Genomic DNA, 110,476 nt, shown 5'->3' with positions numbered 1-110,476 from the left:
ATTGCAAAAGCCCCCGCCTTCAAGGAAAACCAGGGAACAAGATGTGGGTCAATTTAAACACGATCTGATTATTGAATATAGACAATGCTTAAAGATACAATTATCGAATAAGTCTCGCTTCAGCAATGCACTTTTAGCTACATGTACCTACTATTATTCTGTCTGATTCTAAAATCTAAATAAATGTCTAACTGAACAACAATTATGGGAAGATTTAAAGCTATTGGTCATAATGTCATTTCACACCTTTAGGGTGCTGGTATATTACAGTTTGTCAAAATGGAAAAAGTTTGACTTAGATCAATACGAATCCTTTAAACATACTGGCCACGTAATGTGTAAGTAACTTAGAGGAAGCAGGTACACAACGTGTAGTGTGACCTGGTCTGCTTTATCACAAACGATGATGTGTAACACTGGTATATGAAACTACTGCGTTTTGATTGTTCATGATTTTCTCATTATCCAGTCCTTTTGTGTTCAAGGTATTTATTAACATGTGAAAGCGATGCCAGCAGCCGTCGAGGCAGACATTAATGGCTTCCCTACGTGATCTCAACCGATAGATTTCATTACTTCCTGTATATGTTTTTGTGATTAAAACAGGTTTTTTTGGCATATAGCATCAGGGAAATTTTCACTTTGAATCAAAGTTGATCTCCCTTTTTCAAGGCAAACACTCATGTCAACCTTACACACGTACATTATCATAGGAGAAATGATAGGAGAGCTGTAGAAGGGTTACGATTTAATTTCACCCGTACTTCGAAAATACCCGTATGTCTGCTGATGACGTGACTATCGCATAGCTATCACAATAAACTCCCTTGAAAGAGAATAATGCTTCGACTAATTTTCATAAAAAAAGATAATTCGGGGTTTTTATCGTTTGTGATAAAGCAGACCAGGTTACACCATACGTTATCTGCTTTCACTTAATTACTTATGTATGTATAAAGTATTCGCATTGTCCAAAGTCAAACTTTTCCATTTTGACAGACTGTAATATGCCAGTACCCTAAAGGTGCGAAATGACATTATAACCAATAGCTTTAAATCTTCCCATAATTGTTGTTCAGTTAGACATTTATTTATATTTTAGAATTAGACAGAAAAATAGTAGGTACGTGTAGCTAAAAGAGTATTGCTAAAGCGAGACTGATTCGATAATTTATCTTTACGCATGATCCCTTTGAGGTGCAATTTGCGACCTTAATCCATGACGTGTTAGAGTAATAATACGCATTTACATGTAGTTGTCTCACTGTACTTTCATTTACTGGATTACTATGAATAAATTATGTAAAAGTAGCACACATTGCAGATAGAAGATGAAGTTCCACTTGATGACATGTACAGTGACCTTGTCTGTTGTCTCCATGGTGACAAACACGTAGGTTCTAGTGATCATGCTTAAACCTCTCTCTCTCTTTCTCTCTGCCTGTCGCCGGTCTGAGGTTCGCTTGAATTAATTAATTTTAAAGTAATGCTAATCAATATGTCAGAAGATCATTGATTGTTAACTTTTTGAGAGAGAAAAACTGTAGTAATGTCGGGATCGTCGGTCGGGAAATATAAACTGAAACATGTTTGATTCCGTTTACATTTTTTCCATTTCAGTTGGGGTTGGTTAAAGGATGAAACATGTGAAAGAATTTCATTTTGGTGATTTTAAAATTTTGTGTGATTCTCCTGTGGTGTTTTCACTTCAAAAAATGTCATAGTAAAAATAGAATGTCACACTACTTCCATATGATTTTTTAGTATTTCAATACTGCCTTTTTTTATATCGCCTGGCAACAAATATTGCAAAGATAGTAATCATATGCCCCGTTAAAATGACATCTGCCAAAAATCAACTAATAAGCTGGTAACTCTATCCCTTTAGACACGTAAGCTCTGGAACTATCACGTAAGCTCGAGTCTCTTTATTTATTTATTTATTTTTTTTTTGGGGGGGGGGATTACGTGGCATGTTCTTTTTATAATTGAGTCGATTTATATTGGTAAGTATTGCAATTGTCCCACCCTTTTTGGCGTCGCGGTTTCTATTACTTTTAAACTGGCGTATCAAATCAAAATATATAAAACCAACACTCAAAGATAAGATACAATATAATTTACAAGCATTTATATGCAAATCACAACTTATTTTTAAAATCGTTTGGCATAACCGTATTCAAAATATTCGCATTTATATATAATTATATACCCGATCCCAGCTGAACTAGATTATATTACATAGGCATCGTTTTTGCCATATCAATCCACGTGTTTTTGTTTGTTTTATAAAAAATATGCCGGTAATGTTTTTGCAACACATTTTGATGACTGTAGCGTAGTATAATTTGCCCGATTGGCGCGGAATAATTTATCATGATACCCCGACAATAAGTTCCATGAAAACATTCTTTATCCACAAGCCCAAATCAACATCACTGTCCCTTTCTAAAATAATAAATGACTGGTATTTTAAGCTTTTATCATCTGTTTTGGTACTGCTTTTCCCGCTATGGACGGAGAAGACTGGTCTTGGTTGGTTAGAGTTGTTTTAGACTTCTGGTGCATGTACTCCGCCATTCCTGGCAGACGAGAGAAGTAGTTCCGAGCCAAGGTGTGCTTGTGCTTAACCTTGTGGATAAAGACTTGACTGTATCCCTAAATAAGTGAAATGTTGTGTGATTATTAGAAGACATTGTGCGGCTTTTCTCTCCACTCCTGATTCATTCCTTATTATGAATAACCAGTCCCAAGATGTTTTTGGATCCATAGTCGGTAAATTGATTCATTGCGAATACGTACTAGTAGAATGCTACTGGGGTAAGATACGGGTATGATATGGATGCGAAAACACGAACATATTATATTTGTTGATCGAAACGTGTGACAAAATACACCATTTTTGCTACAACCTTATGAAACTAGCTTTTAAATTTAATTTTACAATATGAGTATATGAAGTTCTCATCCTTGAAACTATATCAAAATGATAAGAGAAAAACGTGTATTGTTGGTAGGTATATACAATGTACCTTTCCTCTGTTTCCTGTAACATTTAGAAGGTTATTGTGACAAAAATATAAAATACCGGTATGTGAAACTACTGCATTTTGTTTGTTTCTGATTTGTCCTTTATTTATCATCCTTTGTCTTCATGGTATTTCTTAGCATGTAAAAGTGATGCCGGTAGCTGCTGTCGGGGCAAACATTTATAATTTCCTGACGAAACCTTACCGATGGTTTCCACAATTTCTCATTAATATTTTGACCCCCTTTTTGTATGATTTAAACAAATATATGGATATAAAAAAGTCGCGTTTAATCTGAACTGACCTACCTCTGCCAAATCGGACACTCTTGTCTGCCTGACAAATTTTGCAAAGGAGAGCTGTTGAAGAGGTTCTGATTTGATTTCACCCGTCACTGAATACTTTGGAAGTACCCGTATGTCTGCTGATGACGTGTCTGTCGCAATTAACCTACCTGAAGCGCTTCTGTTTGTCATTATAATAGGAGATCTCTGCTGATAGACATTGCAGGTGTAAACAATCATATCAAGTAAGTTTTAAAATGGTTTTTTCTATATGATATCAGTTGCTCAATTACTTTTTTTTTTTCTAATTACATTTGTTTACACTGTTTTCAAAATATAGGTCCATTCGAAGAAAACGGGGAAATGAAAAATGAAATTCATGATATATTTGCCAGTTCTACTTTTCCTAAAAATATGATTACAAAAAGTGATAAATCTCTCTCCGTGTGTGTGTGTGTGTGTAAATCATTCAATTTTTATCATCCTTAGCAATGATTTGTTTGCCTTATTGTGTTGAGCTGATTTCTAATTTCTATAAAAGTTCCACAAATACAAAATGATGTTCCACTTGATGATCGTGGGCCTGTGTCTTATCTCCATGGCGACAAACACGTGAGCATATGTATATATATATATATATATATATTAATATACTGTATATATATATTGTTAATCATTGTTCAGTACACTTGTGAAAGCAAATGCAATTAATTGTTTCCAACACTCTATGACATTTAGTCGGCGATTTAAAACGTCAACCAGCAGTCATACACAAAAATTGTCGTGTTGCATTGGTTTTTGTCAGTTTCATATTTTTTCTTTTGACTTTCCATGCTTTATGAATAACACATTACGCAATCAGTGATACTTTTCAACAGAGCTGTTTTACATTGTTGCAGTTATTGTGGTCGTACGGATGCCAAAAAGCCACCTCTCACTGCAAAGGAAATAGGGGTGTTGTTTTGCGATATCGTCGACTTCGACAACGACGGAGTGATCGGCAAATTGGAATGGGCTGCATTTTTAAATGCCGCTGACACCGATCGTAGGTTTACTACGGTTACCTAATGTTGCTGACGGTTGAAAGCAACATAAAATATGCTAAATATTTCATAAAAAGTAGTTTATGGTTGTCTTAACATCATTGTACCGTCTAATATACTAAAAAGTACATCCAAGTATACAGATCATAAAATGACGCGAGACAGAAACGTATAATTGACAATGCCTGTCGCTTTTTCGGTGTTTTCAGATAATGATGAAGTCACGCCAAGTGAATATGAGAGATATTTCATGAAAACTAGTTCTGTGCTAAAACCAAAGTGGATCCATGCGATCGTCAAACTATTTGATTTCAATAACGATGGTGTTTTGACCGCGGCCGATATAGACAGGATGCTCTCAATAGATATCGATGGTAAGCATATTTTATTCCTTTGAGTTAAGATTAAATTTCAAAAATTATTTATACTTAAACGGAGCCAATTATGTTCCGTGTTGATTCAGGGAACGGCACAAAGTGATGTACGTAAATGTTTTTTTATCCAGATGATGAATTCCTAAGCATCGAGGAATGTATTGAGGAATGTGTAAAGGTAGTGTTCGATTATAATGATGCTTTCATTCTTCTTCTTCTTCCTCTTCTTCTTCTTCTTCTTCTTCTTATTATTATTATATTTATTATTACGCATACTTTAACAATTTTATTTGAGTTAGTTCATATTGCGACTAGTAAAACGTGTTTAGGCTTATCAGTTCTTTAAAGCATCTGCAGTACAATGCAGGAATAAGATATAAGATATACCTCACTTAAAGAAATAATCTCAATGTAAAAAAAAACATTTTAGAAGAAATTTCAGATAATTTTTTCTCCTAATAATCATCAGTCATTTTTTGCCAGCTGAAGTGTCATCTGAATGCTAGGACGCCGAACGTCTTCGATGATGAATAACTCGTAATTAAATGGGTATAATCATTTGTAGTGAAGGGTATTCCAGGAAATTCTATTCATATTCGTACAATATGCAATCAATTGCAGATATTGAAAAAGGCCGACCCTCAGCTGGAGTAAATAGCTACCCCCAATCTTTATCATGAATGGTAAGTTTTACCATACATTAAATGGGATATAGGTAGGCCTGCAATATATGCTTACATATGTATTAGAATAATTACTACTGCGGTATGTCAGGTAAAATTATGTTTCAGCTGGGTGACCCCATGTTAAATAACCAATAAGACAAATAGCGCAAGCTACCTATATTAAAGTTACACTCAGTAATGTGTCAGATTATTGAATAATAACATTTAAAACGAAAAAACAATTGCAGTTCTGCAAGTCGATTTATCTGCATGGTCATGAACCTTGTGTAATATCGGGATCGTAGGTCGGGAAATATAAACTATAGACATGTTTGATTTCGTTTACTTTTTTTCCATTTCAGTTGCGGTTGGGTAAAGGATGAAACATGTGGTGATTTTAAAATTTTGCGTGATAGCACTGTGATGTTTTCATTTCAAAGAATGTCATAGTAAAAACAGAATATCACACTACTTCCAAATTATTTTTCAGTATTTCGATATTGCCTTTTTATATTGCTTGGCAGCATGTATTGTAAGGATGGTAATTATATGTCCCGTTAAAATGACATCTGCCCAAATCCACTGTAGATTGTTAATGAGCTGGTAACGTCGCCCCATTAGACACGTGCGCCTATGATACTCTTACGTAAGCTCGAGCTTCTTTTATATTTATTTATTTATTTATTTATTATTATTGTTATTATTATTATTATTATTATTATTACTACTTTTTTGGGGGGGCGGGGGGCACGTGGTATGCTCTTTTAATAACTGAGTCGATGTTTAATACTAAGTATTGCAATTGTCCTAACCTTTTTTGGCGTCGCGGTTTCTGTTACTTTTATACTGGCGTATCAAATCAAAATATATAAAACCAACACTCAAAGATCAGATACAATACAATTTGCTTACAAGTATTTATATACAAATCGCACAATTTATTTTTGCAAATCGTTTAGCATAACTGTATTCAAAATATTCTCATTTATATATAATTATATACCCGATCCCAACGGAACTAGATAATATCGCATGGGCATCGTTGAACTTGCCATATCAATCCCCGTGTTTTTGTTTGTTTCATAAAAATATGCCGGTAATGTATTTGTAACATATTTTGATAGCTCTAACGTAGTATAATTTGTCCGATTGGTGCGGAATAATTTATTGTGACACTCCCACAATAAGTTCAATGAAAACATTCTTTATCCATAAGCCCAAACCAACAAACCATTCCCCCTACTGAAATAATAAATGATTTGTAGTTCAAGCTTTTATCATCTGTTTTGGAACTGCTTTTCCCGCTATGCACGGAGACGAGTGGTCCTGATTGGCTAGAGCTGTTTTCGACTTCTGGTGCATGTACTCCGTCATTCCTGGCAGACGAGAGAAATAGTTCCGAGCCAAGGTGTGCTTGTGTTTTATCTTGTGGATTAAGACTTGACTGTTACCCTAAAAAAGTGAAATGTTGTGTGATTATTTCTTTTTTTTTTCCATAGGATAAATCTTTCAAAGTTATTAACTTATTTTTTCATAAAACAAAAATAAGTTGATAAATGAAGTGCATTTCTGTTCTTGTAACTCCACATGAAAATTCACTTCAGACACTTCCAAAACCGCAACATTAGAATTATTTCCATGTAACACTTAATTCTAAACCATCTCCGATTCTTAACAGAATATCATATCACGTGACACTTTTTAAAATTTAAATTTCCTAAATTACTAAATTCAGGAATCTCCCCTTCGAAAATTTGTCTAATTTAACGCTCACTTGCGGTTCTCAATCTGTCCTAGAACATAATGTTTTTCTCTTTTAATAAAAATGTTCTAAATCTGTTCTAGGACATTCTGAAGGACTTCCCAAAAACATTTACATTCGCTACAAAACAACATTAGAAGTCTAAAAAAAAATACATCAAATGTTATAGAATAGATTGCGAAGCGTAGGTGAACGTTAAATGATCCTAAACCCCTATACTTCTCAAGATTTGACACACAGAACAGCTCAAACCTGGGAAGAAAGCAACCTGGAGAGCGCTCTTCAAATAAAAGCCTTTCAGTTAGCTTGAGTAGAGAGCTTTTACTACAAAACCTGAAGCTTGGGCCAAAACCGAAGTTGGAAAGCAGTTACATACTACTATAAGGAAGAGCATGGAATATCCAGTGGAGGAATCGTATTCCTTACACAGAGGAGTCCACTAATTAGTGTAACAGCTTTCACTGTACTTTATAAAGAACCCGAGTTTACTCTGTACGTTGACGTGGCAGAAACGAGAAACGAATGTCTAATTAATACTTTACAAATAAATAAAATGGACTTAATGCAGAACTGAACTAACATAGCAAAATTTACGTGAACAACATTCATGAACTAAAGATACTTGTTACTGTGATTAAACTAAACTTCTAAACCAAATAAGGATGAAAAGAAATGACAAGCACTGAAAATATCAAACAAAATTACTTAAAGGAATACAAAATCTTAACACAAAGAAAATGAAAATCAAACCAATCAAGTCTATCTCACCTGTAAGTTGACGGGGCAGAAACGAGAAATGAATGCACCGCGTAAGGAAGAGGGGCGTGTTATATAAAGAAACGGAGACGCACGAACACAAACGAAAAGGCACGAACACACTACTCTGCACTAACACAACCATACATACGCAACCTCATATATAAACTTGTGACATCAGAATGCAAACTAGACGAACAAATCTACAAGCTTATACAGGTAGTAAGAAAAACAAGTCAAGCTTGGCTGCCTGGCAGCTAGTTTTCCTGGAATAATTTTATGCCGGCGCAAAATGGCAAATGTTAAGAAAAACATAGCAAATTTTTAATGAAACGACAGCCTAATAAAGTCATGCGGGTAGGGAAGCGCAAGGAGATGAACAGGAGGGTTATGCAAATATAGGTCGAATTCACGTCTAAATCGATTCTACGGTTATGCTATTCTGTGACTAGTTGGAATAAACTGACCTTGCCAAATTAGTTTGGCGTAGTCAAACGACATTTTATGGCGACAACAATCTCCAGAGCTTATTTATGCACATGCACATTCTGCACATGCTCAATTGTACCCTAGATGGGTAGTCTCCAATGAGGCACATGTTGCTACTTATACCATGGGGCATCACTGCCTGGACCCATTTTGCTTGATTCATTCTGTTGACGCACGCGATACGATTAAGCTACAAATAATCTCAAATCTTCAAGTGAAATCTTCAGTTCAAAAAATTCCATCGGCTTTTACTTCTATAAAGTACTAGTAGAATGTTATTGGGGTAAGATACGTGTCATGTAGACATTGATAACCTCTTAACGTAACCTTACCAATGTTTTTCACAATTTCCTATATATTTTGCCCCTGTTTTCGCATAATTTCAACAGGGCAGATTTTTAATATCAGCAAGAAAGTCCCTCTTTCAAGTAAGAGACTGTTGTCTACTTTTCACATTTTTCATAGGCGAGCTGTAGAAGGGATTCCGTTCTCTTTCACGTACGCGAAAATACCCGTATGTCTGCTAATGACAATCGCTTGTAGCTATCGTAATTAACGTCCTTGAAAAAGAGGTGCGCTTCTGTTTGACATTAAGGTGGGAGATTTCCACTGATAGACATCGCTGGTGTTAACCTTAATTTCAAGTAAGTTTTGACATGAAATAATTGCTATTTGACGTCACTTGATTTCCTAATAATTTGTTACGTTTACTTGGTTACATTGCACGTCGTGTACCTGCTTCCACTTTGTTATTTTTACATTACGTGGCCAGTATGTATAAAGGATTCGTATTGTCCAAAATCAAACTTTATCCACTGTGACAGACTGTAGTATACACCAGTACTTTAAAGGTGTGAAATGACATATTACAACCAATAGCTTTAAATCTTCCCATAATTGTTGTTCAGTTAGACATTTATTTAGATATTGGAATGAGACATAAAAATAGTAGGTACATGTACTGTAGCTAAGGGAACATTGCGAAAGCGAGACTGATTCAATTATTGTATCTTTAAACACGGTCCCTTTGAGATGCAGTTTGCAACCTTAATTCATGACGTGTTAGAGCAAAATCTAAATACACATGTAGTTGTATCATTGTACTTTTATCTACTGGGTTACTATCATTAAAATATATTAATGCAGCACACATTGCAGATAGGAGATGAAGTTCCACGTGATAACAGTGATTTTGTCTGTTGTCTCCATGGTGACCAACATGTAAGTACTAGGGATCATGCTTTAATCTCTCTCTCTCTCTCTCTCTCTTTCTCTCTCTCACTCTCTCTGTATGTTGTCGGTCTGGGCTCCACTGGAATCCCTTTTTAACTGCTTTAGGAATTTCATCAATGACTCAGGGTAACTTAATAATCAAAGAACTGTTAAAATTTATAATTAGGATGAATCTGTTACATATTGACAGCTTATAACAGTGTACGGTTAATTAAAACCCATAAGCTATTTCTTCTGATATGGATACTTCTTTTGTCTTCCCATTCACATCTCAACACAATACAACACAATAATTGCAAATACCCGTCAGAGAGATAATTTGAATTTTAATTGACATTGTTTTAGTTATTGTGCTTCCGTAAATGACGCAAAGCCACAGCTAACAGCGAGAGAGATTGGAGAGTTAATATGCAATGCCACGGACAGCAATAACGATGGCATCATCACAAAACTGGAATGGATTGGGACAGAGGCCAACATGGACTTTGACCGTAAGTTTTAGCACGTCTGGTCTGCAGTAGTCATAAGAAACGTAACTTCAGCTGGAATTTGTAACTGAATTATAATACCAAAAAATAAGCATTGCACAAGATGAACATGTAAACTCATTCAATGTTGCGTGATCAAAAAGAATAATTTCATGAATCGATTGAATGTGAATTTTTGATTATTGCCAATACCCATTATTCTTTGGGTTTTTAGACAATGATGAAGTCACGCACAGTGAGTTGCTGAGATATATGGTCAAACTGGATAGCAGAATTCGCCCACTGTGGTCTCTTGCAATCTTTGAAACGGCTGATTTTGATAAAAATGGCGTACTGACAGAAGATGATATGTTTAAATTTGGGAAACTAGATGCCGATGGTGAGTGTTTTTTACTGTCTAACATCGTCCCGTTTCTAAAATAACTGAAGAAGAAAACACTCTTTGCCTAAAAAACAAATACAATATTTATAGTTAAATATGAATATCCTTTAAAAGACATTAACCGTCGATCAAAAACAAAATGGTTCTAATAGTCCATGAGCCAAGCCCATGATTTTCACCTATCGGTACCAAAAAAGGGCCAAATTTTCATAGTGATTTTTAGTAAGGCCTATGTCTCTAGTGTCCAAATATGTGTGATAGCCTTCTCAATTTGGTAGCTTTTTATGATCTATCACACAATAAGTATTCGTAAAGGGGATCATCCGTAACAAAACTGGCGACTTGGTATAATATAAAGCGAAAATTCCTGGATTTTGAAGGAGAGGGGGGTCGGGCCGGAAATGATGCGAGCCTATAGCTAATGGAAGTGGACAAAGAATAAAAGCTGGCATAATTAATACACGGGTATTTTTCATCTGGTTATTATCTGCTAAGTAAATTCTCTTAGTCTTTCGCACAACAGTGCTTGCTTACCAAGTTTGCGTGTTACTTACCAATTTTGATTTCTTACTTTCATATTGCCTTCTAATACACCATTTCCTGCGCATAGCTTTCAACCTCAACCTTACCTCACATCATTTAACATACATACATATATATATCAACTGGAAGTAAATGCATGTGTATACGACAAGGCAATGCGCATATAATGACAGTTGTTTATCTTATTCAGGAAGTGGGCAAACAGACAAGAATGAATGTATTGAATTATGCGAAAAGGTATGCTTGATTTTGAATACTATTATTACTATGAAAACAATCAATCTTTTTTACTTTTTGAATCTGTCCAGTTGGATAAATGTACCTCTAGTAATTAAAAAGATTTTGTTACATCTTGAAAGTATCTATAGAAAGGATTAAATACCCGACTTAATCAAAAAATAATACTTGGGAGGAAGTTTAAGATAATTTTGTCTAAACATCAGGTGAGAGTGTTTGAAACCGTTATAGTTCGTAGAAACCGAATGTCTTCAATGATATTACAAGCGTATAAATAAATGGGTTTGTATTTGCAATGAGCGGTATTTGAGAAAATTTCATAAATAATTTGGTTCTACAATATTGTTTCTATTTAAGTTCTTAAAAGAGTACGACCCCACGCTGGAGTAAACAGCTATCCACAATATTTGTCATAAGTGGTAAGTGCTGAATATGTGACACTTGTATTTGGCATATGTATCGATACATAGATAACTGGTGAAATATTTACATATGCAGTAGATTACGTAAAATAAATAGAATTAGACTGAACTCCCAAAGGTAAACATACTAGTTTCATTTAATATTTTTTCCTTTTCAGTTCCAGTTTTTAGGAAGACATCATGGCGAAAAAATATAATTATGAATCGTCAGTAATTTTGAGAATGTTTTGTTGAATACCACAATTCACTAATTATTTCAAAATAAAAACTAGTGTGGTGGCTGAAAGGTCCTTGTTATTATATCCATTTGAAATAAACCTTATAGTTAAACAGTATATCTCATAAGTAAAAGACATACGCCTGTCATCAGGATAATTCTGTGCTGCCGGTAGAAAACAACTTCTGTTATAAGTAATTCCCATATTTTAATGTGTTCCAATAAATATGACGACATGCGGTTATGAAATTGTCATGATTTACGGTGGATGTCGATTTTTCATACACGTTACGAATCCCTTTCACGTCTTTATTTTTGCTACAACACATAGTTTTCGTGTTCTATATGACTCAGAAGTTTTGGGGTGTCTCCATGGACACATTCACCAGTCTTTTCCAAGAAAGGCAAGAAGACAACCGGTGGGTGACGACATATAGCAAATAACAGGAAATCACTCCGGAAACTAGGCAAACCACACAATAGAAAAGCATCGCGAACAGTGTTCAATGAATTGACCAATACGAAGCTCTTGCTCGCAACGGACGCAGCTCATCACGCGAACTAAGAACACTAATTGAGCACATGCAACATATAAATACCTGAACACAAAGCCGCGTCGGCAACACTGACAAACGCCATAATTCCAAAAAGATGGGAAAGGAATCTTTGACTCGACGTACATTTCGCGGTGTGGGTCTTGCGATCGTTAGCATTTTAATATATATATTTCATTGATTTGGTCGGAATCTCCCAACAGAAGTATTACTATCCAGAACTTATTGCAGAGGGTCCCGCCTTCAAGGAAAACCAGGGAACTGGATGTGGGTCAATTCAAACATGGAATGATTATTGAATATCGAGAAAATGGTCTTTTGGGTGGACGCGGCTGGGTTAGAAATGGTATTCCAGAGAAGGAACAACTAGAACGTGCTTGGTCAAGTCTTAACCCTGATGCTGAAAGTAAACATTGCTTCACAAACAAGAGTGCGAATTACACGTACAATGTCAACGTGGTGATGTATAACTCTCATAATATGTACATCATTATAGAAGAAAGAAAAGGGGACTCGACGAAAAATGCCACGTTGTCCATGGTGTGCCCTGTGAGAGATTTCTTTAATGGAACCTACCTCGGATATTGTGATGTTCATTCTAGTATACAGGGTACGATATACTTAGACTACACGGATTTTGATGCATTCAGACACCACGATGCTGGATCAAAACAAAATAACCCCTGTAGAATCCACAGAAAGATCCATTCCTTTGATTATGCTTCCCACGAAAAATCCGGTTCACAGAACGCAATAACAGAAGGTAAAAATTGTAATAAGACAAACATTGAGGAATACATGAATGGACGCTGGTGGAATATTCGAGGAGACTGGAAATGGGGAACTAAAAGCGGGTGTATTTTCGAGTTCGTGACTGAGGCAGACCTTTGGAAATGTTACAATAGGAAAACCACTTTCACAATCCTCGGAGATTCACATCTCAGATATCTTAGTAATTACTTGAATCAATTGTTGTCGAAATATCATCATATTCCTCCTTATACAGACCACATTACTCCTAGCATATATCCCAAGCACTCTGTACCGGACCGAAAGGAGCTTATAGGTCTGAGCAATTATATATTTAAATGGACTCCGTGGACTCCCGACTGGCTGAAAGCAATCCGTTCACTCTCGTCCAGATTTCACAAAAGGCCTGCTACAAGCGATGATGTAGTTGTAATGGATTTAGGCATACATGATATAGAACTTAAGGGTGCCTACGAATTTATAAAACAAGATTTTGGTCGTTTTGTCGACCTCCTGGGCAGAGTTCGGAAAAATCCCAACACTGCAAAATTCCATCTAATATATGTCAATATTCTGCCGAGGGTTTTGGCCAAAAATGCGAATGATTACATGGTGGCAGCGGTCAACGAAATCATCAGGGAGAGCCTGGTAAAATATGGAGTGGAAATCATTGATGGTTTTTATATTGTCAATCCGATGAAAGTGACAAGCTGTGACCGGAGTTCACATTTTCTTTGTCCAATAGGAGGAGATCCAAGAATATATGAAGGCCATACAGGAATGATACTGGCCCACCTTCTGTTTAGGAAGATATGCGATTTGTAGCATGTGTTGGCCATCCAGGATTGCAGTGTACATATTCATTATTGACATCGCTCTGCTATACCATCAAACTTATGCTACCCACCCTTTAAGTTGATACATTTCTCAGGGCAAATTTCTTCTTTGATAGTATGTTAGGAATTGTAATGCCAGAAACCAAATCAAATCTTAATTAAGTTATGTCATTTTCAGATGAACGTCTAACTTATATGGATACATGGAGAAGGATGCGTGGATGAGATTGCGTTGACACTTGACTTTTGTGTCATATAAAGGGGTGTTTCCAAGATAAGGTTGAAACTAAGTCGATAATATAAGTCTGCTATAACTCTGTTATCCATTTAGTGACACTGACGGTAGTACCCGGTACGTATATTGTAGACAGTTGGAACCAATGTGTTTTGGTGGGAGTAAAATAAAACTTTATTTTTGTAATGGACTCATCAATTTTGTTACATGTTACATTGTAGCTACTAAGGCAACTAAGTTTACAAAAAAGACTGTCAAAGTGCATATGCTGCGTATTTTTTAGACAACTAATGTGTTACCCTAAGTTGAGAGAGTTCAACAGCACCTTTTTCCAGTTTTCAGTACATACACGCCCAGCAGTTTTGGGGATGTGATCAGAATTCTTTAAATGTATTAAAAGTACTTAAAATATCTTTCACAGCCTTCATTTCCCTGGTTAGATCAGACTGTGAAAGGAAGAAATACTGGCAAATCTCATTAATTTTTCGATGAAAAACTATACATTTAGTGACAAATATACATTTCAATAATAATTGTGAAAAAAAGTCTTACTGGTATATGAAAATACTGCGTTTTGATTGTTGCTGATTCGTCTATTATCCGGTCCTTTTGTGTTCACGGTATCTATTTACACGTGAAAATGATGCCGGCAGCCGTCGAGGCAGACATTAATGGCTTCGCTACGTGATCGTGTATATGCTTTTTTATTAAAACAGGTTTTTCACGCATATGATGTGAGGAAATTTTTCAATTTGAATCGAATTTGAACTCCCTGTTTCAAGGCGGACATTATCATAGGAGAGAGGAGAGATGTAGAAGGGGTCCCGATTTAATTTTACCCGTCAATGAATACTTCGAAAATACCCGTATGTCTGCTGATGGCTTGACTGTCGCATACCTATCGTAACAAACTCCCTTGAAAGAGTAGTTTGTCATTTCAGTCGGAGCTCTCTACTGATAGCCATCGCAGGTGAAAACAATCATATCAAGTAAGTTTGAAATGAAATTATTGCTATTTGACATCGCTTGATTTTCTAGTTGTTATGTTTGCAAAACTTAATAGCTACATGTAAGCTGATTTTTCGGCTTTCTGTTTAAAGGATTTTGAGTGATACCAGATCGTTGGATCAGAAACATCATGTGACCCGATTCTTAAACCATTTTACGTACAGTTAATGATCATTTCAATGATATTTCAATTTGTATCAAATCACAAAATTATAATGCGTCGACTAATTTTGATAAAAAAGATAATTCGGCGTTTGTGATAAAGCAGACCAGGTTACACCATACGTTATCTGCTTTCACTTAGTTACTTATACATTACGTGGCCAGACTGTAACATACCAGTACCCTAAAGGTGTGAAATGACATTATAACCAATAGCTTTAAATCTTCACATAATTGTTGTTCAGTTAGACATTTATTTAGATTTTAGAATCAGACAGAATAATAGTAGGTACATGTAGCTAAAAGAACATTGCTAACACAGCACAAAAAGTCAATTTTCAGCTCTTTTACTCTTCAGGAAATGGGTCTGAATATTCTCTTTACAAGCCTTTTCAACGGTGTAAAGCTCTACCGGAAAGGTCAGGGTCTACGGGTTTACTACCCTTTTATGCCTAAGCTTAAAATTGTAGTTGCACTATTACTACGTCTTTCCGATCAAGTATAGGCGTCTAAAAACAACCTCTTTACAACTCCTTTCCGATCAAATATAGGCGATTTTTGACACGTCTTTATAACCCTTTTCCGATGAAGTAAATGACATATGAGGTACGTCATTATAACCCTTTTCCGATCAAATAAAGGCGATTTTAGGTAAGTCTTTACTACCCTTATCTAATCAAATATGGACGATTATAGTTATTTCAATTACTTATAGCACTGATAATGTTTCAAATTCATGTAGCATTTCATTTAATGAGAGGAAGGCTTGTGAATTTTCAATTATAGTAATTTATTGCAAAAAACAACAATAACCGTTACAATACAGTGGGTATTATATTTATAAAGCGCAATACAGCTACTATATTTCACAAGTGGAAAGTAATCTTTCACTAATGTATTGTTTTGTACACTCATTATACGCACACCCTAAACAATAGCGAATACCATTAAAAAATTTACCTAGTAAAATAATTACGCAAATAAATACGAACCACATTTAAATACGACTTTCCAGAACAAAATCTAAGCAAAAGTACAATTATAGGAACGTCACAGGTTCATAAGTAGTCAGGCTTCTTCCATTATTTATCTGACATCTGGTAAACATATGATGAAAACGAAAACGACTACTACTTATCCATCGACTTAATGTATTTGCAGAGAGTGGCCGCTCGTTAAATAACATGCCAATTATGTGTGCCCTAATTGCCCGACCCCGTTTTAAAAATTACACTCATTAGGTATTTTTGTTCACATTGAGTAAGGCGATGAAGCCTAGCTTCCAAGGAAAGATAAAATATTGTCACCAAAACCCCTACAAAATGCGTAGGTTAAAGAAATAAAATAACATTAAAAATATGGGAAAATTAAAAACAAGAGAAACGTAACACATTATGTAGCTGAAATATCCGACTAACTTAAAGTATTTAATCAAAATCAAATAAATGCTGCTCAAATTCTAAGAGAAAAATGTGCTTTCAGAATAAATTTATTTCTTGAGGTGTGTGAAACGTTCATCTTATTTAGCGTGATTCGTGAAGCACCCCATTCACGCGACTTGTGAATGCAATTTTTTATTCTCCGCCCTTCGCGAAACGAAGACATTTTACCCGGTGATGCGTGATTTTCAGGATATTTTTAAAATGCCTACTATCAGTGAGATAATAATACACTGTAATTTGTGTATTGATAATTTATCTTCCCGCGTACTGTGGTCATTCCCCTCCCCAATTGGACTTTCAAGACTGGGCCTGAATTAAAACATATCAGTTTACTTGGGATCACAGCAAAATAATATACAAATATATGTTCAAATATAAGAAGTACTGATCTCATTGTAATAACAATATATATAAAAACAGTAAGTAAAAATCAATCACCGTAAAGGAGATATATTAACATTTTTCATGTTGAATACTGTGATATTATCTAATCTACAACTGTGGACTCTAATCGTCCTTGCGTGTAAATTATTTTCCACACATCAAATCGCCCTTGCGTGTAAATTATTTTCCACACATCAATTTGAGCACTCCTTTAGCCTGGCAGACCCCCGCATCAGATATTTCTGACGTTGCCCCTTTCAACGTCTTCCCCTTGTTCAGTGCTGCTATCGCCCTTTCCTTTTTTCCAGTGCGGTGTCCTTCTTAACGGTTTCTGTAAAGATATAACGAAATTATATCAAAATATAATGTGTAATAACGTATTAAACATAACTGGGTAAAGGGAACAGCATGTCTGACTAAAAAAAATTCAGAGAAAGTATCAGGATTGAGAATTACAAGAATGCATGTAGCCTACCACTATAACAGACATGGAGAATGTAATAAAATCAAAGATTTGGTAATTTATCAACAAACATGATAATCAATTATTAAAAATGAAAATAAATGAATATTATGAAAACAACAAAAGGAATAAAACCACTTACTGTTTTCATCCTCTCGTTTTTCCTGTACATTTACTTTGTACTCTGTCTCTGTGGCTATCTTCACACCACACCACATCCTCCCCTTTGTAGTTGCGATTTAATATTCGTTGTTTAGGGGTGGTCGGCTCATGTGTTAGTTAAACTAACTCTTATCAAAATAACACGATACAGGGCTGGTTCCCTGGGGACGTGTGTTTTGACAGCGCCCCTGGTTAAAAGCTTTGAGATTGCTTTTGGGACGTTAGAGTTAAGATTGAAGTATAAAAGTCCCTTAGATGCGTTATCACGTGTTTGTGAAGAGATGACAACGGTGATAGAACGTGTCCGTCTTATAATTCTGATTCGAATTATGTTAGATAACTATTTATTGCCGTATTCAATGTTATCGGCTGTTGTTTCACTTCGGTATGCTGTGAGAGAGGTGTCTCGCCTCTGTATGTGTTTGACCTGAAGGGCCGACTGTACGAGATAAACACAGTGCGGCTGGGGAAACGAAAAAAAGGGAGGTTGGACTGGTTGCAGAAAGCGCTTTTCGGTCAACAAGTGACCTTCATCAGCTGCAGAGTCCTGAAAAAAAGAGGGGGGGGGGGGCTGTGCTTAAACAAAGAAGTGAGAAACCAAAACACTTGGTTTAAGCCTTAATCACCGCGGTTGGAGAGAGGTTACATAAAAGGTTAAATAGCTTATTGGCCACCATGCTGCTTGTTATACTGACCTCAGCTCATGAGTCATCTCTCGACCATCGTGTTTCAATGGTACTTCATGTGAAAACTGTGTTAATTACTGGTAGCAGTCCCCATACAAATACAACCGAATCCGGCTGTCATCTAAAGCAGGCTAGTCCTTCTCTGTCAAAGCCCATAACTTATAAACAAAATAACCGTTTCTGACTTGCGGCGATTTACTTATTTTCATGTGAAAAATGAATTTCTATGAAGAAATCAGTATATTGCGATATGATACATTTTCATTTGCAGAAACCGTGTAAAAGTGACACACGATGCACGTTTAATGTGCAGTGATTCTTCACTTACGGGGTTTAACCGCCCCCTTCTCTTCGTCACCCACTATGAGCAAGATATCATCATCAATAGAAAAGTACTCCTGTTATATACGTATTACGGCACATCATACTGATAATGTTTGCTATATATCAACATATTTATCGCTGCTTAACCTTGCAAAATAACAATGGTCTTATAGTTATTCAGTTTTTCAAGCAAGGTTTTTTATGGCAGCTAGTTTAGAACTAATGGTTTACTAATGGTTCTAGACATGGTCTATCGAGCGAAATCTTATCGTGGGATGTACTACGATCAGTTGTGGGGCAATACTTATTCATCAAATAAAAAAATTTTCTAATGCATCTCCAGTCAACACTGGTATTAAAATATTTTTGTTTTCGTCTTTTAGCTGGATGAAATATTGAAGGTGGTCGTGACGTACACTGTTGTTAGTCGGGCTTTGTTGAAATTTCCCCGGCCACCAGCGTATAGAGTGACACATCTTTATCCTTTTTTGTTTGTTCTCCGCTCAGTGTTGATTAAATATTAGAACGTTTAACGGTCACCCGCTGGTTCTTCCAACTCCCTTGGTTGCACCACTGCACACGCTGATTCAGTGCATAAGCACTACGTCCATCAGTGTAATAAACTTAAGATCTATTTAAACTGCCGCAGGCTAAATCGCGATCGTCTAAGGAATCTTTATAAATACACCTTATAAATTGAAAAAATAAAAAAAGTAAAAATACACTGACTGTGTATCATGATTTCAGTGAAATGATTTTTACTCCGGAGACACCTAATTATAACGTATCCTATAAAATCCAGATTGTAAGCGCAAGTGTGATTAACGATTTCTATAGTGCAAGCGACAAGTTAAATGCCAGTCAGTTATGTTGCTGCAACCAGAGTTGCATTATTCAAGGCCGCGGCCAAACTTTTAATAATCAAACAGCATGGCTTTTGACCAAGTTTTATTCATTATAATTCATTGCAATTTTATGGAAATAATGATCATGCTTTAAAAATGGACTTTGATATCGCTTCTAAGCAATCTATATTAATTTAAAATGGTTTTTGAGACGACTGTGAATTGGACTGGATTTGATAGATCAAATACAACTTTTAGGGATAAATCAGCAAAGAGAAATGAAATGATGAATAACAAAATATGATAAGCCCTCGGGGGAAGCTTCCTCAGGAGAGATTTTCTTATGATGGGGATGATCACGCCTTTCGACAGTATATACATGTAGCGCACCTAAGATAATAAAATGAAATTTTGAAAGGAATTAACAATATAAATCTTTCAGTTCCATTGAAATCTCATGTTCTTAAATGTCAGTCACAATCCAATAACGACCGTCACATAATACCAAGGCAGGACCCCTGCGGAAAAACGTTGTTCAGTCGCGAAGAAAGACGAACGAGATTACGCCTGTTGAAAGGCCGTGTAAAAGAGAAAGGGGTACTCCTGCGCGGAAAAACGTCATTCAGTCGCGCGTTGTAAAGGCCAGCTTGCACTGTTCCGACGTCATTCCGCGGGGGCTGAAAAATCGGAAAGATTTGTTTTTGTGCTGTGTAAAGCGGGACTGATTCGATAATTGTATCATTAAGCAGGGTCCCTTAGAGGTGCCATGTTAGAGTAAAATCTAAATACGCATTTAGTTGTCTCGTTGTGCTTACATATACTAGATTAATGTGAATAAATTATATTAAAGTAGCACACAACGCTGCAAGAAGATGAAGTTCCACGTGATAACGGTGATCTTGTCTGTTGTCTCCATGGTGACAAATATGTAAGTAGGCCTTACTAGTGATCATGCTTAAACCTCGCTCTCTCTCCACTTCTCCCTCCCACTCTCCCTCTCTCTCTCTCTCTCGTCGGTCTGGGCTTCGCTTGAATCCGTTTTTAACTCTTTTAGGGTTTTGATCATTGACTCAGGATCACTTAATAATTAATTAACGGTTAACAACTAATAATTAGGGTGAATTTTTTATATATTAAAACAGCTTATAACAGCGTGTGATTAATTAAAACTCATAAGCTATTTCTGCTGATACGTTTTAAGAATACTTCTTGGGGCTTCACATCTCTGAACACAACACAATAATTGCAAATACTCTTCATTAAGATTATCTGGACATTAATTGACATTGTTTTAGTTATTGTGCTCTTATGAATGACGCAAAGCCACAGCTGACAGCATGGGAGCTTGGAGAGTTAATCTGCAATGGCACGGACATCAATAACGATGGTATTTTGACTAAACTGGAATGGGGGGCTGCATTGGCCATTGTAGATGTTAACCGTAAGTCTCATCATTACTTATCCGGAACATGTAGTTCAGCATAAGCTGGAATTAGGAACACGGAATGGATACCATTCCAGTTTATCATATAAGTATTTTATAATGCAAGAAAATTGATACGTAATTTTCTACATTCAAAAATACCAACCATGGTACCGTTTGTATAGTTAATAATATGAACAATTTGAAACTCGTCGAGACAAAATGTTCGCCGCGCTGACAAAAGCTGTTAACAAATTACAACATACGCAGATGCTCATAAGCTGAATAATACCTTGATTTTTTCTGGCATCACATCATTATTTGAAATGTCAATGGGAATGTAAAAATTTTATTCATGTTTTATAAATATTTTATCAAAGGTGGACAGAAAATACACCGCATAATGCATTTTGATAATGCAAATAACTTAATCGGTAAAATGATACTTTTGAAAGCGTCCATAGTTATTAAGATAAAAAAAAGTATGCTCTGAGCAAAACTTTCCAAACTGTCGAAAAAAAAGGCCGCATTCGCAACAGCAGACTAAAAGATCTGCGGATTAAATAACAAGCATTCAAGAGGGCCAGCCATACCGGTATTTGTTATTCCGCGGTTTTGAATGCATCCGTATCCTATGTAGTACACCCGAACACATATCATAAAACAATGCGAGTCATTTAAATATATAATTTTTCCAGATAACGATGAAGTCACTCTAGAGGAATATGTGAGATATTTCATGAAAACCGATTATGGACTTAAAGCAAAGTGGATCCGTGCATTATTTGAATTGGATGATTTCAATGACGATGGTGTTGTGACCACGGCCGACGTAGACCTTTTAATCACACTAGATACCGATGGTTAGTGTGCTTTATTCTTTCGAATGAAGAGTAAACCTTAAATTCATATTTTTCTGAAACAGAGTCGATGCTTTATGTTGCACAAACTCTGGGTCGCAAAAGTAACGTGACAAAGTTATTATTTTCTAATTTAGGTGATGGGGTCGTAAGTATGGAGGAATGTATTGAAGCATGTGCAAAGGTAAACTTGGTTATAACGATGCTTTCATTACTCTGCACATTATAACAATTTTTTGTTTTAGAAAATTTATATTGAACACCGCGATTAGTAAAATGTGCTTATTTGTTCTTGGAGGTACCTGCAGCAGGAATTACATACCTCACTTTAAAAATGATTAGAAACGTCTAAATGAAAAAAAAATCAGATAATTTTTTCTTAACAAAGACCAGCCATTTCTTACCATAAAATCTATTCGTATTTGATGTTGCGCATACAATATTCAATTAATTGCAGATTTTGAAAGAGTTTGACCCCAAGCTGGAGTAAAAAGCTACTCTCAATCTTTATGTTAAATGGTAAGTTTTACCATACAATACATGGGATATAGGCAGACATGCAAGATATGCTTACATATATATTAGAGTAAGTACTCATGCCGTATGTCAGGTAAAATCGAATCTCAGCAAGGCGATCCCTTGTTAAATACCCATTAAGACAAATAGTGCAAGTGACCTTAAATAAAGTTATACTTAGCAACATGTCAGAAGATTATTGAATGTTAACCTTTTGAGAGAGAAAAACTGCAGTAATATTGGCATCGTCGGTTGGGAAATGTAAACTATATAGACATGTCTGATTTCGTTTACTTTTTTCCATTTCAGTTGGCGTTGGTTAAAGGATGAAACATGTGAAAGACATTTCATTTTGATGATTTTAAAATTTTGTGTGATACTATTGTGGTATTTTCACTTCAAAATATGCCATAAAGCAAATAGAATGATTTTTTTAGTATTTCAATATTGCCTTTTTATATTACCTGGCAACACGAATTGCAATGAGAGTAATTGTCCCAACCTTTATCGGCGTCGCGGTTTCTGTTACTTTTACACCCGCGTATCAAATCAAAATGTATAAAACCAACACTCAAAGATCAGATACAATATTATTTATTTACAAGCATTTATATACAAATCGCACAACTTATTTTTGCAAATCGCTTGGCATAACCGTATTCAAAATATGCTCATATGCAATAGTCTAGGAGGAGATAGCGGAAATTACTAACACACAGACGCACGGACGCACAGACGCACGGACGGGCGGGATAACATGATCCCCGACTTTTGTCCCAAAAGTGCGGGGATAATAACACAAGGTAAAAATTGTAATAAGACAAACATTGAGGAATACATGAATGGGCGTTGGTGGGATATTCGAGGAGACTGGAAATGGGGAACTAAAAGCGGGTGTATTTTCGAGTTCGTGACTAAGGCAGACCTTTGCAAATGTTACACTAGGAAAACCACTTTCAGAATCCTCGGAGATTCACATCTCAGATATCTTAGTAATAACTTGAATCAACTGTTGTCGAAATATCATCATATTCCTCCTTATACAGACCACATTACTCCTAGCATATATCCCAAGCACTCTGTACCGGACCGAATGGAGCTTATAGGTCTGAGCAATTATATATTTAAGTGGACTCCGTGGACTCCCGACTGGCTGAAAGCAATACGTTCACTCTCGTCCAGATTTCACAAAAGGCCTGCTACAAGCGATGATGTAGTTGTAATGGATTTAGGTATACATGATATAGAACTTAAGGGTGCCTACAAATTTATAAAACAAGATTTTGGTCGTTTTGTCCACCTCCTGGGCAGAGTTCGGAAAAATCCCAACACTGCAAAAATTCATCTAATATATGTCAATATTCTGCCTAGGATTTTGGCCAGAAATGCGAATGATTACATGGTGGCAGCGGTCAACGAAATCATCAGGGAGAGCCTGGTAAAATATGGAGTGGAAATCATTGATGGTTTTTATATTGTCAATCCGATGAAAGTGACAAGCTGTGACCGGAGTTCACATTTTCTTTGTCCAATAGGAGGAGATCCAAGAATATATGAAGGCCATACAGGAATGACACTGGCCCACCTTCTGTTTAGGAAAATATGCGATTTGTAGCATGTGTTGGCCATCCAGGATTGCAGTGTATATATTCATTATTGACATCGCTCTGCTATACCATCAAATTTATGCTAGCCACCCTTTAAGTTGATACATTTCTCAGGGCATATTTCTTCTTTGATAGTATATTAGGAATTGTAATGCCAGAAACCAAATCAAATCTTAATTAAGTTATGTCATTTTCAGATGAACGTCTAACTTATATGGTTACATGGAGAAGGATGCGTGGATGAGATTGCGTTGACAATTGACTTTTGTGTCATATAAAGGGGTGTTTCCAAGATAAGGTTGAAACTAAGTCGATAATATAAGTCTGCTATAACTGTAATCCATTTAGTGACACTGACGGAAATACGTATATTGCTGTCAGTTCATGGAACAAATGTGTTTTGGTAGGAGTAGAATAAAACCTTTTTTTTTTAAATGGACTCATCAATCTTGTTACATGTTAGCTACTAAGGCAACTAAGTTTACAAAAAGACTATGTCAAAGTGCATATGCTGCGTATTGTTCAGACAACTAATATGTTACCTTAAGTTGGCTATACTCGAGAGTTCAACAGACTAAGTTTCCAGTACATGCACGCCCAGCAGCTTTGGGGCTGTAATCAGAATTCTTTAAATTTATTAAAAGTACTTAAAAGTATTTAAATATCTTTCACAGCCTTCATTTCCCTGGTTAGATCACACTGTGATGAGAAGAAATACTGGCAAATCTCATTAATTTTTCCATAGCTTTTGACAAATGAAGAACTCTTCGTTTAGTGACAAATGTTCATTTCAATAATAATTGTGAAAAAACGTTTTACTGGTATATGAAATGGTTGTTGCTGATTTGTCTATTATCCAGTCCTTTTGTGTTCGTGGTATTTATTAACACGTGAAAGTGATGCCAGCAGCCGTCGAGGCAGACATTAACGGCTTCCCTACGTGATCTTAACCGATATTTTTCACAATTTCCTGTATATGTTTTTTATAATTAAAACAGGTTTTTCTTGGATATGACGTGAGGAAAAAATTCACTTTGAATCAAATTTGATCTCCCTGTTTCAAGGTGGACACGATCTTGTCTGTCTTACACGCGTAACACGTACATTATCATAGAAGAGATGTCAGGAGAGCTGTAGAAGGGGTTCCAATTTAATTTCAGCCGAAAATACCAGTATGTCTGCTGATGACGTGACTATAGCATAGCTATCGTAATAAACTGCCTTGAAAGAAAAGTTTGTCATTTCAGTCGGAGATCTCTACTGATAGACATCGCTGGTGTAAACAATCATATCAAGTAAGTTTTCAGATGACATTATTGCTATTTGACATCGCTTGATTTTCTAGTTGTTATGTTTGCAAAACGTAATACCTAAGCTGATTCTTCTGCATTCTGTTTAAAGGATTTTGAGTGATACCAGCTCGTTGGATCAGAAACATCATGTGACTCCGATTCTTAAACCATTTTACATACAGTTAATGATCATTTCAATATTTCAATTTGTATCAATTCACAAAATTATAATGCTTCGACTAATTTTCATGAAAAAAGATAATTCGGGTTTTTTTATCGTTTGTGATAAAGCAGACCAGGTTACACTATACGTTGTGTTCCTGCTTCCACTTTGTTACTTATACAATTAATTTCATTCAATTTAATTTCAGCCGAAAATACCAGTATGTCTGCTGATGACGTGACTATAGCATAGCTATCGTAATAAACTGCCTTGAAAGAAAAGTTTGTCATTTCAGTCGGAGCTCTCTACTGATAGACATCGCTGGTGTAAACAATCATATCAAGTAAGTTTTCAGATGACATTATTGCTATTTGACATCGCTTGATTTTCTAGTTGTTATGTTTGCAAAACGTAATACCTAAGCTGGTTCTTCTGCATTCTGTTTAAAGGATTTTGAGTGATACCAGATCGTTGGATCAGAAACATCATGTGACTCCGATTCTTAAACCATTTTACATACAGTTAATGATCATTTCAATGATATTTCAACTTGTATTAATTCACAAAATTATAATGCTTCGATTAATTTTCATAAAAAGATATTTCGGCGTTTTTATCATTTGTGATAAAGTAGACCAGGTTACACTATACGTTGTATACCTGCTTCCACTTTGTTACTTATACGTTACGTGGCCAGTATGTATAAAGGATTCGTATTGTCCAAAGTCAAACTTTTTCCATTTTTACAGACTGTAATATGCCAGTACCCTAAAGGTGTGAAATGACATTATAACCAATAGCTTTAAATCTTCCCATAATTGTTGTTCAGTTAGACATTTATTTAGATTTTAGAATCAGACAATAATGGTAGGTACATAGAGCTAAAAGAACATTGCTAAAGCGAGACTGATTCGATTATTGTATCTTTAAACACGGTCCCTTTGAGGTGTAATTTTTGACCTTGCGCCATGCCATGTTAGAATAAAATCTAAATACGCATTTAGTTGTCTCGTGCTTTCATCTACTGGATTAATGTAAACAAATTATATTAAAGTAGCACACACTGCTGCAAGAAGATGAAGTTCCACGTGATAACAGTGATCTTGTCTGTTGTCTCCGTGGTGACAAAAATGTAAGTAGGCCTTACTAGTGATCATGCTTAAACCTCCACTTCTCCCTCCCTCTCTCTTTCTCTTTCTTTTTCTCTCTCTTTCTCTCTCTCTCTCCCTCTCTCTCTCTCTCTCTTTCTCTCTCCCTCCCTCCCTCTCTCTCTCTCTCTCTCTCTCTCTCTCTCTCTCTGTCGTCGGTCTGGGCTTCGCTTGAATCCGTTTTTAACTCTTTTAGGACTTTGATCATTAACTCAGGATAACTTAATAATCAATTAACTTTTAACAACTAATAATGAGGGTGAATCTATTATATATTAATAGCTTATAACAGCGTATGATTAATTAAAACTCATAAACTATTTCTGCTGATACTTTTTGAGAATACTTCTTGTGGCTTCCCATTCACATCTCTGAACATAACACAATAATTGCAAATACTGTCATAAAGATTATCTGGATTTTAATTGACATTATTTTAGTTATTGTGCTCCTGTGAATGACACAAAGCCACAGCTGACGGCGTGGGAGCTTGGAGAGTTCATCTGCAATGCCACGGACACCAATAACGATGGTATCTTCACTAAACTGGAATGGGGGGCTACATTGGCCATTATAGATATTAACCGTAAGTCCAATCATTACTTATCCGGAACATTTACTTCAGCATAAGCTGGAATTAGAAACATGGAATGGATACATTCCAGTTTATCATATAAGTCTTTTATAATGCAAGGGAATTGATGCGTAATTTTCTACATTCAAAAATACCACGTTCACCGCGTTGAAAAAAGCTGTTAACAAATTACAACATACGCAGATGCTCATAAGTTGAACAATACCTTGAATTTTTCTGGTACCATGTCATTATTTGAAATGTCAGTGGGAATGTAAAAATTTTATTCTTGTTTTATTAATATTTTGTCAAAGGTGGACAGAAAATAAACCACACAATTGCATTTTAATAATGCAAATAACTTAATTGACAAAATGTTACTTTTGAAAGGGTCCATAGTCATTTTGATAAAAAGAAAGCATGCTCTCGGCAGAACTGTCCATTTTGTTCCGAATAAAAGGCCGAATTCACACCAACACACTAATAGATCTACGTATTAAATAACAAGCATTCAGGTGGGCCAGCCATGCCGATATTTGTTATTCCGCGGTTTTGAATGCAGACATATCCTATGCAGTATACCCGTACACATATCATAAAATTATATATATTCGTATATATAAATATATTCGTTTTGTTTCCAGATAATGATGAAGTCACGCTAGGCGAATATATGAGGTTTTTAATTCAAGCTGATTATGGTCTAAAACCAAAGTGGATCCGTGCATTCTTTGAACTGGATGATTTCAATGACGATGGTGTTTTGACTACGGTCGATGTAGAACTTTTAGACACGCTAGATACCGATGGTTAGTGTGCTTTATATTCTTTCAAATGAAGAGCTAATCTTAAATTCCTATTTTTCTGAAACAGAGTTGATGCCTTATGCTGCACAAACTCTGGGTTGCAAAAGTAACGTGACAAAGTGATTGTTTTCTAATTCAGGTGATGGGATCGTAAGCAAGGAGGAATGTATTGAAGCATGTGCAAAGGTAAATTTGATTATAACGATGCTTTCATTACTCTGCACATTATAACAATTTTTTGTTTTAGAAAAATTTATATTGAACACCGCGATTAGTAAAATGTGCTTATCGGTTCTTGAAGATACCTGCAGTAGGAATTACGAACCTCACTTTCAAAAAGGTTAGAAACGTCTGAATGAAAAAAATCAGATAATTTTTCTCTTAATAACCATCAGTCATTTCTTACCATAAAATCTATTCGTATTTGATGTTGCGCATACAATATTCAATCAATTGCAGATTTTGAAAGAGTTTGACCCCAAGCTGGAGTAAAAAGCTACCCCCAATCTTTATCATAAATGGTAAGTTTTACTATACAATACATGGGATATAGGCAGGCCTGCAATATATGATTGCATATGTATTAGAATAATTACTCATGCGGTGAAATCGTGTCTAAGCTAGGTGACCCCCTCTTAAATATCCATTTAGAGAAATAGTGCAAACTACCTGTAATAAAGTAACACTTAGCAATATGTCAGAAGATTATTGAATGTTAACCTTTTGAGAGAGAAAAACTGCAGTAATATTGGGATCGTCGATCGGGAAATATAAACTATATAGACATGTCTGATTTCATTTACTTTTTTCCATTTCAGTTGGCTTTGGTTAAAGGATGAAACATGTGAAAGACATTTCATTTTGGTGATTTTAAAATTTTGTGTGATACTTCTGTGGTATTTTCACTTCAAAATATGCCATAAAGCAAATAAAATGTCACACTAGTTCCAAACGAATTTTTAGTATTTCAATATTGTCTTTTTATATTACCTGGCAACACGTATTGCAATGATAGTACGCTAGTAATTGTCCCAACCTTTTTTGGCGTTGCGGTTTCTGTTACTTTTTATACTCGCGTATCAAATCAAAATATAAAACCAATACTCAAAGATCAGATACAATATTATTTATTTACAAGAATTTATATACAAATCGCACAACTTATTTTTGCAAATCGCTTGGCATAACCGTATTCAAAATATTCTCATTTATATATATTATACACCCGATCCCAACGGAACTAGATAATATCACATGGGCATCGTTGAACTTGCCATAACAACCCACGTGTTTTTGTTTGTTTTATAAAAAATATGCCCGTAAAGTATTTGTAACATATTTTGATGGTTCTAACGTAGTATAATTTGTCCGATTGCTGCGGAATAATTTATTATGACACTCCAACAATAAGTTCAATGAAAAACTTTCTTTATCCACAAGCCCAAACCAACATACCATTCCCCATACTGAAATAATAAATGACTGGTAGTTTAAGCTTTTATCATCTGTTTTGGCACTGCTTTTCCCGCTATGGACGGAGACGAGAAGTCCTGATTGGCTGGAGTTGTTTTAGACTTCTGGTGCATGTACTCCGCCATTCCCGGCAGACGAGAGAAATAGTTCCGAGCCCAGGTGTGCTTGTGCTTTATCTTGTGGATTAAGACTTGACCGTAACCCTAAAAAAAGTGAAATGTTGTGTGATTATTTCTTTTTTCATAGGATAAATCTTTCAAAGTTATTAACTTATTTTTTTATCAAACGAAAATAAGTTGATAAATGAAGTGCATTTCTGTTCCTGTAACTCCACATGAAAATTCACTTCAGACACTTCCAAAACCGCAACATTAGAATTATTTCCATGTAACACTTAATTCTAAACCATCTCCGATTCTTAACAGAGTTTTATGTCACCTGACACTTTTTTAAATTTAAATTTACTAAATTACTAAATTCAGGAAACTACCCCTGCGAAAGTTTGTCTCATTGAACGCTCACATACGGTTCTCAATCTGTCCTAGAACATAATGTTTTTCTCTTTTAAGAAAAATGTTCTTAATCTTTTCTAGGACATTCTGAAGGACTTTCCAAAACAATACTCGAACTGTTACATTCATTATAGAACAACATTAGTACTGTAAAAAATAAATAAAACAAATGTGTTAGAATAGATTGCGAACCGTAAGTGAACGTTAAGTGAGACAAAGTTTCGCAGGGGATCCTAAACCCCTGTACTTCTCAAGATTTGAAACACGGGACGGCTAAAACCTGGGGAGGAAGCAACCTTGAGAGCGCTCTTGAAATAAAGGCCTTTCAATTAGCTTGAGTAGAGAGCATTTTGCTACGAAACCTGAAGCTTGGACCCAAACAGAAGTTGGAAAGCAGTCACATACTACTATAAGGAAGAACATGGTATGTCAGCTGGAGGAATCGTATTCTTTATACAGAGAAGTCCATATCACTTTCACCCGTAATTAGGATGCAAACTAGACGAATAAATCACAAGCTTATACAGGTAGTATGAAAAACAAGTTAAGCTTGGCTGCCTGGCAGCTAGATTTCCTGGAATAATTTTGTGCCGGTGCAAAATGGCAAATGTAAAGAAAAACCTATCAAATTTTTAATGAAACGACAGCCTAATAAAGTCATGCGGGTAGGGAAGCGCAAGGAGATGAATAGACGGGTTACGCAAAAATAAGTCGAATTGACGTCTAAATCGATTCTACGGCTCTGTTATTTTGTGACTAGTAGGAATAAACTGAGCATATTGCCAAATTAGTTGACATTGTTGGACTTTCCCGTCCTGTTCCAAATCATTCCTTATTATAAATAACCAATCCCAAGATGACTTTGGATCCAGCTCCGGTATATTGAATCACCTCGGCGCGAATACGTACTAGTAGAATGTTATTGGGGTAAGATATGGGTCAGGCGTCTGCTAACTGCCCATGTAGACAGTAATAACCTCCTAAAGTAACCTTACCGATGTTTTTCACAATTTCCTATATATTTTGGCATGATTTCGCATGATTTCAACAGGGGAGTTTTTATTACAAGCAAGAAAGTCGCTTTCAATCTAAACTGACCTCTCTCTTTCAAGTAACAAACTCGTGCCTACTTTTCACATATTTCATTGGCAAGCTGTAGAAGAGGTTCCGTTCACTCTCACGTACGCGAAAATACCCGTATGTCTGCTGATGACAACCACACAGCAATAAATGCCCTTGAAAAAGAGAAACGCTTCCGTTTGACATTTTAGTGGGAGATTTCTACTGATAGACATCGCTGGTGTTATCATTCATTTCAAGTAAGTTTTGACATGTAATTATTGCTATTTAACATCACTTGATTTCCTAATTGTTACATTTGCATTACCTAATGTTAGTGTAACATTACAACTCGAGTGTCAGGTAAGGATCACATGAATGCCTCATCTGATACTTCAGCATCCTTTTCTATGCTTTTGCATATTATTCAATGATACCAGAGCATTTTACATAAAACTATTTTACAAAGATTATATGCTTATTTCAATGATATTATTTCAATTTGTATCTATTCATAAATTTGTAACGCTTCGATATTTTTATATTTTGTGATAAATTAGACCAGGTTACCGCATGCGTTGTAAACCTGCTACCACAATGATTCGTTAAATGGCCTGTATACAGGATTCCTATTATCTAGAGTCAATACTTTTTTCCATTTCGACAAACTATGACATACCGGTTCCCTAAAGGTGTGGAAAGACATTATAACTTATAACTTTAAAATCTTCACAAAATTTTTGTTTTATTTTGATTTTAGAAAAAGACTGAATAATAGTAGGTAGCTATTTGAATATTGGTAGAGGAGGATGGCTCAATATTTATTTCTTTTAAAACGGTCCCTTTGAGGTGCGATTGGCGACTAAAAGACCTAGTAGTTAATTCTAAATACACAGAAGACATTTTAGTTGTCTCATTGTACTTTCATCTACTGGGTTACTATGAATAAATTATATAAAAGTAGCACACATTGCAGCTGGAGGATGAGGTTCCACGTGATGACAGTGATCTTGTCTGTTGTCTCCATGGTGACAAACATGTAAGTACAAATGAACATGCTAAACCCTCTCCCTCCCTCCCTCCCTCTCTCTCTCTCTCTGCATGTCGTTGTCCTTGGCTTCACTGGGATCCTTTTTTAGGTACCAGATCACTGACTCAGGATAATTTAATAATCAATAAATGGTTAACAATTAATTATTAAGGTGCATCTGTTATTAATTAACAGCTTATAACAGTGCATGATGAATTATAACTCAAAAGCTATTTCTGTTGATACTTTTATGAATACTTCTTTTGCCCCTCCCCCCCCCCCCCATGACATTCATGAACACAACTCAGTAATTGCAAATACCCTAGGTTCTGAAAGATTATTTGAGTTTTAGTAATTGTGCTGCTGTAACTGACGCAAAGCCACAGCTAACAGCGAGAGAGATTGGAGAGTTAATCTGCAATCCCACGGACAGCAATAACGATGGTATCATTACTAAACTGGAATGGATTGCGACATTTGCCAGAATGGATACTGACCGTAAGTTTCAAACCCCTTGCGTTTCTCAACCTCATTTGACCAAAACGAGGCCTGTAATTAAACATGGTTCGTTTGAAGTCATTTTGCAACCGGCCAGGCTGCCTTGATACTGTTTTTTTCTGCAATTCTCTTCTGCATGACAGCTGCATGTACAAAATCCAGCTTGATAGCTTCCTGTTATTTTCCTGTTATTTTCGGACACCATCTGAAATCCCACTAGCTGTATTCTTGCATTTTTGGAAAAAGTGCAATGTACATAGCCCTATGTATTTTATACTCATTTGGGCAGTTTCTTGTCTTGGCCTACTGGTACAAGTTAAAAAATGACGTGTACAGCTACTGTACAAAGTTTACTCTATTATTTGCTTTATTTTGGCAAAAATTGAAATTAAATACTATTTAACCTTGTGGCATCATACAGAGTATACAAGAATTTCCAAAACTTTTTGGACTTTTGTAAATGTAGGCTAAACATTGAAAAAGTTCCCCCAGTGTATGTCAAATAGGAGATATGAAAGACAGTCGGATATAATCCAAAACTTGTTCATGTTACGATTATCAATAGAATCTGACATAAAATGGTACAGCATACATCGACAGCGTGCTCTGATAGAATAACCTTTAAGCCAAATAAAAGACAAATAAATTGACAGTGTTCATTACTGTTTCGGTTTCAGACAATGATGAAGTTACAGAAAATGAAATGTTAAGGCTGCTTGTCAAACTGGACGACAGAATTCGGCCTCTGTGGTCTCATGCAATTTTTCGAGAAAGTGATTTGGACAAAGATGGAGTTTTGACAGAACACGACGGATCCCGGATATTGACTCTGGATGCCAATGGTGAGTGTATTATACATAGCCAACAGTGACTTTATTCCTCTATAAAGCCCAGGTCCCAACTACGTTTTGGACCCACGGTTTTTAGGTTCCTTGCGTCCGGCTAGGACGTAGTGTCTGTTGATCATGTCGAAAAGTTTCTACGTGCTGTTTGCGTCCTCCAAGAGTCGCACGATGGACGTGCTCCTCAAGCACGAACTTTCACCTCTTTTGGGGGGGGGGGGGGGGCGTAAACCACACGTAGCAGCCTGCACGTTTGGTAGGGACCAAGGCTTAACTGACGTAGCAGTAAGACTTCACTTAAACTATCAGCTGGTGCTGTGTTTAAGTAAATAAGACCAAAGATATATGCAATTATAATGGTATTAAATTGTATTCGTGTATTAGTTTTATCGTTTAAGACATGCTGCTTGGTTCAAGTCGTCCTCAAGTTGCGGTGGTGTATGTTATTACACCTTGAAGTCTGACTTGTTTTCTATTTCAGAAAATGGACAGTTAGACAAGGAGGAATGCATTGAGGCATGTGTAAAGGTTTGTTTGATTGTTTGATATTATAGCTACTATGAAAACAACGCCATTTCTTTTTATTTTACAGTTGGATATGTATACAATGAGCAGATTAAAGTTTTTTATTACTTCTCGAATGACCTTTAGTAGGAATTAATTCCTTACTTAATCAAAAGGCATAACAAAAACATTTTTGCAAAATTTAAAAGACAAGAACATTTGAGGGAGGAATTTCAGATAGATGTGATCTAAACATATTTACCTCCAACGAAGAGGTAAATTAAAGTGTTTGAAAACATTATTGTCCATTTTAAATTAAATCCATTTATTTATATAACAAACACATAAAATTCATTCAATATTCTTTCAATTTGAAGTTTTTGAAGAAGTACGACCCTACGCTGAAGTAAATGGCCACAAATAGTATTTGCCATAAATGGTAAGTTTTGAATATGTGATATCCGTGTTTGGTGTATGCGCATGTTTGTACCAATATAATTGAGATAGATACACAAAGATGAGAGAAAAATATATTAGTTGAAATTTTACCTATGCAATAGCTTATGTAAAATATGGGAAGAAAGTACTCCCCAAATGTTCAATGACCAAGTTTATAAGTATAATGTAATCAGCCTGGATTGAATTCAGACCAAGCAATGAAAACATAGTGAGCGTTAATGAAACGCATCCTTGGGGAATTAAGTGATATGGTATTCGTTAATCTTATCTTTCTGACCGAGACATCCGGATATCAAATATATCGGGGTCGTCTTCTTGTGAAAAATAGACTTATTTCATGCTACTTTATTTCTGTCCATTTCAGATCCCATCTGGAAAAAGTAGCATCATCACAAGATAAAAAATATATTTATTACTCATTTAATTGATTTTGACATTTTTGAAATCACGAAATAAAGAAAGGGTGTGGTGCTTAAATTGCTTCTTTTTAGATATTTGAAATATTCTGAACCCAAAGTTATATGGCTAACAAACAATGTGTCCGACAACACATTTAGTCAGCATAATTTCTGCAGATGAAAATGACAGAATTCTGCCAAATATCCTTTTCATTTCAGAGTGTTAATGTGATTGCAACGACACCTCAATAAATACGTGGCTAAGCCATTGCAATGCAAACTTTACCCGAATTTTATGTCACACTTTATTCAGCTTACTTCATTCACATATCTTGGGTCCTATACCTAAATATTTGAAACACAGGACGGTTCAAACCTGAGAAGAAGGCAATTCAGAAATTTTGGAACCCTAACCTTGAGCACATTCTTGAAATAAAGGCCTTTCAATTAGCTTGAGTAGAGAGCATTTGCTACAAAACCTGAAGCTTGGACCAAAACAGAAGTTGGAAAGCAGTTACACACAACTATAAGGAAGAGCATTGAATATCTGGAGGAATCGTATTCTTTACATAGAGGAGTCTACATCACTTTCACCCGTAATTAGGATGAAAATTAGACAAACAAATCTACAAGCTTATACGGGTACTAAGAAAAACAAGTCAAGTTTGGTTGCCTGACAACCATATGGTTCATATAAGTTACCAGGTTACTTACTAAGTTTGACACCACAGATAGGCCTAAACCGCCGCTGTGATGTGAATCGCGATATGTAGCCTACATTGTGTGTGGCACATTTATGACAAAAGGGACCTCCACAATGCACTTGCAATCCTTGCATCTATGCCTCATCAAAAGTAAACAGAGTCTAGAACATTGTCCGCAAATAGTTAGGCAGTGAAGGCTGCACGGTGTTACTGTTTTTTAGTATTAAGAATGACAGTATCTGTTATTTATTTATTTATTTATTTATTTAATGGGAGGGAGCCTCACTTTATGCTCTCTATGCCCATTCAGTTTTAGGTTGGTGGCAGTGTAATGTAATTCTGCCGTTTCAGTACGCAGATTTTCCCTTGTACAAAATTTTACATTTATTGAGTACTAGTAGTACATTCTGAAGTTTCCTGCCTGATGAATGAGGATACCTGTAGAAATATCTTGTGTACACACGTTTTGTGATGTTTTTACTGTTTATTTACCAGTGCCGTAAATATCAAATTTGTGAATAGAATGAGAAATAATCACAGTTATGGAAAATGTTTGGAAGTACCTGTCACTTTTGCCAAAGTAACCATATGGGCTGTGCTGCCCCACCTCCACAGGCGACGCCTTGCGGAGCAAGCGTGCTTAATCCGGAGGCAACTAAAAATAACCTTGTCGCGGGAGTCTAAGTCACTTTCACGCGTCACTGCCCGTATGTCTGCTGATGGCATAATTGCACAGCTAACGTTATAAACGCCCTTGAAAAAGAGGTGCACTTCTGTTTGACATCTTAGTGGGAGTTTTCCACTGATAGACATCGCTGGTGTTTACATAAATAAATCAAGTAAGTTTTGAAATGAGATTATTGCTATTTGACATCACTTGCTTTTCTATGTGTTACGCTTACATAACCTAATGTTAATGTAACATTACGACTCGAGTGTCTGGTAAGGATGACATGAATGTCTCAGCTGATACTTCAGCATCTTTTTCTGTGCTTTTGAATTATCCAATGATACCATTTAAAAGTATTTTACACGGAAACATTTTACATAGAGAACATGCTCATTTTAACGATATTTCAATTTTTATCAATTCATAACTTTGCAACGCTTCGACTCATATTCATAAAAATGATTATTTGGGGATCTTTATCTTTTGTGATAAAGCAGATCAGGTTACCGTATGCGTTGTATACCTGCTTCCACCATGATTCGTACAAGTTAAATGGCCTGTATACAGGATTCCTATTATCTAGAGTCAATACTTTTTTCCCATTTCGACAGACTATAATATACCAGTACCCTAAAGGTGTTGAAAGACATTATTACCAATAGCTTTAAAATCTTCCCATAATTGTTGTTCAGTTAGAAATTTATTTAGATTTTAGAATAAGACTGAATAATAGTAGGTAGCTAATAGAAAATTGGTAAAGGGAGGATGGTTCTATGTTTGTTTCTTTGATCACGGTCCCTTTGAGGTGCGATTGGCGACTAAAAGACCTAGTAGTCAATTCTAAATACACAGAAAACATTTTAGTTGTCTCGTTGTACTTTCATCTATTTGCCAGGGTTACTATGGTGAATAATTTATATTAAAGTAGCACACATTGCAGAAGATGAAGTTCCACGTGATGACAGTGACCTTTTCTGTTGTCTCCATGGTGACAAACATGTAAGTACTAGTGATTAGCTGAAACCTCTCTCATTCCCTCTCTACCTCCTCCCACCCTCTCTCTCCTACCCTCCCTCCCACCGTCTCTCTCTCTCTCTCTCCCTCCCTCTCTCCCATCCTCTCTCTCTCTCTCTCTCTCTCTCTCACTCCCCCCTCTCCCTCTGCATGTCGTTGTCCTTGGTTCCACTGGAGTGTTTTTAAATACATGTTTTAGGGATTAGATCATTGAGATCATTGACTCAGGATAACGTAATTATCAATAAACGATTGACAATATATAGGGTGAATCTGTTAGATATTTTAATATTATATATGTTAAAACAACTTATAACAGTGTATGATTAATTAAATTCCATGAGCTATTTCTGCTGATACTTGAATGAATACTTCTTTTGATCCTTCAATCACATCCATAAACACAACACAATTATTGCAAACACGCTTCAGAGAGAGAGAGAGAGAGAGAGATAGTTTATTTGAGTTTTAATTTACATTGTTTCAGTTATTGTGCTCCTGTAAATGGCACACTGCCACAGCTAACAACGAGAGAGATTGGGCAGTATCTCTGCGATACCGCAGATATCAATAACGATGGTATCATCACTAAACTGGAATGGCGTGTAACATCGGCTCGGATGGATCCTGGCCGTAAGTTTCAGCATAACTTATCCGGAACAGTATTGACAGTTCAGCGTCAGTTGAAATTTGTAACACGAAACGAATAACATTACAATGTATCATGCAAGTTTCTTATAATGCCAAAAAATGACATGTACATGTAATTATTCTACATGTATTAGTTCCCCTGCAACCAGGCTGTATTTTGTATAGTTCACAGTATGGAGTATTTGAAACTCGTCAAGACAAAATTTCCGCTGCGCTGACAAAAGCTATTGACAGATCACGACATACACTCATGCTCATAAGGTCAACAGTATCTTGAATTATTCTGGTACCGCGTCATCATTTGAAATGGGAGTGTTACATTGAGGATGTGACATTTTCTTTCGTGTTCTTGAAATATTTTATTTGAGATGGACATTTCTTTTAAGGATATACAACAAACAATGCATTTTGATAATGCTCATGATTTTATTGGCAAATGATACTTTTAAAAAGCATTTTGATAATGCTCATGATTTTATTGGCAAATGATACTTTTAAAAAGCATACATAGAACCTATGTAGGTAAAAAGTATTCTCAGCAAAACGTACCTCCCTGTTAAAATCAGTTGCCTGGTATCCCTTGCATTTGTCAACCTGACTTGACCAAAACGAGGCATGTACCCCACGTGGCTCGTTTGACGTCATTTGCAACTGACCAGGCTGCCTTGATACTGGATTTGCTGCTAATCTTTACTGTCTAACAGCTGCATGGCTTCCTGTTATTTTCCTGCTATTTTCCGACACCATCTAAAATTCCTACAAGTTGTATTCTTGCAATTTTTGGAAAAATGCCGTCAAACACACACACACACACGCACAAACACAGGATGCCACCCAACACGTGTGCTTCAAGTGCCACACCTATACCTTGTTTTTGGTAAGGGGCACCCTTATGCATTTGGACAGTTTCTTGTCATGGCCTAGTGGCACAAGTTAACAACAAATGGCGTGCACAGCTACTGTACAAATTTTACTCTAATCATTTGCTTAATTTTTGCAAAAATTGGCAATGAAATACTACTTAACTTTTGAGCATGATACAGTGTATACGAGAATTTCCAAAACTTTTTTAACTCTTGAAAATGTAGGCGTAACATTGGGAAAGTGACCCCAGTGAATGTTGAAAATGAAATATGGAAGCCAACGGGAATATAATGCAAAATTGTCCAATTTCCCTATTATCTATCGAATCAGACATAAAACGGAACAGCATACATCGACAACGTGCTATAATAGAATGATTTATAAAACTAACAAAAGACAATTAAATCAAATTGGCAGCGTTCATTACTGTTTTGGTTTCAGACAATTGAAGTTTCAGAAAATGAAATGTTGAAGCAACTGGTCAAACTGGACAACAGAATTCGGTCACTGTGGTTTTATGCAATTTTTCAAGAGGATGTCGATGGTGAGTGTCTTATACACTGTTAAAACAGTGTTTAGCCCCTAAACCCATTTCTAAGCACCTGTTTTGTCTAATTTTTTACAATACGTTTAGCTCCTAAGCACGTTTAGCTCCTAAACATGTTACACGCTTTAAGCCTGAATGTGTTTAGCAGTATGACGCGTTTGGCGCATTACATATGTATGGGGTGTATTTTTTTAGCTTTTAGGTGTTAAAAGTGCAACACTGCTAAGCATGTTTTAAAAAAGCATTTTCTTCTATGAGAAGCTTGAAAAGCTAAACGTGTTGTTCAGCAGCTCCACTCGTTTAGGAGTTCCACACGCATAGCAGCTCCTTATGTTTAGCAGCTCCACGCGCTAAGCAGGGGAAGTGCGTTGCCAATGTGCTTAGCCTTGTGATGAACTTTTTTTATAGAAACATATACCGATGAAGCTAGACACATAGCTAAACGTGTAACACTGCCAAACGTGTCTAGCATTTTCTTCTGTGAGAAGCTTGAAAAGCTATACGTGTTTAGCTTTTTCACATATTTCTAAATGCGTGTAGGTACTAAACGTGTGTTGTACATGTACCGGTATGTGTTTAAATGCTAAACACTTTACAGTGTTGATAGCCACCAGTGCTGTAATCCTCAAATAACTGAAGTAACATAAGATTTCCCATAAAATGGAAACTGGTGCTGAGCGTTTAAGTAAATAGGAAAAAAATAAATATACGAAATTATTAAAGTATTAAATGTTATTAATAAGTTTGATCGTCTAAGATATGCGGCTTGGTTCAAGTCGTCCTCAAGTTGTGGTGGTGTATGTTATTACTCCTTGAAGTCTGACTTGTTTTCTATTTCAGAAAGTGAACAGTTAGATAAAGAGGAATGCATTGAGACATGCGTCAAGGTTTGTTTGATTGTTTTATATTATAACTACTGTTCTTTAATTTTACAGTTGGATATATGTACAGTTAGCAGATTAAAAGTTTTAATTACTTCTAAAATGACCTATAGTAAAAACATTTAAAACAATGTAAAAGACAAGTACATTTGAGGGAGGAATTTCAGATAGATTTTATCTAAACAATAACCAGTCATATTTATCTCCAACGAAGAGGTTCATGTATATCAATATGATTGAAAAGAATTATTGTCCATCGAGAATGAAATCCATTTATTAATATTACAAACACACAAAATTTATTCAATATTCTTTCAATTTAAAGTTTCTGAAGTACGACCCTATACTGAAGTAAATGGCCACAAATAGCATTTGCCATAAATGGTAAGTCTTGAATATGTAACTTCCGCTTTTGGTGTATGCCCATGTGTATATCAATATAACTGAAATAGATACATAAAGATACTGCTAGATAAATAGATATTGGGTGAAAGTTTTACATATGCAATAGATTATGTAAAATAACTCCCAAAATGTCCAATGACCAAGTTTATAAGTATAATGTAATGAGCCTAGATTGAAGTCACACGAAGCAATGAAAACATAGTGAGCGTTAATGAAACGCATCCTTGGGCAATTAAGGGTTCATTGCCAGAAATTTAGATCGATCCAGAGATTAAGATTAAGATCGACCTAACTCCCTGGGGGTTCACGCTAAATTGCAGTCAGCCGAGCGTGCACCATAGTTAAGTACCCCTTTACAGCTTTTAGTAGGCGGGACAGACGCTTAAGCCGGCTAAGCTGACAGTAATCTAGTGAGACTCCCCGCATGAAAACGAAGTAGATACTCCAGCGCAGTAGACTACTGCAATCATACTGCACACATGCTTCAAATCTGCTTCGATGTGGGAGCTAATTAGCATATTTGAAACATGCTTCTATCATGCTGCTAATCTACTGCATTAATGCTCCTCCTCTGTATAACCCTATGTAATTTTTGAAGTAGAATTGCAGTAGGCTATACTGCATTTCTACTGCAAATATGCTCCACACCACTACTGCGTTAATGCTTCTTTGCTACTTCGATACTACTTCATTTTCGTGCGGGTCCCCACAGGGATAGATCGATCTTAAATCTATGGAAATGGGGTCTAAGTGATATAGTATACATTAATCCTACCTTTCTGATCGAGACACCCGGATATCAACTGTATCGGGGTCATCTTCCTGTAAAAAGACTTGTTTTATTCTACTTTATTTCTGTCCATTTCAGGTCCCATTTGGAAGAAGACATCATCACAAGACATAAAAAGTTGATATTCATCAGTCATTTAATTGATTTTGACATTTTTCTGAATACCACGAGGTCATTTTACTAATTGTTACAAAAAATTCAAAAAATAAAATACGAGTGCGGTGGTCGAATTGCTTCTTTTTAGGCTAACACTAACAGACAATATGTCTGACAACACATTTAGTCAGCATATTTTCTGCCGATGAAAATAAAGGCCTTTCAGAATTCTGTCAAATATCCATTTCAAAGAGTTGATGTGATTGCAACATCTCAATAAAGACGCGGGTAGGCCAGTGCAATGCACTCTTTAACCGAGTTTTATGTCACGTGACACTTTTTCAGCTTGATATTTACTTCATTCACATATCTTGGGTCCTAAACCCTAATAATTTGACACACAGGACGGCTCAAACCTGCATGGGAAGAAAGCAATTAAGAAATTTTGGAACCTCAACCTTGAGCACGTTCTTGAAATAAAGGCCTTTCAATAAGCTTGAGTAGAGAGCATTTTGCTACGAAGTCTGAAGCTTGGACCAAAACAGAAGCTGGAAAGCAGTTACATACTACTATAAGGAAGAGCATTGAATATCAGGTGGACGAATCGTATTCCTTGCACAGAGGAGTCCACATCACTGTCGCCCTTAATTAGGCAGCGTATAAACCAACCAATCTCCAGGCTTTAACAGGTAGTAAGAAAAGCAAGTCATGCATACGTGCCTGGGAACTCGTTTTCCTTGAGTAATTTTGTGCCGGTGCAAAAATAAAATGTCAAAGAGAGCCGCATCAAAGTCCTTATGTGACGACCACCTTATACAAAGTCATGCGGGTAAGGAAGCGCAAGGAGAAGAGTAGAAGGGTTACGCAATCATAGGTCGAATGCACGTCTAGATCGATTCTACAGCTCTGCTAATTTGTGACTAGTTGGACTTAACTGTGCATCTTGTCATATAAGTTGACATTGTGTTACTTTCCACTCCACTCCTGATTCATTCCTTATTATAAATAAACAAACCCAAGCTGTCAGTGGGTCCATAGTCAGTATATTGATTCACCTTGGCGCAAATACGTGCTAGTAGAATGGATGCTCCCCCCCACCACCCCGCTCAAAAGATTTGTATGGAAGAAGCTATACGCATGCGCAGTTCCTTCCTTCGTTGCGGAAAGATATGGGTAGTTAAGTCGCGTAGCATATTGAACAACACAACCAAGCTCACGAGATGTTTAAAAAATTGTTTAGTTGCCATTAAAAAGGTCTTGACAGGCATGCCCCCCTCCCCCATCTTAATATTGGTAAGAAATAGCGCGAGGTGTCAATTAAGGACACCATGCTCATTTCACACACAAAAAAAAACGAAAATATTATATTCGTTGATTGAAACGGATGACAAAAACAAAATTTTGTGTTACAACCTTATGAAACCAGCTTTTATATTTAATTCAACAATATAGTATATGAAGTTCTCATCCTTGAAAATATGTATTTCAAAATGATAAGTGAACGTGTATTGTTGGTAAATACCCTTTATCTGTTTTCTGTAACATTTAGAAGATTATTGTGAAAAACATATAATACTGGCATGTGAAACTATTGCATTTTGATTGTTTCTGATTTGCTCTTTATTTACTGAGTCTTCATGGTATTTCTTAGCATGTAAAAGTGATGCTTGTAGCTGTCGGGGTAGACATTAATAACCTTCTGACTTTTATATATTTTGACTCCGTTTTTGTATGATTTAAACAGGGCAGTTTTCTATATACATATAAGCAAGAAAGTCGCGTTAAATCTGAACTTACCTACCTCTCTCAAATCGGACACTCTTGTCTGCCTTACACATTTTTAAAGGAGCGCTGTTGAAGGAGTTCCGATTTAATTTTACCCGTCACTGAGTACTTCAGAAGTACCCGCATATCTTCTGATGACGTGCCTGTCGCAATAAATCTCCTTGAAGTGCTTGCGTTTGTCATTTTAGTCGGAGATCTCTACTGATAGACATCGCCGGTGTAAACATTCAAATCAAGTAAGTTTAAAAATGAAATTATTTCTATAAGATATCAGTTGCTCAATTACTTTTTGGGCAATTACATCTCTTTACAGGAGCGCTGAAGTTGGTGTCTGATTTCTAGATTCCAGTTTCGTTTTTCAAGAACGAACCTGGCAACCAGAAACTAGTGTCGTTTTTCAAAAACGCTTCTGGCATCCAGAAACTAGTGTCGTTTTTCAAAAACGATTCTAGATGGCAACTAGAAACCAGTTTCGTTTTTCAAAAACGATTCTGGCATCGAGAAATTAGTGTCGTTTTTCAAAAACGAATTTGAGAAGCCAGAATTAGTTTTGCAGAGAATGTTACGGTCTCTCCTCGCTGTGCGCTGAGGCTGAGTTGACCGCCTCTACCAGTCACAGGCCGCCTGCACAGCGGAAGCCGAGAATGGGCTTTAGGGGAATAAGGGAGAGGGTGAGGGTGAGGAGGGGGAAGGGCCCCCGGGGCCTCCCTTTTTAGTTTGAGGTATAATTTTTAATTTATTGAATTTTTAAAATACGATTCTGATGCTTAGAAACCAGTGTCGTTTTTTGAAAAACGATTCAGAGAGAAGCCAGAATAGTTTTGTAGGGAAAAACAGGAGTGGACGGAGGGAGAGGCAACCCGTGATTAGCGTCTACTGCGACCAGGTAACCCTCAACGTGGAAGCCTCTCCTCGCCGTGTGCTGAGACTGAGACGATCGTCGATTAACTCCTACGACGTACAGGTAGCCATCACCGCGGAACCGGGAATGGTGTTTAGGTGGGGTTGTTTGGTGGGGGAGGAGGTGATGAGGATGATGAGGGGGAAAAGCTCCCCCCCCTCCCCCGATCTCCCTAAGTAGTTTAAAGTATAATTTTTTATTTTATTTATTATTTTTCAAAAACGATTCTGATGCCCAAAAACCAGTGTCGTTTTTTGAAACACGATTCTGGCAACCAGAAACCAGTGTCGTTTTTCGAAAAACGATTCTGAGAAGCCAGAGTCGTATTTGCAGAGAGAAACAGGAGTGGACGGAGGGAGAGGCAACCCGTGATTAGCGTGTACCATGACTGTGTAACCCTCACCGCGAAAACCGAGAAGGTTGTTACAGTCTCTCCTCTACTTGCGCTGAGACCGAGACGGTCACCGCTTATTGCCTACGGCGTACAGGTTGCCAGAATCGTTTTTCAAAAAACGACACTGATTTTTGGGCATCTAACCCAACCTAACCCTCAACCCCGCCTTCTCCCACCAACCTAAACACCCTGCCCGGCTTCCGCAGTGAAGGCTACTTGTGCGCCTTAGACGCTTATCAGCGGGCGTCTATGTCTCAGCACACGGCGAGGAGAGTTCGTTACACATTGCCCGGCTTCCGCGGTGAGGGTTACCTGGTTGCGGTAGCACGCCGGTTGCCTTTCTCTCTGTCCACTCCTCTTTTTCTTTGCAAAACGATTCTGGCTTCTCTCAGAATCGTTTTTGAAAAACGACACTAGTTTCTGGTTGCCAGAATCGTTTTTGAAAAACGAAACTAGAAACTAGAAACTAGATACATATAGCTCAATTTGAAGAAAACGGACAAGTGAAAAATGACGTTTTTGATATATTCGCGAGTTCTACTTTTCCTATAAGTATGATGACAAAAAGTGATAAATCTGTGTGTGTGTGTGTGTGTGTGTGTGTGTGTGCGCGCGCACGCATATCATTCAATTTTTATCATCCCTAGCAATGGTTAGTTTGTCTTATTGTAGTTTTCATGTTGAGTTGATATCTTATTTCTATTGAAGTACCGCAAATAGAAAATGGTGTTCCACTTGATGATCGTGGGCCTGTGTCTTGTCTCCATGGCAACAAACATGTAAGCACCCGCGCACGTTTTGGAATCTCTCTCTCTCCCTCTCTCTCTCTCTCTCTCTCTCTCCATATTAATTGTAAACCATCGTTCAGTGCCCCGTGAAAGCCGTTGCAATCAACTGTTTCCAACTATGTATGACATATGGCCGACAATTTCAAACTGAAACATCCGGTTAAACACCAAAATCGTCGTGTTGTATTGGTTTTTGTCTGTTTCATATATTTTCTTTTGACTTTCCCTGCGTACTGAAGAACACATTATGTAGGCAGAGATACATTTCAACAGAGCTGTTTCACATTGTTGTAGTTATTGTGGTCGTAGGGATGCCAAAAAACCGCCCCCCACAGCAATGGAAATAGGAACATTGCTTTACAATATCATTGACTCCAACAAAGACGGAATGATCGGCAAACTGGAATGGGCCGCATTTTTGGATGCCGCTGACACCGACCGTAGGTTTTAGGACGTATTTTGTGTTGACGATGGTTAAAAGGAATATAAAATATACTAAATATTTCCTAAAAGTAGTATATGGTTATCTCCAGATGACATGCAAACGTTTTGTACAAAACTGTCCATTCTGTACTATCCTATATAGTACATCCGAACATAGACTTCATGAAATAATGCGAATCAGAAACATATTATTGACAATGCCTGTCATTTTTTTTTTCAGATAATGATGAAGTCACGGCAAGTGAATACGTGAGATATTTCATGAAAGCCAGTTCTGTTCTAAAAACAACGTGGATCCATGCGCTCTTCCAACTGGGTGATTTCAGTAACGATGGGGTTTTAACCATGGCTGATATAGACCAGATAGTCTCACTGGATATCGATGGTAAGCGTGCTTTAATCTTTAGAGTTAAGAGCGAATCTCAATTTAATATTTTTCTGAAACGGAGCAAATGCGTTATGTTACATGTACATACTATGGGTTGCTATGGTAACGTCACAATGTGATGTTTTCTAATTCAAAGTGATGTTTTCAAAGTATGTTTTCTAATTCAGGTGATGGATTCGTAAGCGACGAGGAATGTATTGAAGCATGTGCAATGGTAGGCTATGTTTGATTATACCGATGTTTTCATTATTCTGGAGACTATAACAATTTTTGTTTGAGAAAATTCATATTGAACACCGCGATTAGTAAAATGTGCTTATTTGTTCTTGGAGGTACCTGCAGTAGGAATTACATACCTCACTTAAAAATGTTAAGGAATGTCTCAGTGAAATAAAAACAGAAATTTCAGATATTTTTTTATCTTAATATTCATCAGTGATTTCTTGCAAGCAAATTCTATCCGTATTTGATGTGACACATAAAATATTCAATCAATTGCAGATTTTGAAAAAGTACGACCCTGAACTGGAGTAAAAAGGTACCCACAATATTTATCATAAATGGTAAGTTTTACCATACAATACATGGAATATAGGCAGGCATGCAATATATGCTTACATATGTATTAGAATAATTACTCACGCGGTTTGTCAGGTAAAATTGTTTCTCAGTTAAATATCCAGTATGGTAAATAGTGAAAGATACCTATTACACTTGGCAGTTTATCAGAAGATTATTGCATAATAACCTTTTAAACGAAAAAAAGGAGTTCTGCAAGTCGATTTATCTGGTCATGAACTCTACATATAATATCGGGATGGTCCGGAAATGGATAAACTATAGACATGTTTGATTTCGTATATTTTTTCCATTTCAGTTCCGATTGGGTAAAAAGCCTTGTTCCAAGGTTGAAGAATTTGAAAATATTTTATTCGGTGATTTTGAAATTTTGTGTGATACTACTGTGGTAATTTGACATTAAAGAATGTCATAGTAAAATTGAATATCACACTACTTCCAAATGATTTTTTTAGTATATCAATATTGCCTTTTTATATTACCTGGCAACATGTATTGCAATGATAGCAATTATATGCCCCGTTAAAATGACATCTGCCAAAATTCACTGTAGATTGTTAATGAGCTGGTAACGTCGCCCCAGTAGAGACGTGCGGATATGGATCTGTCACGTAAGCTCGAGTCTCTCTTATTTTTTGGACTTGTGGCATGCTCTTTTTATGTTTGTGTCGATTGTTAATACTAAGTATTACAATTGACCCAACCTTCTTTGGTGTGGCGGTATCTGTTACCATTATACCAGTACTCTCGCGTCAAATCAAAATACATAAAAATCACGATCAAAGACAAGGTAAAATAATAAATTATTTACAAGCATTTATATACAAATCGCACAACTTATTTTAAATTTGTTTGGCATAACCGTTTAGGCAATATCACATTGGCATCGTTTCTGCCATATCAATCCACGTGTTTTTGTTTTGTTTTATTAAGATATGCCGGTAATGTTTTTGTAACACATTTTGATGGCTCTAACGTAGGTTAATTTGTCCGATTGGTGCGGAATAATTTATCATGACACCCCGACAATATATTCAATGAAAACTTTCTTTATCCACAAGCCCAAACCAACATCACATTCCCTACCGCAAAATTAGAAATATTTCCATGTAACACTTAATTCGAAAATATCTCTAATTTCTAACCGATTTTTATGTCACGTAACACTTTTTAAACTTAAATTTACTAAATTCAGGTATCTCCCCTGCAAAAATTTGTCTCATTTAACGCTCACTTACGGTTCTTAATCTGTCCTAGAACATATTGTTTTTCTCTTTTCATGAAAAATGTTCTTAATCTGTTCTAGGACATTTTGATGGACTTTCCAAAACAATACTCGAACTGTTACATTCATTACAGAACAACATTAGAACTGTAACAAAAATAAATAAAACAAATGTGTTAGAATAGATTGCGAACCGTAAGTGAACGTTAAATGAGACACATCCTTAACCCCTATACTTCTTAAGATTTGAAACAGGGGACGGCTCAAACCTTGGAAGAAAGCAATTCAGAAATTTTGGAACCCTAACCTTGAGCACATTCTTGAAATAAGAAGTCGCGCGAGGTGTCAAGCAGGACACCATGCTCATTTCACACAAAACGAAAATATTACATGTATATTCGTTGATTGGAACGGGTGACAAAAACACCATTTTGTGCTACAGCCTTTTGAAACTAGCTTTTATATTTAATTTAACAATATGAGTATATGAAGTTCTCATCCTTGAAAATGTATCAAAATGATAAGGGTAAAACGTGAATTGTTGGTAGGTATACCCTTTATCTGTTTTCTGCAACATTTAGAAGATTATTGTGAAAAGCATATAATACTGGTATGTGAAACTACTGCATTTTGATTGTTTCTGATTTGTCCTTTCTTTACGTTCTTTTGTCTTCATGGTATTTCTTAGCATGTAAAAGTGATGCCGGCAGCTGCTGTCGGGGCAGACATTAATAATCTCCTGACGAAACTCTACCGATGGTTTTCAAAATTTCTCAAATATATTGATCCCGTTTTTGTATGATTTAAAAATAGGGCAGTTTTCTATGGATATAAGAAATTCGCGTTTAAGCTGAACTAACCTACCTCTGTCAAATCGGACACTCTTGTCCGCCTGACATATTTTGCAAAGGAGAGCTGTTGAAGGGGTTCTGATTTAATATAACCGTTAGTCCGTGGGCCAAATACCGAAACCCTCCCCCCCCCCTTAGTGATTTTTGTTCACTATGTTTTTCTGATAGCTTAGGTCCTTAGCTTTTATTTTCTGCTTGTTTGCCATAAAACTGGTGGTGGGTGTGGGTGCTACAGCCGTTGCCATGGTAACACACGGGTTAAAAATTGACATTTCTGAGCCCAACAAAATCTAAAATATTTCAAATACATAAACTAAATAGAATTCAAAATCGTTCTAGACATGTAGTCTAAGATGTGCACTATACCTAACGATGAACAAAATTTTCCAAGATGGCGGCAAATTCAAGATGGCGGCCAATTTTTGCTGTTTTTTCAGAAATTTGGATAATTTTTAATTTTTTAATTCTTATTTAATTATTAAATAATTGCAATATCTGGGATATTTTGATGCACCAGTGTAGCATGGAATCTCTACTTTCTGCCTGTAGTGTTTGTTTAAGGTGCAATCTTTTTATTGAGATGAAAAATCCTGAAATCCAACATGGCTGCCACAAAACAAGTCTTTTACATGTAGCTGTCCTGTCTGGAAATATGACAGATTTATCATCCCAAATTAAGTTCTTCATTACTTTTGGTGCACTGAATATAAAAACAGAACCCTTTTCAATTACTTGACTTAATTTGGATTACAGTATGGCTTTCAAAATTCAAAATGGCCGCCAATGACCGTGAATTTACATCTTTGTAACCAGTAGACTAAAATATGACAGCAATATTCCTAATTTTATCTTAAGTTTGGATGAATACTTATGTTTTAATAGTGCTGATCACTACTAGATGTGTGGTCATGCAAAATGATTAAAAAAAGAAAGATCAAATGGTCAACAATAACCTAGACTAGATAAAAGACCTATAATACCCCCTCAATAAATGCAAGTCACTCACATTTGACCTAAGAAATCACACAAAGTTTCATGTACATGCTAATCACTCACATTTGACATGGGAAAGAATACTTTTGAGTTGAAATACTAATGTATTCTGTCGCATTTGAAAGAAATGGCTGTCAATGAGTATAGGGGACTATATATTTATGGTCAATATGATACACTCTTGCTAAAAAATTGATTGAAAATTATATTCCAAAAGAATGTTACTTAGATTGATTTTATTAACCTGAATCCCCCTTTAGCGACTTTTATTTACTATTATATATCGCTTACATCCTAAGATCCCATTTTCTGCTTGTTTTCTATTCAATTAACCCAGCCATTGCCATACTAACACAGGGGTTCGAAATTGACATTTCTGAGACTAAGAAAATTTCATACATTTCAAATATATTAACTTCAACAATAATGTAAACTTAAGAAGACAGCTGTATTCGTGGTATGATGGCAAAACATTCTTTGAACATCCAAGATGATGTGATTTTTTTCAAGATGGCAGCAATATCAAAATTGCGGCCGGTTTAAGCTGATTTCTAAACCTGTTTCTACTGTAAGTAACTAACGTTGAAAATTTAATAAATTTAATGGGATCGAGAAATGTTAAGTATTTTGATATCCATATGGTATTTAGTCTTTACTTACGGCTTATAGTGTTTGTTATTCCTATAATTATCATTTTAAGAACAAAAAAAAACTTGAAATCCAAAATGACCCCAACAAATCCTGGGTGATTTACCTTGGTATATATTACTGTCCTATTAAACTTCTAATATTGTATATTGTTCTCCGAAATTGCCTTCTTTTATTCTTTTGTATTTGTTGCTACCTTTTGATATATTGAATTTGAATAATATGAAGCCAAGATCGTGAACATTTGTAATAACTCAATATGGTCTACAAGTATTTAAATTATCGTGCGGTAGATGGCTGAAATTATTTGATCATCTCTTACCATCTATTGGGCAAGTTGAATGACACAAAATAGTCTGATTTTGAGTGAAAGGCAACTAGTTTGCAAATATAGATGGCGATTTTGCATTTCTATAAATTATATTTTAAGTAAAATGTTATAAAAAATTAAATTATATATTCAGTTGAAGTTAGTGGATCACAACGTGGATATAATTTTACCTCTCTAGCAGTTTGAAGCTGAGTTATGGCATATACATGTAAATGTTTTATTCCATTTATTCATATAGATGAACACCATCTTAGATTGTAACAAAACCTCAGTTTCAGAGGTAAAAGCAAATTTTAATTGGCTTTCCAGTGAACATTCTTCATGAAAAAAGACTACAGCCAAGACATTTCATCCATTTCCAAAAAGCCTTAATCCTAAATATTTAACTAAATATGGACAAGCGTTTCCGTGAAAGCAGTGTAGAAAGGGCATATTTGATTATAATTAACTGCACAAATTTTAGAATCATTTGTTTGTTGCACTGTTTAAAATTATTGCAGCAAAATTCATACCTGCACTGTCATGGCCATTTGTGGCCATGGTGAATTTTGGAATAGCCAAGTAAATATAATTTGGCTGAAAATGAATAGAAATGATTTATATTTAGATAATATCCTAATAGGTTAATTCAGTTTATCAGAAAGAGCACAAGAGGCATTTTGAAACGAAAATGTAATATATATTCGGTCAGCACAGCAATATGTATGAACCCTGTTTTGTAATGGCCACCATGGGTTTTAGGTTTTATTACACTTAAAAAAGAGGATATAGGAGTAACAAACACAGTAAACAGTAATTATGCAATTCTGTTCATATCAGCATATCCAAAAACCTAACATTATTTCAATTCCAATGCTGCTTTCAAAGTTCACAAAAAGCTACTTTCAGTAATAAGAAGAAAATTAACATAAATCTATCGTCATCTTGGATTGGCTGCCATTTTGGCAATTTAACTACGATAATTTTTTCAAATAATTTTGTTGATAACTGAGGTCCAAGTCTAATTTTTTTAAAAAGTTTACAATACAGTGAGATCATATATTTGAAATACATGGCAATTTAAAGGTCTCAGAAATTATAATTTTAAAACCCCTGTGTTACTATGGCAACAGCTGAATCTGTCACACCTTTCACCTATTACATGGCAAACAAGCAGAATATTTGAACTTAAGGCCCAAGCTATCAGAAAATCATAGTAAAAAAAAATTGCTAATAGGGCTGAGCTAGCTTGAGTTTATTAAATTTTATTTTGTATTGGAATAATGTATTATATCATTTCATGTGTAAGCAAATTGGCGACCATTTTGAATTTCGAATGTCATAATGCAATCTGAATTCACACAATTTATAGAAAAGGGTCCTAGGTCCATATTCAGTACACCTAAAAGTAATAAAGAATGTAATTTGGGATGATTAATGTGGCATCTTTCCAGTTAGGACAGCCGTATGTAAAAGACATGTTTTGTGGCAGCCACCTTGGATTTCAGGATTTTACGTCAAAATTAAAAGGTTACATCTTCAACAAGCACTTTAGGCAGACAGCAGAGGCTTTTTACCATTATGGAACATCAAAACACATGCCACATTGCAATTTCTTAATAATTAAATAAAAACTCAAATATAAAAAAATTCCCAAAATTATTAAAAAATGAGCAATAATTGGCAGCCATCTTGAATTCGCTGCCATCTTGGGACATTTTGATAATTGTGAAGTATAGCACACTTCTTAATTTACACATCTGGTATAATTGTGAATTCCATGATTTTAAATGCATTTGGAATATTTAATTTTTATTTTTGGTCTCAAAAATATCAATTTTCAACCCCAGACATTACCATGGCAACAGCTCTGTTACTCATATCCACCACCAGGTTAATGGCAAACAAGCAAAAAATAAAAGCTAAGGGCCTAACCTACCAGAAAATAATAGTAAACAAAAATCACTAATGGGACTAAGTTGGTGGGAGATAATTTAAATTAATATTCTGTTGGAAGAATATATTATATCAATTTAAGCCAGTGTGTATAAGCATATTGGCGGCCATTTTGAATTTTGAAAGTCTTAAAGTGATCAGAATTAATGCAAATTGTTTTAAAAAGTTCTAAGCTCGAATTCAGTTTATTAAAAGTAATAAAGAATGACACTTTGATGATAAATCTGGCATCTTTCCAGTTGGAACAGCAGACTTATATTTTGGCCACCATTTTGGATTTCAGGATTTTACAACAAAATCAAAAGGTTTCATCTAAAATAAATACTGTAGGTAGCAAGAAGAGGTTGTATGCTATTCCGGCGCATCAAAACATATCCCACATTCTTATTCCTTTATTATTGAATAAAAACTCAAATATGAAAAATAATTGAAATTACTCAAAAATTAGCAAAAATTGGCCGCCATCTTGAATTTACAGCCATCTTGGAATATTTTGAGGATCATAAAGTATAGTGCAGCTCTTAAACTATACATCTGAAAGGATTTTGAATTCCATTCACTTAACACATTTGAATAATTTAATATTTTTTTGGTCTCAGAAATTTCAATTTTTTATCTCAGATGTTACCATGGCAACGGCTGTAGCACACACACCCACCACCAGTTTAATGGCAAACAAGCGGAAAATCAAAGCTTAGGACCTAAGCTATCAGAAAAACATAGTGAACGAAAATCACTAAGGGGGGGGAGGGGGGTCTACATTGGCCCATAGACTACGTCACTGAATACTTCGGAAGTACCCGTATGTCTGCTGATGACGTGACTGTCGCAATTAACCTACCTGAAGCGCTTCTGTTTGTCATCTAAGTCGGAGATCTCTACTGATAGACATCGCTGGTGTAAACATTCATATCAAGTAAGTTTTGGAATGAAATTATTTCAATATGATATATCAGTTGCTCAATTACTTTTTGGTTATTTACATTTGTTTACACTGATACTCAAAATGTAGGTCCATTTGAAGAAAAGGAACAGGTGAAAAATGAAGTTCATGATACATTTGCCAGTTCTACTTTTCCTAAAAGTATGCTGTCAAAAGTCATAAATCTGGTATTTATGTGTAAATCATTCAATTTTTATTATCCTTAGCAATAATTAGTTTGCCTTATTGTGTTGAACTGATTTCTAATTTCTATAAAAGTTCCGCAAATACAATATGATGTTCCACTTGATGATCGTGGGCCTGTGTCTTACCTCCATGGCAACAAACACGTGAGCATATAATGTATATATTGTTAATCACCGTTCAGCACTCTTGTGACAGCAATTGCAATTAATTGTTTCCAACACTCTGTGACATTTGGTCGGTGATTTAAAACAACAATCTACAGTCATACACCAAAATTGTCGTGTTGCATTGGTTTTTTGTCAGTTTCATATTTTTTTCGTTTGACTTTCCATGCTTTATGAATAACACATTATGTAGTCGGAGATACTTTTCAACAGAGCTGTTTCACATTTTTGTAGTTATTGTGGTCGTACGGATGCCAAAAAGCCCCCTCTCACAGCAAAGGAAATAGGGGTGTTGCTTTGCGATATCGTTGACTCCGACAACGACGGAATGATCAGCAAACTGGAATGGGCCGCACTTTTAAATGCCGCTGACACTGATCGTAGGTTTAATACGGTTATTTAATATTGATGACGGTTACAAGCAATATAAAATATGCTAAATATTTCATAAAAGTAGTATATGGTTGTCTTAACATGATATGTAATCGTTTTATACAAAAGTGTCTAAACCGAACATAGATATCATAAAATGACGCGAGACAGAAACATATAATTGACAATGCCTGTCGCTTTTGCGGTGTTTTCAGATAATGATGAAGTCACGCCAAAGGAGTCTGTGAGACATTACATGAAGACCAGTTCTGTGCTAAAACCAAAGTGGATCTATGCAATCTTGGAACTAATTGATTTCAATAACGATGGTGTTTTGACCGCGGCCGATGTAAACAGGATGCTCTCACTAGATCTCGATGGTAAGCGTGTTTGATTCCTTCGGGTTAAGACTAAATTTCAAAAATTAACATAAACGGAGCCAGTTACGTTCTGTGTTGATTAAGGTAACTTTTCAAAGTGGTGCACGTGGTTGTTTTCTTATCCAGATGATGGATTCCTAAGCTTCGAGGAATGTGTTAAGGTAGTGTTTGATTACAACGATGCTTTCATTATCATAATTATTATTATTATTATTATTATTATTATTTTAATGCATACTTTAACAATTTTGTTTGAGTTAAATTATATTGTGACTAGTAAAACGTGTTTAGGTTTATCAGTTCTTTAAAGCATCTGCAGTAGAATTAAGATATAAGGTACCTCACTTAGAGAAATAATCTCAATGCAAAGACGTTTCAGATAATTTTTTCTCTTCATAATCATCAGTCATTTCTTGCCAGCTGAATTGTCATCTGAATACTAGGAAACCGAAAGCCTTCGATGTTTAATAACTCGAAATTAAATGGGTATAATCATTTGTAGTGAAGGGTATTCCAGGCAATTCTATTCATATTCGTTCAATATGCAATCAATTGCAGATACTGAAAAAGGCTGACCCTCAGCTGGAGTAAATAGCTACCCCCAATCTTTATCATGAATGGTAAGTTTTACCATACATTAAATGGGATATAGGCAGGCCTGCAGTATATGATTACATATGTATTAGAATAATTACTCATGCAGTATGTCAGGTAAAATCGTGTTTCAGCAAGGTGACCCCCTGTTAAATATCAAATAAGACAAATAGCGCAAGCTACCTATATTAAAGTTACACTCAGCAATGTGTCAGATTATTGAATGTTACCCTTTTAAACGAACAAACAATTGCAGTTCTACAAGTCGATTTATCTGGTCACGAACCTTACATGTAATATCGGGATCGTCGGTCAGGAAATGTAAACTATAGACATGTCTGATTTCATTTTACTTTTTTTTTCATTTCAGTTGCGGTTGATAAAAGGATGAAACGTGAGACGTACATTTCATTTTGGTGATTTTCAAATTTTGTGATACTTCTGTGGTATTTTCACTTCAAACAATTCCATAGTAAAAACAGAATGTCACACTACTTCCAAATATTTTTTTTAGTATATCAATATTGCCTTTTTATTTAAGCCTGGCAACACGTATTGCAATGATAGTTATTGTATGCCCCATTAAAATACCCGAGGTTCTAGATTCCGGTATTGCCAGCTCGATCTTGATTTCATATATAACCCATGTCGCAAAAAGCGACTCCATCACAAGGTAAATTTAAGCTAGTTAGCTTTTACGTTGCTCTGACACTCAGGGTACATTAAAATGACATCTGCCAAAATTCACTGTAGATTGTTAATGAGCTGGTAACGTCATCCCAGTAGACACGTGCGGGTAAGGAACTGTCACGTAAGCTCGGATCTCTTATTTATTCATTCATTTATTTATTTATTTTATTTATTTATTTATTATATGGTATGCGTGGCATGCTCTTTTCATAATTGAGTCGAGTTTTAATACTAAGTATTGCAATTGTCCAAACCTTTTTTTGGCGTCGCGGTTTCTGTTATTCGCGTATCAAATCGATAAAATATATAAAACCAACACTCAAAGATCAGATACAATATAATTTATATACAAGCATTTATATACAAATCGCACAACTTATTTTTAAAATAGTTTGGAATAACCGTATTCAAAATATTCTCACAAATATATAATTATACACCCGATCCCAACGGAACTAGACAATATCACATCGGCATCGTTGAACTTGCCATATCAATCCACGTGTTTTTGCTTGTTTTATAAAAATATGCCGGTAATGTTTTTTAATGGCCTAAGCACATGTTCTGATTTAAAAAAATTCCTTCGGCTCTGACGTAGTATAATTTGTCCGATTGGTGCGGAATAATTTATCATGACATTGCGGCAATAAATTCCATGAAAACATTCTTTATCCACAAGCCCAAATCACCATCACTGTCCCTTTCTAAAATTATAAATGACTGGTAGTTCAAGCTTTTATCATCTGTTTTGGCACTGCTTTTCCCGCTATGGACGGAGAAGACTGGTCTTGGTTGGTTAGAGTTGTTTTAGACTTCTGGTGCATGTACTCCGCCATTCCTGGCAGACGAGAGAAATAGTTCCGAGCCAAGGTGTGCTTGTGCTTAACCTTGTGGATTAAGACTTGGCCGTAACCCTGATGAAAGTAGAATGTTATGTGTTATTATTTATATTTTCGTCATAGAATAATAAATATTAGAACCGATCGACTTATTCTATAAAAAAAAAACGCAAATAAATTTATCATGAAGCACATTCCAGATCTTGTAACTCCACTTAAAAATCGTAAATACAATCAGTCACTTACAGAATCACAGTATTTAGTTTTTTCATGTAACACTTAATTGTAAACCATCTCTAATTTCTGCCTTAACTCAAACAAAATACACAATATTATCCTCAGACATCGTGTATTTCAATGTACTGGCCACAGAAATAATTCTTCGTCTTTAAAAAAATCTGAAGTCAAAGTTCTAACCACCCACCTCCTCCAGGTTCTCCAGCTTCATATGAGCGGACGCCTCGTCCTTGGTCAGGAGGACGCAGTTCCAGGGGGCCCACTCTTCAAACTTGTCCCAGCGGCACAGCACCAGGTCGTAGAGGTCCTCCCAGGCACTGAGGACGCTCTGGCTGTTCCAGACGTTCTCGATCAAGTAACGCAAGTCACTCTCCTAGAAAGATAACACGGGAATATGGAGCTTAAAATGATTAACGATGTACTCAACAACCAACTTCGCTCGAGCAATGGTCTTCTAAGTACGAACGTAGTCGGGGTTTTTTTTGCGTTCAAGATTCCTACATAAACAAGCATGAATACTCAGTAATATTATTATGAACCCCAGTTTTAAATCAAAGTATGACTAAGCTATATAAAATAAAGTGCTACTAGAACACTTACACATCTTAACTTTTCGCTTTAAGAAAGAATTCAGATTTTGTGCAAGGTACAGCATAACAAAGCTGCTAGCAATACACTTTATTATTAAAATACCAAAAGAAGTGCCAATGAAATGTAAAGTGTATACAAAATGTAAAGAGTAGAAGTCCCTGGATACTCTTTTAGCTGTAACGTTAGCACTGCGACCAAAGCTTACCTGTAACAAGAACGCAATCTTGGCGCCATCTTGGAACTGTTCTTCCGAGCGACGCAGCGTCTTGAGCATGAAGCGGTAATGGCTGAGATCTTGTCGGACGCGGGCGTCGTTGTCGATCTTCATGCAGTTGCGACACTTGCCAACGGTCCGAGAGTTGGACGACAACTGGAATTCTGTGGACGGAAGATAGCTGTTGCAGCTGCGGCAGTAGTAGATGTTCTTGCGCAGTGTGGACGGATCCTGTGGGACCTGTAGATAAATATATATAAAATGAAGATTTTAAAGGATAGATAAAATAATAATTTTCAAAAATCTTATCAGCAAATAAAGAAATTAGGAAATTTTCAATGAAATAAAAATATTTTAATTGTTGTATATATTAGCTAAATCTCCCTCACCCAGACTTCCTATTTTTTTCAACCAATTTGAAGGTGAAATAAACACCTTTTTCTTACACAAAAGTAAGCCTTTAATAAGTTTAAAAATTGAAAATATATCTGCATTTACAGTAAACCTTTTGTCTCCAAACAGACTAAAGACACAGACACGACCAAATCAAATGCAAAAAAATGCAAGCATTCAAATCATGATTAACTGACGGTAGATAAGGTATACAGGAGTCTGGATGTGATGTTGTACATTTTCACAAAGTTAACAAAATAATCTAAAGACCCCGTACCTTGAGTAACCTGGCGGCCTCTGGGTTAAATGTCGGTGTCTTGATGTACTGTAGGAATAACGTAGAGATTCTTTTCCTAAGTCCCTCCAGGTTGTTTTCCTTCACTCCTCTCATCAAAAGATCTGCCTCTCTGTCTATGAGCTCTATGATCTCCTGGGTGAGCTTACAGTCGTGTTCCTAGAACAATAAATAAATAAATAAATAAATAAATATTAAAAAAAATTAAAATAAAAAATTTTAGAGAAAAAAGGGGACTAACCATGAATGTCGGAATGGATTCATTGGCAAATATGGGAAAATTGTACCATTTACCTCAGGAAAATCCATTTTTTGCCAAAAAAACAGCTACAGTATTATCCCTTTAAGATATTACTGAAAACAGCTAATGGGTACGCTATATAGGTATAATGCCATAAAATAATAATAATAATTATTATTATTATTATTTTTATTATTATTTCTTTTTATGATACATTCTATACCACCTCAATCCTGCTGCTCTCACCTTTACTGTATGTTTCAGAGTAAGTAACACGTCCAGTCTCTCGTCTTGTGTTAAATACTTCATATTGATACTGTTATAGATATCCTTCAGCTCCTGAGCTCTAATGGTGAACGGGGTGTCCATTTCCGTGTACTTTCCATCACCGCTCTTCCATCTCTTGGGAGCCGCAGCCTGAAATTATTGTCATTGGCTTCAATTATTTTAAAAATATCATATATCTCAAAAAAATTTTGTTCTTAACCTTTATTTAAAAAATTCATACATAGTCAATTCAAAGAAAACTTCCATTCATGACCATGTATGTGTTTGAAACTATTTTAAAGATCAGAGCTTGGAATTTTATTTGTTGATTTGTTAAACATTAACAAAAATTGGTATTTATCATCTAAATAGATGCGTGGGATAAAACAATCAATCTTAAAACTGATCTCATAAAGCCAAATGAATGGGCTTGTTTTTTTTAAACACACTCAATCAGAAAAAAAATGTTATTAATTATCCATTAAGCAGTGGAAAATAAAAGAGAGCTCACCTTTTCTAAGAATTTCTCAATATTTTTGGACTTGTTATCGGAGTCGGCCTCCAGTTTGTGTCTTCCTATAGAAGCTATGAGTTGTGTCTCCTGCTCCAAGAGTTGACAGAGGGCAGCTTTCCTCTCTGCTCCTGACAAACTGGAGTTGATTCTGTCCAGTTCCTCTTGCCGCCATTCTAAAAGTTAACATTGGATCAAATTTGAAAAATTTAATCATAATTATTATGTCAAAAAGAAAAAAACTGCTGCTTGTGTGAAACTGGAGTTTTAACTTTTCAACTCTTTGTGTTTCTGTTTTTCTATTATATAAGCAAATATATTTTCATAAATGTAGCCAAAATTTTCCTTTTTTTTAGATCCAATCTCTTATTTTTCTATATTCACTTCAAAAACAAATAAAAAAATACTTTAAAAATATTATGCTGTCTATAAATGCATAAATGAAAACCATAACACAGAAATAAAAAATAAAATGAATCATAAGAGCTTCCAAGTTAAAACAACATCACAATTTTTCTTGATGATTGCAGCCATTAATTCTATGACCCATCTCAACACAATCTAGCAATAAGTAGTGTACACTCACGTTCCAAAGCATGATATAATAAATCAAAATCTTCCTTTGATTTGGGATTCATCCTCCTTTCAAATTCTCTCTTAATTCTATCCTCTTTTTCCTTTTTCTTCCTTATTTCTTCCTTCCTTTCCCACTCCAACCTCATCCTTCTATCCTCTCTCACACTCTGGACATAGCGCTTGGCCAGCCACCGCCGGTAGTACTTCTGGATTATAATCACCTGAAAACAGAATCCAATAGACTCATGAAAATGTAATTTTTTTTCCTCACCACAATCACATTCTACAGCTTATAAAATACCTCAGTTCACAATAAGAGCCAATGATTATTCTAATACATATGCAAACAAGAGCAAAAACTTCTCAAATTTTCCCTGTTGTTAATTTTTTAAGTGTACTTTTCATTATGACCACATTTTGTACTACCCCTCCCCCCCCCCCCAATCTATCCAAAATAAAAAATAAAATAAATAAATAACAATAATGGAAAAAATCTTATCTCTTAAAGATACCAGTACCATACCTTCTGTAAGATCATAGCATGGTGCTGATCTGCAGTGGTGTATTTCCCAGGCACCAACAGCTTGTCTGCCATATTGGACACAAAAACCCCAATCTTGGTCATCTGTGTGGACGTGTCTTCTGTGGTCTGCATGCGCATGTTTTGCTGCTGTACTGTCTGTGTATCGCGGCAGAACTTCTGCACGCCAGACTCGGGCGGTCTCTTCTGCATGGTCTGAGCGGAGGCGTGGTGGTACTCCACCATGGTCTTCTTGTGTTTGTAACCGCCCAGGAATGGCTTCTTGGAAGTGGTCCTCTCAATTTCCACCACTACATCTCTGTAGTCCTTGCCATCCTCTGAAGTCACAATTTCTTACATTATCTTTCATGAATTTGTAAACATGCTTAATACATATGCCAAGAAAACATTTTTTCAACAGCATGAATAAATAATGAAGGTATTCTAATATTTCTCATAAAAATATACGCAAGTTTTTTTTTTCAAATCATAAAAAAATTATTTCTATAAAAGTACAAAAGAGTTCATTGCATGAGAAATGAATCCATATGTTTGTCTTCATTTCTCACACCTACTGAAATCAACTGTGAAAACATTTAAAAGAAAACAAATAAATAAAGTAAAATAATAAATAAATAAAAATCAATTTAAAAAGGTAGCCATCATTCACCTGTAGGCACCCTGACAGTGATGACGTCAGGCATGTGGTATTCTTGGCGAGGTCTGTAAGGTTTGATGGGGGCGTTTACTGGGTCAGCTGACTGCATCTCCAGCTGTACCGTACCATTAGGACCAACTCCAAGGTCTGCCAGTGTGGTCTTATCATTCATGTTTTTACCTTAAATGTTTGAAAAAAAAATAGAGCAATAAAAGCAAGTACTCACAATAAGCTTTCCATTTACTGTGCTACCATAAATAATATTGACTTTATCCTATATGAAGAATTAATCAACCTTACCTCATTTTAGTACTTTGGACATTTTGTTTTGTTTTTACTTGTATGTTACTAAGTTTTTTGACTGATTGTGACCTCATAGTCTTTGCTTTGTGACATCATAACTATGACATCACAAAGGAAAAGATTTTGTCAGTGATATCAATGCTTAGTAACACTTTCACGTTTACTCTTAATTAATTAAACAAAAATAAAACAAATTTGTATTTCAGATGTTCATCTTGGCTGTCAATTCAAATGCACCATTCAAAGAGAGGAACAAGGTGTGTTTAACAGTACTGAGAACCCAATAGCAACTGTTTCAAAAGTCGGGACACATATATCATATTTTTAGCTTTCTAATTTCTTTGACATTTTTTAAAGACAGGAGATTTTAATGCCTATATGACAAGCACTCACCATCAAACATGAGGAGGATTGTGTTTGCTGGCATCTTCAGTTCTGCAGCAAAATGTGCCTTCAGTTCTGACAGTGTCTGACCAAGAGTACAGGCCAGAGTGGCCACCTGACCACTGGGCATCAGGACAAATTTTACTGGAAATATGAAAAAAATGTAATAATAATTTTGACATTATAGATTTCACACACTTTCAAATATAAAATATCTGCTAATTCAAGTATACCAGTACTCTAATTTTAAAATGTTTTAACGTGTGACAGAAACTTTTATAAAGATATCGATGCACAATATATTTTAAAATAAAATATCCAATAAAACAATTTTCAGAGATATGATTTGTAGGGGGAGGGGGGATCTGAAATTGACGCTGTTGTGCAATTATCAAGTTTTAAAAATAGTTAAAGAAAAAGCAAAGTTTTAAAATAATGGAAATCTGAAAAAAAAGGAAAAATTACATCCCTGAATAGTGTATTTACCTGTGACATTGGCATCCAGGTTAACATGAGGACTGGGGGAGACAGCCTGGGGGTCAACCTCAAACTGGTCCCTCCCCTCCACGGTCTCTGTGCCATGACTCTCTTTCTGGGGTTCAGGGGTGGGGGTGGGGGGCTCTGGACCCTTGGCACCCAGACTGACCTCTGATGCCCCAGCAATACCCTCAGTGTCTGCTGGTTTGCTCTCTCCTTCCTGAGCCGGAGGAGCCAGTTCTGTGGGTTGATCTGCTTGTTCCCCTTCCTCAGCTTTCTGTTCTTCCTCTCCTGCTGCTGCTGTTCCTTCATCGGCTTTTGCAGTCTCCATACCGTCTTCGGCTTTTTCTTCCTCCTGTGCCTCACCCTCTGCTGGCTTATCATCTGCAGGTGTGGCCTCGTCTCCCTCTGGAGCTCCTTCTTTTGGAGCCTCCTCAGGAGCCTCTTCAGCCTGTGGTGCCCCCTCTTCTGCACCCTCCTCTACACCCTCCTGTGTCTCTCCAGCAGCCTCAGTCTCACCCTCAGTAGCCTGAGTGTCTGTGTTTTCTACAACTGCAGTGGGGCTCTCCTCCTCCACTCCCTCACCCTCTGGTTGTTCTTCTGTGGTGGGTGCCTCTGCCGTGTCCTCAGCTTTAACTTCTTCTGATGTCTGCGCAGCATCACCTGTATCTTCCTGCGTTTCTCCTGCTTCTTGTTCTGCAGAATTTTCTACTGCAGCCTCTTGTTCCCCTTCTACAGGTGCTGCAGCTTCTTGTTCTCCTTCTGCATTTTCTGTGGCTGCTGCCTGTTCCTGTTCAGTTCCATTTGGCTCTGCTGCAGTTTCTGTTGTTTCTGCAGCAGGGTCTGTCTCTGCTGTTTCTGTGACAGGTGCTGTTTCTTCAGCCTCTGCTGCAGGGGCTGCTTCTGCTGCTTCCGTAGCAGTAGTTTCTTCTGTCTCATTCTGTGTCTCTGGAGCTTGCTCTTCTGCAGGAGCTGGCTGTTGTTCCTCTGTAGCTTCAGGCTGAGCAGTTTCTTCCTGGTCTGCCATGATATTTCTTTTTTTTCTGTGGAAAAAAAAATTCTCATTAAGTAACAATTAATATAATTTAGTTCTAACCACATTCTAACGTCAATAAATTATAAATACAAAAATGAACCTGCAGTTAATAACACCTTGCAATAACAGTGATTTATTTTGCGTGATATATCTGACAGTAATTTCTAATTATAATCTTAATCTTGAATTTAATGTGAAATGTAAAATATTGCAATACAGTACAGGGACTAATCAATAACCTCTCTTGTCTACAGCTGTGGCAATACAACTCTCTTCAAATTCAATTTGGTGACAAAATGATTTAAAAATCTGTAGAATTTGTTAGTGTACGCCAACACAGTGTTTTTATCCCTCCTGCAGGCATTATCCCCATACTAATATAATCAGTACCTCAGGCAGTCGTACAAAAACCACAATAAGAATTAATTTGAAAAAAGAGTAAAATCATAGGATTATTGCCAAAATGTCACTGAAATTGGCAAAGATGAACGTGGCTAATCAATGAAAACATGGCAGTCACCATCCAGATATTCGCCTCAATAATTACGATTTTTAATTCAGAATTTGACATTTAAATATCAAAAACATACCCTGACAATCGAGTGTTAATCAAATATATAAATGAAATTATAACATACACAAAAATCATATAAATATAACGATAAACATACCTGTATTTTAACTATACATTCACTCGTCCTTTCCCTGCAGACATTTGCATTCGCGTTGACCTAATTTTTAGCTTATTGTTTACGTGACGTCTCGGTTGCCAGGACACGAGCTCATGGTTATGAACGGAGATATCTCATTGGCTTAGCTTGGGAACTTGACCAATGACAAAGTCGCTAAGATAAGGGGTTCCCGTATTCTGTCGACAATATTCGGCCATATTCGATTCCGTCCATAACAACAAGAGTCGAAAAGTGCATGAAAGAAAAGTGGATTTTGTAGAGTATATATGCACGTACGAAACATGTGTGCAGAAAAACGATAGAATACGATTAGATTTATATTATTTTACCCATAATTTCCCCTTTGATTGGTTCATCAAGCCGCAAAAACGAAGGTAAGTGGATGCTATCAAAAGTAGATTTGTTTCAAAATGGCTGCCTTAGAACCGAAAAATTAACGCAAGACGTGATATGCATCTATTTATTTCACATATTCACTTGCATTTACAGTGCTAAATCTGCTTGGGTGCTTCTTTGTTAAATTTTATTTTTTATTAGACGAGTAAAATACTCATTTTAAAGGTTAAATTAAATAAGGATACGAAAAAATACCATTTAAGATTAGACTACTGAGTAAGTTTTACTCTTAAAAATAAAACTGTGCTATCCGCAAACAACTGAAACTCTCAAATTTTCCAGATGACATCAATCAATGGGCACACAAATGGAATAAACGGACATACACCAAATGGAACTGGTCATGTGAGTAATGGACACAACAGCAGTCGCAGTCGATCCCGAACAGAATGGAGAGGCAAAGGCCCAGACGGGATACCAAGACTGCCTCCGATAGAAAAACCCAGTGTCAGAGATGACCCCTATGCAAACAGCAAACTGATGACATTCCGCATGGCTGATCACAGACAGGAGTTGCTGAAAAGGATTATGTATGTTTAACTGGATTTAAAAAAATACACAATGCATTTAGCACATTAGGGGAGCTAACTTTTACATTCGTTTGTAAAGCAATGAACTTCAGAATATTAGTTTGTCAGTGCATGACTTAATAGTGGGATATCTTGTTTGCATTTGATTAATTTGTCCTTAATAAAATTCCCAGCAATGCATGGTTAGTGGTCTTGTAACGAGCTAAAGAATATTGTTTTAATTATTTCTAGTCAAGACAATGCATACCAAGCCATGGAGGAGACGGCAGAAATCAATGCGAGAACTCCCCCAGGAGACCAGCTACCAGACTACCCTGCTGAGGTGAGTGCATTGTTTTTATACCTTATTCAAAGGCGGATACTAAATGGGTGTAAAATACAGACTGTGTGTGTGGGATGGGGGGGGAGGAGAAAAGTTATATGTCACTTTGCACATATCATTTTGTGTCAAGTTTAGTCTTTAATAGTGTGATACTTTGACAGTCCTGTTCACGTTAAACTTTAAGTTTCTGTAGCCTGTGTAATAAATTTTATTTCAACCTGTCCCAGCAGCATTTTATATAAGTTACATCCTTTTTTCTTTCCTTCTTTTTTCCTTTTTGCCCCACATGTAGATGATGAGTAAGGACAGGAGAATCAGGGTAAGTTTACTTTTTCAGTTAAAATTATATATTCAAAATGGTTAAACTAAGAACATTTTTAGCTCAAATAATTTTTATTGGTTTGTAATATATATATAGATGAGAAGATTATTCTAATTTTTATATTGAATTGGTTGAATGTTTTTTCTTTGATCAGAAGAATTAAATTAAATTTTTAATAAAAATAATATCATCAATACATATATATATTTTTTGAGTGTATGTGATCATTCAAAAGTTTTTTATTATCATTGTTCAGATCAACTATCAGTTCATGAAGAAGTGTGTTGAGAGTGCCCCAGCCACTCCCATACAACAGCAGTGGTTTGACAACATCCTCACCATGATCCCTGACCACCTGAAGAAACTGCCCGGCATGAAATACGTGGTCAAGGAGACCTTTGAGGAGGTCAAGGTCAACTTTGAAAACAGCATGAAAATGTCACGAGGTAGGGCCGTGGTGGTGGCTAGTACATTGATACATGTTTATTGGACCATTCTGACATGTGAATAGAAACACCAACACCAGAAATATTTTCTCAATCATTTTATCATTGGTTTGACTTGAAATTCAGAGTTGATGGTAAAAAAGATTACCTAAAGCAAGAATTTCAAAGTGCTTTTGACCGTCATTTGAACTAACATTTACTATATATCTTTTATTTAGTTAGATAAACAACATGACAAGTTCAGAAATAATTTATCCATAATATACCTTGGCTTTCAAATACCACAGTTAATGTTGTGAATATTTTTTGATGAAATATTTTAATATTCCAGTTCAACTAGCCTTGGTCAAGCCAGCAGTGAAAGGTCTGGAGGGGGAGGATGTTGGTGGAATGCCAGAGGAACCCACGTAAGACACTCTTCTTTTTGACTGGATTCACTAATCAAGATTAAAATGACGAAATGCCATTATCTTGAATTTATATATATTACAAAATGTGTTGGGAGACTTTGTCTTGCCTATATGCTGCAGTTCACTGCAAACAGCCATGTGTGGTTCTTTTTCTATATGGAGCAGTATACTTCACAATACAGCTATAATGGTGCACCTTAAGAGGTCTGAACATGTAATACACTACAGGGTTTTTGCTTCCATTCACTATTTTTTCACAAGTTTGTGACCTGCTGTATAGTGCATCTCTTATGGAATAACTTGTCCATCTCTCAAAGTGTATCAGTACAGCAGTATTGCTGGAGTATACCATTCAATGTGAAAAGGGCCTATGACGAGTACAGCATTGCTAATAAACTTTGCAGTTCGGGTGGTATTTGTGTGTAACTGTCCATGTTGTACTGAATATCTGCTGCTGTGTAAAGATGAAAGTATCAATTCTGGAGTAAACCTTTTCATATAGCCACTGTGGACCCAATGGCAGTTTAAAAAACACCAAAACACGTGCATGCGTATTGAGATAACAGGCATTTGTTTGACATTGTACACTTTCCCTCTGAGTCGGTTGTTGTCTCATTTTTATCTTATTAAGACACTGAAATGTTGTACTGGTATTCATATAGACGATTAATGATCCACCTCACATTTCTGAGGTACAGAATCTTCCCAGTTTTTAAGTTCCTCACTCTGAGTTAGATGTTTAACCCCTTTTTGTAACACATGTTGTATGTTTTATCACAAGCAGCTTGCTGCCACACAGGATTGAGTTACAGCAGCATTTTAATGGGTAAATGGCATAATGGGTGCATTTTGTTTCTCGTAAAAAACAACTTGGTATTATTTTGTGTATGTATATTGGTATAATTGCTGTTTTTTATTTGTTTTACTTGTATTTTTTTCATTTATTGCTGTATTTTATTTTATGGTGCATTTTAAAGAGTTTGATAGCTTTCTGTGATGTTGGGATCCTGTTTTATGTAATCCTATTTTGTTCCAATTGTCATAGTGTGAAATTTGACTTGACGCATAAGAAGTATAACATTGAATATTTATATATGAGTTGATTGCATTAGATGAAAAAACTTATTTAAAGCTTATTATTTATGGAATCCTCTTGTAAGTGCATACTATTGCAATTTTTCTGACATATTCTGCTTTAGGTGTAGTGAAATGCTATTAAGATTTTCTGTTCTTTTATTTGTTGATTGGGATGGGGTTCCAATTTTTTTTATGTATGGATTTCTATGGTCGGGAGAAAAAAGGCTCCATATGTAAATTTCCTTGTCTATTTTTCTCATTTTCCAAGGTTTTGGGCATCTGCTTTTGGGCAATGCCTGCTTGTCTTTGTATAAAAAGATTTAAAATATGTTTTATGATTATAGTAGCTAAAAATAATCATGTCTTGGTTATTTACATGTGCTACTTTGTATATTATGTATTTTGTCTCTATTTAATTGCATGGGTGAATGCTTTTGTGAATGGTGGTAGCATGTGTTTGGTGAATGCAAGATGTGGATTCTACCTTTAAAAAAAGAAAATGAAAACACACTTGAACACTTTGTATGTTTTTTCACTAAGAAAATTTTCTTTTTGTTTTTCTTTTATAAATGAGGATGTTCCTAGATCGAATTGATTATAAATTTAGCTAATTACCCACTGTATCTGTCCACAGAGGCCTGGACTACTCTCGGCCGTGGCATGAGGACTACGTGGCCGCTAAGGACAACATCAGGTCTAACCTCCACATTGTCCACCCTGCTCTACAGAAAGTCCTGGACCTGTGTCAGCAGTCCCTGGGGAACATGCTGGTAGTGGACTTCTCTGGCTACAGGTAAGTTACCCCACAAGGTGTCTGGATAGGATTGTTACAGAAAAAATGATGATTTGTTAAAGAAAAAATTACATCTTTGAGGCACATTAAATATTTACCTTGCATGCACTTGTACATTGGTAATATTATTTTGTTAATTGCTACCATTTTCAACTTGACTTTTTCGATGTAAATTTGTTACCTGTTATATTTTCTCTCCTCTCTCAGACAACAGGGTGCAATGGACTTTGAAGTGCTGAGGAACAATGTGATCCTGGAGTGTGAGAGAGCTGAGGAAAAGCTGATGGCAAGGTAGGTTGGCGGCCATCTTGGAGTTGGCTGCCATTTCAGATATCTGGGCTGAAGTGATATTCATTTTAAGATTCATTATTGTACGCTTACTTAACCTGGGCAGTTAAAGGTTCCATGATTAGTATCAGCTTCCTTACAAGCAGAAATGGGATAGATTACTTTGATGAATTAATCTATTTGTAAATTTTGCAATTATACAGTTTCTGTAATTTTGGTAATATTAGATGGACAAGACACCTATAAAGTTAACACAATTTATTCCAGTGTTTGAAGTTCTATAAATATTTAACTACATATTAATATTTGTGAATACAAGTTGAATCATCATTTCAGCTGGTACCCTCATGTAATTAATATATTTGCTGACAAAAACATCTCCAAGGACATGAGAGGAGAGAGGCTGGAGTCCTTCTACCACTGTGTGTCCACACTGCTGGCTAACCAGGTGAGAACCACCAACAACAGTTATTGATCTGTTATAGATTATTGATCTGTAATAAATGATTAATATCACATAGAACCCTTGCCATGCTTTTTCTTGATTTTGGAAAAAACTCTGCAAGTTTGCAGTCTTGATTCATGGATAAATTTTGTCTGAGAGAGAGAGAGAGAGAGAGTGAGTTAATAAATAAATAAAGTCATTTCCTAATGTACATATCACCTCAATGTTCTCCCCAGATGAAAGACTTACTAGTGAGGACCATCAGTGGCTGGCTCTGTCTCTTTGACGTGGACAACAAGGAGCACCTGCCCATCCTGAAGATGGAGCTGACCTTTGACGACCAGAAGATGCAGTTCTACCCTGCCTATGAGGACCTGGAGGAGCTGATCTTGTTTGTTGTTCACCAGATCACCAAAACCATGCAGCAGGTCCCCACCGTGTCCTCCTGGCTGGCTGGGGGCAACACCCTCAACCATATCAACGCCAACGTGGCTGAGCATTTAGTCCAGGGGGCGCTGAAGACGCTCAGAGACGCTGTGAAGAGAAACTTTGAGGAGCCTAACGCACATCTGCAGTCCTTTGGTAAGTTTTGTGGGCAGAGACATGATTGATTGTGTGATTGATACTGGTGAAAGTAGGTTATTTTTTCAAAGTAGGTAAATGTCTCCCACAAAAGCACATTATAATGGCTCTACTCACCTTTAAAATTATTGTTTTCAGATTTAAAAAAAAATGATAATAAATTGTGTCTTGGTCACCTCTGCAATTTTTAAATAACATTTTATACCTTGAATACATTCTCTCACTGATTTATTGTACTAATATTTTATGTCTACTTGTAGTGGACAGGTTCAGCCATATTGTAAATGGAGAAGACATGGCAGAGATCCAGAAGTTCATGTCAGAGGAACACTCCTTCCATGAGTACTGCAAGGTAATATACCTCTCTCTCTCTCTCTCTCTCTCTCTCTCTCTCTCTCTCTCTCTCTCTCTCTCTCTCTCTCTCTCTCTCTCTCTCTCTCTCTCTCTCTCTCTCTCATTTCAAAGCTTTTAGTAAGCATGTTAAGGTACTGCTGTCAGTGTTCAAGTTGAAACTTATGTTAGTCATAATAGAACAGTTATGTTACCTATAATATGTTTCCTCAATTTATTTACTAAACATTGATGCAATCAGTTTTCTTTATCTCAGTATGTGGAACATTTCCGCAATCTGGCCAAGGAGATCCTCAGTCTGCCCAGTATAGAAACTTTCGACATGATCCGCCTGGACTGTGAGGACCTGAAGAGAGGTCTGGCAGACGCGGCTAAGGAGCTGGCAGACGTCCTGCTGAACAGAATGGCTCAGGACCACAGGACTGAGAACACAAGGTCTGTTGAAATGGATTTTGTATGAAGACTGTTAAGAATTGGTAGACAGTTTTTCTCTTAATGAGTTGTCAAACCCATTAATACTAAAAGCCCAAATTTTAAACACCATTATTATAATCATGTCATGCAAATATCTTAATGCTAATTGCCTAAATTTTAAACACATTTTTTTATGTCGTGGAAATATATTGTATTTCTGTATGATATGTGATAAAATTATCTAAACAAGAACCATGTGTACTGTAGAATCACTAAATGGCTATTGTCAAAATTTATGATCATAATTTATCATTCTTATACTGTCATATCAATGTGGTATATTTCCTTTATTTCAGTATTTGTGATGAGTTTGCAGACATCAAGGCACGTGCCACCAAGGAGCCAGAGACCAGCGAGGACCTGATGGAGATGCAGGCCTTCGTGGAACAGGCCAGGACCTTTGGCATGATAAAACTACGAGAGAGAATTAATGTACGTATGAAAAGAAAAAACAAATAGAGATACACCATTCTCATTTTATAGATTTAATATATGTATACAAAGAAAAAACAGAAATAGAAATACACCATTCTCATTTTATATTGATCTATATGAACATGTTCATATAACATGAAAAACTTTTAAAATGCACATTAAACATTTACCATGAGTGAACAAATGTGTAAATCACCTCTTACATTTGCTCTCTAGGAATGTCAGCAGAGGTTGGACTACCTCCTGGAGTCGTACTTCTTCTCTCAAGAGGACCTTGACCTTAATAGTGAAGTGCTCACATGGCCACAGAGAATCAACCCAGTGTTTGATGCCAATGATGAGGTGAGATAGAACATCAGTCAGGACCAATCTTATAGAAAATGTGTTGCTTTTCAGAGAATGAATGTAAAATTTGTGGAAATATTAATGGAGCCTTATTAACATTTCATTTTACAGTTGTAGAAAAAAAGAAAATTGATAATTTTGAACCAAAACTGTTTTTCTGACTGCATAAGTTTCTGTTCAATAGATTTCTATGCAGATAGTCATTAACTGTGTGTTTTCAAATGAAATTTCCACTAAATTCCTCAAAACTTCTTTCTTTCAGCTTGTTGAAAAGTCCAGACAAGACGGTGAGAGGCAGCTCCTGGAACGCAAGGAGAAACTGATGCTGGAACTGGAGAAACTGAAACAGAGGGTAGACGAGTTCAATGACTACGGGGAGATGGACATGATGGTGCAGTACGTCCAGGACGTCAGAGCTGTGCAGAAGAGGTTGACAGAGGCCGAGGAGGCTATTGAGTGGGTTAACAAGGTAGGCGGTCTAGCTCAGGACAGTGATTTCTTAGCTGGGGTTAAATCAGACCTGCTGAATTTGTTGGCCCTAATTGTCATGACTGATAGAATTTTGAAGGACCAGTTGAAAAATCTGTTCAGTTAGTCCACAGGACTAGCTTTAATTTTAAGATCTGTCATTTTCAGTTTACAGTCAGTTTTGCATAAAGGACTTCTTTTGATCTATTCTGGTTAAAGTTACTGTTAATTTTATTACACCAGTAAATTTAGATATCATTATTAACAGTTTTTAATCCTTCTATCATTGTGAACATTTCAGGAGGAAGTCCTGTATAAATATCCTATCAGTACGTATCCTGACGTGGACGAGATCAAGGTGGCCATTGATCCCTTCCAGAGGCTCTTCAATATTGTCCTCAAGTGGCAGAAAGCCAACAAAAAGTAGGTTTGCTGCTGGTGAACATTTTTTACACCGAAAATAAACTCATTAGCGTAGTCTATAAGTTGCAGGCAGTAGACATGCTCTAATATACTGTTACTAAGAATATTTCATATTTAAAAAAAAAAAAATTTACAGAATGAGTATGATATAATATTATATGTGAGTGATCCTAAACAGAGCCCAGAAAAGCAAGATATTTTGTAACATTTTACTTTTGTTGTAATATTAAAATGTGTTTTATTTTCCCAGGTGGATGGATGGAGCATTCCTGGACCTGAACTCTGAAGCCATCGAGGCCGAAGCTGACGAATACTTCAGAGAAATCTACAAAATACAGAAAGTCTTCAACAACAAACTCAAGAAAATGCTGGCTGAGAAGGAAGAGCGCGACCGCGAGAAGAAGAAGCGGCGTCGTGCGCAGGTGGAGGGAGAGGATGGGGAGAAAAAAGAAGAGGAGGACGAGGACAAAGTGGTGCCCCCTGCTGCCGTAAAGGTGTGCTCCATAGTACAGGAGGAGATGAAAGAGTTCAAGGTGGGTGTCCTGTGGACTGGGCTCTGATGATACACAGTGTTAATAGCTGTAATTAATAACTCTGTTAGGTATTACTAGCAGTGAAAGGGAATGTCTGTTACCCACAGTTGGTCTACCAACAAACATGAGTTTACAAAACCAGGTCCTTTACTTATTACTACATAGTATGAAAAATGATTTCTTGTAGGCATTGAATTATCAATTTATGAAACAGTTGAGAAAGGTGTAATTTGTCATATAAAAGCCTTTTTTGCTGTTTGATTACTTCCACATTTAAGTGCATTTTAAACTCCACCCTTCAGCTAGTGACAAACCTGTACCTGTGATCTGCCATACTCCACTTTGTAAGGGACATGAAGCTAAAATGGCCACTAAAACACTTGTTTTACATCAGTATTTGTTGTTGTTGTTCATCAGTTACATTCTCCCATTTACTATAATCTTCCAGGAGTACATCCCTGTGGTGTCCATCCTCTGTAACCCAGGCATACGTGAACGCCATTGGGCCAAGATGTCTGAAATAGCAGGCTTTGATATCACTCCAGACAGTGGCTCCACCTTGAGGAAAGTTCTCAAACAGAACCTGGATGAGTACATGGAACGCTTTGAGGGGATCTCTGCTGCGGCCACCAAGGTATGGGCAGAAATTATTAGTTTGAAAAGAATTAAAGATTGCAACTAAATCCACTTTTCTTAAGGATGATATTTGATAATATATTTAAATAGATTTGTTCAAGTTGAAAAGTATCAGTATAATTATTATCAGATTACATTATAGTATTGTTATTATTATCTAAAGCCAGATACTTTCCTATAGGAACACTGTTGGAACACTGTAGGAACACTCCCTGGAGAAGACTACAAAATTTCACTACTAAATTCCAACCTCAATATAAGTCCTATATTGTATTATATAATCTTATCAAAACCAAATACTTTCCCCTAAGGAACACTACCCAGAGAAGCCCACATTAAGGATTCAGCTTCAATATAATACCTTTTCTTTTGTGTAGCAATATTATTATTATTACAAATCAAATCTTCTCCCCTCAGGAACACTCCCTTGAGAAGGCCATGTTAAAGATGCAGGAGGAGTGGGCAGACATCAGTTTCAGCCTTACAGCATACAGAGACACTGGGATCAGCATCCTGGCCTCTGTGGACGAGATTCAGACCATGCTGGACGACCAGATTGTGAAGACACAGACCATCAGAGGGTCACCCTTCATTAAGCCTTTTGAGAAAGAAATCAAGGTCCGTATGGGTTAAGGGGTGGTATAGATCTTTGAATGTCTTCTTTCACAAGATATATATTTTGACAAAGTATTACGATATTCAGTGCTCGATTAATTTTGCTATCATTTAAGTGAGCATGGTATTTTGATTAATTGAGTTATGTTAGTAATTTATTTTAATATGAAAAGAAATCTATTTTATTTCTATTTAATGGTGGCCCTGTTAAGTAACACACACCACTCCAAGATATTTTTTATTGTCACTATGACAAAATGAGACTTAATGTTATTAATCTATCTTTCTGTATCTAGAAAATATGACCTGTTTTTCACTCTCTAGGAATGGGAGGACCGTCTGATGCGTATCCAGGAGACAATAGACGAGTGGCTGAAGGTACAGGCACAGTGGCTCTACCTGGAGCCCATCTTCTCCTCCGAGGACATCATGTCACAGATGCCAGAGGAGGGACGGCTTTTCCAGACTGTCGACAGAAACTGGAAGGATGTGATGAAGCACACTGTCAGGGATCCCAAGGTATGGTTTTGGTGGGGTTTTGCTGTGATTTACTTCATACAGGTCTGGCATATGCATTTTAATTAATAACAGTAGTAGAGTGTCATCTTTAGCTTGCATCAAGTTTATAACATCTTTGCCACATGCTAAAGCAATCAAAACATGAAAGATGAGAACTAGAAATCAGGTGAATCCTCCTGCTATTGCCCTAGCTGCTAGAGGCACAAGCTTATTAGATGAACTTGCTCCATTGCCTTCTTTACATTTCATATACTTGGTTTTAAAAAGGCCAATGTATGTAGAATATTTTGCTTCAGGTCTCACTTCTCTTGGCTTTCTACTTAGTATTTTTCTTGTAGTCTGTCTAGATTTTTTCTTGCTCTGCTTCTTTGTCTTATATCTTTTCCTCTCTTTTTTCTCTTCATCTCATAGGTGGACCAGGTAACTATAGCTTTTCTATCTTCTTTGACTTCTCTCTGGTGACTTTTAGTTTTAGCATTACTAACATGGGTCTTGTTAAAATTTTATTGTAATAGTTGTAAGTAAACTGTATACCAATTTCTAGACTTTATAAGTTTTCTCAAGAAAAATATTGTAATAACATGGTTTTAGAAAACAAAGTTGTAAGAAAAAATGTGAAATTGTGAAAAACGGTTATTTTAAAAATTGGGTGCAAACAATTCCACATTATGAATTCTTAGAATTATTGAAATTCAAAAACTCTTGCTCAAAAATCAATTTTTAAGTATCTGAATAATGCCAAAAAGTATCATTTGTACATAAAGATATTGGTAATCTGTATAAATAGAATGTAATGAGCAAATGAGGCAAACAAGTTGTTTTGTTATAAGTGCTATAACCCCTGTTTGTCCATGTCCAGGTGATGGCAGCCACCAGTCTCAATGGACTTCTGGAGAAACTAGTGGACAGCAATGCTCTCCTGGACAAGATCAACAAGGGTTTGAATGCCTACCTGGAGAAGAAGAGATTGTTCTTTCCAAGGTGGGTACTGATTTAGAAATTATATGGGTGTTCATGGCTCTTGGTTGTTTTCTGTAACTACTTGTATTTGCAATCTATAATTAAAAAGAAATTGTTTGGGATATTATCAGAAACATCCTACAAAAATCCTACTAAAGTTGCAGGAGAGATTATGATAGATGATAAGCTAAATTTAGATGCTATGTCTAAACTAAATGAAAATGTTATGTTTGGTACAAAAATGTGTCAAAAAAGTTTAGTTATTTCTGTTTTAATCACGTAATTCCAGGTTCTTCTTCTTATCTAATGATGAAATGCTTGAGATTCTGTCCGAGACTAAAGACCCAACTCGTGTGCAGCCTCACTTGAAGAAATGTTTTGAAGGCATCGCAAAACTAGAATTTGACAAAAGCCTGGACATCCACAGCATGTTCAGCAGTGAGGGGGAGAAAGTCAAACTCAGCGAAGTCATCTCTACGTCTGAGGCAAGAGGCGCCGTGGAGAAATGGCTGCTACAGGTACAGGACACTATGTTGGTCTCCGTGAGGGACGTCATCGCTGACTCTCGCGAGGCCTATGAAACTACGGCCCGTGAAAAGTGGGTCCTGGACTGGCCCGGTCAGGTGGTCCTGGCCGTGTCCCAAATTTTCTGGACCCTGGAGATCCACGAAGCCATTAAAGGGGGTCCGCAGGGTCTTCTGGACTATTGGGAGAAGTTAAAGCAGCAGATGGCCCATATAGTGGATCTAGTCAGAGGAAAACTGACCAAACAGCAGAGGACGACCCTCGGAGCCTTGGTGGTCATTGATGTCCACGCCAGAGATGTGACCAAGGAAATGGCCGACAAAGGTGAGAGAGGGATAGGAAGGTGTTTTACTACAAATACACCACTAAATGATTATGTTTTTGTATATCTTAGTACTTTACTTTGTGATTATTTAAATATTTTATGTTCTGTAATTTTTCTTTTCAATTTCTTTTGTCATATACATAAAATGGTGGTAGTACCTTTATTTAGATGTATCAAAAGTTCTGGAAGAAGAAAATAACTTTAATTTCCTCTTTTCACAGACACAAAAGTCTCTTATGAAATGCATTCAATAAGAAAATAAAATCTGATTTGTCCAATCCCAGGTGTGTCCTCAGAGAATGACTTCCAGTGGCTGGCCCAGCTCAGATATTACTGGATAGATGAAAGGGTCAAGGTCAAGCTGACCAATGCCACGGTCAGTTACGCCAATGAATACCTTGGGAATTCAGCACGGTAAGCAATAGGTGGTTAAACACAAGATATTTTGATATAGATCAATGTAACTACCATGTTCTTTGTATCTTCTGAAATTGATTTATTTACAAGTATATAAGAATATAGACTTGTATTCCTCAGTCAGGGCCAGGTAAATTATATTCTATTAAATAAGTATGAATATTTGTTACTTTATACTCAGTATTCATTTATGTAACAGATATCAGTTCACAAATTATTTATAACTCGTTTGATTACAAATTGTGTATCTGGGACTAAAGATTTGTTTTTTATTTGATTTTCTTCATATTCCACAATTTTTGATTCCAAAGAAATTTCTTAATAAAGAAAGTTATCTCCAATATCCTACATATCTCCATTCCAGTCTTGTGATCACCCCACTGACAGACAGATGTTACCGTACCCTGATAGGGGCGTACCATCTCCACCTGAACGGCGCCCCTGAAGGTCCTGCAGGGACAGGAAAGACAGAGACCACCAAGGATCTCGCCAAGGCCCTGGCGGTGCAGTGTGTGGTCTTCAACTGCTCAGATGGTCTGGATTATATTGCCATGGGGAAGGTAAGGGAGACTGAATCTGAAGTACAGGAAAATAGAATGTGGAAGGGAAATCATCTGAAGCTACTGGACCTTCTAAATTTTGTTTTAATTATGCTAAGTCATGACACTTTGGGATATCTTAGATGATTCCCATTCTGTGGACGGTAACTGTGACTTTCCTTCTGATATTACAAATTCTGTTAAAAGACATAAATACATGTAGAAAGTGTTACAGTATGTATCAATGAAAATTAGTTTATTTTACTCTCATATTATTGAAGTCAATTGTCTTTTCCAGTTCTTCAAAGGTCTTGCCTCAGCAGGTGCCTGGGCATGTTTTGATGAGTTCAACAGAATAGAGCTGGAAGTGTTGTCTGTAGTGGCACAACAGGTAGGGAGGCAACTCTGATACTGTATGTAATAAATCTGAAAATATAAGTTTTATAGATTTTCGTAGACCAAGAGTACTTAATTTTGAGGAAAAAATTTTGAATAGAGATATGTCACATATGTAAAATCCAGAAAATATATATTATGAAATGGTCTGCACTGCAGTTGTACTTGCATATGGTGAGTGTAGTTGATAATTGAAAATAATTAATTTTTTCCAGTCATGACAACAGAAAAAAATGGATTAATAATATATTATTTTTCATGGATGCTTTTTAGACATTTTTATCCTAACCCCCCCTGTCTGTTCCAGATCTTGTGTATCATCAGAGCAGTACAGGGGAATGTTGACACCTTCATATTTGAGGGCACAGAGCTCAAACTGGTCCCCACCTGCTACGTCTGCATCACAATGAACCCTGGGTACGCAGGACGCTCCGAGCTCCCCGACAACCTCAAGGTTCTCTTTAGAACTGTAGCCATGATGGTGCCGGACTACGCCATGATTGGTGAAATTTCCCTCTACTCGTTCGGGTTCTTGGATGCCCGTAACTTGGCAGTGAAGATTGTGACGACATATCGTCTGTGTTCTGAGCAGCTGTCGTCACAGTTCCATTATGATTATGGTATGAGAGCCGTGAAAGCCGTCTTGTCAGCTGCTGGAAATCTCAAGCTCAAATTTCCTGATGAGAATGAAAATATACTGGTAAGCAGAAGAGATAAAAGTGTACAAAGTTTATAAATCAATTTCAGTGACATGTTTTATCCTGTTAATACTTCTTGATAATGTATAACATAATGTGAAATGGACAGTTTTTTAAAAAACCTTTTGTTTCTGCAGTTGATCAACAAAAGCAAAGCATGTGAAATGATAAAAGTATTCTCTTTTATTTTTCTCAGCTGCTGAGGTCCATCATTGACGTTAACCTGCCCAAATTCTTGGCCCACGACATCCCCCTGTTTAACGGTATCATCTCTGATCTGTTCCCCGGGGTCGTCCTGCCCAAGCCAGACTACAAGGTATTCCTAGACGCCGTCTCCACGGTGGCAGAGAAACGCCACATCCAGACCGTGGACTTCTTCCTGGAGAAAGTGATCCAGACTTATGAAATGATGATCGTCAGACACGGGTGAGTAGAGAGTTGTTTAGTTTTTAGAGGAAAAAATATTTGGGTATATGGGTATTTTTTCTTCCACTGTGTTAAGACATAGATATCAGAAATATAGTGACACACACAAAGTTATTGTTTAAAGTTGTTATTTAAGCATGTTTATATTTTAACTAAGAATGTTTTAAAATCTGTATAATTGTATGAATTGTATATGAGTTTTTTTCAGTTATAATAATAAATATGTATGGTGCATTTGAATCAAGGAGTTGAAAAAATTAATTTTCAAACAGACAACATATTATCTGTAATATAATGTCATATCTTTTTCCACAGATTCATGTTGGTTGGAGAACCATTTGGTGGCAAGACGGTGGTCCTCAATGTGCTGGCGGAGGCCATGACACTGCTGAATGAGACGGGACATGAGGAGGAGTATGAGAAGGTCATGTTCAGGGTCATCAATCCCAAGTCCATCACCATGGGGCAGTTGTATGGACAGTTTGACCCTGTCTCCCACGAGGTGAGGTCTCCTGTAGTCAATATCTATCTTGAAAGAGAACTTCTATGTTTTTTCATTAGTTTTATAGTGTTATATCTGTTAACTTTGATTGCTTCCAGGTGACAATTTCTTGATTGATCAAAAAATTATGTAATTGATGTTTACAATTGAATTATAATAACATCATTCTTAGTGCATTTTACAATAAGAATATGCAACACTGATATACCAAAAACGCATTAGTTTCTATAAATGACTAAATTTGCTTTGTTTGTCAAAAGAATTCAATATTTAAGGGCAAGGTAAGGGTAGAGGTCTCTCGTGCACGGTAAATGGTGCAAACATCAGCCGCCCACCATGTGGCTGGTACTTTTTTAAGACACCTCCTATAGATGGCACTGTAGACTGTCTCAGACAAGGGTCACATGACACTTGACCTCCATGAAAACTGACACAGACATTAGACCAATATATTTATTTTATTTAAAAGCATTTGTTTTTATAGCTGGCTAAATTACTTTATTGCACAAATGACTGTATAAACACTTCTCTTGGTAAAAAAAAGAGAACTTTTCTGTTGGGGAAAAATATGGGTTATTTCTGCATGAAGATTCTGTTCTATTCATATTACTGCCTCATCCATCCTACTCCTGTTTTAACTGCACCTGAAGTTTGTGTTTTGTGTTAAAGATATGGAAATAAAGCAATGATAAGATGACAAAATGACAACAGTACTACATTTAGGAGTATATTTTGCAAGAATTAATTTATCCATTTTGTTTGTCCTCTATAAAAAAGGTGCAGTGTGAAGCTAGAGATTTAATATATTAAGCAATTTTGTAGCTACAGATACAGTGTCTTTTAATATACAAGTATTACATATCGTCAAAATTATATACTTCTAAGAAACAAAGATTTATTTTATTTCCAATTTTTGTCATTCAATATTAGACATGTTTTCTAATGAATCAGAGTTATCCCTGTATAACACATTCCTATTTTTCCACCACTTCCAGTGGACAGATGGTATTGTTGCCAACACCTTCAGAGAGTTTGCCTCCACAGACACGCCAGACAGGAAGTGGGTCATCTTTGACGGTCCCGTAGATGCCGTGTGGATTGAGAACATGAACACGGTGCTGGATGACAACAAGAAGCTGTGTCTGATGAGTGGAGAGATCATTCAGATGTCCAACCCCATGAGTCTGATCTTTGAGACCATGGATCTGTCTGTGGCCTCTGTAAGTTGAGTCATTGCTTTCTAGAGACAACTTAGTGGCATCGAGATGAAATATTTTTATGTTAGTAATTTGTGTATTTAGTTATTTTCCACACGTTAATTATAAGTACCAATGAGAAAGTAATTGATCAAGGTCTTCCTAGGTATTAAAACACTACCTATGAAGTTATATCTATTTATTTCAACTAACACAGACATTATAAAACAGTTTTTCCCCTTTCTCTCTCTCACAGCCTGCTACAGTCAGTAGGTGTGGTATGGTGTACCTAGAACCTACCACCCTGGGCTGGAGACCGCTGAGGAAGTCGTGGATGGAGGTTCTCCCTGAGCCCCTCAAGGTGGAGTCGGAGCTGATAGAGGAGATGTTTGAGTGGATGGTGGACCCCTGTCTGGAGTTCATGAGGAAACAGTGCAAGGTATGAATTTTTTTAATGTTCATCAGAGAATGATGTTTTGCAAATGCAATGTGTATTTGATGTGCTTCATCTAATTGAGTCTGGTAGTGATTTGGTGCCAGTAACTGTCTGTGATAGCGGCAGCGTCTTGCTGTATTAAAAATATTTGGAATTTTTGTCACAGAAAGTTATTTTCAAGCATTGCACAATAACTCTTTCATTGTTTTATTTGTTTTTCTCTCTCTATTCCAGGAGTACTGTCCCACTCAGATGGCCAACTTGGTGAAGTCTTTCATGAACTTCATTGACATGTTGATGCATGATGTGGTCAATAAGGAAGATGCCATGGAGAATAAACATATCAGAGGATACCTAGTGGTACGTGGAATATATACACACTCATAGATATCTATGTAGAAAGTATTACAGAAATATATTTGTTATGCTGTATGGAATTTGACTAAAAATTTTGCTTGATTTGAATTATTTCAACTTTTGTCTTGAAAATAGTTTTTAAATGACATTTTTTTTTTCATAATAAGCTTTGAAATTGTTTTTTACAGTAGTTTATAATGGTATGCACCAGCTAACAGCAAAAATTATCATCGGTGATAAAATGCAATATTGTAATACCCTGTTATCAGGATTATCAAAATCAATTTTTATCCTGCATCAACCTAATATTATTTCTCACATTTCTTCCAGAGCACCATCATTTTCTCAGCCGTCTGGTCAATAGGTGGCGTTGCAGACTACGACAGCCGAGCCAAGTTTGATGTTTTCTTCCGTGAGCTTCTGGCAGGCAAGCAGGAAGATAACCCCATCCCTAAGTCCCTGGGGAAGCTGGACATCCCTCTCCCTGACAACGGGATGGTCTATGACTACATGTTTGAGGTAAGGAGAAGATAATACATCCGTATTATTGCTTTAAAATTTGCTAAAGTTTTTTTACAAAGAATGATACAGTTCCAGTCTGAATCTACACTGATTATTCAGTTTTGAAAATCCTAGGACTCTCAATATTTAACAGTTTTTATAAACTAAGGCTTACTAGGTACTTAATGTTATTCATATATTTGTTCTAGTCATTAAGCTCTACTTTTAAAATATGTTCATCAAAGTAACCTACTAGTAATTAACCCCTATAGCAGGTATTACTTATATTGCTAATTTGTCTTGTGATATTTCCAGCAAAAAGCTCGCGGCCAGTGGAGACACTGGAATGACTTTGTCAAAGGCTCTGACCTTCCAGCCAATAAGAAGATCCGTGAGATCTTGGTGCCTACCATGGACACGGTTCGCTACACGTACCTGATGGACCTCTGTATCACACATGAGAAGTAAGTGAAAAAAATGGAGATTATTAAATGAGAAAAGTGACAAAAAAGCGGTTCATGTTAATAACACCATGTACCCATGTACTTGATACTAGCCTGCTGACTTGCAGATACCTGAATCAAATTCACTGTCTGATAGCAAACTTGAAGGCAAAGAATTGTGATTTTGGTGCTGAGGCTTGTCATTATCATACAATTTTGGATGTCTGACTAATTTAATCTTCTTATTAATTTCATAGTGGTTGAGCATGTGTAGGTTTGATAAGTATACTTCGGTTTTAAGATGTATTTTACCATTATTTTCTATGCTTTATGTTATAGTTGTGACAATCAATTATTGATTTCTATTCTTCTCTCTCCCTTCAGACCCATCCTATTTGTTGGCCCCACAGGGACAGGTAAGAGTGCCTACGTCCAGGAGAAGATGATGAACAACTTGTCCAAGGAGAGCTACATGCCGGCCTTTGTCAACTTCTCTGCTCAGACCAGCGCCAATCAGACACAGGTACGCAGGATTTCATTGCTGAATCTGGTCATGTGTTTTAATATGATTAAAGAAATGATGGCATAAGTAGTGACAAATGTTTAGTTATTTATTTTTAGGTTTTTTTTCATAAATTTTTTTATTAAATTATCATGTGTAATATTTCAGTGTTGGTACTTGCATAGTGTAGATTGTTAAAAGTATTCTGCACATTTGATATATTTGAATCTCACTGATACATCACAATGAAAGCAAATTATCATCAAGTTTCCACTTTAGCCATTTTATCAGAAGAAGTATGCAACTTTGGAAATCATAAATAAACAATATTTTAACCAGCTGCTATATTTCTTATTCCAGTTCATCATCATGTCCAGGCTTGACAAGAGGAGGAAGGGTGTGTTTGGACCCCAGGTTGGGAAGAAGGCCGTCATCTTCGTAGATGACTTGAACATGCCCCAGAAGGAGATCTACGGAGCTCAGCCTCCCATTGAGTTACTGAGGCAGTTCTTTGATCACGGGAACTGGTAAGGGGGGTTATTAAGATTTTTTTTAACAACTTCATAATTGTTTTTAGTGAACTTGTTTTTCCTTGCTATATTGGTTTGATACCTTGCAGTTCTTTTATTTTTTAATTTTAAGAATTTATCTACATTTGTTTGGCAACAGGTAGGTGGTGTTTTGAAACTACTATATAGAAGCAAGAAAATGTACTTAGGGGAAAGATAGTTTGTATTGAATAATTACTTTTTACACATATTTTTTAGCCACAGTGTCTGATTAATGCAGTGGCTTTTCTTTGTTTTACTTCAAACAGAGATGAGACTGGTATGGTACAAAATTCTGCATAAATTCTGCATACATACACGCCCATGTGGTAAACATTTTTGCCTCTTGATTTTTCCTAGGTATGACTTGAAAGACACCACAAAGATTGTCTTGATTGAACTACTTTTCCTGGCAGCCATGGGTCCCCCTGGTGGCGGGCGAAATGAAGTAACTCCCAGATTCATGAGACATTTCAACATTGTTGGCATCACGCCTTTTAATGATGAAACTATGACCAAGATATTCTCTGCTCTGTTGACTACATATTTGAGGGTAGGTACAAGATAGTGGTCTTGAATTTTGTGCACCTGTTTTGTTTCATGCAGAGTACTTTCCTGTTGTCCTGTCATGAGCAAAGTGTTAACTTGAGAGATACCATAAACATAAGGGGCAAATTATAAAACATTATAATATCTCTACATGCTGAAATGTAACCCCAAATGATTGTAAAAAAAATCAAAGTCAAATTCTTTCCTTTCCAGAGACAAGAATTCCCGCCAGATTTCTTTGCCACGGGCAACCAGATCGTCCACGCGACGCTGGACATCTACAAGGCAGCCATGCAGAACCTGCTGCCGACACCGGCCAAGTCGCACTACCTGTTTAACCTGCGTGACTTTTCCAGGGTGGTGCTGGGAATTTGTCTGATCAAGAAGACGGAGGTCGAGAACAAGAGGGTCATGATCAGGTGGGGTCATGGTGGTTGAATAAATAGGTCACTCAATTAGGTCACTGAAAAAAATATACTTTTGAATACCATGAATTATTGGTGCACAAGAAGTTATTTAATTCGATTTTGTCAGAGAGATAATAGAGGGAAATAACTTGCCTATGAGGCATATTTTGAAATAAAATGAATTGCTATATGCAAAAGTGTATCAAATGAGACAAGACAGGGAAAGATAAATAGCAGGGGTACATTAAATTTTTTTTTAATTGAAAAAATACTTTAATTTCCTTTAATATTCCCATCATTCCAGACTGTGGGTCCACGAGGTGATGAGGGTGTTCTATGACCGTCTCATTGATGACAAAGACAGAGCGTGGCTCTTCAAGTAAGTCACCAACATAGCTTCAACATGTAGATAAATATAGTCATATTTAGGGAATTTCATAAATAGAACTGATTTAGTGAAAAAAATTATGGATGTTCATGGTACATTTTTCATTGAAAATTGTATGAGTTTTTTGTTATTGTTAAAAAAAAGACAGTAATATGTTGTTTAAAAAAGCATGTTATACCAGTTGTAAGTGGGTTGTTATAAATATGCTCTTTTATTTAACAGGATTGTAGGAGAGATGGTAAAAGACCACTTCAAGGAGAGCATGGATGCAGTGTTTGAACACCTGGCTAATGGGGGGCAGGGAGGAAAGGTAATTTCTCTGATGGAATATAAAAATCATCTTCATCTTTAAAACAGTGATTTGGTGATATTCCCATTTTTTTCAATCAAACAGTTATTCCCCTCTGTAGAAAGAACAATTTGAAATATAAATCCCCCCCTTTCGGCATACAACTTGTGTTGTGGAGACAACCAGTCACACACCTCATGTTCATGACTTGCAGACAGGTGATAGATATTTATCAGCCAACAACTTTTCCCCTCCTGTTTACTGCTATGAATTTGCATTTTCAAAAGTCAATTTGATCAAAATGTTACATCAGATTTTGTGACAAAAATTGTTGTTGTGGTAACAGAAACTGCTGTAAAAGACAACCATGTCTTAGAGTGAATTCCCAGCCTTTCCGTAATTTGTTAATCTTTATTCTCCAGCTCGCAGAGTCAGACCTGCGTAGTCTTATGTTTGGTGACTACATGAACCCTGACGCAGACGCGGAGGATCGTGTGTACCAGGAGGTGTCCTCCCTGGATACCTTCTACACTATAGCAGAGGGTGCCCTGGAGGAGTACAACCAGACACATAAGAATAGAATGGACCTGGTCATCTTCAGGTGAACCATCTTTGATTTTTGGTTCATTTTCTTTCTTCTTAATCCAAGCTTCAGAGATGTATTTGTTGTAATGTGTACATTGAATGTTTGATATGAGCTTGCTGGTTAATATATATGGTATTAATAAATGCTATTGTGCACCACATGGGTAAACAGACAGTTTGATGGTCACAAAAAAACTTGTATAAATGCTTAGTAAACTAGACGTTTACACAGTTTACCTTTATTGGTGATGAGTGCTTTATTTGACCATCAAGGTCAAAGTACACCTTAATTCTTAACAACCCTCCCTTCAACTCTCCCCCAGGTATGCGTTGGAGCACCTGTCTCGTATCAGCCGTATCCTGCGTGTGCCAGGTGGAAATGCTCTCCTGGTGGGTGTGGGAGGTAGTGGACGCCAGTCACTGACCAGACTGGCCACTGCTATGGCTGGCTACGGACTCTTCCAGCCAGAGATCTCCAAGAACTATGGCACACAGGAGTGGAGGGAGGACCTCAAGGTTAGAGCACTTCTTATTTATTTATTTATTTATTTATTTATTTATTTATTTATTTATTTCTGTAGGCCCTTAAAACAATTTTGCAGTCACTGAAAAATTTTTTAAAGAGTTTCAAGAGGGATTTTTGTCCATTTGTAAACAGTTATGTATAAAATAAAACCTGTCTATTAATTCTGTGCATCAGATTTAGAATATAAAAAGATAAATCAATAAAGTGAAACAATATGGTGACACATGTTTCACAAATCCTATTTCCCCCTCCTGCAGACTGTCCTGAAGAAGGCCGGTGGAGAGGGCAAGCCTACCACGTTCCTGATCACAGACTCTCAGATCAAACAAGAGTCCTTCCTAGAGGACATAGATGGCCTGCTTAATGCTGGGGAGGTGCCCAACCTCTTCCCTCCTGATGAGAAGGCAGAACTGATGGAGGTAGAACACTGTTACTGTTGTTGATCTCAGTTTGCGTGTTTTGTGTATATGTGTATCTGCCTGTGCAGATATGTGTGTGTATGCATGTTTGTGCATATGTGTGCATAAATGTGTATTAAGTATTTAAGAGCACTTTGTCATTTTCTTAACCTATATTTTCAGTACAAGTATTATGATGAATGTGCATTTCTTGTACAGAAATAATTAAATGAAAAGATATTATGAATGTACAAGCTCATTCAGATATTTTAACTAACCAATATATTTATCTCATTTTAGCTGGTCAGACCTGCTGCTCAAGCCGGTGACAAAAACGCCGAGTTCACTCCACTTGCCTTGTTTGCCTTCTTCGTCAACCGCTGCCGCGAAAATCTCCACATCGTCATCGCCTTCAGTCCAATCGGAGACGCCTTCCGTAACCGTCTTCGCCAATTCCCGTCCCTCATTAACTGCTGCACAATCGACTGGTTCCAGCCATGGCCGGAAGACGCACTGGAGAGAGTGGCCTCCAAGTACCTGGAGGTCCTAGACATTGAAGAGGACTGGAAGAAGGAGATTGTCACCATCTGTAAAAGTTTTCACACCAGTGCCGCTGATCTCTCTGCAAGGTGGGCAGGGGGACTTCATTCACTTTTGTTGGCTTTTGATTTTGGATGGGACTTTTGTTTTCTGTTTTGTTTTTTACAGCAGTAATGATTTTATTTATTCTGTTTAAAAAACATACGAAAGGAAAGATTTCATTCAAGTTGCCACAACATGTCACAGCTCTGATGGCAATTTTCTTTCTTTTCTAACTATCACAATTTTAATCATCCAATTTTTATCTTCAGTTTCCTGGAGCAGCTTGGCAGACACAATTACGTGACCCCGACCTCATACCTGGAGCTGATCTACTCCTTCAAGAACCTGCTCACCTCCAAACAGGACACCACCATGAAGGCCAAGAGGAGGTACGAAGTGGGGCTGGAGAAACTGGCCTTTGCTGCCTCTCAGGTGAGGATAATATGATGAAATTAAGTTTATTATAATTAGCTTTGTAAAAGAAGAGTGGGAAGATGAAATTAAGAGGAAAAATCATGGAAAATTGGATTAGTTTATGAAGTGTGTTGTAGTTTGCAGATCAACTGGCCATGGTAACCCATCTTTGGTGCTAGTGAAACATTTCTACGGCTAATCAAAATTTTATTTGAAATGAGATTTCTATTTCTGTTTGAAAGAAAATAGCAAATAATTGTTTGCTTTGCCAGGTTGCTGACATGCAAAAGGAGCTAGAAGAGCTTCAGCCACAGCTGGCTGTTGCTGCCGAGGAAAACGCCAAGATGATGGTCATCATCCAGAAAGAATCCGTAGAAGTTGAGGAGACCAGTATCAAAGTGAAGGCAGACGAGGAAGTGGCTAACGAGCAAGCCACGGCTGCCAAGGCTCTTAAAGAAGAATGTGAGGGTGACTTGGCCGAAGCTATCCCTGCTTTGGAGGCGGCCATTTCTGCCTTGAATACTCTCAAACCAGCAGACATTACGATTGTGAAGTCGATGAAGAATCCTCCCGCTGGTGTGAAACTTGTGATGGAGGGCGTTTGTGTCATGAAAGAGATCAAACCAGAGAAAATAAACGACCCTGGCGGCTCAGGAAAGAAGATTCTTGACTACTGGGGACCTTCCAAGAAACTTCTTGGTGACATGAATTTCCTGAATATGTTGAAGGAATATGACAAGGATAATATTCCAGTGAGTTATCACTTTGTTTAAAGCTTAATCTCAATCATTCATATATGATGTAAAGATGTTTATGATTAAGATATTATTTGATTGTTTGTAAAAATAAAGTCATTGAATAGCAGTTTAACCAATAGAACTCAAAAGTATTATACCTTAAAACTTCAGCTGTAGCATGAAGCATTTTCTGTTTTAAGGTTGCTGTTATGACCAAAATCAGAAAAGAATACTGCACCAACCCCGAGTTTGACCCCGTCAAAGTTGCCAAGGCCTCCTCGGCTGCCGAGGGTCTCTGCAAGTGGATCCTGGCTCTGGAGATCTACGACCGCGTGGCCAAAGTGGTGGCCCCCAAGAAAGCCAAACTGGCCGAGGCAGAGTCTGAATTGGCCACCACCATGGGTATCTTGAACACCAAGCGGGCAGAGCTGAAGGCGGTCCAGGATCGGTTGGCGAACCTTAACAAGAGCTTCCAGGAGATGACAGACAAGAAGGCAAAGCTGGAGTTTGAGGTGGACCTGTGTGGGAAGAAGCTGGTGCGCGCCAAGAAGCTGATTGGTGGATTAGGAGGCGAAAAGGACAGGTGGGTGTGGCAATTAAAAAACGTGTAACCGTTGCATAAATCTTTGTTTTACAATAAGTATATACACAATTTCAAGATTTTTATTTGGGGGCTTACAAGGTGATTACTATGACCATGATGATGTAATCATGTCTTAGCAGATGTAAGAAGCCCAAATATAACTTCAGAAAGTGTATGTATATATTAATTCAGCTTTCAGTGTAAAATTTTCATAAACTTGATGAAACAATGATGAAACAACCTGGAAAGACATAATGTGTTTGTTTTTTTTTAGTAGATATTGAGACTGTATTTAACAAATAACCTCCCATGTGTTCCAGATGGACCCAAGCTGCTGCCAACCTCCAGAACATCTACGACAACCTGGCTGGTGATGTGCTGATATCAGCCGGGGTTGTGGCTTATCTTGGACCATTCACGTCTGCCTTCAGGGACAGACAAACTGCATTGTGGGTCAAGACTTGCACAGTAAGTGTCCTACCCTTAGATATGAAATTTAATAAAAGATAAAGACTGATGATATGTTGATTGGGTTGACAGTTGGTCTACAGGAAGCTAAAAATATAATTTTGTTGACTGAGATTGATCTTTATTATTTCAGTCTTAATTATTCCAGTTATTGACCAAAAGGGTATTTTAATTGGCAATATCTGTTGTAATTACCTTTTTTAAATCTGTTCTGTGGTAACTTAAACAAAGATTCACCAGTGGCAATACTCCATCAGACACTGAAGGTTTCACTTCAATTTTGTCTGCAGGAGAAGAAGATTCCATGCACCCAGGAGTTCTCCCTGACCAAGATTCTTGGTGAACCAATCAAAATTCAGGCGTGGAACATCGCGGGTCTCCCCAAGGACAGCTTCTCCATTGATAACGGTGTTATTGTGGCCAACTCCCGGAGATGGTGAGAGACACATATATACTTCACTGTATAATGATAAAAAGTTGTGATAATTAGAAAATGATTAAAAATATATTGTTGCATTTAAAGAGTATTATGATACAGTTAACTAATTCTTTAATGCTGTGTGACATTTGTTTTAAAAATAAAATTTAGTAGTGATTTTGGAAGATTATTAAAGGTATTGAAAGCATGATTATTTATGTGTGCTATCATCCCAAGGTAATTTAGTGGTGCCAGTGCAATATATACGTTGAATGTTGAACTTATTGATTCATCCATATATTATCAGTGGTTTTTAACTCACCCCCCCTTTACCCCAGGCCCCTGATGATAGACCCCCAGGGCCAGGCCAACAAATGGATCAAGAACAGTGAGAAGGACAACCACCTTGGCGTCATCAAGCTGACGGACTCCGACTACATCCGTAACCTGGAGAACAGCATCCAGTTCGGATACCCTCTTCTACTGGAGAATGTCGGAGAGGAGCTGGACCCGTCGCTGGAGCCTCTGCTGCTGAAGCAGACCTTTAAACAAGGTATGGAGAGAGAGTACAGAGTCTGTTAAGGCGTTAACAACAGCTTGAAGTGCACTAGTCCTTATGTTTAGACCTGTTTTATGTTGAATGCATCTTCAACATGGACTCATACTGCACATTCTTTTTTGCATAGAGTTTCAAAACTTCATTTATTTATTTATTTATATTTTTGGCTCAATAAGGATTATATGTCTTTTCATCAATTCATTGTTTATTGGCATTAAAGGATTAAATTTCACCAAAGACAGCCAGTCTGTTGAATTTTATCAAAATTTCTCTATTGTGAGTTCAGCAATACATGTATAAGTTGCAAGTGTCTTTTATTTAGTTTAACTAAACTAAGTTCTTGGAGTGAATGTCATTAAGCTTTGCAACATGCATGCTTGTATATGCCAATTAACCATTGGCATTTAAGCTTTTGATACTAACCACTTGTTTGTTAAACTGCATGCTTATCTGTTTGCATTCTAGACTTACATGTTTGTTTGTTTGTTCTTTCATATTGCTGTATGAATCACAGATTTTTATTTCAAACAAGTGACTTGTCTACGATTTGAACGTTGACAATTTTGAACTTTGCTCTCAGTCGTCTCTGCACATTGTTTTATCCAATTACTCAGTGTTTTCTGTTGTATGTATTTTAATAGCTGCACGTGATATTATCACCTCACTGCAAATGTTCTTGTTTTAAAGTTCTTGGTGGCATTAGTAAGTATAATGGCTCACCCATACATGTACTTTATCATCTAGGTGGAGGGGTTATACTTCTTATGGTCATTACAATTATCCTATCTACAACTTGGGTCTGTTTTACCTGTATAAATCTCTTATCTCTTAAAATTCTCATATCTACTAATCCTGCATGATGTTCTTGGTCCCCATACTTAATACTTCTGCATGATTTTAATTTTCTATATTTCACTGACACAACTACTTTGTGGTTCTTTGGTATCCAAACTTCCTTTGCATGAATCCGAAAAGTTTTTCCCTCAAAAACTGAACCTGCCTAGCTCATATTTGAAATATAATGTCTCCTGAACTTTATCAGAAATACAACATATCCAGTGATGATTTATACATATTAGTTTAAGATGAAATGGCAAAAACTAGTTGCAATAGAAATTGATTATATCTTAAAATATATGTAGTAAGATTTTGCATCATTTATTGCAATATTCTTAAATGCACGAAATAGCTAGAAATGCTTCATAGTTAGAAGTGGGCGTAGTTTCACAATTTTATATAATTTATCTTCCTGACTTGTGAAATTTCCAATTAGACAAAGATTAATTTCTTGTTGGAATTATAAGATACCTTAATTAAAAGTAACTGAATATAAAACTGTCCCTAGATATAGAATGAGGCTATATCTCTCCACTGTCTCTCGGGCTGGTATAAAACTGCTTAATATACAGGGCTCACCTGAATTTAAATTTAGTACATTCTATATGAACATAAAATGACATGGCATTTTTTAATGCAAAGGCTACATTTCTTTACATGATGTTTTGTGGGCAGACTTTTTAAGATTACTTAAAAGGGGTTGGAATTTAATTAATGTATCTATAAAAAGAGAGATCAAGCAAGTTGTCATCAATTTATAGAAATCCATAAGGTTCAGCCTCCTTTTGAGATTTTTTCAGTACTGTTTATTATATTTTTCATCATGTTGAATAATTGGGATTATTTGATATTATTTGTTAAGCAATTATGAATAGATGTTATGATATACAATAATTTTACATGATGACAGACAGTAAATAAAAATGATAAAGACTGCATCTGAAGTCATAATTAAAACATGGTATATGTATTTCCCTGTAGGTGGCGTTGACATGATCCGTCTTGGTGAGAATGTGATAGAGTACAGCAAGGACTTCCGCTTCTACATCACAACCAAGCTGCGTAACCCCCATTATCTGCCAGAGGTCGCCACCAAGGTGTCGCTGCTCAACTTCATGATCACCCCAGAGGGGCTGGAAGATCAGCTGCTGGGTATCGTGGTCGCCAAAGAAAGGTAAAAGGCCATTCCACACCATATGCTGTTTAGCCGAAGATTTTTAAAAAATCATTCTACTATTGTTTCAGACTTCTGTAAATGTACATACATTGAAACGAACTGTAATATAATTTTATTCAAGTTATTTTTGGGACCATTTGCCTTGACAACAAAGTTGATTGCAATCAATTTTGTTGCCAAGGCAACTTTTGGATAATTGTGCAATTGAGTGGATATTTTGCAATTGGCATTCCTATTGTCTGATTGGCTGTCAAGATATACCGACAGATTTTGACCGTGCATACTGTAGTCTTCTGTACTTATAAAAATGTCTGATCTTTCCATTCATCTAGGCCAGAGTTGGAGGAAGAAAGGCAGAGTTTGATCAAGACCAGCGCTGCCAACAACCGTCAGCTGAAGGAGGTAGAGGACAAGATTCTACACACTCTGTCAGCCTCTGAGGGCAACATTCTGGAAGACGAGTCCGCCATTCAGATCTTAGACTCCTCCAAGATTCTTTCAGATGAGATCTCTAAGAAGCAAAAGGTAGGAATATTTTGCGAAATGTTGTATGTTTTTTTCACAAAAGAAAAATGATATTTTAAATCCAGAATGAATTACTGTTTAGCTACTAGAAAAAGTTTTGTAAGTTGATGTGGACACTGCCATCTGTGGGAGAGAGAGAGAGAGAACTTTTACCATTTTCTAATGGTCACAAATATTTTTGTCACTAATATTTATGTCTTTGTTTTATTATTATTTTTTTTTTATGTTTTATGAGACCAAGTGCTTAAATTATATCATATGGTATATGTTTTTTTTTTTTTTTTTTCAATTTAAACCAATTTGAACATGATTTCTACATTACATAACAATACCATACATTGATATCCAGATCGCAGAGGAAACAGAGAAGAAAATCGAGGCGTCTCGTGTGGGCTACCAGCCCATCGCCAAACACTCTGCCAACCTGTTCTTCTCCATTGCTGATCTGCCCAACATAGACCCCATGTACCAGTACTCACTGATGTGGTTTGTTAACCTCTACATTAACTCCATACAGGACAGGTGAGAGGGGCGTGGCCTGGTACTGATATCAGATGTTACTTTTTACTTGCGAATTTATAAATTGTTAGGAGGTTTTTAAAATTGTTCTGCTTTAAATAGACATCCATTTAGACGAATACATAAATGTAGAGTTAGGATGTGAGTTAAACTTGATATTAAGCTCTGAATAATTTCTGCTTTAAAGAGTAGATACATTTAAGAAGAATGTAAAAAAACAGATTTTTAAGTAATTTTCAGTATATTATGAAACGTATTATCTTATTTATTTATTATTATTTTTTTTTTTTTGTCATAAGCATGTATTTCATATTACTAAAAGGTGTGAAATGTTACCATTCTCTTGTTCCAGTTATAATTCATCTGTTTCTTATCAGATGAAAGTAATTTTCATGTCTCATCTGCCATTGTCTAGTATTTCAAGCTGGTTTGTCTTGATTGAAATAGCTAGAGAAAATGACATGGAGGCCCAAATGTCAGTTAGATCTTGTGTTGTATTTTGCATGAATATTTGCAAGTAGCTGATTTCTAGAATATTTATAAGAAAAGTAAATGTATGTAATATTTTCAAACAATTTTTGGGGCACTTCCCTCTTTATTTTGTAGAACTAGCTGGTATGCAATATTTGTGTATCGTTTTTTCTATCAGTCATTGGAAAAATAACGGAAAGCTGTGTATAAGATGAAAAGGATATTTTTTAAATAATTAATTAACCTTTTCAGCAATTTTGTGAGGAATTTACAGTCAAAATATTATACAAGAGTGGAATAATAGCTGTGCATTTTGCAGTGGCTGGCTTCATCATATGCTATTTATTTCAGCAATAAATCGAAGATCTTAGAAAAGCGCATACGCTATCTCAGAAACCACTTTGAGTACAACTTGTACGCCAATGTGTGCCGATCCTTGTTTGCAAAAGACAAGCTGGTCTTCTCATTTTATATGTGTGCTAATTTGGAATTGTAAGTACTCAGAATGAGATGTGAAGAGGAGGAAGTAGATGGATGGAGCATACATGTAGCTGCTAGAATTTGATTTCATCCCTAGCTACCCAGCATGCATCCTTCAAAATGGCATCCAAATCTGCATTTTTTACTTTCAGTGCTTGCGTATGTATAGAAATTACCAGAATGGCAAATTGGAATGTATATATAAGCATTCTTCCTTACAGTTTGTTCCCCACTTCCGTAGAATTGAGAGTCTAGATCAGCAGATATTAGTTTAGGGGTTACAGTAGAAACCCTCCCTACCCAGCATGCCTGCTTTAATACAATTCCCCAAGCCTGCATTCTTATTTTCAGTGCTTTTTGAACTAAGGAAATATTATGTGTGGCAATCATTTTCACTAGCTAGCATGCTTTGTCCCAAATCTGCAGTCAAATCTGAAATCCATTCTTCGCCAGCATTGATGCTTCTGAATGAGATTGACATTGAGGTGTGTTTTCCCACCACCAGGGACATAGAAACTTCCAGGGTTTCTATAGAAGGCTACTCGCATAGAATAAAACCTTGATTCCTATTGGTCAATTTCAGCAACAAATCCAAGATCCTGGAGAAACGCCTGCGTTACTTGTCAGAACACTTCACATTGAATCTGTATACCAACGTCTGTAGATCTCTCTTTGAAAAGGACAAGCTCCTTTTCTCTTTCATTCTCTGTTCCAATATGCTGTTGTAAGTACTGAAAAAATTGAAAGAAATTTTGATTTGAAGTTGATATGTATCATTGATTTGTAGTGTAGTGCGCTATACTAATCATAAACCACACTGATGTGATGACTTTTTAACTTCTTAACTAGGCTTGCCTTTGCTTCATATACTAACCCTGGCTACATTCATCTTAATTACCGTAGCATACTAAACAAATGAGAGTGGTGGACTTTACTTGTTTTAATGTCAATTTAAAATTTATGCATTTTGTCAATTTTATTCAAAGTGGAAACATTTGCAAGTAGTGTTTATTTACCTAATTCTTAACAATTTCTAATTGTGTGTGGGTTCGTAATCATTAAATAATCATATTTTTAGTACAGCAGTTTGTCTCATGTAACATTCATAAAATTATATGTTTGATATTTATGTGTTTTCTTTACATTGTGTGTTTTTAACCTAACATTTTTAAGAACCTTTTAAGACAATCTGTATTTTATTTCATTACTTTTCATCACAAAATTAAAATATTCAAACAATGAAATTGTACAAAAAAAATGTACTGATTTTGTTAGATTAATTTTTGTTAAATTTATATTTCAAGTGGAAAATAATATCTAAAATGACCAAAAACAAAAGGTTCAAATAGATGTCAATAAAAATGAGCCAGATTGATGTGAAGACCTTGAACTTTTGACCTAGACCTTGACCTATTGACCTTATTTCTATATTTAGAGCCAAGAATGACCTTGACTATGATGAGTTCATGTTCCTCCTTACTGGAGGTGTTGGCTTGGAGAACAAACTACAGAACCCTGACAAGTCATGGCTGTCTGATAAATCCTGGGATGAGTTATGTCGTCTCTGTGACCTTCCCTCCTTCAAGGGATTCAGGTAAGTCCTGTAACAGTATTTTGTTAATGGTGGCAAAAGTTGGAAGGTTTTGGGTTTCAAATTGATTAAAATTTCAAGCTTTTAGTCCTATACTGTAATTATTTCATGAATATTATGTAATGGTTGAAGTGCTATTAGAAATACAATAAAACATGAAGACATACAACAATTATGTGTATTTCACTCTTGTTTTCAGGGAGAGTTTCACGGGGGCTATAGAAGACTGGCGGAAGTACTATGAGAGCAAGGAACCCCACAACACTCCACTCCCTGAACCCTGGCAGTCCAAACTGACAGAGTTCCAGAGGATGATGGTCCTCAGGTGTATCAGGCCAGATAAGGTTAGTATGATGTTTTTATTTTCATTTCTTTTGATATATGCCATAAAACAAATGCATACAGCAAGTTTCCATGTTATTTTGTTAAGAAGGTAACTCTTATAAGTATCTATGATGGGAGATGAACTTTATTATTTACACACTTTTGAATTGTTATATTTTAGATTTATATTATTTTATTCATTACAATTGTTTTGTCATCTGGCTTCTTTTATTTTTAATATTGTATATTCTTATTTCCATGATGGTATCAGCAATGTGTTAGATCATAATATGATGTAAAGGAATGTAATAATGTGGTAGTTGTCCAGTTATAGGCATCACAATCATGCACACTCCTCATGCTAGATATGTGAGCAGGCCATTGTGTTAGTTGAGATTTCTTGCATCTCAACCACATAAATCCATTCATGTCTCTTCTTCAGATTGTACCTGCCGTGACCAAATTTGTGATAGAAAAACTTGGTCCCAAATTCGTTGAGCCACCTCCTTTCAACCTGGCTAAGAGTTACCAAGATTCCAATTCATGTGCGCCACTGATCTTTGTGCTGTCGCCTGGTGCAGATCCCACCATGGCCTTGCTGAAGTTTGCCGAGGACAAAGGTTTTGGAGGAAATAAACTGGATTCCATCTCTCTGGGCCAGGGACAGGTGAGACCGAGAAGAAAAATTTTGTCAATATTTTTTTAAATATCTTTTTCTAATTCATTTGACACTTTTACTTTCATACTATACTAGTAACTATTCACAGAAATTGAACATGAATGGATAAAACTGATAAAAAAAGGTTTGAGATTTTTTTTGCAAAGGGCATTTTTCATTTTTAACGAAAAAAGGAGGCATATGAACAAAGTATTGGTTTGATGCCCATGTGAAACTGATGAAGTATTGTTCCCATTTGACATTTGAACTCCAGTTCTTTTATCAAAAATCATGACAGTGTTTACAAACCTGTAAATGCATTGATCTGTAACTTCAGGGACCCATAGCTGCCAGGATGATAGAGCGAGCCAAGGCAGACGGCTGCTGGGTCTTGCTGCAGAACTGCCATCTGGCGGTGTCCTGGATGACGCAACTGGAGAAGATTTGTGAGGAACTGGTTCCGGAGAACACCAGTCCTGACTTCCGCCTCTGGCTGACCAGTTATCCCTCTGCCAAGGTGGGTATACACACTGTGCTTGGTGCTTGGTATCTAAAAAAAAAGACATTCAAACATTTCTTTACCTGTGAAGACATTTTTTTTAATCTGTTTCCTGTGACTTTATATATATATATATTTTTTTTCAATTTCTTTTATTTCCTTGGTAATGGATATTGATAAAAGGTACAAAACATATTTTTCTCTGTAAAGACATTTTTCAGCTGTCTTCCAGTTCCCTGTGACTATATTTTCTTACCTGTCTTCCAGTTCCCTGTGACAGTATTACAAAATGGCGTCAAGATGACCAATGAGCCCCCTACAGGACTGAGACAGAACCTGCTGCAGTCCTACCTCAACGATCCCATCTCTGACCCTGAGTTCTTCAGCGGCTGTCCAGGGAAGGAATCTGTAAGTTGAATGGGAATTAAAGCAAATGAAAAAAATGATATAGTTATGGATTTTTTGTTATATGAACATGAAGGTCCTATCTAGCCTTATGATTAATCTAACTGATGCCATATATGGCACAGATTAACAGAAATGTCTATATTTAAGAAATATTTAAGGCAGTCAATTAAATGACTTTTAAGAATTACTTTTCAACCAATATTCCTTCATGAAATTTGACATTCTTTTCACATGCATTCTTTCCATTTTTTCCAGACCTTTGAGAAGCTGCTATATGGGCTGTGTTTCTTCCACGCCCTGGTCCAGGAGAGGAGGAAGTTTGGTCCCCTGGGGTGGAACATTGCCTATGGCTTCAACGAGTCTGACCTCAGGATATCTGTGAGACAGCTACAGGTACGTCACAGTCACAGCAGCCGTGTGACACGCAGGTGTCTTTGCAGAGTTAGCAACATGACAATAGTCAGAATGTCTGTATTGTCTAATATCTTATTTACATCAAATAGATCTACCACATGTTAGCAATGTCCTTAATAATACACAGAATATGTATAGATGAGTTAGGTGGGTAACTGTCTTTGCCGAGGAAAATTTGACCTAAAAAGACAATATTGTTAGCTGTATTTTACACCCAAACCTAGTTGTCTGCACATGGGCACTGGTGTTTGTCTCAAGTTGAAAATTTTTTGTACACTTGGTTTTAAAATCCTCATGTCTGCCTGAATATCTGCCCATATGTGAGCATATTGTATGTGTGTGTGCATCACGAGGTTACATCCTTTCAGATGTACATCAATGAGTATGATGAGGTGCCGTATGAGGCCATCTCTTACCTGACAGGGGAGTGTAACTACGGCGGCAGGGTGACGGACGACAAGGACAGGAGAACCCTGAACACCATCCTGGCTGACTTCTACAACCCTCTGGTTCTGGAGGACCCCAAGTACAAGTTTTCTCCCAGTGGAATCTACATCCTACCACCCAAAGGAGACTATGACAGCTACCTGGAGTTTATCAAGGTAAGTAATGGGAACTCTCTGTCCACAGGGACCACTGGTAGTCTGGGTACAAAATGTTTGCATCTGACCCTGGGAGGAGAGTGAGGGTTTAGCCATGTGAAGTCTCACTTAGGATTGCACTTCTGAATCATGACAGTTAGTCATATATGTAGATCAACAGGCATTTTTTTGGTTCTTTACGGGGACAAAGCATACCTGAAATATGTCAGATTTATGCATTGATTTGTTTGTCAAAAGAATCATATATATTTTTTCCTGTATATGTAAAGGTTTCTAGAGTCAGTTTATTTTGTGTACTCATACTGATGTCTTCTGAACCTGCCCCTTTTGTTGTCCATTGAATCCATCTAGCCACCATAATAATTTGATTTGTTCAATTCAACATACTAAAATATCATCACAATATGCAATCCCTCAGTCCTTCTCAAAGTGATTTTCCTTCAGTGGGAGAACAAAAGTAGCACATACTTACGACTATCAAGCAACTGGTATCTCAAATATCTCCAGAAATGTAATTGAATTTTTTATCTTCGTTTTCATGCTTCATTTCTCCTCCAGTCTGCCCTAGATCTTTGAGATATTTATGACCAAGATTCAATTAAGTCTCCCCAGAGGAAAAGCTCCCATTTCCTTATTATACCTCATGTTTGGCAAAAGTCGATATCTTATTTACCATGAGAGTTGCTAGTGCATGACTACTACTAAGGGCAATTCTCAAGTACACTTTTTTATATTAATGATATTTTTGTGCTAATATGATAGCAGAATTTAACTTGTACAGATATTGATTGATTTATAATTATTATTATGTTTTTGGCTTTATAATGTTGGGTAAAAAAAATATTTTCCTTTTTTTTTTTTTTAGTAAATGAGAATATGTTGTGGTCAAGAAAAAAATTTTAACTAATGCAGCAATTTGCATCAATTTTTTTTTAAATTTATTTATTATCCCTTTCGTCACAGGCGCTGCCGCAGAGCCAGTCCCCAGAAGTATTTGGCATGCACGACAACGTGGACATCTCGCGTGAGCTCCAGGAGACCAAGGACATGTTTGACTCTGTCCTGCTAACCCTGGGGAGTAGCGGAGGGGGCGGAGGCGGGAAGAGTGACTCACAGCTGGCGGACATAGCAGAAGATATCTTGAAGAAGGCATGTATTCACTCACTGTTCCTAGTACATTGTGTTAGGCAGTATAGGGCACCTGTTGATGCAGGGGAATAAATATTTTTTAAAAATTAGGTCTTTGTTAAAATAAAGAGACAGTGTTGAAGATTATTTGTATTATTTACTTATTTGTTTGTTTTCTTTATTAGAAATTGATTTATGTTGTTGCTGTTATTACTGTCAGCATCAAAATTGTAAGTTATTAAGACAGTAGAATTAGGTATAATATTGTGTAACAGCTACACGGAAAGTGGTGACCTCAGTGAATAGAGGCACAGCAGACATTTAATGTTATTAGGTAATAACTTCCTGATACATTCATATATTCACAATAATTTAAGACTGGATTCATTAAATCACATACATGATTGCCTGCCAAGATTTCTTGCACTTTGCGTTGATTGAAAACCATCACCAATATATCAGCTTATTGTAATCATAGCCTGTTAATTGTGATAAGCCCCTGGGAATATGCATAAACTGATGCCTCGATGTTTGTATTCCGAATGAAATTTGTAGTTGGTGCACAGAATGGCAAATTCTGTATTTAGTAGAAATGCATATTCAATTTTCATATAGTTTATGACAAAATTATTTGATGTCTTTTTCGTCAATTCCTTTTACGTACATGTTACATAAAATATATAATATATTGCAAGCACAAAGACCATATCAAACTACAGAAATTAATATTTCAGACAGATGACTTACAGTATTTATAAGATATTGGAGACCCGTGGGAAGATAATTATATCTTGTTATTTACTTTTCCCCATCCCCTGGGGAGCAGCAGGCCATGTTTCTGTCTCTCATTGCACTGTAGATGATAAAGATTGCCATGATATTGATTTTACAATTATTTTCAGCTAGTTACCTTTATGTCTTTTTAAATCTGATATAAATAAAGTGGTCAAGTACATATTGGCATAATTGGTCTTATAATTTTCCCATTTTCTTTTTTATTCCAGCTTCCGAAGAATTTTGACCTGGAAGTGGCGTCAAAGAAGTACCCAGTAACGTACAACGAGAGCATGAACACTGTCCTCACACAGGAGATGGAGAGATTCAACAAGTGAGTTAACTAGGTCAAGGTCATGTCAAGGTAGTGTCAAGGTCATGGCCAGGGTTGCCAGGGTGACAGGAATGGTAGTCCTGAGCATGGTAGTCTTGGAACACATAGTTTAAGTACAGGTTAGGGTTGGCAGGAAGTATTGGGATCAGTACGTGGGGCAAAGGTCACCTGTATCAGTACATGGTAAAGGGAAATGGATTACAATCCCTAGTGGACTATCATTCCTGTCACACTGTATAGCCACTGTAATATAAGGCTTAGAAACACTGCTGTTTAATACGGATCCTCTTTATCCTCTATAACCAAAGAATGAAAGCAAATATATTAACAATAAATAAAAAAAAAATTATGAAACTTCCATCACTCTCCCGGTTTTGTCTCTGTCCAGGTTGCTGACCATCATCCGCACCAGTCTGATCAACACACAGAAGGCCATCAAAGGACTGGTTGTGATGAATGCCGAGCTGGAGGCCCTGGCCCACAGCCTGCTCATTGGCAAACAGCCGGCCATGTGGCAGAAGAGGTCCTACCCCTCCCTAAAACCTCTGGGAAGCTATATCAATGATTTCCTGGAAAGGCTGAAATTTTTACAGGTAAGGGATTAGATAGTGCCAGGTTCTGCACAGAGCTAATTGCCGATTGTTTCTGAAGATATCTTTAGTTTTTACAGGCCGTAGAATAATTATATTTATTTATTTATTTTTATGCATATTTCAGAGAACATCAGCAAAACAAAAAAAAATAATCAACAGTGTTTTGTAGCTCAAGCTGGTCTCTGAGTCAGCAATAAGCAAAATAGAAGCAAATCCTTTCAAGTTATTAATCCTACCAGCTGTATAGAATGACTCAGGTCTTAAAATCCCACCCTCCCTGCCTTTTTTATGCACCATTAACATGTCAGTAGCTCCCGAAACTTTTTTTTTTTACAGCAGTTAGGAGCTTGTTAGCATAGTCTGTGAAAATTTAAATCAGTTTTAATACTAACAGTGTAAAATATGTTGCATTAATTATGGTCATGCCATCCAGGCAATCAATTTTAAACATAGGAAGTGTGTTATCTTGATTTGGTATAAAAAATTCCTGAGCTCTAAGATAATCCTTCTTAAACTCGGCACAGAGTTGGGTCTCATTGTTCCAGTGGTGGTACTCCACAGGTAGTGGGCCCTGGCATTCGTGGCAGGGTTTAATCAGGATTACAATTGGCTTAGTGCAGAGCTGATCTAATCTTCTTTTCTGCCCAGGAATTTGTCACATTGTGTAAGGAGACAAGTACGCAGAATGAGCAGAAAACACATGATAATATTAATCATAACTATTGTTTTGATATAAATTTTATTCTGTTCAGTTTAGTCTCCCTGTTCTGGTGTACGCTCTTTTATGACACTGTGATATAATAGCATGTAATTATTACATTACACAATATACAGAGGTATATATTTCCTTATATATAAGGTAACTGTTCAAAAGTGAACAATTAGGTAAGGTGAAGAGAAATAATCATAATTACTGTTTTGATTTCTGCGAGATCTAATTAAAAGTGAATTATCTTAACTAGGGCACCTGTAACCCACCAGTTGGCTGATTTCATATTAATTACTAACCAGCAACCCTTTTTTTACTCAAGATTATACATGCAGAGTTAATGTATGACAAAATTATAGAAATTCGGGATTATGTGTATTTGTCCCTTCCTCTGAACAACAATGTATTAATAAGTACATCCTGCAGAGAAATGTCCTATAAGTAAAATCATTGATTTATCCTGCTAAATAGCCAATAATCAGTATTATGATTCAGTTATCAGTGATTACGTGAAGTTAAGTGTCTTTTTATAAGCAGCAAAGCTTACAGCAAGCTGGTTTTAATGAAACAAAACTTTCCATGAAGATGACTAAATTTGTAAATCAAGAGAGGTTAAGTGTTGACAGTCGATGTTTTGGTCAGCAAGAAGTATATACAACATTTTAATTTTAAGGGAAAAAAACAAAATTATCTGGGAACTTTTTGAAAAACCATTTTTTTTTATGTGTAAAAGCATTTTATCTCAAAATTCTGATTAGGTAAAAAAACTTCCAGCTGTTTGCACTTAAACTGTGCATGCTTAGACCTACGTCATTGATGGAAGTTTTACCTCACATAGACTGTCTTCTTACAGATTATAAGTTGTATGGCTGCAGTGTCTGTGAAATAGCTCACACATTACGTAACTCCCCTGTCATGGTGGAAAATAACCACTCAATAACGTAATAGGAGTCTTGGCTTATTTTCGGCAACAAAAATGATGTGTTTATAAAACCCAGAGGTGCCACTTCTCTGTGACTAATAATAGACAATTTGCCACAAATGTGTAAAGGAAATGGAGTAATGTCACAGTTAAACATGTCATTATTTTGTTCCTTTGATGCCCTGTTGTCTTGTTACAAGGAAGTAGATGCACAACAAAAATAGCACTTTAAAAAATAAGCTTAGAAAGTCTCAAAAGCTCAGGCATGGTGATAACTCTTTTCTGCTACTGTCACTTCTTGTGTCCCCAGATAGCATGCTGGAAAATAAGATAAGATAAAGGATGATCTTAGTGTCATCTTCCTAGGTAATGTTCACTGCCACTGAACACTGATATCCTCCTCTTTGTTTTACTGATTAAGAAGCAAAATCTTGTGCATTTGGAGGCGTGCCTGCAGGGAAGTTAATTGCTGCCGTTTGATGTTTTCCTAAGAAAACCCACACTATTAGGATTCCGCACTGACTGGTCTCACGCTAGCGTGCACTGGCATGCACGGGTTACCTGAGGTTCAGCGACTGTTTTTTCCGTGAAAACACGTCAGGGGACAGGTTTTGATACTGCCTCATGTGGAGAGCATTAACGACTTTTTTTTTACTTGTTACCAGACAAAGTGGTCAACACTGATAATGTGTTGAGCTGTGCAAAATATTGGATTGTGTGTAAATGTGTCTGGATGAGGACCTTTGTGATCTTTTGTGATAATAAAATTATACAGGGAGTGAACAGTGTATGTGTGAAAGCAAATTGATTTTTTTATCAGTTCTAGCAATTTTTTTGCAAGTCTGTGACCTAGCAGCATGTACTAACATCCAGCCTCTACATTATAATATACATATTAAATAGTTATGTACATTTCTTTCTATAACCTAAGCAGTTGTTGTTGGTACCTGACTTCAGGATCTGTGAATGAACATACAAGTGCTCAAAGATAATAATCTACAAAAAATATTTGATTTTTTGTCATATTTTTCACTTCATACCAGATATCAACTTTTCTCTTTCCATTTATTTAAATTGCTTATTTTTCTAGATCAATTTGTAAATGTTATTTGGATTGACAGACTGTGATAAAGAGTATGACAAAAGCTTCAGTGATGAAGTAAAGATATAAAGAGTTATAAATATATGATGACATTCACTCGTTTGAGTGGTGGTTTTATCATCTCATCTTGAAGAAGTACAATGTCTCCTGTGTTCTGTTATTTCAGACTTGGTATGACAACGGTAAGCCGTCCGTGTACTGGATCTCTGGGTTCTTCTTCACCCAGGCTTTCTTGACTGGTGTCAAACAGAACTATGCCAGGAAATATACCATTCCCATTGACTTGTTGGACTTTGACTTTGAGGTAAGAATACATCAGTTTGTCATAATTTGATTGACTGTTTGCAAACACTTTATTACCAACAAAAACCACTGAAATATTTTTGGAGTAAAAAAAATCAAACTGAAAGATAAGATTTTCACTTTTTTGAAATCTCTAATAATTTTTAAATAAATGTCTTTATACAACTATCCAGTATTTCTTTCATTTTTTTTTTTTTTTTAATTTGGGGGGGGGGGGGGGGCTATCCAAAACATTCTTTGAATAGAAATGTGACAGAGATCTAAATTAAGAAAAATGTTCCTTAGAACTTGCCAATTTGATCCCAAGTCTTCAGCATTCATTTTTAACTGGTGACCTTTTCTCTAATTAATAATAGCCACATTGCAGGCATCAGTCTATATGCCAGATGGATGGTCATGACAATCTTGTGTAGACCTCCTCACCTTTTGGCTGATCAGTTTTTTCTTAGAAAATCCCCAGAGCATTTCCCAGAAAGAGGGAACTTGTTGAGTTGTGATGTTTTTACCAATGAATTTGTTTACAGCAAGGCATAGAATGTATATCTGTAAACACAATTTCTGCTGAAAGACTATTTTTGATATAATGCAGCCAATATGTTTTTCTTTTTTTTTTTTTTTTTCATTTGAATTTGTTAAAGGTTATTCACTGGTTATGAAACAATTACAGATTGGTTTCAAGTCATTCATACCTGAATTGGCTTACAAATGTTGTTTAGGTTCTCTACCAAGCTGAAATTATTAATTTACCTGTTGGGACCTTTGAAAACTGTGAAATTGAAACTTTTGAAAATTGAAATTTTCAGATTCACACTTTTGAAGCTGTCACTTGTTAATTTGTACTTGGTCCTGTCAGCAAAACACTGATTTCATTAAGACTTGATGGAGTTTGCCTCTGGTTGGAAATTGCAAAGATTTTTATTCAAATTATACACATATTTTTAACATTATACAATATATCCATGATTTAAGTATTGTATTATTCTCTCCGTCTCCCTGCTCAGGTCCTGCCTATAGAACATATGGAAACAGCCCCAGACGACGGTGCCTACGTGATAGGTCTGTACCTGGAGGGCGCTCGCTATGACAGAGACAGGTGAGTGGTTGACATGTCCAGGTGAATGTTGATGTTGACAGAGACAGGTGAGTGGTTGACATGTCCAGGTGAATGTTGATGTTGACAGAGACAGGTGAGTGGTTGACATGCCCAGGTGAATGTTGATATTGACAGAGACAGAAGAGTGGTTGACATGCCCAGGTGAATGTTGATGTTGACAGAGACAAGAGTGGTTGACATGTCCAGGTGAATGTTGATGTTGACAGAGACAGGTGAGTGGTTGACATGTCCAGGTGAATGTTGATGTTGACAGAGACGGGTGAGTGGTTGACATGTCCAGGTGAATGTTGATGTTGACAGAGACGGGTGAGTGGTTGACATGTCCAGGTGAATGTTGATGTTGACAGAGACAGGTGAGTGGTTGACATGTCCAGGTGAGTGTTGATGTTGACAGAGACGGGTGAGTGGTTGACATGTCCAGGTGAATGTTGATGTTGACAGAGACAGGTGAGTGGTTGACATGTCCAGGTGAATGTTGATGTTGACAGAGACAGGTGAGTGGTTGACATGTCCAGGTAAATATTAATGTTGACAGAGACAGGTGAGTGGTTGACATGTCCAGGCGAATGTCTGTGTAAGGATGGTCTTGAGATGACAAGAATCCCATCAGGTGAAGAGCATAATTGGACAAATGTTCTGTATAAAGAAAAGAAAATTATTTCTACACTCTTCTTCAAAGGAATGAGGGAAAAAACTGTGGCAGTGATGAACTTCTTTTTTTTTTTTTTAGATTTTTACTCATTGTTTCGCCTCGGCTCTACTTCAGCTTCTGAGTTGTGGCACAAATTTATTTTATTACATGAAAAAGAAACACAGGTGGCTGTAATTGTTCTAGACTGATAAAGAATAATTGGAAACAAGCAATTGGAATACCCCATGGTGCCATTATCATTATTTGGTTTAGTTTAAAGCAAGGTCAGACAACCCTGTGAGAATTACTACAGTGTTGTTCTGAACAGGAGTAGCTGATGTTCACAAAATATTGGAGAACAGTACCTTATGCTAAAAAGTTTTGGTAGAGAAGTCAACTTTTTAATGGAATAAAAAAAGACAAAAAAATATAAAGAAATCAACTAAATTGGCATTACTTATAGATAAATGTGTCTTTTTCTTCCCAGCCATTGTCTGGCAGAACAGCATCCAAAGATACTGTTTGACTATCTGCCCATCATATGGATGAAACCAGCCAAAGTGGCGGACATCGACACCTCGGACAAGCGTTACAACTGCCCAGTGTACAAGACCAGCGAGAGGAAGGGGACACTGTCCACCACCGGTCACTCTACAAACTTTGTCCAGTTCATTCTGCTCAACTCTGGGAAGCCTGTGGCTCACTGGATTAAGAGAGGGACGGCCTTGTTGTGTGGCCTGGATGATTAATTTCATTGTTTTACTTTTATATATCTGTATGTTACTGATTCTAACAATGGACTCAGTTTTGTTATGATTTTGTTAATTATTGTCCTTTTTTTGTGGTGTTCAAGAATTATTTATGTGTACACATTTTGGCTACATGTGGAAGTCCTGGTTAATTGCTGACTTAATGATTTTAACACACCACCACGCAGATTTCCTTGTGTGAAAAACATTGTGTGACAGAAAACCAGATTTGTGAGATTGTGTCGTTAACATGTACAGAAACACACACAGATCTGACTTTGCAACAGTATTCCGTTCACTCAGCTCACACAAGGCAATGATCATCTTAGATTTACTGACAGTAAAAGTGTAGCAAATCTGTCCAATATCTGCCGTCCACTGTGAACATGTATTGAAAATATCATTGAACTTTTTCTCCGTCCAAGTACTTTTATTTAACTTTAATATTTAACTAAAACATTAATTTAATATCCATTTTACGAGATGATATATTTACAATGCCAACTCACCCATGTAAATAATGTAAAAAAATGGAGTATTTTTTATTACATCTTTACACTTTTCACACAAATGTACATACACAATAAAGTAATTCTGGATCTTTTGGTTGGTGATCTTAATGATTATATATGAGGGTTATCTATATTCTAAAGGCATTGATCCTATTGATATATAATCCCACCAGCTAATCCTTACTGCAGTGAAAATGAATGTGGAGTCCACTCAGATTTATTAATTATGAACAGTTATTCATATTCCAGGGATTAGTCTATACTCCCTTATTTTGTTGCTTAACATTCTGTAAAGTCACCAAAAGGTTTTATTGATTTTTTAAAGGGAGTCAGCGGAAAATTGCACAGAAATATCACATTTTGGTATGAAAGTTGGCACACTGCCAGATTTCGGAAATTGTCTGCACGGCTGGTTAACCAACCTGTGGTCTTGGGGTTTTCCCCTCTGTCATGTACGTATGCTTGCTATCCCTAAAAGGTCAGGAACTGCTAGTTTAGATTGTTTTGACAGAAATTATTGCAAATATACAAGTGGTTGACCGGTCACAGAGGAGCTATTCATCTGTCCTTTAGTTTCCATGAATATTTTGTGTGATATAATTATTAAACTGTGATATTGGTTGCAGTGGGAATTCTGACGACAGTTTCTGTTGATATGCCCCATCGTCACCACACTGTGTATAAATAAAAGTCATGGAAATAACCTTCATGCTTCGTTGTTTATAAGTGAACTAATCATCAGACAAATTGAGTGGAAAGAAAATTGCCGCCATTACTTGTTTACTGCTGTTGCACACGCTATGTTCTTTGGAAACGTGATTTAAAAAAGACCCAAGGCAGTCCCTTGAGATGAGCACCTTTATTTCTTTAATTATTTTGTTTATTTACTTATTTTTTTTTTTGGGGGGGGGGTGTTGAAGGCGAATAGTATTATATACATGGAAGTATATACATTTGCACCACCAGAAGAACTTATGTAGACGCCCACTGAAAGTAAAACAAGAGACTTCTGATTGTCTGGGACTGGGAGATCCCCCCCCCCCCCCCCCCCCCCACACACACACACACACACGCACACACACAGGCACACAGCCTACAATCCTGAAAATGGGCACAATTTGTACCCATATTACCTGTAATTTTTCCGTATTAACACAATTTTGCTGTTGTTAAAAAATGTCACGAAAATAATAACCGCGACTGGATCAAGTCCTGACAACAAGCACGCGCCATGTCAACGTGACGACTGTCACCTGGTCACGACGGGTCAGTGACTGGTGACATGTCTGATGTTTAAGACGACAGATTATCGGCTTGGTTGGCAGAGGCGTTGTTTTTTGTACCGAAGACGTCAATTCTGGTTCTGTAAATGGGAGTTTTATCCATAAATGGCCAATAAGAGCAACAAGGGTGTATCATCGTGACGTAAACATCAAAAATATTGATCTCAAAGTAGAATATGACATATTGAAAAGTTTAATATTACATATCGTTACGCAGTTTCTTATTTCGTCGCTCATTTTCAATTATTCGTTTGGGAGTGACGGCTTAATTGTTATTGGTCAATAATTGAATCGTGAAACGTTGACGTTTCTTTCAATGTGTCACATGGCTATTATAACCATATGACTCAATCACACATTTCGAAAACACAATACATATTTATTGTAAACAAGGCACATCAACATCGGCGCCTCGTGCTCTCCATTGTTTTCGGACTATGTCTGTGTTATTATCCTACTAATTAATTCTAGGTCGACCTGTGCCAGAAAAACTATTTAATTATTGCGTTTTGTTGATGGCATAATCGCGAAATATTGACGTTTTTGTCAGACAGCTTCTCAGGCAGGATTGAACGACTCCGCACAATATGAATATGATTTATCTTTGTAGCTTTATTCATTAATTCATCCAGGGGCCGCATTTATCATTACTGTGTGGGATTTACTCCCACCTCCTGGTTTTTACATAGAATCAATCATTTGATACCTTGGATTTTGTCTTAATCGGGACTATTCATGGCGAGTCACGCTGAAGTTTATCTTTGGAGCATTATCTACAGTGATTCAGCCTGTTTTGGTTGTTACTGCAATTTTCGCGGGCGTCATTTGAGTTGTTTTGCAATAGTTTTGTTTTTTATTCACTATTTTTGTCCAAAATGTGCAACTCTAATACTCGCCGTGTTATTGCCACGAAAATAACATCTGGTAACGTAAGGACTGAGAGGAGCAGAAAGTTGCTAACATTATGGGTATTTGCCATGAGAATTCGATATTAATTGTCCCTTATGAGCTCAGATAGTCCCGGAAATCCTGCCTCCCCCCTCTCTCTCCCCGCCTCCCCTCTCGCTTGCTCTCTCTCTCTCTCTCTCTCTCTCTCTGTTCCTTCCTGTTCAGGCACGGCGCGCAGTCTTCCATAGTTCATACGCCATGTTCACTTCCTCCAACACTTCCCCTGCAAGCATTGGTGCGGGAGGAGAGAGACGACAGGGAGTGCGGTGCTCTGCACATCGTTGCTATTTTTACTGCTTTTACATAACTTTAAATTTGTTGAAACTTTTGCTTCGTCTGTTATGTTCAAGTAACACGCTAGTTCACACGAAGATTATGCGTAATCATAATGTCAAACTC

General features: G+C 36.5%; 7 protein-coding genes and 3 long non-coding RNA genes across 15 annotated transcripts; 8 read left to right on the top strand and 2 right to left on the bottom strand.

Moving 5' to 3' along the window:
- The first annotated feature begins 8,919 nt into the window (after positions 1-8,919).
- On the top strand, positions 8,920-12,163 carry LOC106156477 (uncharacterized). The gene is made up of 7 exons (XM_013531739.2): positions 8,920-9,046; positions 9,561-9,623; positions 9,981-10,126; positions 10,338-10,502; positions 11,239-11,285; positions 11,643-11,704; positions 11,866-12,163. Exons 2-6 carry the CDS (start codon positions 9,568-9,570, stop codon positions 11,673-11,675), a joined length of 447 nt encoding a protein of 148 aa, XP_013387193.2. The 5' UTR covers positions 8,920-9,046; positions 9,561-9,567; the 3' UTR covers positions 11,676-11,704; positions 11,866-12,163.
- Positions 12,164-20,957: 8,794 nt separating this feature from the next.
- Positions 20,958-22,066, top strand: LOC147761394 (uncharacterized). Its single transcript, XM_087016028.1, has 2 exons — positions 20,958-21,216; positions 21,897-22,066. Exons 1-2 carry the CDS (start codon positions 21,084-21,086, stop codon positions 22,064-22,066), a joined length of 303 nt encoding a protein of 100 aa, XP_086872154.1. The 5' UTR covers positions 20,958-21,083.
- Positions 22,067-26,696: 4,630 nt separating this feature from the next.
- LOC106156476 (uncharacterized) lies at positions 26,697-29,116 on the top strand. The gene is made up of 6 exons (XM_087016365.1): positions 26,697-26,768; positions 27,225-27,370; positions 28,003-28,167; positions 28,304-28,350; positions 28,624-28,685; positions 28,983-29,116. Exons 1-5 carry the CDS (start codon positions 26,713-26,715, stop codon positions 28,654-28,656), a joined length of 447 nt encoding a protein of 148 aa, XP_086872491.1. The 5' UTR covers positions 26,697-26,712; the 3' UTR covers positions 28,657-28,685; positions 28,983-29,116.
- Positions 29,117-29,639: 523 nt separating this feature from the next.
- LOC106156480 (IQ motif and ubiquitin-like domain-containing protein) lies at positions 29,640-64,517 on the bottom strand. 2 transcript variants are annotated; one of them, XM_087014765.1, is made up of 12 exons: positions 64,366-64,517; positions 62,668-63,701; positions 62,191-62,325; positions 61,507-61,674; positions 60,840-61,174; positions 60,327-60,537; positions 59,741-59,916; positions 59,209-59,379; positions 58,704-58,880; positions 58,025-58,273; positions 57,416-57,601; positions 29,640-29,840 (listed from the first exon to the last, which is right to left on the bottom strand). In XM_087014765.1, exons 2-12 carry the CDS (start codon positions 63,683-63,685, stop codon positions 29,655-29,657), a joined length of 3,012 nt encoding a protein of 1,003 aa, XP_086870891.1. In that variant the 5' UTR covers positions 63,686-63,701; positions 64,366-64,517; the 3' UTR covers positions 29,640-29,654. The 2 variants fall into 2 exon arrangements, with proteins under 2 accessions (XP_086870891.1, XP_086870890.1); XM_087014764.1 differs by lacking the exon at positions 29,640-29,840 and adding an exon at positions 56,479-57,066 and having other exon boundaries at positions 64,366-64,515.
- Positions 36,321-37,954, top strand: LOC106156475 (uncharacterized). The gene is made up of 3 exons (XR_001237713.2): positions 36,321-36,482; positions 37,209-37,312; positions 37,815-37,954. It is a non-coding gene; the product is annotated as an uncharacterized LOC106156475 (long non-coding RNA).
- Positions 39,265-42,383, top strand: LOC147761392 (uncharacterized). The gene is made up of 4 exons (XR_015335140.1): positions 39,265-39,386; positions 40,230-40,276; positions 40,596-40,654; positions 41,544-42,383. It is a non-coding gene; the product is annotated as an uncharacterized LOC147761392 (long non-coding RNA).
- LOC147761393 (uncharacterized) lies at positions 40,419-41,562 on the bottom strand. Its single transcript, XR_015335141.1, has 2 exons — positions 41,451-41,562; positions 40,419-40,713 (listed from the first exon to the last, which is right to left on the bottom strand). It is a non-coding gene; the product is annotated as an uncharacterized LOC147761393 (long non-coding RNA).
- Positions 43,225-46,808, top strand: LOC106156474 (uncharacterized). 2 transcript variants are annotated; one of them, XM_013531737.2, is made up of 6 exons: positions 43,225-43,582; positions 45,350-45,420; positions 45,724-45,869; positions 46,094-46,258; positions 46,429-46,475; positions 46,763-46,808. In XM_013531737.2, exons 2-6 carry the CDS (start codon positions 45,365-45,367, stop codon positions 46,793-46,795), a joined length of 447 nt encoding a protein of 148 aa, XP_013387191.2. In that variant the 5' UTR covers positions 43,225-43,582; positions 45,350-45,364; the 3' UTR covers positions 46,796-46,808. The 2 variants fall into 2 exon arrangements, with proteins under 2 accessions (XP_013387191.2, XP_086872201.1); XM_087016075.1 differs by lacking the exon at positions 43,225-43,582 and having other exon boundaries at positions 45,321-45,420.
- Positions 53,983-55,024, top strand: LOC147761391 (uncharacterized). The gene is made up of 3 exons (XM_087014607.1): positions 53,983-54,095; positions 54,351-54,496; positions 54,704-55,024. The coding sequence occupies exons 1-3, from the start codon at positions 54,040-54,042 to the stop codon at positions 54,880-54,882; spliced, it is 381 nt and encodes a 126-aa protein (XP_086870733.1). The 5' UTR covers positions 53,983-54,039; the 3' UTR covers positions 54,883-55,024.
- A 57-nt stretch (positions 64,518-64,574) lies between the features above and the next one.
- On the top strand, positions 64,575-108,549 carry LOC106156472 (dynein axonemal heavy chain 12). Of its 4 annotated transcripts, none has more exons than XM_087014760.1 (67): positions 64,575-64,760; positions 65,065-65,312; positions 65,544-65,634; positions 65,927-65,953; positions 66,213-66,402; positions 66,734-66,809; positions 68,524-68,682; positions 68,890-68,973; positions 69,307-69,418; positions 69,652-69,997; positions 70,258-70,349; positions 70,605-70,783; positions 71,119-71,254; positions 71,474-71,599; positions 71,865-72,071; positions 72,372-72,493; positions 72,744-73,026; positions 73,475-73,660; positions 74,080-74,280; positions 74,602-74,796; positions 75,656-75,777; positions 76,046-76,605; positions 76,891-77,020; positions 77,388-77,583; positions 77,861-77,953; positions 78,266-78,658; positions 78,853-79,082; positions 79,398-79,584; positions 80,580-80,804; positions 81,037-81,219; positions 81,451-81,576; positions 81,904-82,092; positions 82,390-82,538; positions 82,902-83,040; positions 83,380-83,546; positions 83,928-84,120; positions 84,330-84,535; positions 84,828-84,902; positions 85,134-85,221; positions 85,623-85,801; positions 86,109-86,301; positions 86,569-86,730; positions 87,010-87,338; positions 87,561-87,723; positions 87,978-88,457; positions 88,643-89,025; positions 89,346-89,493; positions 89,784-89,929; positions 90,250-90,464; positions 91,158-91,172; positions 92,289-92,481; positions 92,817-93,009; positions 93,359-93,531; positions 95,063-95,203; positions 95,915-96,073; positions 96,270-96,414; positions 96,837-97,061; positions 97,390-97,569; positions 97,819-97,959; positions 98,215-98,352; positions 98,742-98,975; positions 99,939-100,124; positions 101,108-101,211; positions 101,600-101,804; positions 104,704-104,841; positions 105,842-105,933; positions 107,073-108,549. In XM_087014760.1, the coding sequence occupies exons 2-67, from the start codon at positions 65,065-65,067 to the stop codon at positions 107,332-107,334; spliced, it is 12,033 nt and encodes a 4,010-aa protein (XP_086870886.1). In that variant the 5' UTR covers positions 64,575-64,760; the 3' UTR covers positions 107,335-108,549. The 4 variants fall into 4 exon arrangements, with proteins under 4 accessions (XP_086870886.1, XP_086870887.1, XP_086870888.1 ...); XM_087014761.1 differs by lacking the exon at positions 95,063-95,203 and adding an exon at positions 94,351-94,491; XM_087014762.1 differs by lacking the exon at positions 91,158-91,172.
- Positions 108,550-110,476: the final 1,927 nt, after the last annotated feature.

The sequence above is a fragment of the Lingula anatina genome, chromosome 6, assembly GCF_051362555.1.
Source record: "Lingula anatina isolate TDL-2025a chromosome 6, LinAna3.0, whole genome shotgun sequence".
In the NCBI taxonomy this organism is placed as follows: domain Eukaryota; kingdom Metazoa; phylum Brachiopoda; class Lingulata; order Lingulida; family Lingulidae; genus Lingula; species Lingula anatina.
This window is presented reverse-complemented; position numbering and strand designations above follow the sequence as displayed.

What these genes read in the sequence shown, in the direction of transcription:
- LOC106156476 (XM_087016365.1), top strand. Translation starts at nt 26,713, where the DNA reads ATGAAGTTCCACGTGATAACAGTGATCTTGTCTGTTGTCTCCGTGGTG. An exon ending in GGCCATTATAGATATTAACC is followed by an intron (nt 27,371 to 28,002) that starts GTAAGTCCAATC and finishes TTTTGTTTCCAG; the next exon opens with ATAATGATGAAGTCACGCTA. An exon ending in GTATTGAAGCATGTGCAAAG is followed by an intron (nt 28,351 to 28,623) that starts GTAAATTTGATT and finishes AATCAATTGCAG; the next exon opens with ATTTTGAAAGAGTTTGACCC.
- LOC106156472 (XM_087014760.1), top strand. Translation starts at nt 65,065, where the DNA reads ATGACATCAATCAATGGGCACACAAATGGAATAAACGGACATACACCA. An exon ending in AAGAGATTGTTCTTTCCAAG is followed by an intron (nt 75,778 to 76,045) that starts GTGGGTACTGAT and finishes ACGTAATTCCAG; the next exon opens with GTTCTTCTTCTTATCTAATG. An exon ending in CAGAAGATATCTTGAAGAAG is followed by an intron (nt 100,125 to 101,107) that starts GCATGTATTCAC and finishes TTTTTATTCCAG; the next exon opens with CTTCCGAAGAATTTTGACCT.
- LOC106156474 (XM_013531737.2), top strand. Translation starts at nt 45,365, where the DNA reads ATGGTGTTCCACTTGATGATCGTGGGCCTGTGTCTTGTCTCCATGGCA. An exon ending in GTCTCCATGGCAACAAACAT is followed by an intron (nt 45,421 to 45,723) that starts GTAAGCACCCGC and finishes ACATTGTTGTAG; the next exon opens with TTATTGTGGTCGTAGGGATG. An exon ending in AGTCTCACTGGATATCGATG is followed by an intron (nt 46,259 to 46,428) that starts GTAAGCGTGCTT and finishes TTTCTAATTCAG; the next exon opens with GTGATGGATTCGTAAGCGAC.
- LOC147761394 (XM_087016028.1), top strand. Translation starts at nt 21,084, where the DNA reads ATGAATGACGCAAAGCCACAGCTGACAGCATGGGAGCTTGGAGAGTTA. An exon ending in GGCCATTGTAGATGTTAACC is followed by an intron (nt 21,217 to 21,896) that starts GTAAGTCTCATC and finishes TAATTTTTCCAG; the next exon opens with ATAACGATGAAGTCACTCTA.
- LOC106156477 (XM_013531739.2), top strand. Translation starts at nt 9,568, where the DNA reads ATGAAGTTCCACGTGATAACAGTGATTTTGTCTGTTGTCTCCATGGTG. An exon ending in GTCTCCATGGTGACCAACAT is followed by an intron (nt 9,624 to 9,980) that starts GTAAGTACTAGG and finishes ACATTGTTTTAG; the next exon opens with TTATTGTGCTTCCGTAAATG. An exon ending in GTATTGAATTATGCGAAAAG is followed by an intron (nt 11,286 to 11,642) that starts GTATGCTTGATT and finishes TTTCTATTTAAG; the next exon opens with TTCTTAAAAGAGTACGACCC.
- LOC147761391 (XM_087014607.1), top strand. Translation starts at nt 54,040, where the DNA reads ATGATGTTCCACTTGATGATCGTGGGCCTGTGTCTTACCTCCATGGCA. An exon ending in ACCTCCATGGCAACAAACAC is followed by an intron (nt 54,096 to 54,350) that starts GTGAGCATATAA and finishes ACATTTTTGTAG; the next exon opens with TTATTGTGGTCGTACGGATG. An exon ending in AAATGCCGCTGACACTGATC is followed by an intron (nt 54,497 to 54,703) that starts GTAGGTTTAATA and finishes CGGTGTTTTCAG; the next exon opens with ATAATGATGAAGTCACGCCA.
- LOC106156480 (XM_087014765.1), bottom strand. Translation starts at nt 63,685, where the DNA reads ATGGCAGACCAGGAAGAAACTGCTCAGCCTGAAGCTACAGAGGAACAA. An exon ending in AATCCTCCTCATGTTTGATG is followed by an intron (nt 61,675 to 62,190) that starts GTGAGTGCTTGT and finishes CAAACATTTAAG; the next exon opens with GTAAAAACATGAATGATAAG. An exon ending in ATTATATCATGCTTTGGAAC is followed by an intron (nt 59,917 to 60,326) that starts GTGAGTGTACAC and finishes GTTAACTTTTAG; the next exon opens with AATGGCGGCAAGAGGAACTG.